Source organism: Hypomesus transpacificus, chromosome 12 (assembly GCF_021917145.1).
Source record: "Hypomesus transpacificus isolate Combined female chromosome 12, fHypTra1, whole genome shotgun sequence".
Taxonomy (NCBI): Eukaryota; Metazoa; Chordata; class Actinopteri; order Osmeriformes; family Osmeridae; genus Hypomesus; species Hypomesus transpacificus.
Window position 1 is genome coordinate 3,033,050 of NC_061071.1, and position 127,806 is coordinate 3,160,855.

Below are 127,806 nucleotides of genomic sequence, written 5' to 3' on the forward strand. Positions count from 1 at the left end.
ACAGCTGCCATTAGTACAGTGCAGCCTCTCCCCCTACAACCTACAACAGCCCTTTACGTTCATTAATGTGCTGTAGAGAAACTAATATGTGTGGTGCTGAGCTCATTGCCCCAAGCTAACACAATCATTAAACCACACACAGCCCACAGAAGTCACCCATGTGGCGTCTGCCTGGTTAATTCAACTTTCAGGTTACTGTGTGGTTCACTTGGTAGTAAGCCCCAGCACTAGGTTATAGTAGGGCTCATAGGACACTTAAGATTTTTTTCTTCCCCTGTTAAAGTTTTCTCTGATAAAGTTACCTTTATCTTAAAACAAGGATAGTAAAAAAGTCAATATAATTCTTGAAATAGTGCTCTTACATTTAAATTCACAGATTTGATGGTGATACATACTGGGTGCCTGGCAAAAGCAGGGCTATTCATCACAGGGACCGGGGAAGCAGGGGGAGAAAAAATCTGTCTGTGGACTCGGCCACCTTGATTAATGTGATTTGATCTTGACAGTGGACCCCTAATTCATCAAGACCTTGATCTAGCTGTCGTTTCCTCTGCCTGCGCCAAATTCATCTAATTACAGGAACATTGCACAGCAAATTAAGTGTGGTGTCATTTGTCGAGGGCCCAGGCACTTTATTATAGACTCGTGGCGGTGTGTCAGAGGTTCCCTCCTTGATTGTCTAACATGACATCTCCATACAATCCCCTTTATCATTGTTTGCATATAACGTAATGAGGGGGCTGGTTATTTTGTCAAAGCTGTCATGCTGTAGGAGCGGCAGAGGAACGCTCGCCTCCTCCAGGGTCTGTTCCCGTTCCTGCTGTACGGAGGACAGCTTGCGCACCGGCAGCGAATGTCAGAAACCCACGACAAAGAGCCAAAGTCTCCAGCAGCAGACCTGTGGGGCCGGGTTCATCAGTCTCTCATCTGAGGATGTTTCTGAGCGGGAGAGCAGGCTGGTTGAAGCCACACGTAGAGGATGCACAGGCTCTCCTTGTCCTCAACAGACTCTCCCTGAACTTCCTGCCAGCTTCCACCTGGCTTTGGAGTAATCAATCATTCATCACATTTAAGGACCTGTTGATAAATACAACTACAGCTTGATGGGATGTGCATAAAGGACATCCCATTCCTGAGATGGAGAGAGTACTGTTGTTTTTGTTGTCGCCACATTAGAAACAAAGGGGGAAACAGCCTCGGGGCAATCAGTAGCTCATTCTTCAAACTCCAGCTCTGTCCAACAGTATTGGTCATGTCTAAAGACAGTAATAATAACCTTTTATTAAGATCATTTTGTTTTGTTCAGAGATGTCTGCCACCCACACACTGTACTTGTGAAATCCATATGCCCAAAGACCAACGCTGGTCAGTTTTTCTTCAACAGTAAAACGTAATGAAACCCCTCTCAACTCTATAACAACAGTTGTACAGCAGTCAATAAGGAATTTTGTTACACCTACAGCAGTCTGACCAGACCTAGTTTTAGCAGACTAGAGCAACGAGCCGTTTGTTTGTATGTAGGTCATGTCTTTCTTTCTCTCTGTCTGCATCGAGGGGAGTGTAAAAGTATTGCCTGTTAAGTTTGAGCTTGAACCATCCATATCATGTTGCAGGTCTGTAAACCTACAGCAGGAGTTTATTCCAGCCCAGTCCGGGATGGTGTGATTTATCTCAATCAGAGCACTAGCCCAGAGGTACAGACGAGACTTTGTCACACTGTAATTCATCTCTAGTGTCGTGGAGCAGCTCAGTGGAGAGACAGACACACACTTGCACACACACATTGCACATGAATACCCATATACATACAGAACACAAACACCGACAAGGAACCAGGTAACAATATGGACCTCAAACAGGCCATGTTTGTCCATGCTGTCATCAGCAATTATACCATGAGACAGGGGTTGTTTAATTTACAGTACACCTCATTATAATTATCTTGTAAAATGCAGCTCCAATCCAGACGAGCCATAAAAACACTGCATCAACACGGGAGATGTTTGAAAATAAGGTAATGTCTGCGCGGAGGTGTAAATTCAATGAAATAGTTTGAGATCACTCCGACTGTTTTTGAAGCGCCAAGAAAAGTGTAATGACCACATGCGCACACGCAGCCCGTGTAGCAGCAGGGTTGGTCTGCCTGACAACCTGAAGAGAAGGGGGGGGTTGGGCTGGGGGGGGGGGGGGGTTTGACCAGCAGGACAACTGAGGTGAGAGGCCCTCCGGCCCTGGCGCCAGGCAGCGATACGCTCCACAGACTCTCCCTGTGCACCCAGAGACATGCATAGTAATGAAACCCCATTTCACAGACAGAACTCTCACATTTGAATATCGGCCATTATTTATTTAGGTGTTCAGAATCACTGATTCAGATCTCTAAAGCTCATAAAGGGGTTTGTTTGGGTAAATTTCCCGCCCATGCTATGTACCTGCTGGCTAAAAGAGAAAAATGCATGGGATCATATTTTTGAGAGCAGTTCAGTGTATTTGATCAAATGAACTCATGATTGGAGTGAATTTTACATTTCAAGACCTCAGTAAGCACATCTCAAGGTGTTTTAATCTTGAATGGTTCCTTTATCTCTGGGGATTTGTCAACAATTAAAACAAGGCCAGAATCACAGACTAGGGACTGTACTTTAAGTCTGGAGGGCCTTATACTTACGGAACTTGGGTCCAGACCAGACTGCCCTGCAAGGAAAGTGAAGAAAAATGAGAAATGTAGGTTTATCTGGATCAGAACAAAATCTGCAAACACGTTCAGCCCCACAGCATCAGTTAGATCATTCTATTGCAAGCAAACCACAATAAATATTTTATGAATCTTGGACAAAACCATAAAACAATTTTCCTTCCATCCGGCTTCCCCTTTAAGCTGATATCAAACTGGATGTTCAGGTGGAAGATTCCGGGGTGTCAGATCTTCCAGGTGTGACTGGGGTGTCCAGAGCCATCTGGTATCCTCTGATCTCCTGTCTGTCAGTGTCGGAACAGCTCTGGTGTTTGGCACAGAAGCCCACCTCTCACTGACAGACCCTGGGCAGCTAGTGAGGAGAGCTTCTGTACAGCAGCTAGCTCCTCAGTGGGTCAGCCCTCATCTCCCCCACGCTCTGGGCAGCTTTAAGGAACCCTCTCTGTCTGGGGCTGAAGGAACAATGACAAGGAGCCGGTTTGAGCCAGCTCACCTCAGAGCTGGTGTCAGTTCAGCTTTTGCACAGAAGGTTGACTGACTAATATCTGGCTAAGACCTGAACTATTTATCCTCTGTGTGACCCAGAGGGAAAATGGTAGCTTGGGTTACTGGAGTATGTATGTTCTGGGATGAGGTAAGCTAGAGTAAACCAGTAATGAGACAGCAGGTATTGCCTGAGGGATATGCTGTCTGGTTGCATACTTGCATGTCTTTGTGATGTGTGTGTGTGTGTTTGTGTGTGTGTGAATGACCTCGTCACAACAGAGAACCTCAGTTTCACCAGAGAACTCCACCCCAGATCAAAGGCAGATAGAGACAGGAATGGTATTAGACGTGAGCTCATTTTCATCTCTGTCTGTATACACAGAATGGGAGACAGAGCATATCAGATTCACTGATTAATTACTTCAGGCTCAGACCTGATACACTCGCCTGCAGAGTCTTCTCTACATTCTCAGGTGTGTGTGCCAACCGGCCTTGCTCTGCACCGCCGTGTCAGCAGGAATGAGTGTACTGCCCTAAATCTTAGAACGTGCAAGCTGCAGGCAGTCTAATGTTTTTTCACAACTGCAATAAGGTTTTTTTTTGTTGTGTTTTTAGTGTTAATCTGACACAATGGAACTTTTTTTGTACTTAAGTTGTAGATCTAAACCTCATTTATGTGTTTTGTAACTTCTTAAAAAGGATGAAAACAATGTTTATTTATATGTTTTTTGGAGCCTCGTCTTTTAGGCTGTGTCATTAAACTGGACTGTTTCTCTCTCTCTCTGTCTCTCTCTGTTTCTCTCTCTGTTTCTCTCTCTGTTTCTCTCTCTCTCTCTCTCTCTCTCTCTCTGTCTCTCTCTCTCTCTCTCTCTCTCTCTCTCTCTCTCTCTCTCCCCAGTCATACAGGGTTAGCAGGCAGCCCCGTCATCTCCGACATCTCCCTGATCCGCCTGTCGCCTCACGCCGGCCCCACTGGGGAGTCTCCGTTCAGCCCGCCGCACCCCTACGTCAACCCCCACATGGAGCACTACCTGCGCTCCATGCACAGCAGCCCCACCCTCTCCATGATCTCGGCGGCGCGCGGCCTCAGCCCTGCAGACCGTGAGTGGCTGCACCCCGGATACCCCCTCTCCCAGGCCAGGCTGCCTGAACCACCCACTCCCACCTCGCCCCCCTGCCTGCCGCCATCACCACATGTCACGTCCCTGAGTCAACGTTTTGATTCGCCCCGGAGCGGCGTCAGTGCCTCCCCCAAATTGCAGGTCCCTTGTGGAGCTTCTACGAAATGAGACTGCATGGCTCAGTGGAGAATTGCGTGCACTTGGGAGTACTCTAGTCGTTAACATACCTGCATGTGAGGCAATTGTTTTTTTAGTGTTTTCAGATGTTTCGATTGGTGGTAAACAATCCCGACAGAGACACAAATAGACTCCACAATCGCTTAGGTTGATTACTCTGTGGGAAACCACAGCCTCCAGGCTCAGGTGTTTGATTATCTCAGGTTTCATCCCAAAACCACAGAAATTGATCAGAGAAAACCGAGGGCCCAAAGAAATTCCCCTCAAATGTGCCCCCCTGCCGTGATGACATCTATTTAGTCGGAGCTGAATTACAATAACGGGTTGAGGCGAGGAGTCTGAATGGGAAATAAATCACCTTTTACAGTCTGTCAACAGTAATGTGCCTGTGCTTTTAAGAGATCTGGCCGTGATAGAGTTAGGTGAAAGAGAAAAGATGGAGGCTATTTTCCGTGAGAGGGAATGCTAATAGGTTCTGGAGCAGGCCTTGAGTTTTGAAGTGATAGGTAGTTTGCGTTTAAGTTTTCAGGTGACCCTTTCCAGCACACAGCATTTGAGACAGGATAAGTTGGTTGCAGTTTGGGTTTTTTTTTTTTTTTTTTTTTGAGTTATTTAGTTTTGGAAGGAGAGAACTTTTCATCAGTGATTTTACACATGAAAGTATAAATTTGAGATATATAGTGTGCTTTATATCAGAGTGAATTTATACATGAATGTATCCATTCTGGATATAATATTTGGGGGATTTTTGGGGAAACAACTTTTCTTCATACTGGCCTTCACACAAATATCACACTATCACTCTACCTTACAAGCTCATTCAGCTGTTCCTTCCCTGTTCAGGAATTCTACATGTTCTACATCATGTCACATGACATCAGTTCTGAGAAACCTCAGGACCACAGGCCTCTGTAGTGGAACTCCTCCTTTTGTTTCCTCTCGACACTTTATCTCTCCATCAAAGTTTGATTTAATTTGAATAAGAAACGTTTTATTTTGAGAAAGGTTCTGGCCTTTATCTACTGTTGGCATTCTTTTGACCCAAAACACAAAATGAACACTTTTAAGTGGTCATGTGATCTAAGAGAGGACAGAGAGAAAATAGCCTGTTTCTCCTTTAAAGTCAACACAAGCACACGCCTGTTCTCTTTTAGGCCCAAACCGTCTAATGGTGTCTGAAGGATCACTTTACTCTAGTAGAGGTGACACAGAGGGAGGAGAGCAGAGGGGAGACAGGACAGGAATCTTTATCCGCTCGCCCCAAAAACTGAACCCAGAGCGGACGTTCCCTCCCAGATTTCCGAGCAGAGCAGATGGAGTTGGAAGGCTGGCGGACAGGCGGGTCTTTTCTGAGGGCGGCAGGCCATGTCAAACAAATTCATGTCTCACTCTTATTGCTCCTGACACTTTTAAATGTGGTTTACTAGGTGCAGATGTTAACACAGTAGCAGGGTTGTTACTGCGGGACTCCAGGGCTCGTCCACAGTGCATACGGCACCAGGACATGTTTTCAGACAGGTAGAGGAAGGGAAGGAGAGACAACTGAAAAAGGTGACAGACAGAGAGAGAGAGAGAGAGAGAGAGAGAGAGAGAGAGAGAGAGAGAGAAGCGGCAAGAATGAAAGAGATAGCCAAGCAGCCCCACTACTTTGTTTATGAGGCAGAGGAAATGCAGGAATGTGGAGGCCCCCTCTCTGTCTCCTTGTCCCTTTCTCTCTCTCTCTCTCTCCCTCTGTCTGTCTCTCTCTTTCTCTCTCCCTCTGTCTGTCTCTCTCTCTCTCTCTCTCTCTCTCTCTCTCTGTCTCTCTCTCTCTCTCTCCCTCCCTTTATCTGCAGGGGCACTGACACGCCCCGCTGCACATCACTGGCCGGCCCGCCCATCCCTCTCGCCCGCATCAATGTCTCTGTAGGACAGTGCCGTCACGTTCTCGCACAGCCCTTTCAAACCCTGTCTGCAGCATGTGGCGAGACTGGCTGGAATTCCCCCCCACAGCCCCCCCTCCTCCTCCTCACCCTCCCTGCTTTCTCACTTATTCTCCCTTCATCCCTCCTTCCTTCCTCTCCCTGCAGTGGCCCATGAACACTTGAAAGAGCGCGGCCTGTTCGGCCTGCCCCCTCCCCCTCCAGGAGCCAATCCGGCGGACTACTACCACCTGATGGCCGCCCATAGGAACCCCTACGGAGAGCTGCTCATGCAGGGGGCCGGGGCGGTGGCAGCTGCCGCCCAACTGCCGGACTACATCACCCCCGTGGACGGTGAGTGACTCTGGGGCTGCTGAGGGGGAGAAGAGGCCCTTGACTGGAAGACTGGCTCAAACTGGATTTCAAAGTCCCTTTTTACTGATGATTAATCGAATACACACACCCGCGACTACCTCAGTTTCACTGTGAATCGTTCTATGAAGAGTGACATGTCTCCTGAACGCTGTGTTGCCGAGATGGCAGCGAATGATGAAATTAGAGTGAAATGTCTAAAACAAATAATAACAATTTGTGTGTGTTTTTATTTTTTTTTGACAAATCATTTTGTAAGGACTTGAATGGAAAGAGGTGGATTCAGGTCACGGCCGTGTGTGCTAAGACTTGCCCTTCTTCTGTTTTATTTCTTCCTTCCAAGTCTCTGCCAGTGTTCTTCATAAACAACAAGACCGATGTACTTAGGTGACATTATGCCGTGCTGAGACAGTTCACTTAGGGGTTGGGTGGGATGGGCGTCGGAGGGGGGGGGGGGGGGGGGGGGGGGGGGGGGGGGTGACAGAGGTATATTTAATGTAATGGTTGCCTGCTTTCATCCTCCACTTCCTCTGTCACCTTAAAAGGGCAGCTATGTCTGGGAGGGAGACTAATCCTAGTAAAGGGATTGTGTTACAGTGAATCTCAGGGCCGTGTCATCATCTATCAGAGCCTTTGTAATACAACATGCCTTCAAAAAACCGACGCTGCTTTCGCCAACGCGATAAATTGACATCAACGCCTACTGTACCTTTATGAAAGAGCCTGTTTAGAGCACCGTCCTACGTCTTCATATGACGGATAGCCTTACTAGAAGCTGACCTTCTCTCGACAAGGCCTACTTTTTTATCTCGCTGTTTTTCGTGCTCTTGACTTAAACAGCAGAAGCCTGTAGTTTTATCTGTGCAGTAGCTCTCCATCCCTTCACTGAGTGGCATTTACACACAGGCCCTGACAGTCGTTAAGGACTCTGTCATAGGAGGCGTTCTGGGGAGATAATGGTAGATTGATTCTCACTCAGTTATCAGACAGCAGGTGGATCTCCCCCATTCATCACGATATGAGGCACAAAGCCAGAGCGATGACCAGGAGGTGCATGGAGCCGGTACCACTTGCACGGCCCTGCGGCACAGCCTCTGTGTCGCACCACACTCCTCCATCCTCTGGCAGGTAGCTTAGCAACCCCCAATCAGCCCACAGACAAACGAGGAAAAGGTTCTATCCTCTGTCCGCACGCCGTCACGAGGTCCCTGGCATTCATGGTGAGTCGTCGTTCCTCTCGACACGCACACAGAAAGACACAGAGAAGCTGAAGACTAAATCTGACTAGCAGTTCTCAGGGGACTGGAGAGATCTCACCTGTGGCCATAAAGTGTACAGCTATGCCTGCGTTAGCGTTGGTTAGCGCTAAATGTCTGAGGGGCCAGTAAGTGTTGTCCTCCAGGCCCCAGACTGAGCTTGTGAATGAGCTGCAGTGTTGTGGTGTCTGAGCCAAGCCCCTGCTTGCTCCAGAGGCGGCAAGCTGCCAAAGGCATCAGATTAGGCATATAAAACCTGTCATAACTTCACTCCCCAACAGTGACATACACTACACAGGCCCACGGCTCTCCACAGCCCCAACACAACAGCGTGCACTCACTGGCTTTTGTCTCAGGGAAATGTAGATTCCAGGATTTGTTCCAGAGAAAAGAAATGTTCACCAGAAGAAGGAACTGTGTGTGACAGAGGCGCTTTAGCACAGTTAGACACAGTCCCAGCAGTGACAGTCACTCTGGACTGTGGTGTGGACGGCAGGTGAAAAAATCCTGCCGTGGACCAAACACAATGACTGTAAACACGGCCCAGGAGGCCTGGCCGTGGAGGGCCGTGAAAAGCCCAATGACACAGCCTCTTAGGACCAGCGGGAAGGGGGTCTCCCCCCCCCCCCACCACACACACACACATCCTCACCCCTCAGGAGGCGAGCGGAGGAGAGCTGGGCTGGGCTAGGCTGGGGCTGGCTGCTGACATAAATCACAGGGGGAGACCAGGAGGCTGGGCGAACGGCAGCCTGGGCTTTTCCATTTCCTCATTTATCAAGGGAAGTGGCACATTAATAAACACATCTCCCCAGAGGTGAGCAGAGTAACACAGATAAATCAGGCTGCCATTCCTGAACGGCTCTTCCCTACTCACTCAAACCAGGCTGTTAATGCAATGCAAATACCGACTAAATTCACCCATGGCTTTTCCACCAGGAAGACCTTGACTTAGCGGCTGGTTAACTACCTAAATTACACATCCTCTGCCCCGTCCCCCGTCCCCCGTCTCTCATGCACAATGTCTTTAGCAGCTCTTGGGGAATGTCTCTGTAAGTCTCACAGCAGACAGAACCCGTGGCGGGTTGTCAAGTTTTAGACATGTTTGTTGCATCATCCAAAGTTTGTCTGTGTCCCAACAGGAAGTCTCAGAGTAGCGAGATTGAGAACATATGTCAAATGGGACTCCACCGAAGAGAAATACTCCCAGCAAAGAATCATCTGACAGACATACGTAACTGTCATGAAAAGAGCTTCAAAATATAGTTAAACCCAGTAGAGCAAGAACACCAGGCCACTTTCTAGTTGTTCAACGACTAAGAGATTGAGTTTCTGCTGTTGGAAGCACGCACACACACACACACACACCCATGACTGAGCTGTTAGCCGTAATGGACGTCCGGTTGCCAGTGCCTTGTGTAATGACCACACTGGTCCCAATGCCAAACTGCTGAGGGGTTTACGACTGCTCCGGCTCCACCAACACCACAGCTAATGTGGAGCACCTGTTGGGCCCACAGCAACTGGCTGACTGCTCCTTCTGCTGACACAACAGTCAGTAAGAGTCCAGTCAGGGCAGAGGGCCAGCTGCCACAGAGAAACAGACTTTTAACCACCAGTTGCGTTTAGATAGAGCATCAAACTTCATTAGTATAGACCTACACGTCTAACGCACAGACCTTTTTACAAGCGTGTATCTGTACTGGTGGGGTAGGTCAGACTGTAAAAGGACTGCTCTGGTCCAAATCAGTAGCATCGCCTCAACTTCCTCCGGATGTTTCACGGATTCAGAATCATCCGATCTGTGTCGACGTAGATGATCACTGTTATATTTCACACCAGGTTTGAGACTATTAAATAAAGTGCCGGCACATTTGCATGAAGGACCAGGAACGTGAGATCGATCTGAACATTCTGCATACATTTCCTCATTGTCGAAATCAATTCCTCTAAATTGGCCTCGTTTGCCAAAGTGAAGAGTGAGCCCGACACTAAGATGTTTATCAGAGTAATTACTTAGGATTATTCTGGAAAAGATTGATCGTTCTGAGTCTGCATCTAAATGAGGCCACGATGTGTTAACAAATCCAGAATGTGTGTGCAAGGTTTGCCTTACCTCCACCCACCTTGTCAGATGCTGTATGTTTTGGATGTGTCGTCAAACAAATTCTAAGTTATATGCACTGGAAATGTGTGTTAGTAGGGTACATTAAAATGAAGTTCCTCAGATAAAAGTAAGAACGTTTTTTTCTTCTAATGTAGGCAGGACTTCACTCCACCATGCCCACCAACTCCAGGAAGGATGAGCTGATATTTTACTGCACAATATCATCCTGCCAGTCCCAGTTTCCATCACCTCATACAAATTGTTTACTGTATTAGCTGTGAATCAATCTTGAGCACTTATTGATAGGCCTGTTCTATTTCCTGTGGGCGTGACTGTCGCAGGGAGGCTGTGTGAACATCAATCACCGGCTCCCGGCAGGCAGGAGCAGCGTTCCGCCAGGTCTGCCGCTCCCGAAATAGCACGCCGCTGGGCAGGATGCGAAAATGACACAATGATGCAGCTCAAGAGTGACTCAATAGATTTGGGCTGGATGGAATTACTCTTTCTTAAGTTGCAAACATTCATAATCCCGTGCGGTAAGTGGGTGCCCCCCTTAGGGAGAGGCCCTTCACCAGGCTGGAGAGAGGGTTTGGGAGGAAGGGGAGAAAGACAGCATCAGGAGTTGAATGCATTCATCAGACTCGTTCAGGATCCAGGGGCGAGGGAGATGGACTGTGGACAGAGTATGTCCAAATGAGAGAGAAAAAAAAGTTGGACGTGTTCGTTGACATGCCTGGGTGCTGATTTGTGTTCCACAGTGTCGCGCTTCGCCAGCCCCAGACTCACCCCCAGACTGAGCAGGAAGAGAGCTTTGTCCATCTCTCCCCTGTCCGACGCCAGCATCGACCTGCAGACCATGATCCGCACGTCGCCCAACTCCCTGGTGGCCTACATCAACAACTCCCGCTCCAGCTCTGCTGCCTCCAGTTCCTATGGACACCTGTCTGTAGGGGGCATCAGGTACCACTCCAGACAAACACACCCACTTAGATAGGACTTTAGCTTCTGGGCTGGTTTAAAAGAAAAAGTACAACTTTTCTTGTTCCGCATGTTTCTTGGTGAGGATTTTATACACTTGATACAGTAAATAGCCAACTTCCAACACAAGATGATGTAAAAATGGTACTACAGTTTGTGGGATATAATTCATGACCTGTTAATATGCTCTTGTGTGGTTGGCAGCCCCTCCTTCCCGTTCCCCCACCCCATCAACCCCATGGCCTACCAGCAGCTGCTGTCCCAGCAGAGGGGGCTGAGTGCCTTCGGTCACACCCCTCCCCTCATCCAGCCTTCGCCCACCTTCTCCAGCCGCCAGCACGCCACTTTAGGTCTCACCTCCCTGCCCCCCTCAGTCCACCACAACGACATCCAGGCCAAGGTAAGGCCCCGCCCAATAACTAACAACGCTGTGGGGAGGGACTTGAAGTATGTCCCATAGGTAATCATTTTCTTTGTCTGTACTCAGATTTGGTTTTAAAGTAGTAGTGATGGCTGTACAGCTCTCCCCCTTTATCGTGTTCTGTGTACAAAAGCTGAGGTTTGTGGCCGTCCTGCCTGTGCATTTGTGATCATTCCATTCACTTAGATGTCCTACTGAATCTAAACTTTGTCTGGGTAAAGACAGCTTTAATGTAGACCTCCTCATTCCTCATTCCCACAACCCACATAGTGGCAACCCAGGCTGCAGGCTTCGTGTGTCATAAACACAGCATTGAAGACAGGCCGAATCCTCCTGCCCTGATCAAAAGCACATTGTCGTGGTTCAGGGCAATCACAGTCAGCATTATTATTGCGCGGTTCTACCCACACACATTGGCCAAGTCAGCACAACAGTGTCTCGTGGCTCTGCAGCCTATCAAGGGCCCTCGTTCCATCGGAGCGTCCTCTCATCTCCCTCCAGGAGTCGCATGAGGTTTGCAGGACTGAGCTCACTCTCTAGATGTTTCCATGTACATCCATTCATCAGAGAAACAGCTAGACTGTTTAGTCTCCTCGGTGGGTCACCTTTGAAAAAAGAGGTTTTACTGTCACAGGCACGTGACATACTGAGAATACACAGGGTACACCGTTAACACGCGCTCACCTCACGTCTTCTCTCCTCTCCCCTCACCTCCTCTCCGGTCCACCTCTACCTCTCCTATTCTTCCCAGAATCCTAATGGAGACTCGGCAGTCAGCAGCACAGTCAATCCCATGATCACTAAAAGGTCAAAGGTGAAGATGGAGACGGAGGTGGCGAGGTCACTGTCCCCCTGTTCACCGGTAAGAGGCTCGGCTTTTTCTTCAGTCCACTTCAGCTACTGGGGACAGTCCTACTCAGGAGATGGATGGGACAGATAATGACGTTCTGATTGGAGGGATGTGACGGAAGCCTTCAAAGAGGCGGAGCTCAGGTTAAACGTCAGCCCCTGCAGTGCTCTGCCGAAGCTTATCTCTGATGGATTCATCTTCTCCCTCTGAACACTGGGTCCTGATCAATGGCGTGGCACAGACCCCTGGGAAGCCCAGTTCCCTGACCCGCTTCCCTCCTCGGGCGCCGAGAAAAACTCCATGTGATAAGAGCTTTGCATCCATTTGTTTGCTCCCTCCTTCCCTGGCCACTGTAAACTGTGCCAGAGCACTTCATTTTCATGAAATATCGGCCGGCTGTTATTGTCATCTGAAGCCCCCCCCCCTCTTCTTCCCTCTCTTTCTTTCTTTTTTTCCTTCGCCGGGCTCATTCTCTTTTCTTTTGACAAATTTGCGCCTCCTCTCCGATTCCGAGGCAGGTTTGGGCGTGATGCATGAGGATGGCAAAGCCCACAGTCGTCTTGGGGCCAGTAGAATTGATGAAGATAGCACGCGAGGCAGAGATAAACATGCTGCAGTCAGCAGGTTGGGGGTGTGGTGCGCCGTGGCGGCGTGTGTAGAAGCTCGGCACTGCGCTGGGAGAGCCGGGAGGACAGCCCGGGAACGGTCCCTCCAGCCAGACAGCCTCAGCGTGTGACCTTCCTACCCCCCTCCCTCCCCCCCTCCTGGCGGAGAGCAAAGCTAACGCTGTCTTTAATCCACCGCCACCACCTTCACCCAAATTAATCTGTGTTGAAAACGCGGGGATATTTAAGAAAGCACACAGCGACACGTAGGAGCACTTTGAACCTTTTAGGAGCGGAAAGGGGCTTGAGCAACTCAAGATGAATTGGAGGAAGTGCAGGAAAATGTGAGGTGGGGAGGGGAGAAGATTGTGGGGTTTAAAGTTAGTTTTAAAAAAAAATTGATGAAAGAAAGAAAAAAAGAAGCAGGCAGATTGACAGTAAAGACAGTAGATGGCTAATGAGTTGCGTCCTGCTGTGGAGGAGTGTCTGATGCTGTCTTGCCTCCACACAGGACCATCTGGGTGGGATGCTGGACCTGAAGGAGGATCTGGACAAGGATGAATGTAAGCAGGAACCTGAGATGGTGTACGAGACCAACTGCCACTGGGACGGCTGCTGCAAGGAGTACGACACTCAAGACCAGCTGGTCCATGTAAGAAGGGCACTGGGTTTGTGTGTGTGTGTGTGTGTGGTATATGTGCTACCTTCCTATGATTTAGTCTGCCACCTGCTTAGCACTGGCCTTGTGGCAAATAAGAGAATAATCGTACCCTACTCCATTGTTCTACTTTAAACCCAGAGCAACTGAAAATGAGTCTGTATTACTTCTAGCAGAGATTAGCACAAGGCCAGAGGCAGGTAGCTAATGACTGTGTGTTGATAGCTGAGTCTACCAGTGCAGCTGTGTCACAGCCAGGCTCATTGACCCCCGGTCTGTATGAACCACATGACCTTTGACCCCAGAAAGGCCTGGCAGAAAGCTCCCCCCCCTCCCCAGGAACTTTAAATGTCCTCCCTTGGCCGGTCCCAAAGTCCCATCAGACAAAGTCAGTTTGGCTCCCGAATAAACTATTATTTAGCTTCTGTAAGATGTTGTCGTTTAGCTTCTTGAACCTTCTGTAACTGTCCATCCCAGCCTGTAGGGGCTTTGATGGATTTGGGACATACCGGGCCGCCAGTGAGGCAGAGAGAGAATTAAGCAGTGTTCCGTGTCCGGGGGGCACTGTTACAGAAGCAGCTCAGAGCACAGCCTCCCCCCATTATCTCTGCTCATTGTTTCTCTGAGTCACAGGGGCTCAGGAGGATTTGCACTAAATTACACCCCGCTGAATGTTTAGTTGCTCTCAGAGATCTCTCCTAATGATAGGCCGGGATGGTTTGGGTTGGAGACAAAGAGACGCTTGTTTGAGAGCGCATGTTCGCCCACCAGCATGTGTCCAGGGCTAAATGATCCACCCCTGGACATTAAACCAACAACTCGCCCAGGCTCTGTGGCCTGAGGAATAGGCTGCACTTTACCACAATGATGGCCCTTGTCACCAACTGTGGCTGCGTAAATGCACTGGCTTCAGCACAGCTGGATGGATGGAAAGCTGAGCCTGTGGCCCCGGTACCCACAAGGATTTGGGACATTTCTAAAAACGTTGTCATTAAGGGATCCAAGGAAACTATGGTGTTTGGGTGATCCCACCACACTTAACCACTGAGTGGTTCTGTGCACTCAAACACTACAGCCTATGAGGGAATGCTTTCAAGTGCACTATACCTGTCCAAACTCATCCACCCCAGGCTTGGCCAGAGAGACACCACATCAATCTTGGAGAGGGGTTTCCAATGTGTAAGAGAGCAATTCCGGCAAATTAAAGTGTTACATCCCATACATATACAAACAGAGCGAAGTGGGGCATTTGACGGACGATTGATTGGAGCTTAATTCTCCAGTCAGAGAATCCTTCTCGAGAAAAAACAGGGATCTCATCTATCAAACGCCGGTGACTCCTTCAAGCGGGCCTTAATTTGTGCATACCCAAAACCACAATCACCCTGCTTTTTTCATGTCTGACAAACGCAAGGTAAACTGCAAACTTTGATTGATGACACCCCTAAAAATGGTCTTTGATAAGCAAATGGAGGCACTGTCACAAAGTGCCTTCTTGAAATCCCCTTTTTTTCTCACCTGTTTTTATGTTCTTCTTAACACAACACAGAATCACATTCAACAAAAGGGAATAACATCTGTGTGAAGTCGACATACTTAGAAATCAGGCAGTGGAGTGTATTCTGGTCAGGTCAGATACGACTCCGATGCTAAAGATAAATATCCATGATACAAAACAGTGTTTATGAATCCAATAGGGTTGGTGAGCTCAAGCGGTAATGAACCTTCTCCGTATGTGTGTGTGTGTGTCTGTGTCTGCAGCACATCAATAACGACCACATCCACGGAGAGAAGAAGGAGTTTGTGTGCCGCTGGAGCGAGTGCTCTCGGGAGCAGAAGCCCTTCAAGGCTCAGTACATGCTGGTGGTTCACATGCGCAGGCACACTGGGGAGAAGCCACACAAGTGCACTGTGAGTAACTCCTAGGCAGACTCTGCACCCCGCCGGGTATTCACCTTCGTAAACATTCCATACCATACACCTACACGTGTACAAACTCTGTCTCCCTCACAAGCACAAACACGTACGAAGCCACTCAGGACGTTTATAAATCTGTGAAGCTGCAGTCAAGGATGACTTTCGAACAGTATAAATGCTGTTTTGCAAGCATTCCTTCCTTTCAAACAAGAGTTTGTACTGTATGCTGTTGAGGATAAAGACAACAATACTGTCGTAAATAGTCGTGCAATACATGCATTGAGAGTTATGTCAAATTATTGACATCAAAATGTCAATAAGAGGGAAAGTAAAGAAGATCTTCATGTAAAAGTGCATGATATCCTCACACCCCAGTTGTTTTGACTGCTTGTTGTTGGGTGCGTTTCTCTCCGTTCCAGTTTGAGGGATGCTCAAAGGCCTACTCCAGACTGGAGAACCTGAAGACGCACCTGCGCTCCCATACGGGAGAGAAGCCCTACGTGTGCGAGCATGAGGGATGCAACAAAGCCTTCTCCAACGCCTCAGACCGCGCCAAGCACCAGAACCGTACACACTCCAACGAGGTACCAGCGTTCACAAGCCCCCACACACCCCGCCCCTCTCTCTCCGGCCCCTCACTGCCTTCACTTCAGACAGACTCCCTTATAGACTCCATTAGAAATTCTCTTAGACCTCCTTGAAGGAAACAGAGTACTATATTTTCTGACTTAAGCACTACCTTAAGCATTAGGAAAGTAAAAAGTGCTTAATGTGTTGTGAATATGCCACTGCCTGTCTGGCCCTGTTCGGATTTAAATAGATCTGTTCAGGCTTTCTCCTATCATGTATGGTGATTGTTCTTGGACGCTCCTCCCCGCCCTATTATCCAGGGCTGTGTGTGTGTATGTGCACGTGTGTGCGTGTTCGTGCGCGCGCTCACTTGTGTGCAAGTATTTGTGTAAGTGTGCGCGTGTGTGCGTGTGTGGGCATGCCCGCGTGTGTCTACGCGTTAGTGTGAGTAAATAATGAGGTGCGGAACTAATGAGCACTGCAAGCCCACAATGCATTAGTGCGAATCAAGCCTATCCCCATGGAGAAGGACCACCTGCAGATCATGAATACAGAATGAAACCTGGAACCATTTCAACCCCCCGACAATCCATCAGGGGTGGGAGAGAGGATGGGAGATTGGGATCACAACATCCCATAGATCCACTAGTAACTCCAACTTTATTACCAGCGCCCATGAATCATACTGAGGCTGTTGGTAAAACCAGCATGTCACTGTTCTACATGCATAATTTATATCTCTAATTGCATGTTTACACCGACATCAAGTCACAGCTAATCTGAGTAAGTAGGAGGGAGTGAGACTCTAATTCAGAGTCATATATTTGACTGTTAGCGATACAATACCAACAGGCTAAAGTTGATCTCTTTCACAGAAACCCTATGTGTGTAAAATCCCTGGCTGCACCAAGCGCTATACAGACCCCAGCTCTCTCAGGAAGCACGTGAAGACCGTCCACGGGCCCGAGGCCCACGTCACCAAGAAGCAGCGCGGAGACCTCCCGCCCCGGCCGCAGAACCCCCGGGAGAACGGCGAGAACGACGCAGGCTCTAAACCCAGCAGCAGGGGCGTGGAGGAGAAGCTGGAGGCCAACAGCAACTCCAGAGGCATGGAGGACTACCTGCACGTCAAGTCCATCAAGACTGAAAACTCTGTGGTAAATGAATCTGTGAACTGCTCGATGGATGTGAACAACCCTGACAATAGCTCTTCGCTGGGTTACTGTCACTATCTGGGGGTGTACTTTTCCTGAACCTGGGTCTTTACATTCTGTTTTTTCTTCAATCTAATATCACACTAACAATAGCATGCAAATCTTATCTAACAATCCCCTAAATCTAATAATCTCCCTCTTTTTAACAATCTCTGCTTGCTGCTCGAATGTATCCATCTTTCTCCCCTTCAAACATTCCTTAAGGACAGACATTACTAAGGTGAGCCCAGCTTCAGTTGATCATCACATCCCCTCATTACAAACGACTGTCCTCATCCCACCATCTCACCACGTGACCAAAGTACAGAGAGTGGACAATGAGGTCCTGTCTGTAAACGTCTCCATTGTATTTGGCGTGTTGTGCACTACAAGGTCCTGGAGGTTCATTTGAAATGCTTGGTTACACACTAACATTGGCGATGTGTCTGTCCCAGTCGGACACTGTATGCCGATAGCGATGGGCCCTTCAAGTTTGACATTGTTTCCCATGCATTGGCCATTGTGTAACATGAAGCAATGCTGCCAGCCTTCACCCCACCCCCCACTTTAAAGGACCCCCCCCCCCCCCCCCCCCCCCCCTTCCTGATTATCCAGCCCAATTCCACAGTGGCAGGCAGATCTAACATAAATCTAACCCTGCCAATGATAAAAGCCAATGCTAGATTAATATTCAAACATTGGGACTGTTTTTCTGTTCTGAACAAATAGCGGCAATGATCAAGCCGTGATTAAGACAGCTTTTAAGCTCTCAACGGGCCTGAATACATTTGTGTCCCTGGGTAGGCCGGGGAAATCGGTCTGATTCAAAGAGACAGCTCACCTTATTTGTCAGTTGTTTCTTGTGTCAATTCGCCAGACACGAACATACATGATTAATAGGAATGCTGCCATGATAGATCATAAATTCTCAGCCACTTAGCCAGGCGAGCTTTGACAAGCACCCTGAGGGAACTCTGCAACCAACCTGAGGTGGGAAAAAGATGCAAGATATGCACACAAATCTGTGTCAGGCATTGTTGGGGTGGGGGGTGGGGGGGGGGGGGCAGTCCCCCGACATGACATGTTGTACTCACGGAGGTGTTGTTCAAAGAGGACCCCAACAAGCTTAACAACCCCAGATGAGAGGCCCAGTGTGCAGGCCTCATGCACTCCAGCATGCTTTCATCACACCCATTTTCAATTCACAGACAGACTACGAGAGCCACAATCTGAGGCTCCCCGGCCCTCATTATTTACTATTACAGTTAAGGGGGATTCAAAAGCTTCATGATTTACATCCTGTCGTTTTGTTGTTGCTGTTCCATTTTTCTCCCCGATTGGTGTAAACATGGCTTCTGTTTATCCACTTTCTTCCTCGATCCCTCCCTCCCCCTCACTCTCTCTCTCCGCCATCCTCTAGATGTATCAGTCCAGCCCTGGCGGCCAGTCGTCATGCAGCAGTGAGCCATCGCCACTTGGCAGCGCCACCAACCATGACAGTGGAGTAGAGATGGCCATGCTCAGCAGTGGGGGCAGCCTGGGGGACCTGAGTGCTCTGGATGACCCCCTGGCGTTGGACACCGCCACCTCCCCCGGGACAGGCACCATCATGGGGTCGGGAGGGGGCGCCGTGCTGGGTCTCCACCTGCGGAAGCAGCTCAACACCTGCCACCGGCTGGAGCACCTGAAGAAGGAGAGGCTGACCACGGTGAGGGACTCCTGCCAGTGGGCCAACACAGCGCCTCAGGGGACCCACACCAAGCTGCCACCCATACTGGCCAACGGTGAGTCAGCAAAGTCACCATATCGAAAGAGAAGCGCCGAATGATTCTGATGTTAGATGTCAGCGGTCAAGTCCACTGGGGAATTTGGCATGTCATCTCGACTGTGACTTTTGAACGCAGAGGTCGACTTTAAGATTGTCACATAGTAGTGTTGTCCTAACATAAATGTGCGTGTGTCTCAGGTTCCTTTCTGGAGACTGGGGGTCTGGGTGGCGGTACGACCTGCGTCCCCTGCCCCAGCCTGAGCGACCTCTTCCCTGGCAAGACGCCGGTGCTGAGCCAGCTGGGCGAGCGCCGCGACAGCTCCACCAGCACCACCAGCTCCGCCTACGCCCTCAGCCGCCGCTCCTCCGGCATCTCCCCCTGCTACTCCAGCCGCCGCTCCTCCGAGGCCTCCCAGTTCAGCCACCGCCACCACAACAACATCAGCTCGGCCGACTCCTACGACCCCATCTCCACCGACCTCTCCCGCCGCTCCAGCGAGGCCAGCCAGTGTGGCGGGGGGGGAGGAGGAGGAGGAGGCCTCCCCAGCATGCTCAGCCTCACCCCGGCCCAGCACTACCGCCTCAAGGCAAAATACGCCGCCGCCACTGGGGGAGCCCCGCCCACGCCCCTGCCCAGCATGGAGCGCATGAGCGCCAGGACGCGCATGGCGCTCTACGGCGAGCACCAGGAGGCGTGCTCTTACCCCTTCGGGGGCCACGTCGCGCCGAGGCGCTGCAGCGACACCGGTTACCCCTCCCGGAGTATGATGCCCCACGAGGCCCCCTCCAGCCTGCCTCGGCGGGCCAGCGACCCTCTCCGCCACGCCTCCCTGGAGCCCCAGTCCCAGCCTCTGTCCCTGGGGCAGCGCTACAACAGCCTGGGCAGCGTGCACCCCCTGGCCAGTGAGCGCCGCCACCTGGCCCTGCAGAGCTGCCCGCGCTCCGACGGCGGCCTCCACCGCTACTCCTACGTCCCTCGCCCCCCCAGCATCTCCGAGAACGTAGCCATGGAGACCATGGCCGGCGACGCAGGAGGTCGGCTCGACGAGGAGGTGATGGTGCTTCCGGATGACGTAGTCCCGAGCCAATCGCCATACAGCAGGGACACGCAGGGTTTCCATGGGAACGCAAACCCCCAGCAGGGGCAGTTGTACCACAGAAGACGGATGGCGGTCGTGGATGCCAACATGACCCCGCCCGGCCAGGCTCCGCCTCCCTGTGCACTGAGCCCAAGGCAGCAGCAGGCCCACCCCTCCTCTCCCAGAATCAACAAGAGCCACATGCCCGTCCAGTGGAACGAGGTCAGTTCAGGGAGCATGGAGACCTCCTCCCAGCAGCTCAACAAGTTCAGCCACGGTAACCTCGCTGTGGTCCAACAAAAACACAACTTCAGCTCTTACCAGAACCTCAGCTCCAACCCACAGATGAATCAGAACCTGACACTTGTTCATCAGCAGAGATACCCACAGCCGAACTCCGACCCACGGATCAACTGTGTCCAACAACAAAGGCTTCAGCCCCTGACCGCTAACCTGAATGAGCCTGTAAACTTAGAGTATGGCTTCAACCAGAGTCTCGGGCCTAGCCATGCTAGCGCTAATGCTAATCAACGCCCAATCTGCGGCAACGTGACAGGGAACAGCATGGACATACCCAGCCCCAACAGAAACCTCCTGACGATGCAGACTGTGGCTACACACAATAACAGGTCGCAAGTCACATTTGAGGATAACTGTGGAAATTGTGGAAGCCCTCGTCAGAATTATAACTCACTGTCCCAGAATGCCGTACAAGGTGGAAATCAAGTTGTCATGCAGCCGAGGCCTCCCCCTGACTCCAGGAGCCTGAACAGACAGCACTCTGGGACAGAAACACAAACCAACCTCAACCAAGTCTTCAGCAACTCTGAAGCTATGGCTAAAAGTCAAACGAGACCTGTGGAACGCCAGAGTAATGACAACGACAGCTTGAACGACAACGCCATGTACTACACGGGGCAGATTCAGGTCTTTGAGCCGGACAGTAATTTGAACCTGTCCATGTCTGCGATGGCGAATGTTCCTCCGTGTGGGCTGAGGGTGGACCAGGGCTCCCAGGGTGCCTGCTCCAGCCAGGTGTCCAGCAGTGAGAACTCGTCCCAGGCGGCAGAGCAGCCCCAGATAGACTTTGACGCCCTACTGGATGACGGGGACCACTCCAGCCTCATGTCCGGTACTTTGAGCCCTGGGCTCCTCCAAAGCCTATCCCAGACCTCCTCACGCCTCACCACTCCCCGGAACTCTGTCACCTTGCCCTCTGTTCCTGCTGGCTTGGGCAACATGGCCATTGGAGACATGAGCTCCCTGCTAACCGCCCTGGCGGAGGAGAGCAAGTTCCTGAATCTAATGTCCTAGCCTTCTGTGTTGCACTGTGGGAGAAGGAAGAGATGAGACGATCATATACGCTGTTGCAGAAGGGTTCAAATTCAGACTTTTTTTATTTGCCCTACCTTGACCACTGACCTGGACATGAACAATGTGTGAACATTTCAGAGGACTTGTTTTAGTACATGCCAAAACACCTGTTTCAATGTGGGACCTGTATTACCCTGTACAGTATTATTTGTCAAGGATTTAAGATGGCCGTTTTCTATCTTTTGAAAAGCCATATTTGACCTTTAGATGAGTAGGAATAATGTAAACCACAGCACAAGTATTTCAAAAGTTGTACATGAGAGTACAGTTCTGCAGTAAAACGAATGTACTAAGTGCCTGGCTAAGACCAAGCATATGCATGAGCATATGATACACTACAAGCTGAAACAGGTCCAATGTATTTGGAGTTTTTTTATCATCATTTACTTACAGTATTTAAGGACATACACTGTAGAATTGGATAATTATGTGAATAACTTGATCTAAAAGATTTAGTTCTTTCATATGAACTGATTAGAAATAAATATACTTTCTATCATTGAGACTGCGAAGAGAAAACAAGGCAGGGATAGAGAGCAAGCTCTCCTACTGTCTACTAAGTCTTGGCAAGTTTATTTTCAGTGTTCTTTGTGAGCCTTTATGTGATTGTTCTGTTGCTCTGACTTTCACTGTTGAGATTAATAGTGACAACACAATGTCAGACGATTGAGACGTGAGTTGTGACTGGAATTAAAGACCTATTTCAAAGGAATATGCAAATACTTGATAGGCTACATATTCGGTGTAAATGAAATTCCAATTAGTGTATTATTTTTCATTATTTTAGTCCAAAAGATTTTTGGGTGAAAAAGGCAAAGGACTACAGGCAATAGGCCTAAACAGAGGCTCTGAGCTATAATCGCAAGGAATTACATTTGTCTTTTGTACATTATCATGCCAGCATATTGTGCTGAATATGTAAATAATTTTGTACATTTTTATGAAATATAATATTGTTGTCATTTTTTAAGTGCCGTGTGTGATTAATCATTTGAAAGTATATGTCTTTGTGGGATATACATGGACTGGATGTGTAGTTTGCCTATAAATTGGCCTAAACCACTGTAATTCATATGGCCGTAAACGCTGCATGAGTCAAAGGTGAATCCTCTCTCTCACATACATTAACTGTACGGCACCACTACTGTAACTCCCATGTATAAACACCTCTCTCCAATGTTCAATTATGAAATATAAATACACAGTATATCATTTCTTCTCCCCCTTCTCTGTGTAAAACTGAATGTAGATTATTCATTAGCTGAATTCATCTTTTTTTCAGTCCTGCTTTAATCTTAGAAGTATATGAGTGTTGATTGCTTAAATAATGCAGGAGCAAACTTGAGTCTTTGAAGCCTAATGCCATCCCTTGCCGACAATGCATTTTTCTTCTTATCAAACAGTATGTAAGACAGTCTTGCGAGGCAATTACAATGCTTTGAAACCTATTCTCTTGACCCCATCTTACCTTAGGGCTGGCATGGCTTAGCCTGACGTTGTCATACTCATAATTCTAGTCAGAATATGAGTCTGAGAACTCTCCGTTGGGCTTTGACTACAGGGCGTGTTTCAAACGAGCCTGGAAAACAAATGCCTCTTCGCTCAATTGGATAGATCTACAACCAATCAGAGCAACAGAGTATGTGACGTATGTTAAGCACCGCATAGTTGTTGTCAACAGAACTAAACTACAAGCAGACTTGAAGTATGCTTGAAGAATGAATACAAACGATTTTTGCCGGTGTTGTAAAATTAATTTAAGGGTAGGGAGAGTACTTGTTCACACGGTCAACCTTTTTGAGCGAAACAATAAAGGGCAATGCATATACAAAGTTCTCCGTTTAGGATTACAACTTCATCGGGGCCAGCTGATAAATTAAACTTTTACCGAATCCGGAAGGACGGCAAAAACATATTTTCCATCGACAAATGCCTTGATTGCGTCTCTCTGTTCCTCTTTCAAAATTAATGCGCTGTCGATGTCTTCTAAAACAGACTCGATGGCAGAATCACAACATCCCAGATCTCCAGCGGTAGCCATGGTTGTTCAAAACGAATTCAACTTAAGCGCTCTTTTGTGACGTGGGTGATTACGTTACTGTTGATCATCTGTCCATCATCGTATAAAACCCGCCCTGGCAATTTCATTGGTTCGCCCAGATTCTGGTTTTCTGTAGTTGGTCCCCAATACGAGACCCTCCAGACCCAATTTCCCGAACAAATTTCTTTTGGGCGGGGAGAAGTTGGGCTGGCAGCCAGGCTAGGCATGGCTGCAATGTCAATTCTTGATAAAAGCATTAAAGGTTTAGGGAAAAATGCTAGCCCCATGCAGGCTGTAGCTGAAGTGAACCTGCATGTACTTCAAAATTAGCCATGGCAGCAGGACTCTGAGGACAAGGCCGCTGAAACCACATAAAACACAACCCAGTTGTGAAGCGCGAGGGCCTGGGACCAGGCAGCAGTCTTTTGCACCCACCGCAAATGATTCGATTCTGTCAGAGTATTCAGTGGAGGATACGTCTGATCTGAAAGTTTTGATTGCTTTTGCCACTGTGATTCCTTATTCTCTCAGAGAAACGAGAGAGGGGGAAAATAGCCTTAGGACACAAACTTTTAGGCACAGAGCAAGAGGTAAAGAGGAGAATCAATCTGATCCTTCATTCAACTGTAACACCTCTACTGATTAAGATGATTGGATGTGAGGAATACCCTGCTGTTTCAATATGCATGGGCTAAAAGTGAAAGCTTGTTAAAAAATAAAATTTGGTTCAAGGGCTGCACCAATCTCCTATGGCTGACATGTATGGATCAATGAAATCAACATTGTTCCTTAAGAATCTACAACTTTATAGCAGCCAGACATGAGTAATTTCACATGAATGGCAGATTATCTAAAATGATATGAAGTGGCCTAAGAAAATATAATGGAGCCAATGAGATCAAGGACTTCTGTCTTCTGTCAAACTTGGCTTTAGGTATTATATTGATACAGTCCAACATTCTATCCCTGGTAGTCTCTGATCTTCATAAGACAGACAGGTAGAGAGACAGACAGACTTTCCTTTTCCCCTCGTCCCTCCCCTCCTGTCTCATATCTGTCAGGCTGACTTCTTCCAACCCTGAGCTCCAGTTCTTCTGTGACACATGCTTCCCCTCCATCTTCAATATGTGCGTCGATCTCCACAGCTTCATCCAGAGTCACGCAGTCAGAAGACGTCTTCTCCTCCCTGCACTTGGCTGGCTCAACCTGCACTCACTTCCAGACGGAATCGTCGAGTGCCGCAAGTAAACTCCAAAGTGTTGCCCACTGCAAATTATGTTATGGGAGTGGTGATTTACAAGCACGGCTCATCACAGGGCTCATGTAGCTGGGCCCCTAAAAACACGACAGCAGAGGGGTCTGTTGTGAATTAAACCGGCTTTGAGGAATGCATTTTACTGCGTGTCCTGCATTCTCCAGGGCCCCTGGGAAACCTGATTTATAGAGCCTCTTTATGAGTGACGAGGGTTTCATCGCTCAGACACCCCTCCGACCACGCAGCTGCCCGCTCCCGTCAGCTCCACACACACGCGGCACGAGGCACGGGCAGAGCTCTGCTCCCCAACACAGCACAGTGCCGTCAGGGAACACTGCCTCCTACCGCGGACTGATGGGCCAGGGGGTTAGAACTCAGGTCCAACTCCATGACCAGAATAGTATGTTTTTTATGAAGATACAGACTGTGGCCAATCATAACGTGTAAGAAACATGAATAAAGGAATAAAAAAGTTCTTCAATTTGTGATTTGATATCAGTCTACATATCGGTCTAAATATAAGAACACTGGCATGAAAGTGGCCCGCCCTTTTTTACGATGAAATCCCTCATTGGATCATACACTGAGTAAATCCAAAAGTCATGGTCCACGTGTCCATTATGAGTACACACTGTAAGTCAAGCTGAACATGAACATGGCAACATCCACAGGTTGACATTCCCACAAGCTGCAGTCACCAATGTACAGATTCATGCGGTGGAGCCAGTGAGGGGTTCCTGCAGCATGCAGAGTATCTAACTCAGGAAGGGGCCAGCAGTCCTCAGGGCTAATGATGCTTTAATACAGTACTGCTGTCCTCCTGAACACCAGCTTGACTGATTGGGTGAGCAATGAGAGCAAGGCAGAGTGCTGCAAGCACATGCTGGACAATCAATCATTTAACCAAGCAGGCAGGCAGCTTGGAACTGGCAGGCCAGCCCTCCTAATTAACACGCAGAGGTTAGGTGCTCTCGCTGTAATCACACGTTGCTGAGAAGAAGGACACAAGCAACCACCCCCCAGGCCATTAGAAAGAGGTGACAATACTGTTAGTGTTGACATGAGGTCATGTTGACGTTATTTGTCATTATGAATCATTGCGCTTTCCTGAGGGCACTACTGGACATTGTTTTGAAGAGGGATATTTGCTGGTGTTATCACTGTTGACAAGTATAATGCGTACACTGGGACATTGTGAATGGTTGAAATTGTTGACCGATTTGTTATTTTTATTTATCTTTTTTTTTAGGTGTCCTTTTTCTATGTAGGTCCCTGAAAAAGGGGGATTCTGGAGTTTCCACTTCAATAAGTTCTCCCTGTCAGTCAAATGAAATGTCTTTGGCCGTAAAACAGACAGAGAGACAGATAGAGTGGCAGGCTGTCCTCCTACATCCCCTCAACCTCGACATCTCCTCCCGCTGCTTCGAAAACATCACATTACACCATGGAAGTCACAGCCATGCATTATTACCTACGTGACACGCTAACAAGGCCGTATTCTACCCATCCAATAGACCAGCCGTCATGCTCCCCTCCTCCCAGCAATGTCAGCATTGATGGATCATATTCCCAAATCCTTGATAGGTCATTCATTTTTATTAAAATAATATCATGTAAATTTTGCCTGAACTCGCCTCTTGCCGCAGAGAGACTAAATTAATTTATGAATCAATTTGAAGCCCCCAGTCAAACGCTGAGCGCTCAGCTAACACTCGTGCAGAGAGACCAGACCTAAAATGTGATGTTCCAACTGAGTGGCCATGGACAATCCCATTTCAAACACCATCATTTCGCAACAGAGGCCCAGCCCGGCACTGCCAAAGTCTACGCAGGCAGGTCCATAATCACCCCCCACCCACCCCCCCACCCCCATCGTCCAGCACACACACACACACTTCCTCATCGGAGTGCTTGAGCAGACAACGTCGAGCCTGCTCCGGCGAGGAGCCCCCGACACCACTTTAGAGAGGGCTGCTTTGGTATTGTGCTGTCTCTAATTAACTGAAGGGGAAGAGATGTAGAGGCACTTCAAGTGTGCCGGGGCTCATGCAGCTTTATGCTAATGCCCCTCACGCTGGAAGTTAAATGAGGAGGAGCTGTGGCTGGCCTCCCCTCCAGGAGAGCCAGGTCCCGGTGAGAGCCCAGCCAGCCTCAGATCTCTGTCTGATCACTGCCAGACATGCGGAGGCTTCTCCGTAGGGGAGCGAAGGGGGAGAGAAAGATAGAGTGTCAGGAAAAAAATTGAATAAAGAGAGAGAGTGAGAACGAAGGAGACAGAGAGAGAGAGAGAGAGAGAGAGAGAGAGAGAGAGAGAGAGAGAGAGAGAGAGAGAGAGAGAGAGAGAGAGAGATAAAACAAGTGTGCTGGGGGTTACTGAGACGGTTGCCGCAGTGCCAGAGACGTGCCGGTGAGGAGACGGAGAGGAGGATGAAAGGCCTCTTCTGAAGGGAGCAGGGCTGACACCAGGCTGCTGTGTCAGAGGGCTCTCAAACACACACCCACAAGGACGGAAGCCCATACACTCACCAGACCCTGCCATTCACCAGACAGACACATCAGCAGCACTTATCCGGCCCCTTATCCATCCACCAACCAAATGTAAGCAATAGGAATAATGATCACAGCATGAACTTCTGAGACATTGTGCTACATAATGCCACAGAACAAAAACAATTTAAATCCTGTTTACACGAGCGATACAAAAAAGGTCCCCAGTGAACCAACAAACAGAAAAGGTGGTTTGAATAACTAAGTGGAAGGCAGATGGTAGTTATTAAACACATATTGAGAAATATTAAAGACACATACATTGTCTCTTGACATCAACATGTGTCAGAAATTCTGTATATTCAAGAGAGCTACTGCCTTGTCCTTCCTGCAGAGTTACTGAGGTGCTCCTTGGACCGCCCTGAGGAGATAGATAAGGAGTATTAATAACTCATGCTGATGTCCTACTGACTCCTGGTCCCCTCATTACAATACGACCACCTCACAGCCAATAGGAAAGGCCGATGGTAACACGGTGGGCCACAGAGGCCACATGTCTTTACCTGGTGAATATTAACACTACTTCCTGCATAATCCTACTCTGTTTAAAGGTCGGAGGGTGTTCGAGACGCCTGAGCTAGGGAGGTCAGTTTAAAGATGATATCTTACTCCAATTGAAATTGTGTGTGCGTGTCTGTCTGTGTGTGTGAGTGAGTGTGCCTCTGTCCATCTGCATTTATGCAAGTCTGTATTTACGGTAATCTTTGTGCCTGCATCATGCGGTAATGCTTTGAGAGGAATGCAAAATCAGATGTTGCCGTAATTTTCTATTTACAACAAATGGAGTCCAGCTGCAGAGGTCCAACAGGCCCCAGCTGTGTCCTGTAGGTTGCCGTGGTGGTGCTGACAGCCCCTATCTATCCAGGGGGACTAGAGGCCCCCTCTCCCCCCATGGAGCCCTGCCTCCACACACACCTGAGAGGACCCACATCCCCAGCAGCAGCACATCACACGTGGGAGCCAGCACTCTCGTCTCAATGCTGTCTGTCACCGGTCTCCAGAAGCTTCTCAGATGTAGGAGCACACTCAGCAGAGACCTGCATACTCAGACACAGCCTCTCCAACCCCCTCTATGATGGTGTGTGGGATTGACTGGAAGATTTGGTTCTCTAGTTCTCCTGGCTTGAAACCACAACGTGAAGTTCATTGAAAACGTCAGTCCAAGGCAATGAGAACAATAAATGTTTCCGGAACATATAACCATGGGTTTGATATTGTGCTTTTACATGTGGATATTGCTCATCGGCGCAGGTTTATATGTAACAACTGCTTTGCTTGAGATCGTGAAGAATAGACCCTGTACAACCTATTAAATGTATCTTTGTGTTTTTTACCTAGTTGAGAAAACTCATCCAATCATTTGCGAGGCCATCCGTGTCATGAACTAATAAACCATACATATTCATGAAGTGTTAATATGCAAAATAACATCTGTTTTTCAATAACCTACCATCTGTTTTAGGGACTAGGCACTATTTACTGTTTATGAAGAAACCGCCGGGTAAGGTGTCCAAAAACAATTGCAAAACTCGATCATCATCCTCAAAAACAGTAAGCCATTACAGCCATTCTCTCAACATTGAGCTGTTTAAACTGGCTAATTAAGACTTCAAAACGTTTCTTCCAAAGACAGCGACAGTGTCAAGTGTCACCCCTGCATCCTTGCTCACCAACTCACTTTCACGGTGAGTCACTCACTAACCCTGAAACAGCCTGAGAGGGATGACCTACTGCAGAGGCCATACAGGGAGGTAGATCTAACACCGGATAAAAACCCTTTTAGTTTAATGTTGAACCTAACAACAGCAAAACCTCAGCTTTTAGCACTTGGAGAGTGACAAAACATTTGAGGTGGGAAAACATTGCCTGTATTCCCTTGAGGGTAGTGCAGAGAGTGGGGGAGGGGGGGGGGGGGGTTGGGGAGGGGCGTAAGGGAGGTACCAAAACCCTAGACCCAGTTCCCAAACCGTGCTGCTCAGAGACAGTGATCAGGGGAGTCGCTCGGTCACTCAGACCGCAGACATCTCTGTACTGAAAGTTCTGAGCCACAGCAGTCGAGATTGAGAGAGGGAGCGCGGGAGTGCGGGAGGGATAGAGAGAGGAACGGAGAGATGGAGTGCAGGAGGGAGGGAGGGATAGACAGAGGAAGGGAGAGAGGGATAGATGGATGGTGTTAACACTGTGCAGCTGAGAGGTCTTGGAGAGTCAGGAAGTGTGTCTGGCAGAGGCAGCTGAGGGAGGTCAGGAATGCCACCTTGCTGTTCACGGGGCCTTCAGGTCTATCTTCTCTGGGGCTTTGAGGGGCCCTCATTAAAACCTCATCGCCTGACTCCAGCCTGGCCCCCGCTCCCCCGCTCCCTTCCTCCCTCCCTCCCTCTCCGTCCCCCCTCTCCATCCCTCACCTCTCAGACAGAGAAGATATGGAATGACAACACCACACCCTTGATGTAATCACGAAAAAGCAAGAAGTGAGGGAGTATGAATATTTTTCTTATTCTGAAATAACTTATTTTGAAATGCTAGCTGATTGAGATATAAACTCAGACTGCATTTTAATTCAAAAAATGTGTCACATTGGAACGCATGCTTCAGTTTCTATCGCTATCGGAAAATGAAAAACCTTGGGAACGCAGCTGAAGCGAACGCTCAAACCATGAAGCTGTCAAGAGTATCTTTCCAAGACATAGCCTGCAACACAAACCTCCACAAAACTCTGAAGTACTGTCTAACAGAGCAAGTGCCCAAACAGAGGGCCCAGATCTCTTTCATCTTCACGGCGCAAAAGGTCAACAATGTAACGGTGGTTTGGTTTGAACATAAATAATATATTTTTACATCTTCACAAAGAAAAGATGGTTTGAAGATTGTATTCCGTTGTGGTCAGGAAGAGAAGAGTTGTTCTCCTGGAGGGGAGTTCATCTCAAACCAGCATTTCAAAACAAAAATGTAAGGCCTGGAGAACAAAGAGGTCCACTGTTGGATACATGGTGAGTGGATGTTTGTGATTTTTTGTCTCCCACTGGCAAAGACTGGTGTTTAACAGGGCCGTTGTGTGTGCAGCCTACAAACAGATATGTGAATTTGCCATAGTATACAAACAAAATTCTATTATTCTTTTAGTATCCTTTCTTGGAGAGCTTTAAAACAAAACCTACACACCGCAGTACACACAAAGCATTAAACATTAACTTACTGATGCAATAATGATTTAATTCCACAGTAACACGCGCAAATCTTTCTCCCAAAGTGAGAATGGAACACTACTCTGCCAAAAGACCTAAGTGAAAAGGCTCCAAAACTTGATTATTTTCTTTTTATTCTAACCACAAGCCATTCTCAGTTTATAAATCACAGCAGCGTTTTACAAGCTGTTGCAGTAGGCGGGAAATGCAGCATCATTTTCCACCATAATTAAGAGGGGGGGAAGGGGGGGGGGGCAGATGCAAGGACCCTGGCTCCACCAGATTGGAGTATGGCTCCTTTTAGCCTTCCTGGAAGGACTTAACAGGGCCCGAGCACATTTCTTGGCTGTGAGAGCACACCCCGAGCAGGGCAGGGCGAGCTGATGTAATGCTTTAGAGAGCGGCTCTCCTCTCTGGCAGGGGACCACGTCACCCTTCCTAAAGAAAAGCCTTTTCTTCTTGCTCTGATTATCAACGCTGTAATAACCTCACATGCTGCCTCTCAGGCAGACAACATCTAATCTCTGTCTGTGAAAAATAGTCTCCTCTCCCTCTCTCCCCCCCCCCCCCCTCGCCTCTCGTCCGGCCAGCATTAAAAGCCGTTTATGCAAAGCAGAGTCCTGCCTGTCACCAGCTAATCATTACAAGGATGATCGATGATGTTTATTTTCTGATGATGGAACGCAACCCCCTGGCTGATGATAATTGTAATAAAAAGGACAGATCAAGGCAGCAAAGTTATTAAATTATCAGACCATAATTTGCATTAATGTCTGATTTTGGAGGCCAAGACAAGGGCCCCTCGCTCGGGCTTGTTAGACAGAGTCCACCTTCAAACCCTCCCCGTGCCCTTGGCCCCCAGAGATCCCTCCCCCCCCCCCCCCTCCACCCAGACAGATAGAGCACATCATACACCCTCGTTATTAACCCCTCACAGAGATAACCGGCATTCTGCCTCCATGTGTCTTGCAGTGGAGTGCCTTAGCATAGAAAGCCCTGATATAGTCAGCATCAGGTCACCTGGTTTTACATTTAAATGAATAGCCTGTTTTCAGTTCCAAAGTCACCGTCCTTTTGGGGTTGTAGAAATCATTCAGGTGAAACCGTTTCAAAGGGTTTGCTCTGCGTGCCTGTGCAAGACCAAACTCAGGTCCCCTCCGGTTTTGGAGACAACAGACAGGCCGTTCCTAACAGCCGTCCTTACATCTGTCGATCATCTGACAGTCTGCCGCCAACAGAGGCAGCGACCTGCAACTCTGAGCGCTCAACTGCAGGGAACCCTTGAGCCCTTAGCCAGAGTGCTGTTCATTAGACAGCCAAGGACTTGGAAACATTTGCCTCAGTTGTCCTTTTGGAACTAAGTGTTTGAACGGGTCTCCATGGGAAACGGAACTACTGGTGGAGAGCCAGCTGGACTGCAAAGAAGCAGAAGAAGAAGAAGAAGCAGGAAAGAGTAGAGAGAGCAGAGGCTAATGGGGCTCTGCTCCTTTTAAGTGTGATCTACCAGAGGAATACATGAATGTGGAGAATTCCCCAAATGCATCTATTCACGCAGAGGAGAGCCATGTATTTTCCTCTTCGGCTGGCTGGGGAACTGAGAGACCTATTTAAACAGACTGAGCAAGAAGTCAGACAATATCCTTAAATACACAGACACTCAACGAAGAGAGTAGGAGAGAAACACTGGCTGCTGTTCTCATGTTCAGCATCCATTCGGTTTTTGTGTGTGGTGACGGTTGTTGGGTTGGTTACACGGAGAGGGTCACAAAAGGTTAAGCAGCGAAAAGGATTTTTGTAGCTTGCCCCTTTGTTTGGTTACTGAATGTCAAGTTTACATGAAACAAGAAAAGGCAAGCTCCTGTTTCTATGATATTCTTCATTAATATTCTGCAGCAAATCACCGGGGGAGACTCACGAAAAGCAAACAAAAACCCCCGAAAAGTACACACAACAATTATCACAAGTGGCAATTTCAACCAGATGTTGGCAGGATTTGGTGGGCTCCCACACATACTCTAAGTACAGTGGTCGGAGAAGAGCGAGCGCTCTAGAATCCACATTCAGCCAATCAGAGTTGGGCTGGGGTCTCTAATGACCCCGGGGGGTCAGTGGGGTCACCAGAGTAAAAGCAGATCTGAGGAACGGCGGGCCAACTGCCAAGACAGGCCCATAAATCCCCCCTCTCGAAGGAAGCCATCTTTTATTTTCCTGTTAAATAAGACCATAATCACAGCCCTGCATTGTGCTCCAGCCCGCTGAGAGGCTCCGCTACGTAGAGAGATCAATTAGACGGGGAGCTGAGGAGGAAAATATGCTCTGTGAGCTTTTGTGCTGCTCTGAAGAAGAAAAAAAAAATCTTGGCAGCTTTACAGCTTTACAAACTGTGCAGATTTTAATATAATTTCATACATCCTAAAATGGAAATTCTTATACATTTGTCTTGTGCATTCGATGAGGGAAAACAGGCGTCATGTATACGGTGCTTGATTTTAGGAGAACGACAAAAAGAGAAAGATTACACATCAACCGAGCAAAGCAAGACCATTGATATTATAAAGCATGTTCAACAGGTTGAAAGTGAGCTTGTAACATGCACTACTGTTCATTTCACAAAGCCATGGATTTCCATTTTGCAGCCCTGAAGCTCCCTCTAGTGACTGCACAGGGAATAACTTAAATAGGACGCAAAGCAGTTTGACAGAGACAAACTCAATAGAAGGTGCTTAGGGTGTTCTCTTGTATTTCAACATAATGTCAATTATAAGAGTAAGTATACATCACAATTAAGTGGAACGTAATGTAAAAAGTCAATGTAAATGTTCATCCTTAACAGTTCTACTGCTTACATGTATGATGATGATCCTGTGAGACACTGACCTTGACCTCTTTGACCCCCATGTGGGCTGACACAGACTCCCACCTCCTTGGGTCAGGGAGGTTTTGTACCTGAAATGTTATGTAAACATATCTCCTTTCTACCATGTTCTATATTCCAGCAGTTACAAATGCTGCAGTGTTGGTAATCCTTCCCCATCCAGTGAAATCACACTGATGAATAATCAAACAGAGAGGTCCACCTCCCTGCCTCCCTCATCGGCTCACATCTCCTGTCACTTTGACACTGCTCAGCCCTGCTAGGGGAGCGAGGGGGATGGAGACGGATCCATATTAAACAGGCAGATTAGACACGTTAAACGCAGGGCAGCCTGGAGAGGTGCTGTACCAGAGACCCCGGGGTCTGCATCTCATCAGGTCTACCCAGCCGGCAGGCCCACAACACGGGCCGCAGGACTGGAGACTCTCCCTGGCGCTCGCCCCGCTCTGCCTCACCATCTCCTGCACAGCAGTGACCTCTTAGTATGCCAGCGTCTGCTGCAGCCCACCCTTCCCATCATGCACAGGGGCCCGCGAGCTCCCATGAGCCTCGGCTCGCTCCCTGCCATCTGCCGTGATTTATAGAAAATGGGCAATGATTTATGGCCTAGTCATCTCACAATGAAGTCGTTTTCTTTCATTTGCACGACCTCCCGACCTAGCCGCCACTCCCCGCCAGGTTGGGGAAATATGTGCTAATCATACACTATAAAGATCTTTAAACAGAGAGTGGAGGGGGGTGGGATTGGTGGGGAATTGAGGAGCTCTAATAAAATTAATTTTCAACAGGGTGTGAATACTAATGTGCCGGCAGACGGCGGTGGCGTGTCAGAGATGAGACGGGGCCACCGCTGAGAGATCTCTGCTCTAATGAGCCTGTTCTAAGCCTGCCGGAGCACTTGACAGGCCAGTGCAAACCTGCTCAGTATAAACACCACACTGGCTCTGCTCAGCTTTGATCCTCATGCGAAAGAGGAGCGTTTGCACTGATCCAAAGAAATCTGTGTTCAAAGATTTATTTGGGGTTAACCCTGCTTGTAAACCACAGAGCAAGACTCCCGTGCCCTAACGATAATCGAATCATATGCTTCTGTGAGTACCAATGTCTCTACCTCACGATGCCAAGTCTAGTTCAAATATGTTTAGATATGAATTGTTTCAATTTACTGATATATTTTTCACACAGTTGTTACAGTTTATATTTAGGTAAAGACGTTTTTTTTTTACATGCAACAGGATAGTCTTGTTATCCTCAGTTATTTGAATATCTTCATCTTGTTTTTTTTTTGTAAAAATTTCTGAGACACAACTATATCATGGTTTAAATACTACTGTATTTTACTGACATATGTCTGACATGTCCCAGAGAAAGAAGGAAATATATCCTGGTTAGAATGTTATTGTGTTTACCCCTAACTTTACCTCAGATGCATCAGAACATCAACACCTTGAACGGTCAGAGAAAGTGCTTTGAGCGCCACCTCCTGACCAAGTCCTGAACTACACATCTCACAACCAGCTGTTGGTTGCCTAAACTGTACTAGTAAGTCTGAGGTAGGTTTTATTTCAAGTTTTATTTCAAGTTTTTGCAAATTCTATCACAGGAGAAAGTGAGCAAAACATGAACATATGTACAGTTGTCTTAATACACAGAAAACACAACATAATATAAATATAGTATGGGGTGAAAAGTGAGGCTAAACAAAGGCATGCATTGTAAGTGGTTTACAAGGTACAGTACAGTATATAAGAGCCAACACACCAATGGAAAATATTGCCATTACATCATCGGTTATAGCTTATTTACACAAGCATTAGTCTTCAACCTAGCACTTTTTTTTCTGTGAAATGTAGTATGTCGAAATAAGGAAAAAAAGACTTCCAATTCAAATAGCACAAACTGTTAGTATCTATTATAGTAGGCCGGTGTGTTGTAGAAATAAAAAAAGGCACACACAGATACACACAGATAAGACACATGACTTGAGGATAACGTGGTTTTCAACCTTAGCCAATGTGACTGACACTGCAGAAAGAGGCTACCGCATACAACTTTGGTCTGGTGGGGGAGTTAGCTTGCTTGCGTTGACGTTCATCTCCTGTGTGTTGGATATACATTGTACGAGCAGACTAGATTCACACAGGCAGCAACATCTTCTACCTAGGGTCAGCACGGGGAATGTAAGAACTGATCTTGTAGTGACTTGCACGTTCCCGTCCATGCAAAGAACAAGGATTGCTGACCAGTTCATAAAGTTGTGAGGCGATGATTCAAAGTTACATGCTGTACAAAATACTTTCGGATTTTCGTTTTTTTGCGACACGCAAAGGTCTAACAAAGGAATACTGTTGGGCAATGTCGTAAGACCCCAGTGTACGCGACATTCTGTCCGTCGCTCATCAGATTGGGTTCTCACATTTGAGGACAAAAATCAAGACAATGTTAACTGTAACAGGACATGTAACAGTCAATTGTTTTCAGAGACGGAGTAAGGCTTGATAGTCTTCAGTAACACGCTGCTCTTCCCCATTCACAAAACTGTACCTGGAACATTCAGAATGGATACAGTACTGACATTGCCAATGTTTAGCGCTGTGAATATTATTTCTTTAAGCAGCAGTAACATTTTATAGGTGCACTTTAAATGTCGATACATCGATCAGCTGAGAGCATCTCCAATGAGGATGGAATTTACAGTGCTTTGACATGACCAGTCAATCCAAGTTGGATTTTTGTGAGTACTTATTGCTCTTCGAAGGCTCAAAAGACTCAACTACCTGTCTTCAATTTTGCCTTTTCCATTTTCTGGCACTCCAAATGTTGACAATGCTGTCCCGTTATTGTCAAATTCTGATAATAGGTATTGCCCAATAGACAAATAAGTATTGCCTGTTAGTTTTCTTGCAAAAAAGAACTTTGCATTCCAACAAACTACTTCACATTTTGAAAGTTCAAAAACTCTAATGAGCGATTTACATTCAATTTAGGAAATGATTACAAGAGTACTAAACACCTCAGTAGTCTTGACTCACTTGTTCCAGCTTGTGGATGTCCAAGCAGAACTCTCCCACCAACCCTTCCTCTACTAACTAGAGGTGGCACTGTGATCCATTGAAGAAACCATACGATGGGCTTCATTCATTATTGGGCCCAAACCATTAAGTTTAAGGGAATTTCTGTCTATAATCTATACAGTCTTATAAGTGTTTAACTCTTGTTAAAGTAATCACTGGCCAGCCAAATGATAATTTGCCACCAATGCAAAGGGATGTTTAAAAGATTGTTTACAGAGCATTTCCACCTCTTCACAAAGACCACTTAACAAACGTATCGAAACATCTCCATGTACAACTGCGTAAGGCGGCGCAATACTATATTACTGTGAAAAATGCATTACAATTCCCAATGCCCACAACTTGGTTCAAAACCCTCTATCCATTCCACAGGATACAATGAGGCAGTAGTGTACAGAGCAACACTCCGTTTGACATCCCAATCTCCTGGGAAAACTTTACCGTCATCCAAAGCTCTTTTTTACATTCATTATACTATATAAGGTGTAAAGTGTCAAATTTCAAATCTAAAACGTGGAATTAAAAAGTGTACACGTGTGTGTGTATATATATAAATATATGTATATATATATTTATATATATAGGCGCCTATAAAATACATAAACATACACTAAACAAGAAAAAATATAATAATCATAAAATCAATACTGATTGCGAGAGGCGAGGGTTTCCCCGAAGAGGAATGCGGCCTTCATGAGTCGGGAGTCTATCTGAGGAGGTGTGGAGAGATAGAGAGAGAGACAGAGAGAGAGACAGAGAGAGAGAGAGAGACAGAGAGAGAGAGAGACAGAGAGAGAGCGAGAGAGAGAGAGCGAGAGAGAGAGGCACACACCCCATCGTCTTTCCATCAAAACAGAGCGCGTGTGTGTATTTAGATGCGCATGTATGTGTGTGTCTCCGTCCAAGCAGTGTGTGTGGACGGGTGGGTCCAGACCCCTGGTGGGGGTGGGGGGGGCGAGTGGGTTAGCTGTGGGAGGAGATGTCAGAGGAGCTGCTGCTGTTGCTGGTGGAGGTCTGGGCTCTCTTGATGTACAGGTTGAGCAGCTTCATCTGGCAGGGAGGGACAGACAGGCTGGTTACTACAGCACAGACACTCCCAACCTCCACACACTGCAGAGACTTCAGGGGGTCAGTCAACCCCCTGTTTCCACATCCCTATGTACACTCTGGCCTGTATGGCCAGTGTGAGTGTGAAGTGAGTGGAGCAGAGAGCCAGAGAGCCAGGCCACTCAGGCTGGCCGGCCGGCTGCTGTACCTTGCTCCCCGTCAGCTGGGCCAGGAAGGGCTTCAGCTCCTCACCAATCACAGAGTAGATGGCCACCAGGCAGAAGACACTGGCCTTGCGCACGCTGCTCTCTGTGTTGTCATAGCCCTACACACACACACACACAGTTACAGTACAACACTATCTGAAACACTCCCAAAGGCTAGAGGGAGCAAAACGTACCTTCAAACTCTCCCAGGCATCGTTCTGTATTGAGGGATCAACTATGACCCCCCACGGCCCACAAATGAGCAGCTATCATGAGGTCCCTCCAGATTCCCCCCACCCCCCCCTTAACGCCAGGTCCTGTCTGGGTCGTACCTGCAGCAGCCCGGGGATGACGTCGGGCAGCAGGGTGGGCAGGGACTCCTTGGCGATGCGCTCGATCACCTTGGTCTGCATCTTGATGGCGGCCAGGTTGATGGGGTAGTCGGCCGTCTGGACGATGGGGCACAGCACCTTGATGCACTGCTCTGGGTGGATGGAGCCGGCCAGGGTGGAGGCGGCCTCCTCCGCCGCGCGCACCACCTGCAGGAGGAGGGGAGGAGGGAGGTGTTGATCCACACGAGAGCCTCCTTTCCATCCCAAGTTCCAGGTCTAGCCACCCCCCTCAGCCTGGATGGTTCACCGGCAGCCGGCCTGCCGTCTCTGCGCTCACCTCCTTGTGGGAGTCCTTGTGGGCCTCCAGGGTCTTCATGATGGTGAGCTCGGCGTAGTTCTTGAATCGGGCCGGCTGGTTCCTCAGGATCTCCTTCAGGACGCGCAGGGCCAGCGCCCGGATAGTGTGCTGAGGAGAGGAAGAGCAGGGGGAGGAAGAGAAGGAAACCATCACAGACTGCCACACACACAGGTTACACAAGATGACAATCTGTACTAAATAAATATCGACTCTAATCCCAATCCCCCTCCAAAACACAACTTGGTGTGTACACGCGTCCACAGTGGGTGTGTGTGTGTGTGTCGTCACGCTCACGTCCTTGTCCCCCAGCGTCTCCAGCAGCAGCAGCAGCATGGTCTTGAAGTGCTCCTCCCACACAGCGGGGCTGTCGTCCCTGGCCACCTTCAGCAGCTCCACCAGCGCCCCCCGACGCTCCTCTGGAAGCTCGCTGGCCACCGACAGCTCCTTCAGCAGCTCCCCCACCAGCTCCAGCTGCTCCGCAGACCCAGCTGCAGCCAGAGGCAGGAGACAGGAGGCATGTGTCAGTACGCCGGAGACGGCAGGAGACGGCGGTATCGTGGCAAGTGCAGCGGCAGCGTTTGTTGGGAGTGGTCGTTTATTTGAGATGTTTACATAGCCTGCGCTTGCCTTTTCCCCTAAATACTTGATAACGGGATCAATATAGTATATACAATACAAGTTTTAGCAGAGCATGCCTTTACCAGGAGGGAAGCTCTTGGGGTGCATAATCTTGTTTTCACCACAGTCCTGGTGACGCCCTGCAGGGGGCAGTAGAGGAGCATGAGAAAAGAAAAATCCCAGGAGCTTTTTGACCTCTGAGCCCCAAATCCTCCCCCCCTCACACACCCCCACACCCCCCATGCTTTCTCACCGTCCCGCAGCGTGTCCACGTCGTCCTCGTACACCGTCTCCCTCAGGCTGGCCTTGTCGTAGGCGCTGATGCTGTCGCTGTAGTTGTAGGGGTTGTAGTCGCGGCCGCGCGGGCCGCAGAAGGACCTGGGGGAGGGCGTGTTCAGCAGGGACGTCTTGTTGTCCAGCGCCATGCGGCCGCCCTCCACCACGTCCACGCCCACCCGGGGCTCGGCCTCCGCCCCCGACCCCGTCTGGAGAAGGAGGAGAGGTCGCTTCAAGTACTGGACGCTTGAGGTGGTCAGGGGATTGGGCACTGGGGTGAGGGTGGAGGGTGGGGGGGGGCTGAGGGGTACTCACCACGTCCTCTCTCTTGCCGTGGCGCCTCATGGGCTCGATGAGGTCCTCCTGGCTGCGGAAGCTGAAGCTCTGGATGGCCTCGGTGACGCCGCGCAGCGAGCTGTAGATCTCCTCCGAGTTGAGGTTCTCCGTGTCGTACTCCAGCATGCTGCCCCGGGGGAGAGCCCCGGGCGGGAGACGACAGGGTTAACACACACGCCTCAGGCCTCAAGCTTCACGCCACAGCACCGCCGGACACAGACCACACGACACGCCCGGAGCTTGGTTCGCCCCCTGGGGTGAATCTCAGAGGTGATACTGGACTGGTGTGAACGCGACGCATAATGGTGTTCAGGCACGAGACGCACGGAGGATGGGTGAGTCGGGACGTTTGAGTGGTCAGGGGATCCAACACTACACAGATCCTCTGCAGGATCCACGTGTGTCGTTGACCAGAGCGGGTAGACAAACCAAACAGAAAGGTGGGTGGGAGGGGCATGCTCACGGCTGGGCGAGGACAGCACAGAGGTCGAGTTGAGGGGGAGGAGGGAAACCTGCTCACAGTTTTTCTGTTTTCTTAGATCAGCAAAAAGCCTAATATGAAGATTGTGTTTCCCCAGATGAAGGTGCTTATATCAGTGCCCCCCCCCCCCCCCCCCCATACTGTGACCATCCCCCCCTCCCCTCCTGCTGCAGAGGAGCGTTACCTGGGTGAGTAAGCACGCCGGAGGGTCTTGAGGGAGGGGGCAGCGGGGTTGGAGAGAGGAGGGGGGAAGGGAGGGGGGTACTTGGAGAGCCCGTCGGCACTCCAACCCCACAGACGACTGAAGGCACGGGGCAAGGGGGGGTGAGGGGGGGGGGGGGCAGAGGGGAGGCAGAGGAGGGGGGGGGCAGCAGAAAGTTTCAAGGGAGAAAAAGAGAGATGTGAGAGGAGGAGGAATAGAAGAAAGGAAAAAAGTAGTGTAGAAAATAAAGAAATCCGACTCCATGTCAGAGCCACTGTTAGTCAGTTATTAGTCAGAAGCGGAAGTTAGGTATAAATCAAAAAACTGCAGCAAGAAATGACATTATTTTGGAGAGTGAGCTGCTGTCTGGTGGAGGGCAGTGTGTCTGTCAGCCATGCGCTACTTCACCAGGGCACCAAGGGACCAGGGCACCAGGACTGGGGTTCGGGGGGCCTACCTGGGGGACAGCCCTCCATGGGAGCAGTTGGTGGGCGAGGTGAGGGGGCTGCTGCGGCTACTGGGGTGCCGGGGAGGGGTGCGCCCCACCATGGAGCATGGAGACCCCTGCCACCAGGAACACAAACAACACACACGTCAACAGACAGTTCCAGTAGATACAACTTACAGACACAGTACAGTACACAGATACAATAGATGAAATGGATGGCTAGATATGTAACTATGTTACTATCATCTGAACAAACAGAGTGGTCCTAGGGGTGTTTTGGGTGGTTACCGTGGCGCTGGAGTTCCTCAGGTGACTGTGGAGCAGCTTGGTGGCTCCGTCCTGGAAGGTCTTGGGCAGCGCCCCCAGCAGCATGGTGAACTCTGGGGTGTTCAGCTCAAACAGGGAGATCAGCACCACCTGGGCTGCCTGGCAACAGCACACACACACACACAGCCACAGATAGGCGCACGCACACACACACACACATATTCCAGTCCACTGTGAGTGAGACTTAAAGAGCCCACGGTGAACACTCAGAGACCCGATTCCCATTTACAAATACAATGTACAATGCAGACATCCCACAGGGGAGAGATACTTTGTTAAGATTTGCATTCAGTTAGTTTGACATCGTCAGTTCAGCACCCTAAACCTAAGGCCAGTATTGCATCGTTCCTGGCGTTAGGCTAACCTCATGCACCTCGAGTCAAACCTGTAAAAAAAAAGCCAAGATCTACGAGGACAGACAAGCAGGAGCAGAGCCCGTTAACCGTTAAGTGCAGCGGTCCGTCTTTTAGACTTGCATATTCACAGCCACACCAGTCCCCACTCCCTCCCCCTGGTTAACCTTCCCTGGTTACAGCCCTACCCCTGGAGAAAGCATGACCTAGTCTGAATGTGGCAAGACAGGCTGGACAGAGAGAGAGCGAGAGAGAGAGAATGACTGGGAAATAGAAACATATCGATTGAAATAGCGCCACACAGAGAGAAAGACAGAGAGAGATAGATCGAGCGAGCATCTATGTGGGAGAGGTTGCGAACAGGCCGTGCTTCGGGGACCAGAGGCGAGGGTTAGGTTTCATGGTCGTTGGAGGGGGTGGTGGGGGGGGGTGGTTCTACCTGCTTACACCTCTCCTCCAGGTTGCCCTCCCCGGGCAGAGAGGCTATGGTGCTGGGCCTGCCTGAAAACTCCTCCCCTGCCCAGCTATGCAGGGCCTGAATGCACCACACGTACAGTTAAAGAAATGGCGGAAAATGTCGACAACAAACGAAAAGAAGCTAAGAGAGAGAGAGAAGCTAAGTGTGCTTCAGGAGATGCTGGCCGGGCCACACCCACCTTCCTGACGTCGGAGCTCTTGGGCTCCGTCGTCCAGGTGATGACGCGCGACACGGCCAGGCGCGTCTCGCTGGAGTTGACGAAGTCCGTGGGCTCCATCTGGCGGGCGAGTGACTCGATGTACCTCAGAATGGCCACCTTCACCTTCAGGTTGGGGGTCTGGGTCTGGTCCACGATGAAGCGCATCAGGATGTTGAACTGCTGGTCGAAGGGGAACGAGTCCCTGGAAGAGAGAAGGGAGCGAGAGCGAAAGAAAGGAAGAAAGAGAGAGTAAGTGAGAGAAGGGGGAAGGGGAAATTAAAAGGGCAGATCTGTTGTAAAACCCCCCAAAATGGGCCTTGAGAGGTGTCAATAACTGCATTAGCGTTAGCATGAGCTCAGACCTGGTGACATCCAGTGCTTTCTGGACCTTGGCCTGGACAGAGCCCAGCAGGTCGGCCCCCATCTTCTTCAGCAGCTGGGTGAGCAGGACGAACAGCCAGTCCTGGAGGTCGTCTCTGTGTAAGGTGATGAAGTCCACCAGGGTCTCCAGGAACATGCTGAACACCTGAGAGCAGACCCCCGCACACACAGTCAGCAGTCAGACAGCAGCATGGCTTCCTGATACAAGACACAGTGGGACGTGAAGTGTCCCCAAGTGAACCCTTCTAGAACATTTGGATGTGTTACTCGGAAGGCGACAGAACACTTACTCTCTGGTGTTATAGTCCACCGCACAGAAGGCCATGCAATGGAACAAACAAAACAACAGTCTGTTAGTATGGTAAATGTAGTTTAGTTTCAGAACACACTTCCCAATGTTTCAAGCATGCAGGCTGGTACAGGAAGTGATGTCAGGTTGGGGGGTGGGGGGAGGTATTACCTTGCTGTGTGGGTCTGCGAACATCCTGGTGAAGATCTCACACAACCTCTTCAGCTCCACGCGGCTGGGAGAAAGCACACATCAGACAACCAAGCTTTATCGATCGACACAGAACACGATCAGGAGGAATCAAACACCGTTTCGGCTCTGGGAACCCCCCAAAAAATGCTTTAAAAAAACTCTAAAAGCTTTGAAGGAACGGCTGCACACCGAAACACAGGGAACAGTAACAAGTCAGCATGTCGTGTGCATGAATGCGTTGGTATCGGCCCGCTCCGGGTTCCGACTCTGGCGTTCTCCTGGAGCGTTCTCCGGGGCTCACCTGAGGATCCTCTGGCTCTTCAGCAGGTTCTGCAGGCCCAGCAGACCCTCCTTCCTCTCAGACCAGTTGGAGCTGGCGCAGTGGTTGAGCACCTCGGCCACGTCCTCCGTCTGACGCATGTAGTGGGGCAGGCCGCCGTTGCGCGAGCTGTAGGAACGCTCGGAGCAGGCGCTGCTGGCGTCGCTGTTGGCGTCGTCGTCCGAGTAGATGCCCGGGGACTCGAAGCGCCGGCGGACGGGACGGCGCTGGGGAGACGGAGGGACAGGAGGGTCACTGAGGACAGGAGGGTCACTGAGGACAGGAGGGTCACTGAGGACAGGAGGGTCACTGAGGACAGGAGGCCCACCGGCCCCGCGCCACAGGCTACCATGCAGCTACGCACCAGGGGACAGAGACAGCCATGCTGATGGTCTGCCCCCTACTGGATGGGTGTATTGTTGCTGTGAGCTGTCAGGTGGTACACACTACGGTGCATGGGTGTGTTTGTCTATCAGATATTCTAAGGTTGAACAGGGTTATTAGATGAGCAGGGATCCATCCACGACCAAAGTCATTACACTGTAGTACTGGATTGATCGTGGATCATTGAAAAATTGAATGGATTACACATGCCGCATCAAATCTTTGGTTAAGAGAAAGTACAATTTCTCACACACAAGGTCAATCAATATCTACCTTGTTCCTGGAGTCTCCCAACAGCTGATGTTTACGACAGTCAGGGAGGGAAGGGTAGAGACATGTCAAACAAGCTGCAGTCAAATATGCAAACACAGCCTTTTACTGTGTAAGGACAGGATTCTGTTGGGGTCGTTTTGAACGTTTCTGTATCAAATTTAGCTTAAATGAGCAGATTCACTGCCTGTTTCCACAGAAAAATGATACGTGGTTGGAGAAAGGCTGGATGGGTTGCCAGGTTACACCGTAACCCCCACCCCTCAGATGTGTCCTTACCAGGGCGTCAGCTACCGCTGCCTCCACCTCTGTCCCCGTGTTGAGGATCCTCATGGCGTTGACGGAGGCCGAGATGCGGGCCTGGTGGGACAGGCGGTCTGGGGGAGGGACACAGGAGGGAGGGGGGGTTAGCCTCTGAGAGCACCAGGAGACACAAGCTAGGATAGAGCCGTGCACGGGGGACTCATGGTTCATGAGAGGGAGGCCGACTGAAACAGAGATACGGAAATAATACACCAATTGCCTAAACATAAGGATGAATCGTCACCAGCAACTCAAGAGAAATGTGTATCTAGTTGCTACAAGCATGACTGAACACAGCACAAACAAATGAAAATAACAAACCTTAAAAAGCCACTTTCACGAAAAACGCAAACCACCGCCAACATCACAAATAAACTATTACATGCCCCAAAAATAACACTGTACTATGCAAATAAACATCTAAACAACCATGGATGGAATAATGGGTGAAATACGTTCAGAATTCACGAAAGAGATTCAGAAGGTGCTGAATCTCTGCAGACCTCACAGGCCTCTCCCAAGCCCACATCCCTCCCAGCTAACAGCCCTCCTCTCCAAGCCCACATCCCTCCCAGCTAACAGCCCTCCTCTCCAAGCCCACATCCCTCCCAGCTAACAGCCCTCCTCTCCAAGCCCACATCCCTCCCAGCTAACAGCCCTCCTCTCCCAAGCCCACATCCCTCCCAGCTAACAGCCCTCCTCTCCCAAGCCCACATCCCTCCCAGCTAACAGCCCTCCTCTCCAAGCCCACATCCCTCCCAGCTAACAGCCCTCCTCTCCCAAGCCCACATCCCTCCCAGCTAACAGCCCTCCTCTCCCAAGCCCACATCCCTCCCAGCTAACAGCCCTCCTCTCCCAAGCCCACATCCCTCCCAGCTAACAGCCCTCCTCTCCCAAGCCCACATCCCTCCCAGCTAACAGCCCTCCTCTCCCAAGCCCACATCCCTCCCAGCTAACAGCCCTCCTCTCCCAAGCCCACATCCCTCCCAGCTAACAGCCCTCCTCTCCCAAGCCCACATCCCTCCCAGCTAACAGCCCTCCTCTCCCAAGCCCACATCCCTCCCAGCTAACAGCCCTCCTCTCCCAAGCCCACATCCCTCCCAGCTAACAGCCCTCCTCTCCCAAGCCCACATCCCTCCCAGCTAACAGCCCTCCTCTCCAAGCCCACATCCCTCCCAGCTAACAGCCCTCCTCTCCCAAGCCCACATCCCTCCCAGCTAACAGCCCTCCTCTCCCAAGCCCACATCCCTCCCAGCTAACAGCCCTCCTCTCCCAAGCCCACATCCCTCCCAGCTAACAGCCCTCCTCTCCCAAGCCCACATCCCTCCCAGCTAACAGCCCTCCTCTCCCAAGCCCACATCCCTCCCAGCTAACAGCCCTCCTCTCCCAAGCCCACATCCCTCCCAGCTAACAGCCCTCCTCTCCCAAGCCCACTCCTATCCAGCCTGGGAGGTCTGCGAGGCGGCCCCGCCCCTTGTGATGAGTGGAGGGAGCTGCTGCTCTCGCATCGCCCCCCCCGGGGGTGACAGAGCGCCCCTGCTCCGGGGACATGCAGGTCACCTGACTGGCTCAGAGGCTCTGTGGAAGAGAGGGCGCTGGTGGAGCGAGAGTGGCGTCTGGATGCTAGAAGTGGGGGATGCCCGGGTTAGAAACGTGGCTAAGTCCTATGACCTTTCACACGTACATACAGGATTCATATCACTGGTTTGATTAGTAAGAATACAATTGAATGGAATACGATAGAATAGAGTCCAATAGAATAGGATACATAGCAAAGAACAAATGCAACTGGTAAAATAAAAAACGGCATGCAGAAGAAAGTGCTGCAGTGTTCCCAGGCTCTAGGTGGCAGAGGCAGGTCAGGGGCTGTAGCCCCCCCTGGGGGCCTGGAGGAGGGAGGAGAGCCTGGTACTCACCCAGGGGAGAGAAGCCCCGCGCGGGGCTGGTGTCTCTGCTGCTCTCACGACTGGTGTCGCGGCTGCAGCCCTGACTCATGCTGGGCCGGGGGATGCGGCTCCGCGCTAGCGTGTGGTAAGGAGGGAGGGAGGGAGGGACGAAGGGAGGGAGGGAGGGCGGGAGGGACGAAGGGAGGGAGGGAGGGGCGCAGAGTGGAGGTCGGAGGAAGAGCTTTTAGCTAGCACACATACACACTCGTAGCTGAGCACAGAGAGAGTTAGTAAGGGCCACGCTGACAGACAGGACAGTGGGAGGAGAGGAGAGGCAGCAGAGAGGGCCTGGTGCGTGGGGGGGTGTGTGTGCTTCCTACCTGGGCCTGATCTGCTGGGGCTGGTCTCCCGGCTGCAGCCCTGGCTGCGGGGCACCTTGGGCCGCCTGTCCGGTGGCGGGGCCGTGGCGGGGGCGGTGGGGCGAGGGATCCGGCCGTACGTGTGGCTTAGCAGTCTGCCAGGGGAGCCGGAGCGACTGCCCGCTGTGACACACACACACACACACACACACACAGGAGTGATGTCAGATTCAGGTAAAGCTGGGTTGTATGTGGACGGGGGGGCATGATGATGATGAAAGGAGACCCTCAAGGGTAGCCACTCACGTTGAGACTGGGACACCACTTTGCCACGGCTCCGCCCCCTGCTGTCTGTTACCGAGGGACTGGTCCCAGAGCTCTGTCTCCTGGTCCGCACCCGACCTGGGAGGGAGGGGGAGGGGGACATGAATTCAGTTAACATGGGTACATCCACAATAGTGTGTGTAAGACTGTGTTTACATGTAGACCCACAAAAACAGCAGGGTCTTTCAGGTGGACAGTATTCATGCCCCCAAACCTGCCCCAGTCCGACTTGACAACAGCAATAGAACGAGCCCCACAACAGGAAGACTCACGCCACACACGTCACAGTTCATTCAACAGAAACCGTTTCAGCACAAAGTTTCCGATCTGCGTTCGATCAGAATGTCGAACGAGGGTATAGGCTGTGGTCAGATCAGATCCACGGGTCAGAATACGTTCATTGAACCGTGGTTTCACCGAGTGAGGGGCAACCTTTCGACAGCGTGACTGCAGTGGCCTGGAGACGTGGGACATGGGGGGGGGGTCCTGTCGAGCCTGTCAGTCAGTCTATTTGGAGACCAGATCAATGTTTCTGCTCTCTGGCTGCAGGACTCAGTCATGATCCTGCTGAAGCAGTCCAGGCCCAGTTCCACGCCATCGCTGGTTTCATCAATAATAGTGGACAGCCTAGTCTAGGGGGAAACTTCCCATATTAGATAAGGTAGATGTATATACTGTAGGTATAATAGGAGGAAGGGATCCCTCACTGAATGGCTCCTCCCAAGGTTTCATCCATTTTCTCTCTGAGTCTTTCCTTGTCTTCCTTGAGGGTTGAGGTTGGTTGAGGGGCAGTTCTATGGGCGTGGGTGAAGCCCTCTGTGACATTGCTTGCAAAAAGGGCCACACAAATCTGATCTGATTTGATTATCCGTACGTATTTAATGAGTAAATCCAGTCTCTTCGGGGACAGGGGCACAGTACAACATGCAGACACACTCCATGCAAGTCCACACATGACCATCAAACAGTACACTGTGTGTGTGTGTGTGTGTGTGTGTTTGTGTGTGTGTGTGTGTGCAGACACACCACCGAGACATGGAGGCCCGAGCTCATCCAACACACATCTTACCCTCCACATAACCAGGAGTGCTGTCTAAGGGTCAGGGGAGGCCAGAGGAGACACAACAGGGAGATATTAGCACAACTGATTAGCTTGGATGGTCTGTGTGTGTGTGTGTGTGTGTCAGTGTTAGTGGAGAACAGAGGGGGAGGCTGGACCACAGCTTGACAACACAAGCGCTACCCAGTGGATATCCTCCCTGGAAATCAGATCATTATCCTGTGTCAAGTCAGTTTATAGACAAATCATGCCCAGTCACAAATCAATTCCCCCTGACTGTGGGGGGGGTGGAGTTATGTGTGTGTGTGTGTGTGTGTGTGTGTATGTGTGTGTGTGTGGGGTGTCAGTCTCACCTAGAGAGGCGTACGAGCCGGGGGGCAGAGCGGAGGCCGAGCTGAAGGGCCCGGCCGGGGGCACGGCCGACATCCTGGTCTTGGCGTTGGCGCTGGCGGCGGCGTTGACGTCCACGTCGCTACGGGAACGCTGCAGAGAGCCGGGCGTGGAGGCAGGCACTCTGCCAGGGGCCGCTTTAGCTGGAGGGAGGAGAGGGAGAGGAAGAGACAGAGACAGAGGCAGAGACAGAGAGAGGAGAGGGAGGGAGAGAGGAGAGGGAGGGAGAGAGAGAAAGGACGAGATTGTTGCGGCTTGACTCACACAAAAAGCCGTGGTAGTGCGCAGCTGGAACACACACGTGTGGAGGTGGAGGGTCCTTACGCCTGCTCATGCTGTTCCCCACGGTGCCCTTGGTCGACTGGGGCCGGCTGTGGAGACAGGAGCGAGCCGTTAGCAGACAGACACATCACTGTGTTAGGGCTCAGGTTACATGGTACACAGCCCACAGCAGGGTGGGCAGGGGTGGACCCTCAGGAAGGACTGGGACAGCCTGAGGAGGGACAGCCTGAGGAGGGACAGCCTGAGGAGGGACAGCCTGAGGAGGGACAGCCTGAGGAGGGACAGCCTGAGGAGGGACAGCCTGAGGAGGGACAGCCTGAGGACTACCCTGCTGGCTGGCCTCCTGCCCCAGGGGATGGAAACTAACACCACACATCAGCCAACGAGTCTGGGATCAATGCAGCTCCAATACTACTGCTGAGATCAGTGACACAGAGACAGACGGGGTTAAAGATGGAGGAGAGAGAGAAGACGAGGCCTAGATGGAGACACAGCGAGAGAGAGAGCGAGAGAGAGAGAGCGAGAGAGAGCGAGAGATAGAGAGCGAGAGAGAGAGACAGAAAGAGAGAAAGAGCGAGAGAGAGCGAGAGAGCGAGAGAGCGAGAGAGCGAGAGAGAGAGAGAGCATTCAAAGGGTTGTTGTTTGTTTACTTGAGGCTCTCCTGGGAGCTGGAGGAGGAGCGGTCGGAGGCGGGGAGGGACATGATGCTGTCGGCACACTTCAGGTGGGACTGCAGAGCTTTCTGATAGGACGACTCCAGGGCCTGGAACAGCTGCTCCGCCTCCTTGTGGAAGTGGCCATGGAAGCCCCAGTAGCACCTGAAGAGCGGCGTGCAAGGTCATGGAGGGCAGGTGCACGGCTAACGATTTGGTTACAGACAATATCAGATTCCAATATGATATCATAAGATATGATGTCATAGGGATCCATTTTTTGAGGGGGGGGGGAGGTTAGGCACCAACGTACTTCCTGGCGACTGATCTGGCCTCAGAGTCTGCATCGTGGATCCCCTTCTTCAAGGTCTCCATGAGCACGGCCACATGCCTGTGAGAGCAGAGCCATCAGCTTCACACTGTCGGTCAGAGCATCCCCCCCACACACACACACACACACACACACACACACACACACACACACACACACACACACACAGTGCACCGACACAGCGGAAAAACCCGGAATCAATGAGAAAGGGAGAAGTCCCTTGGTCTCTGAAAGGGGGGGGGGTGAGTGCAGATCTGGTTTCAGTGAAGAGCCTCTCTGTCGAGGGGGAAGGGGAGAGGGGGAGAGGGAGGGAGGGAACACAATGTGCCGGCAGAGATCTCCTCGGGTCATCGCCATAGAAACTGCTGAGGCCACTGCTGAGGCCCCCCCCCCCCCTCGACTAAGGTGCCCCACGTTACCTGAGAGTGGACTCACAGGACGCTGCCCGTGGCCGGAGAGAGGGCTGGCAGGAGCGGGAGAGGAGCCGCACGTCCTGTGTGCTGGCTCCTCTCTCGTGTGTGCGTGTGTGTGTGTGTGTGTGTGTGGTGGGGGGGGGGTACCTCTCCAAAGAGTTCATGGGCCACTCTTGCAGCAGGAGGTCCAGAAACTCATAGCAGCGCCTGCAGACACACAGCAGCTACGTTAGGATACCCAGCACACTGACATCTGGTCTTACTGCTGGTGAAACTGAGGGGAGACTATTCTGACTGTGACAACACACGATGTGTGTGTGTGCGTGTGTGCGCGCGTGTGTGTGTGTGTGGGGTGCTCACCTTCTCACAGGCACAGACTTAGACGTGCAGTTGCTGGTCATGATGGGGATGAGGCGGGGGTAGTGTGTGTGCTGCCGGGGGAAACAGACGCCGTCACTCAACCTCGGGGACACTCGGAGACGCACAGGAAAACTACAAATCCCATGATGCCGTGTCCTCGCTTCACTGATGTCTCTGACCTAACTAACGCCTAACAAAGCAGGTCTAATAATAAACAATAAAGGGTTTGGAAGCACCCATCGACCTTAACCTCCAAAGGACTTGGAGTTGAGAGAAGGGCTGAAGATTCTCCACAGCCCACTCACCCTGATGATGATGCGGATGACGGCCATGCCGGAGGTGGCCATGACTTTGGCACTGTTGGGCACCAGGTTGAGGAGGGCGGGCATGATGGACTCGGCCCCGTGGTCGAAGCGGTTCCCCAGGACGGTGGACAGGTGTCTGGGAGGACGGGGGCAGACGGGGGAGACGGGTCGTCATGAACACACGGAGCCTCGCTAAGGGGTGCGCTGGTCACGTGACGCGGGGTGCGGCCTTACCCGATGGTGATGCAGGCCTCCCTCACCACCTGGGAGCGCAGGTCTTTGGCCGACAGCTTGAACGCCGCCTCGGAGAGCCGCAGCTGCTGGGGGAAGCCGTCAAAGTCGGCCGCGCCGGCCAGGACGAGCGAGCGGACCTTCTTAAGCTGGGGGGAGGGACACACCACGTAGGGATACACACCGGGAGAGACACACAACGGGGGAGAGACGTCAGTCGGCTGAATCTCCCCGCTGGGACCGGTCGATGCGTTCGGTTCGGATGCGGGTGTGTTGTGTTGCCCGTGTGATGGAGGGAACAGCCTTACCGCCACGACGCGGTGCTCCCAGTCTCGCTTGTCGTCGGACAGCACCTCACGGACCTTGGCCATGGCATCCTCCATCTCCCTGTTGGAGTAGAGCTGAGCACAGAGAGAGAGAGAGAGACAGAGAGAGAGACAGAGAGAGAGACAGAAAGACACAGAGAGAGAGACAGAGAGACAGAGAGACACAGAGAGAGAGACAGAGACCGACAGAGAGACAGAGGTCATGTAGATGAGCAGTGTCCCTTTCCATCACCTTCTATAATCCAGTATGACTGCTTGTTACTTCAGGCCCTGATGTGTGCCTGTCCTACCTGCATGGTGGGCACATCTTCAAAGGCACGGACAAAGTCCTCCTCATCCACAGCCCCGGCCACGGCCCCAGTCCCATCCCTCCCTGAGGAGAGGAGAAGCCCAGATAGAAACATCTCAAACTCGTGAGCTACTCCAGAGTCAACTTTTTTGACAGAAAAGCTGACTTGACTGACAGGAGCTCCGGCCAATCCTACCTGTGGACTTGGTGCTGGAGGCGGAGCTTGGGCGTTTGAAGGAGCCCATGGTCACGGTCTTCTTTCCCGAGGAGGCGCCCTTAGAAGAAGAGGACCGCCCACCGTCCACCGAGTCATCATCCTCAAAATTCTTATCTGGGGGGAGAGAGAGAGACAAGCAGGGAGAGACACAATGAGGCTGATTTATCTCCACCAGCCCAGCATTCTCCAACGTGAGCCAACCTCCTCCTACACTACAGAGCACTCCGCTGCATGAACGTCCGACGAGCCAGTCCGAGCAAAAGTAGCTGTGGTGGGCCTGGTTTGGCAGCCAATCACAGTGGAGCTTCTCTTGGGTGGGGATAGGGGGTTAAAGGTTTGTTGGTCAGAGTTCATCCTGAAGGGCATGGTGTGGTGTGCGCTGCTAGTTTCCGCAGGCAGGCTATGCTCTCCTCTCTCCCTCTAGTTTTCCTCTCCTCCTCTCTCCTGGGACCGAGGACCTGTCCTCATGCAAGTGACTCCAGCCAGGAAGCAAGGAAGTCTCACAGCACAGGAATACGCCATGCCAGCAATCAATTGACATGAATTATTCAACAGATACCACCACCACCACCACATATACAGCCCCCCCACACACACACACACATACACACACACACACACATACAGACACATACACACACCAGGAAAGCACGCCAGGAACACAACAGTCATGTGCTATCCATCTCCCGGGCGTTTTCCTTCTCTGTGCAATCTCGCCACCCTGTACACCACTCAATGTACAGTTGTCAATATCAACACAAGGTGACACGCTGCAGTCACCTTCCACAGCTTGCGCCAGCTAACCCGATTACGACACGGTCTGGCTCTGGGACAGGGTTAACCGTTTCAGACACAGCGCCTCTAGGCTTCACTGGCAAAACATGTTCTCTCTTTGGTTTCCATTCCAGTTTTCCCTCATTAGTGAAGGCTGGGTGATGACCCATGGCGGCCGGCTTCAACCCCGGCAACCCCCCCGGCAACTCATCAATCATTTATGTAATCCGTCTCTCCTCAGGTCTCACTGCCACACACACACACACACACACACACTACAGGTGAAGAAAGAGCGGAGCTTACAGGCACAGATCCTCCTGCAGACGAGTTTCCTCAGCATGCCGACACACTCAGTCCTCCAGAGGCATCCGTCTCCACATCCTCTCCACAAGTCCCTCCGCACAGCCACACACACACACACACACCTCGCTCCTTATTGTCAGGACGGCGCACGTGTCCAGGCTCCTTCTTGGCTGCACGCTCAGCAAGTTACAAACCACACACACACACACACACAAACATCTCTATCTGTCCTCCATCGCCTTCACTCTCGCTCTCATGCAATCACACGCACAAACACACACATCCAGCATCGTGTCCATGACTGCTACTCTATGTCCGTCAGAAGGGGGAGGGGGGGTTGGACAACTCCACCTACCCTCGTCACTGGGGGGGGGGAGCAGCAGAGGGGAGGATGGGCCAGACAGGGGATGGACCAATCCCCTGACCCCCCACGCTGCTTGTCTGGGTGTGGGTGGAGCCTGACATAGCAGACAGCGATCCGGACGTCCTGATTGGAAGAAAATGGAAGTGGTGCAGCTCTGTCTGAAGTCAGGGACAGCCTGGAGTGAAACCTGCTCCTTCGCCAGTTACCAGCATGTAAATACTGGCCTCATGTCGCCTGGCATGGTTTGAATAGTAAACACAGCTGTTGGCACGAGGCAAATATAACTGGTGTGAATGTGAAACCTTCTCTTGTTCAGCCTAGCCTATTCGTCAGCTAGATATGAGTAAGGCAGATAAGATAGGCCTTAAAACACTGGGTCAGTAAATAAGCTCTGCACACAGTCAAAAGGAACTTTGGGGGTTTTCCTGACCACAGTAAGATAGTTGATATCACAAGTGGAACACTTCCATCCACTGGATGGCAGTAGTACCCTTCATAACAGTGTGTAAGGAAACAATCGTTTCTGATTCCTTACACCAACAGCTTCCTCCTGGCACCTAGATTATTGCTGTAAAGGATATCTCTCTTCAAGCCTGCTTCAAACTAGCCTCCCCGGGGCCTTCCGACCCCCGGGCAGGGCCCCCGCGGCCCTGGGCCTTAAGCCTCGACAGGTGATCTCTCAAACTCAAATTCAGGAAATGGCTTGAATGGGGCGATGCATTCCACAGTCTTAAGCCTGTTTGGGTTGTGTTCCCTGATTCAGTGTCAGGGGAGGAACATGCCAGTCTGCTGGTATGTGGCTGATCCACTCAGCTGTGTGATTAGATTTTGTCCCTATAAACACGTACATCTGGCATGGACAGCCTTCCTTCTCGATTCCAAAAGCTGCGAGTGTTAGAACTCACTTCCATAGAAATAGATTTCATCTTTTGAATCTGAACCACACAAAAGAGATTGTTTACACTTAACAGCAGTTCATTCAAACACAAAACCATCCGTGAACCTTCCGGTACCAAGCCTGTGTTTACAAAGAGCCCTGGGAGTCCCAACAACACAACTCAACAGTCCTTCTTCAATTGATCCATGAAAAGACCCTAAGAACTGCCTGACAGTCAAATCAGGGGTAGAATTCCTCCGTGGAACACCCCCCCTTCCCTCCCACCACCACCTCCCCCAGACCGGAGCCACACAGGGACGGGGGCTCTCCCAAAACGACCCGTCATTCCTGTCATTGAAAAACAACAAGTCTATCTTGGTTATCTTGGAGTGAGGCTGTCTAGAAGGCATACAGGTACGGGAGCTAAGTCAGGAACAGAAGAGGACAGCCAACTCATTCCCTGGGAGAGACGTGGGGGCCAGTTAGCCAGTTAAGGGTCATCGTCACTAACCGCAGCCTCCTCCAGTCTCAACGGAGGGAGCTTGATGTCCATTATTCAACACTGTCCCTGTCTGCAACTCGACCCTTCTGGCAGAGGGCACTCTCTCCTGTCATCATTCACTCAGAGGGAGTGCGTCACTAAGCAGGGGTCTCTTCTCAGGCACGGTCAACAGGATCATATCGAAAGATTTCGAGCCAACTGAAACATCCTTCACAGGTGCTGGTTGTCTGATATCCAAAATAACATTCCTATTTTTAAATAGGTCACATATCTAGGACAGTAAAAAACAAGACTTTCCAGTCTGACTAATACAACTTCCTTCCTTCCTTCCTACAACAGTATCCTCAGGCGTACCCGGCAGTATACCAACTATTAGCAGCCTCTTATTCTGTCTGGTTCTCTCACAGCTAGCCCTATAAAGCAGACATTTCTCTAGAGCCCATTCAAACTCCTACAACAGAAGTAAACAAACATACGAGGCAGCAAACGACCTGCGGTAATTCAGTGATGCAGCTCTTTCCACCTGAGAATTGCACTCTCATTCCTTTACCTGTAGAAGCTTGGCTCAACTCTGTTTATGTATCCCCGCGGCCCAGTTGCTCCAGTCATTCAGCCAGTGTGAAACCTTGGGAGAGCCGTACCTTCTCCCGTCGTCATGGCACGACTGGTGAATCCACCCGCACACAGAGACAGAGAGACAAGAGTGACAGAGAGAGAGAGAGAGAGAGAGAGAAAGAGAGAGAGGCTACACGGCAGATTTGCGGTCTCACTGTTGTTCTGCACTCTACCTCCTCTCCTCTCCACCCCCTCCCTTCTGGGTCTTGTGACTGCACGGATGACAGAATGCCACCCGTCTCCAAAATAGAGAGCGACTGCAGTCTTCTCCTGCCTCTCTCTCTCTCTTCCCATGCAGTTCACAGCCACTCTGATCTCTGCTCCTTTTCCACTTGCCTGCACAGGTGACACTCATGAGACTGTCAGTGTACGGAGTGTGTCTGTGTGTGATATTGTGTGCGTGTGCTTGAGTGTGTGTGTGTGTGTCGAGAGGAAGGAGGGGCAACTTGGCCTGTACGACTCATTAACCTTTGTGATGCAGAACGAGGGGGAAACAGCTGCTCTTACAGCCTAGTGGTGAATGGAAAACCTTTGGGATGGAAAAGCCATTTTAGCAAGACTCAATGGTCTGTGCCCTCACACACCATGTATAACATACACTATTACACTGTCACCTTATTGTGTCAAATGGAGTCAGACACGGCCATGTTCCAAATGGAAAGTGGTTTACAGGCCTTCTCCCCAGAGGCTCCCTCTGGTGATGAAAGTGAAGCCACATGATCGCTGCAATTAGGCCCCTGTGTGGAGCAGCTCCAGCAGCCCCAGCAGCCCAGGGCCAGGTAAACCATACGGCTGCAGCCCAGACACAAAGACCCAGCTCTCCTTTCAGTCAGCCCTGGTGCAGGAGAAGCCTGCAGCTCTGAGACAACTAGGACCCCTGACTAACACACACACACACAGACACACCTCCATGGGCTGGCCCCCGAGGGCACTACCAGTTGTGAGGGCATACTTAATACTGGTGGGCAAGCCCAGTGTGGAGTATCTCTGATCGGTGCTGGATGTTTGTGAGTGTTCGTCCAGGAGCAGGGGTTCTCTACCTGTCTGCTGAGGGATTTCAGTCTTGTGTAAAGAATGGAAGCGACAGGGCGGGTCCTCCCAAAGCACAGGGCTCGGGTAGCGCTCGCTTTGTTAAGGAGCGCTAACACACCCCTCCGTGACCACGGGAGAACACCGATTTGTACGTATCGAACAAAGACGATTAGGGGCAGAGGTGAGGCCAAGAAAGGCTTCCGTTGTCAGATGATCCAAATATATTTGTGAAATGCATGTCTGTGAAACCCAAATGTCTGGTTTCGGCTTCGAGTTCACCTCCATTGTTCCACAGGTAGAAGATCACACAGTGAGCAGGATATTGCCAGGTCCATGTGTGCTAGCTAGAGGATGCAGGAGCGGCCCTCACCTGACACAGGAGACAGGATCATGTTCCCCGATCTTTGGACTTCGTCAAATTTACTGAAAATGACATTCAACCTGAAAGTACAAAAATAGGATGTTTTCAGAGGACATGGCCTGACAAAAAAACAAAAAACAAACACACTATCCTCTTGAATTCACACAGACGACTTCTTCATTTCAGAGGCTGAGGCTGCCTCAGGACACATCATAAATGGGTCATGGGATAAGTGATCACCCGCAAACAGCCTTAACATACCAACATTAATATCAAAACCTAGAGGGAAGTCGCTGACTGCATACAGCACACTAGAACTCAGTGGAGGGCCTACGTTTCCTTCCGTGTGCGTACCGTGATTGTGGTAATCCCTTCTTCCCCAGGTCCATCCTCACCCTCTCCCCCACGTGCCTGTAGATCTCCACCAGGCAGGTCATGGCCCCGTCGCGCACCTGCAGGAAACCCAACAGCACACAAACCTTCTCTCAAGAGTCCGTCTGGAAGGCACTCGATGGGTCAACGACCGTAACGGCAGCACAAGCAGGGGGACGGGATTACATTAGGAGCAGATGGGTGAGACTATTGGCCTTGGAAATGACTTCAGTTTAGGCTAGCCTTCTATTTAGTAGTGGCGGTAATCTGTGAGCAGGGAGGGTCCATGGGTACAGTTTCCTGTTCAACAGGGGATGTGTGGTTCCACTGATGACAGAACTTATAGCATTAAAAGGTCATAGGCACAAGGAAAACATTCAAACCTAAAATGATCAGTTGTTGCTGATGCACTTACAATACACAAATAACTCGGGTGAAAAGCTGTAGTGCTCCTCCCTGACCAACAGGGGGCTCTACGTCACCAATAATGCAGCAGAAAACAACGGTGAAAAATGTATTTTGGGAACCTCGATATGGCATTGTGTTCTGAACTGTACCTGGCTAGTGGGGTCTCCCAGGAGATTACATATGTGGGGCACAATTTTGCTGAGGGTTAAGCCTTGCGCTCCATAACTGAAACAGAAAACCTAGTTATTAAAAAAATATATCATGACAAAATATTACGTGACGCAAACACAAGCAGCACACACAACAGTATTGTTGGGCTTGTGTTGGAGTCGTAGACGTACACATTTAAGGTGGAGATAAGGCAGAGGCACACGCCTTCTCTGGTTCGGTTGTTCTTGTGTTTGAATCCCACCAGCAGTTTGTCCCACACATACTGCAAGGATAACAAGGTACAAACACGTCAGCTTGCTGTTCATGCTGCATGTTGGTGCTCATCAGGCCTGTCGGCCAGTGCTGGCAAGCAGCAGGAATGTTTAGAGGTGTCATTACTTGTGGGTTAGCAGCTTGATCCATGATCTTGAGGAGAAGAGCTTGGTCCTGTTCTCGAACTTGGTCCTTTGCATCACCTAACCGGTCTATCAAGCTTGGCAAAACTGAAAAAAAGATTTAGAAAAAGTCAGATGTATAAGAGTTACAATAGGTCAAATAATAACTGTTAGCTGTATGTGATACATGAATAAGTAAATATTCTAAACGGATGGCTGTTTGACTGATGTGTATGCTAATATCATTGAGACATCAATAGTTTACCAGTTCCAATGTGTGTCCTAAACCTGTCCTGTAGTCTCGTCACGAAAGCAGCCAGCAAGTCCATCCCCAGCAAAGCCACCTAAAAAAGTTAATATCAAAGTTAAATATCAGCAGAGTACAGCTACAACGTTAACATAAAAATAGGCCAGTCATTTCATTACAGAATTTGTCTAAACACAGATATATAGATACTTAACTGGATCATTTACAAAAGCAATTCAGTACCAATGCAGTACTGTGAATTGTGTTTGCAAAGGATTGTGGGTAATGGGGAAAACAGCAGTCTTTTCTTCCATATTACATTGCTTTTACAAACTGAAGAGCTCAAACATCAATAATGTGTCCAGATTAAGTAAACTGAAGAAGTTCTGAAAGTGACATTATGTATAAATTGTAACCATGACTGGGAACATTATGTCATTTTATAAGAAGTTTCGTCCCGGTGAAAATCCAACTTTCCTTGTCATGGGGTGGTATTGGACACTCAATGAACGTGTAGTGAGAGTGTCCATGCTAACACCATATCAACACATACGCATCACCTGAATCTCGTATTTGGGCTATGGTGCAATTTTTGGAAACCCTTAAATACATGGGTAAAATCATGTAAATGGAAATTAACATCACTGCCACCTACAGGTTTGATAATATACAACTACTGAGTCTTATTCTAAGCATTATGCAGTAAAGGCTTCTGATGGCTACAGAATGTCTGGATACTGACAGTCAAGTTGGTTCATCACAGAGAAATAAATGACAGCCAAGTCACGTAATTACTGTTATTGACAACATTCAGTTGTTTCACACTCACTACAACTTTGCAGCAAGCAACCTGCATGTTCGTCCCACCTCTCACTATTAGACACACAAAAACACAAATGTAGCCTAAATCACACACACACATACTCCCAGACCTGGTTGGCTGCCAACAGCTCTGAGGGGTGGGGTAAGGGAGCCTACTGCAGTGCCCCCCCTCCCCATTTCCTCTCACAGGCCTGCAGTGTTTCACTGGACCTGCCTCATCACCAAGCCCTTGGCTGGCTGGCTGCAGCAACAGCTCTCAACAACAGATCTGTCCTCTTATCCTCCACTCTCCTCGGTCCCCCCTCGTCATGACTGACACTTGAAATGGACCCGCTGGGGATGGCAGCTACCTACCTAACATTGTCTGTAGCATCACAGACACCCCAGTCTAAGCTTCAAACTGTACTTTGAATCATAAGCATATTTGATCCTGGCTTTCTGCTTATTGTGTGTGTGTGTGTGTGTGTGTGTGTGTGTGTGTGTGTGTGTGTGTGTGTGTGTGTGTGTGTGTGTGTGTGTGTGTGTGTGTGTGTGTTTGTGTGTGTGTGTGTGTGTGTGTGTGTGTGTGTGTGCGTGTGTGTGTGTAAGATAGCAGGTTGAGATGAACATAAATGTGTCTTGTCTGGGGTACTGACACTAATACAAAAAAAAAAAAACTCCCCACTAATTGTCATGGGAGGTTTGTCCCCATTACATTTTACAGTAATCGTTCTGATTGGAGAAGGCTACGTTTCCAGGGCAGCGGGTAGTGCAGCACTCGGATTGGCTGTGAGAGGTGAGCTGTTGGGTGTTAAATGAAGGGTAGTGAAGATTGGTTGGTTTCTACAACCGTGATACACGGTCATTACCAGTGTCCTCGGAGCTCACACCCTCTTGTGCATTTATTTTTCTGTATGCAAGATTTAGATACCACATCACATCGTATTCAACTAATTTGATTTCATGGGGCAGTATATCAAGCATATTTTTCCCCTGCAGTAACCTGCATGCACATTAAGTAGGCTACCGCTGGAACATATTCATTCCTTAACTCATCTGCTTCTACCTCTAAGGCAAGCCCCTATCAACAATATAATAAGCATACTTGCATACTATACATCATCCATGATTGGTCAATTAGTGCAAGGATCTACACAGTAGTAGCGTGGCACATGCATTAACAAGATTTCACAAAAGTCCAGAACAGTTTGTACCCTCAGGTCTATTATAAGCTTATCCCATGGTTTTTACATCAACTCAACTGTTACAATACAGACTAGTGAGCTGGGGGTGAAGGGCTTAAAGGGAGAATAGTCAGTGAGTTGACTTGATATATAACCTGGTGTAGATATATAATGTGTTATACCCTGGTGGGAGTCAGGGTCATGTATCTCAATATAGCAGAGTGCACACAGGGGTCCAACTTAAGGGTTTAGAAACCACCTCAGTCTCTGTACATTCAAAGATCCATGCTACTACTGGGCATAAAAACTGATTGCCAACTGTCAAGTATCATTTACACATCTTTATCAAAATAATTAACTAACTATCAGCTAAAAGACACAAACACAAAAGAGGTGTGTCCAGTATTATTCCTTGGAATATTTTCCTTTACTCACCTTGAAATTGCTAGAGTTGACCCATCCAGTAGCCACGCCATCCACCGTTTTGTCAAGCATAGTCTGGTCCTCTTCCAAGTCCTCTGACTTCTCTGGGTCAAGAATGTAGTCAATGAGCTCCTGGCCTACCTGTAGCCTCCGGCCCAAGTCCTTTTGCATCACCTGCTCCATGCAGTACTCCATGTTCAGCTCCATAGCGCCTTACCAACGATAACACAAAGGCAACGGTGACAGCACACAGAGAAAACCTTTATTGTTTCGACTTCCAGGCACTAAGTTAAGGCCACTTTGTTGACCCCAGGCAGGGGCTGCCCAGAGTTTTTTAGGGCAACTCCACACAATTTTCAGACTGCAAATTCCAGCCGCGGACATAAACTGAGGATGAGGACCATAAAAAAGAAACTGAAGATGAGGACCATAAAAAAGAAAAGAACTTCATTCTCCAGTAGTGAACAGCTATCCTGTGAACCTAAAGGGAACACAAAAGGGACACAATTTAACTAAACGCTACAGTACTCAACTGTTGTTGTATCATTAGTTAGCTAACAGTTTAAATCCCACGTTTTTGTTAGCTTGACACTGACTACAGTAAAGGTTAGTGTCCACTCTCAAATGATAGTTAGCAGTCCGTCTAACTAGGTTAGCTTTTAGTAGTGGAACCCTAGCCACATCGTTAGCACTAGCTAAAAGGCTAATGTCTATGTATCAATAGGATTTTCTAAACAGTTACACATAGCTCGCTAGCTAGCATAGTAGTACATCTCGTGTCAGTAGCATCGGGTTGGTTATTAATTAATATACACTATAGGCTAGACGGCCACCAAGTTAGATTACCTAGTATTATGTAACATTACACAGCTACGTACAGAAGTGCTACTTGATTCGCGTGCCTAGTTATTGATATTGCTGGTACTACTGTACTAGCTTGCTAGAAGCTAGCTGCCATAACTTCCGCTGCAGCAGAATGGTTAGCAAATCAGCGAACACCTATTGAAATGGCAGAACATCGGAATTATTTTTCGCCTATCTTTATCTGGTTTTGCAATTGGTGGATGATTACCTTATGCACCCTAACACAAGGCTCGTCTTAGCCACAGGCGATGATCAGCTAGCACAAGCTAGCCTGCTTTTCCGATTCGTTAAGAAAAGTCAAGAGCAAGTCACAGGCACATTCGATTAGGTAGTTTGTGAGGCCGTCGGTGCACGTGCACCGGGGGATACACCGGGTACAATCACCAGGTTGAGTGTTTGTTGTGTACTGCATTACACAAAGTAGTGACACCTGTGTGTATTATTTAATGATTTTTTTAAACAGCAGTAGCGTTATGTCTCTAAAGCAACCACACGAAACTTCCAAACAGCGTACAACCATGGGTAGCCGCTCCGCACTAGACTGAGCCATGTGACGAGCATCACCCGGGGGATCACAAACTATTGTATTACATGGCAATGTCTGCTAGACTGTATACATCAATTTTGAATCAATAGTTAGGTCTAGTCGGTTCTGTACAGAACTTGTCCCTAACTCCTGTTCTGATCAAGTTTAGATGAGATAACAGCCTATAATAATGATGAAAAATGACATTAAAAGGCGTAACATATTGACATTTTACTAGGTGTCAACATGTTGACAAGTTACAAAGCAGTATAAACAATTCTCTCATGTGTTCTAAATCTAGTCACAATTGCTGAAATCTGCTGCACTAATCTGCTGTCCGTTGCAGCTGAAGCAGAGCCAAACTGTATGCTAGTCAATAATTTAGATGATTAATTTTCATTCACCTATTTGTGATAATCTTCTTGTGATAAAGTCCTCATGTAATGGGCCCAAAATATGTTGATAATAAAAATACGGCCATGTATTCCATTTCAAGTCTTTCTATTTGCATGAAGGAGGAGGGGGTATTGTGGTGGGTTAACTGTCATCTGCAGTTGTGTTGATTGGTCCTCTATAAATGTATGTACTGTGGGTAGAGTGCATCTCTCACTGCAATGGCAACACAAATCATTTATTTCATGGTGAGCGGGAGACCAGAGAAAGCAGAGTTTCGGGTCAACTGTTCCACTCAAGATGTTAAAGGTAGGTTTTGTGTCTTGTCCGATTCTATAACGGCTCAAGCTGTTGTTTCATGCAGGGCAACTGTGCAGAATTGATTATGAGGGAGGTGTTACTCGTTCATGGCCTCATCCTTGAGCTGGGCAATTATTTTGATGAGACAATACAAGATATTTGATGCATAGTAGAAATATGAAGAACTCTTTGATACTTTTAGGTCTAGCTTTCAGTAGTCTTAAGTGCCATGCAGCTGGCTTAGACAGCTCTGAGTGTTGAAGGGTCGGTGTGGTGCTGTCACTTGTGACACTAAATGATAAAGTGTCACATGACTGTGGACGAGTTGAAGACTCTCTACATGCTCTCTCCCACTGTTGGCAGATCTGTTCCAGGCAGCAGCGGAAGCAGGTCCTAATGACATTCTGAAGTTGTATAACTCTAGCGGTAACCTCATCAACATCTCTCCTCAACTGGAGGCCAATAATCCCCAGTCTACCTACAGTCTGGAGGTGGTGGCCTCAGACTACCACAGTGAGCATAGATCTAGGTACCCTCTTCCCTGGAGGGAGAGCATAGGATTGATTTCAAGTCTGATGTAGAACCTCATATTTGTACTATTCTGTCCAAGGACACAGTGATTAAAGATACATGCATTATACCTTTATTTTGATTTGTGTTTTACTCTGCAGATACTGATCTGACTATGTCACTTGAAATGGATAAACTGGAGAAAAGGTATTGTGAAAGTGATGTTGTATGGCTTATCTTTCACTGAGGCTACAATATGCTTTCTTGTCTTGGTAACACAATGACTGTCCCCCAGTGTAGCACTGTGCAGTTTAATTTCTCCAAAATTGACATCCCAGGTTACAAAGTCTTGAGAGAAAGATCTTCACAGAAACTGGAGCAATACCAGATGCTGTTTGTGAGTTAAAAGACCAAGTGGAGTCCTTCAGAAACAAACTTGAGGTTTGATTTGACCAACTGCCAGCGTTATTAGATAGAAGTGTTAAATATTTTCCTCAATATGGGTTTAATGCTGCATGTCTCTTCTGTCTGATCAATGGGTGTCTCTCTCTAACGTGGATAGAACGTGGACCACCTGAGTTGGCTGGGTCTTTTCAAAAACATGTCTGAGGGGAAAGAGAAATCCTACACTACTTCCAGAAGGACCGTGGCCAGTCCTAATGAGGAGCGGGAGCGAGTCCGTCAAAAATTCCTAGAGATGAGGTGACATCATCCCATTAGAACAGTGGCTGTATAATGCCATTCAGACACAAGACATGTTTAGCCATCATATGTTTTGAATTAATTCTCATTGTTGACATTCATGACATGACTATCGGTACAGAACAGATTTAAAGGTAATATGCAGGTGGGTTTTAGCACAGTCTTGGATGTTGTTTCCTCAGCTCCCTCGAGATCACAGAGGATGTGAAGCAGTACCTAAAAACTCCAATGTTCGACAACTGGTGAGTCTTACTGTAGGGCTCCTATAACTGATATCAAAATACACACACAGACAATTATGCACCCATGACTAAAGTCCTTCCTTGGCAGGCAATGGGAAGATGCAGAGATGCTGGTGTTGCTGCAGGTGATGTTCACTGATCTAGACTTCATGTCAACATTCAACATTGAGCTGGAGGTGCTTCAGAACTTCCTCTATGAGGTCTACTGCCATTACAACAACATCCCCTTTCACAACTTCAGACACTGTTTTTGCGTCTCCCAGATGGTAAGATGATGTTCTGTTTAACCATCCATGTTATCATGTTGAATGTGCTTATGAACTTTGTTTGAATGTCATTCAAACAGGTACAACTGTTATCCAAGCCTAACCCAGCTGTCTTGGATAGAGGCCAAACTACTACATTTATTTCATCTCCTGTTCTACTCTTGTTTTAGATGTATGGACTGATTTGGTTAACGGACCTGAGGAATAACATGGACAGTACTGATCTCTTCATCATGCTCACCTCTGCTCTCTGCCATGACCTGGACCATGCTGGTTATAATAATGTCTACCAGGTTAGCCCTGTGTGTTTGTTTATTACAACCAACATGACTAAAAGGTAACATGACCTGAATGATCTTCATTTCCAGATCAATGCTCAAACAGAGTTGGCGTTGAGGTACAACGATATTTCACCTCTGGAAAACCATCACTGTGCCATTGCTTTTGGAATCCTTGCAAAGGTATCTTTGTCTGATTAGCTTCACTGACTTCCTTTAGATTTAGAGCTGTTCCTCCTTCAGTCTAAACCCTGTTCCTTCTCTTGCAGGCAGAGAGCAACATCCTAAAAAACCTGACCAATGAGCAGTACAGAAGGATTAGGGAGGGCATGATCCAGTATGGATTTACACACACACACACACACACACACACACACACACACACACACACACACACACACACACACTCACACAAGGTTACAGTGTAAAAAAGAATATATTTCATAGATATGTTGCTGCTGCCTTGTCTGAAGGAATGTAATTATCCAGAATGACCCGTGCTATAATGTGCATATGACAAATCTGTCAGATTGAACTTTGACTTAACTTGGTTTTCAGATGTATCCTGGCTACTGACATGGCCAGACACAATGAGATCCTGAACAAGTTTAAATCTGCAGTGCCTGTGTTTGACTTCACCAACAAAGAGCACAAGGATGTGGTGAGTGGAGCTTCGACTTACAGTACACAAAACCTTCATGGGATCTGCTGAGAATCCTGCTCCTCTGATTGGACATATTCCCTGTCTATTGTAATTGCAGCTCATGAAGATTCTGATTAAGGTGAGTGACATTTCCAACGAGGCCCGCCCCCTGGACGTGGCACGGCCATGGCTTGACTGTTTACTCCAGGAGTTCTTCCACCAGGTGATCAGGGTGAAATCCATTCACATGGTCAGCCAATGGAAAGTGTTATTATATGTCTATATTGTTTACCGAGCAGTGTGTTGGGCATAACAACAGCATCTAGACTTGTATTATTTGTATAATGTATAAATCTTCCCTACTGTTGCCCCACAGGCAGAATACCTTGGTCACATGCCTAGTCAGGGGCTGGTGTTTTACCACTATTATAACTCACTTCGTGGCCTCACAATCTATATCCGGATTGCAGAGCGACATGGAGAAGCTTGAAGGTCTTCCTGTCTCTCCGTTCATGGACAGAGACAAGGTGTCCAAGCCATCGTCTCAGACAGGCTTCATTGGCTTTGTGCTTCTGCCTCTTTTCACTGAGCTGACCAACCTTTTTCCCTGCCTGGAGGTGAGCCTCCTGTCTCTACACGAAACACTACTGATACAACTTCCTATGATGTTCATGTGGAAGGTTTGAGAACAGCTGGGACTGTAATGTAAATGTTGTGTAAGGGACCCTAAGTGGCATTTGTTAAGCAGCTCTTCTAAGTAATGTCTATGACAAATAAAGTTGCACATACAAACACTTGACCTCATTCTGTTCGTCCTCAGAAACACATCCTTGAACCAGTACGCAAGGCCCTGGACTATTACAGGGAGATGGAGAAAGCACTGGAACGGCAGAATCAGAACCCAAGCTCTGAGTGAGGACTTTGACACATCATGGAATGTGTGACAGTCTTATAGTGAATTATTGCCATGAGTGACAGTAGACATTTTGGTATACAGTATTAAACTGATTAAATTAGATTTGTTTGGAATTTTACACATGTATCTAGAACAATTGAGTAGCTGTGTGAAATGATGGGGCCTTCAGTAGCGGTTTCAATTAATTGTTACTTAATTTTAATCAAATTAATACATTTGTTTTGTGTTGGTCCAACTTTTGACAAATTGTCTCTTTTATTCAATGCTCGAACTGCGTACATTGCAACAAGTATGTATTGTGTGCATCATTTAGAGTTCATTTAGATATACAAACAAAAGTGCAAATGGTAGTTTTTTACCTGTTTTAAATTAATAAGAGTAATAAATATCAACAACTAGGACTCCAATGGCAACTTGGATGAGCTACAGTGTTTTCCAAAGAAATACATAAAAAACCATATAGTATAGGCCAATGTACATAAGCGTATTATTCGACAATACATTCTCCTTCAAAGTACCATTATTCAGTTAATCAGTAAACTACATTATGGATTAAGAACTTTAACAGTAGCTCCCACATGATTAACTTGCTTGTTCTTTTCTTCATAACACCATTCTGCTTTTGAGAGAAAACAAAAAATGTAACATGATATGCTGTCACCACGGGATTTGCTTTTTTTAACCATAGAAACGACATAACCTTTGTACGATAACTTTGTTGTAACAAAATTACATGATGTCACTATTTTTTTCTTGTGTCAAAGTAACAAACATATTAAACATGGTACAGTTACTCAACCGAGGGTCTAAATCCAGTTAAATCATAAATAATGGCAGCAGCACATACAACCAAAACAGCGTATCACCCTAGGGTGAGATTGAAGGTGCACATCTCCTGGCCCTAACCCCCCTAGCTTCATCCTTTGACTGGGAGTGAACATCAATGGTCTGTCAGTGTCTGAGGACGGAGGGACTCATCACAGGTTTACAGTTGCATTGCACTATTTACACATTTGGAGGGAAGGACTGGTGGAGATCTCAGGGGTCCGGAGGCTGTTTGGACACTAGTTGAACATGATGGACTCTGGATCCTGGTTCATCATCTGAGCCATGTGCCGCAACACGTCCTTCTTGGTGATGATGCCCAGGAGACGTCTGGTGGACGAAAACAAGATGGAGGCAGAAAGACAGATAACGCAGGCAAGTTAATCCACCTCAAGAGTAGTGCAGCATTTACATGTAATCATTTAGCAGACGCTCTTGTTCAGAGCGACTTACAGTTAAGTACGGGGACATTCCCCCGAGGCAAGTAGGGTGAAGTGCCTTGCCCAAGGACACAACGTCATTTGGCACAGCCCGGAATCGAACCAGCAACCTTCGGATTACTAGCCCAATTCCCTAACCGCTCAGCCACCTGACTCCCACCTGACCTGACTCCCACCTGACCAGATGCAGCGGGGCATCTGGTCCACTGTCAGTGTAAATGCGCTGACGGAATCCACGACTCACCCGCTCCTGGTCACCAGACACTGCCGGAGGCCCAGCTTACGGAAGATGTCCACCACCGTCTCCATGGGCGTGTGGTCGGTCACGGTGAAAGGGCTGAGGTTTAGGATGCGGCGCAGCTTGAGGGGCTGAGGGTTACTGGCCGGCAGCTGGGGGGCGTCCTCCGTGAAGTAGACCACGGAGCTGCTCACCACGCCGTCCTGCTTCTGACGAGCGTTCTCTGTGGGGGTCGGGACAGAGCGTGGGGGGGGTCAGAAGACAACTATGTGACCGGACTTTAGATTGGGGGGAGGGACCTCAGTGGTGGTGGAAAGGATCAGGCTTTAAGAGGAGACCAGAGAGCAGGTGAAAAGAGGAAAGAAGAAGGAGCTCAAACACGGGTGTGTTAGGGTCAGCGGATGACAGGCAGAAACAAACGAATCAAGAAAGGAGGAAAGCGTCGACGGAAACGGAGAGAGAGAGAGCAGGTGCGTGTGTGGACGGCGTCTTACTGATGGCCAGGGTGAGGTCCCGGCGCTGCACAAAGCCGATGAGGCGCTCCGACTCCCGGGACACGACCACGGGGAAGCCGTTGTAGTCGGTGTCCTTGATGAGCGCCTCCACGTCCTCCACCGTGGTGCTGTCCTGGGTCAGCACGGCCAGCGGGGGCTCGCTGCGGCGCGGGCGCATCACGTCGGTGGCCAGCGTCCGGTGGGTGAACTCGTCGCGCACGTCCAGGTAGGGGTAGCCGTTGAGCTGGATGTGAGACTCGTAGATGCCCTCCTTCCCGAAGGCGTCCGCCACCCACTTGCTGGTGACCGCCGCCGCCATCAGGGGCACGATGTACTCCAGGCCCCCGGTCAGCTCAAACATGATGACCACCAGCGACACGGTCATCCTGGTCACGCCACCTGGAGGGATATCCCAGATTAGACTGGGTTTACATGAAGCCGACCAACATAACTTTATAAAGCTAATGGCTTATTCAAAAGGTGTTATTATTGAATCAAGTGTGTCAACTCTCTTCTCACTGAATGTGCGAAGAAAAACACTGACTGGGACTTGGTTATGGCAGCATCAGTGATTGATCCAGGTTTATCTCCATGGTGAGCTGATCTCCTAGAGGTCTCTCACCTAGACAGGCAGCAGCCCCCACCATGGCGTACAGGCCAGGAGTCACACAATCGGCCCCGGGGCGACACCAGTTCTTGAAGATGATCCAGTCGTGATGGTGATAGGCCATCTGCTCCACGGCGATGCCCACGATGCGCCCAGCGATGGCCCCGACGGCCATACTGGGGATGAAGAGCCCCGAGGGGATCTGGAGGGAACACACACCAACAAGAGTCAAGTCAAGGCACACAAGTCTTCAACTCAAGACGTCCATTCACTTGGACGCCTAGACTGGGGGAGAGATGGGTCGGGCAGGGCTAGGATCCTGACCTTCATGCCGAAGGTGAAGATGGTGATGACGATCTTGAAGACGAGCGCCAGCGCCAGCTGCCAGAGGGCCGTGTAGACGCCGGGCCCGGCGGGCCGGTCGGGGATGTCGTCCACCGGGCGACTCATGTTGGGGTTGTTGATGTAGTCGCACAGCTGGGAGGACTCCAGCGCCCCGCAGTCGTTGAAGAGCTCCGAGATGAGCTCGCTGGTGCTGCGCCGCGTGTACGGGTTGGGGAAGGCCAAGATGGCGGTGATGCCCGTTATGGCGATCACCTCCAGGACGGGGTATTTCCCCAGCTGGGTGGTCTTCCTACGCCTGCACCAGGCGATGTTGCCCCTGATGAAGAGGGTCCCCCACAGGCCCCCGAAGACTCCCAGCAGGATGAAGGGCACCAGCTCAGCCATGTACCAGGGCGTGTGGTACTCTACGTAGAACAGCACCAGGCGGCTGTTGCCAAAGGGGTTGATGGAGCGCAGGGTGAAAGCGGCCACTAGGGCGGCGAAAAAGGACCTCCACAGTGTCTTCAGAGGGAAGTAGTAGCTCACCTGTGGACAGACAAAGATATTGTTCTATACCGATGCCTGTCAGTTAATGAGGTTTTATCCCATGGTCTGGGTGAACATTCAATTCTGATTGGCTGCAGGGGTGTCCATCATCAGGTGATAATGTACACCGCGTCTGGCCTTATCCCTTACATATTTGTTAATGTGGGGGACTAGTATGCATACCTCCTCCAGACTGAAGAGGACCCCTCCTATCGGAGCTCCGAAGGCCACTGAGACGCCAGCGGCTGCAGCAGCAGACAACACCTGCACAACACACCCAGCCCAGCCCGCACATCAGCCACAGACCTACCGCTGGCACAGCGCCCTTTATACGAACACTCTCAAGATCATGTAGGGGGTCACTGGGAGAGTGGTTGGTGCGTGAGAGCCAGGCGTACCTCGCGGCGCTTGCCCTCGTTCTTGCTGTACTTTGAGAAGAGGCTGCAGAAGAGGTTCCCACAGCAGCAGGCCACGTGGACCAGAGGCCCCTCCTTCCCCAGGCTGAGCCCAGAGGACACGGCCAGCACCAGGGTCACTGTCTTGATCAACAGGGTCCACTTCCCCAGGTAGCCCCGGATGATGAAGCCACTCAGGATGGTCTTGATCTGCATGAGACAAACACGTCATCCCTTTGCTGTGTTCACAACAGTGGATATTCACATTTGAGTTATAAAGCTTTAAATGTAAATGGTAATAAGTCACACTCACCTCAGGAATTCCTGACCCACAAGCATAAGGGGCAAAGACTCGCACCAAGGACACAGCCAGGAAGGAGAATAAGAGTGCCCACAGCACATATAAGAAGTAGTTTAACACATATGCGCCAGCACCCTGGGGAATGTTAACAGAGGCATGAAATAAGCTCAGGGGCAAGTCCAGCTACTTCAGCAATCTGTCCTCAGCGCCACCAATAGAGAACGGAACACTCGCTGACCTCTGAGTGACCCGTCATCAGCTCTGCCCACTTCTGCCACTGTGGACACTTGTCCCGGTTGTCAAAGGTGGTCGCATTGGAGGTCCAGCAGCACTGCTCATGGCTGTACCAGAAGGCTGACAAACACACACCCTCCTTGAGGTCGGTCATCCAGTCCACAGCCAGGTCTATGACTCCCGCCAGAGTACCTGCGCAGAGAGGTTCACACACGCAAACACAAATTGAGGAGACTGATTTTAAACTACATTTGGACCAAGACCTAGAGATGACAAAACGTTGTTAGACCATAGTTTTTCCCACCTGAGAGGAGCCCTATGAGCAGCATCACCACCCATCCTGACCAGGCATCCAGCAGACTCTTGATTAGCTCCCAGATGGACTCTTTACTCTTGATGGTAATCTAAATTAAAGGGGGTTGACACAAGGCGATGATGATGATGATGAAAAAAGTTATATTCAAGTTTTAGGAGTACAGGGGCCAGTTACAGAGACTAGGATAGACTTGATCCAATGTATTCACCTTTCTGTGGCGGTCTGTGTCTCTGGACTTCTCTCTCAGCCAGTCAATCGTGTGAAAGTCTTCATAAGTGCCTACGTCTGGGAAGGGCTCATCAAGGAAGTCCATTAGGTTCCCAGCGCCATTGAGCTCCTCTGTGGGAGTGGCACTGCTGGCCCCTAAGACCAAACAGAGAAGAGTCAGGACTGACTCCATTCTCCAAGACAGTGACAGGAGTGATGTCACACACAACGTATAGAGTGCGACAGGCCTCAGTCACGTCATCATGAACAAAATGTATGATTCATTAGATGCATTTGCAATAAACACTTACAAATTTAAGATGATTGGGTATATACAGTAGAGAATGCAATAGTATACTGTTAATAACTAGCCAGCTAATTAGGTACGTTTGTTTATATTTTTTCTTGAGTCAAAGAAACCTGGATTTAAGACATTGGCATGCCATTAAGAAGCCAATAAACTTACATCCTCTATCATGACGAGCAAAATACATAATCTAACATTACAGTCGTTAGTAATTTATACTGATAACGTGTACAGTTCTAAACGTTGCAGACAACTAAGCTAGCAGGCAAGTTTTTAGCATGTTCATGGCTTCAGAAGCTTGCAATTGAAATGTTTCTAGCTATTGCCTTACCGTCTGCTTCCATGGTCCTCTCTGTTCTATAAAATGTGTAATAACTATTAGCAATGTTATTTATTTTATGTAACTGTCACATGCGTGGTCATGTTTCTACATTGCATTTGCTTTGTTTAGCTAGCTAGATTGCTGTGACACAAAACAAATGGGGAGGAGAGATTTCTGGTCTCCCACAATGCATTTGCTCGAACAGCTCGTTATGCTGGCCAGATAATGTGTGAAATAGGCTCTGTCCTGGCTTGCTACAGCCCACGACAGCATTCTGTCTGTAGCCTACTAACTGGTAAAATACAGTTTTATAAGAATGACTGGGTATAATTGTTGAAATAATTTGCATGATATCATTATTTTGTATTTTTTATTGGTGCTGCTAGCAATAACAGTGCCACACGGAGAATCAGGGTCAGAAACAGGGACACCTTGTGGACAGCAAATGTACAGCTAAACCTGAAGTTTAGATTCATGAAGGGTTACATAAATAAAGTAAAATGCTAACTTAAGTTTAATTAAACATTTGTAATGCAGCATAATGTTACGCTGTACCGTTCAAAAATCAGGTATTGGATTGGTTGTTAGAAACAGACTCGAGCCTAGGTATCGCGCCTTAGGTACTGCTATTTTTTGTGAAGGGAAAGTGTATCATTTACTTACAAAAAAAATGCATTCAGTAGCGTATCTGTTGGTGATGACAGCACTCAATGTTGAGAGCATACATTCACCGACTCCACTGCTATAGCCTATGCCTTAAAGTCATTCAATCGTAGACAATTAATATGGTTAAAATGACACTACAAACATTATCAGGGTGTATCAGGATTTGTGCCTTGCATGTTTTCACAGGTCTTGGGTGTGTCTGTCAGTGAATAACTATTATGCCTTGAGGTAGAATTTCACAGTGTTTCTCAAGGACAAAGATTCAGGAGGGCGTTTACTCTGGTGACTCCCTCCTCAGTCAATTTAAGGAACAGCTGACATCAGATGTAAGTAAATAACTTTCATCCATTTACCATCTATCTTTTGATTTTAGAAAAGCAGTTAGGTGATTAATACAGTGTCCTGTATTTAAGACTTTTTGTACATTTTAAAATGCAAGTCTAAAAGCATGCACTTTATACAAGCTTAAATAGTATGTGGAAGGGTGTGTTAACTTCAGGTTTAACTTCCTGTGAATCATTAACTGTATATTTGCTAAGTTTGACAGCCATCCATACACACATTCCCCAGCCAAAGAGTTAGTCATATGTACGAGAAGAGATTCAAGTATATCTTGATATTAGCCATATAACACATGCAATATTAAGTGTCCGCAGTGCTTGTCTTTCACCAGTCAGGGTATCTTTTACATTTCCTTCTACAGCTAGTTTAACCAGTTTTGTATGTTCTTTGTTGATGTACACACATGTTGTACGTTGTCAAGCTGCGTCCTTCGGTCTGCCCTTCTATTTGTGACTTTTTCTGTGAACTACAAAACATTCAAGGTTTTGCTTCCAGATTGATATTGTGATGAAGTGCAACAGAGATTTATCAGATGATCTGGACCTAAGCTTCCTCTCCACTGACGAGGAGATGGCAATCCGGCAAGTGCTTCAGAGAGATGAGAATCTAAAGAGACAAGAAACTGGGCGCATACGGTAAAATAATTATATTATTTGTCAAGGTGCAGTTGTGTTGTAATTGTTGAAGGTGGTTTGTTGTTGGATTATGGGGTTTGAAATATATTGCAATGTATGTCAGCCCTTATCCAGTAGTTTCAAAGTGTACAATTTCCTTTTCTTGTCAGCTTTTAACTGTTTATTGTTATCAGGCGACTGCGTCTCTCCATCCCTGATCCTAAGACTCTCAAAGTCATGACAGGAGAGTGGTTTGAAGAACTCAGGACTCGTCGCTATGGGCGGCAGTCTGATGTGACTGAGGTGGTTAGGTCTTCAATGAGGAGAAAGAAGACAACAGGTACCGAATGCTTCCATAACCCCACTGATAGTACCAAGGCCCTGTCACTCGTATTTTTTACCCAGGAAGTATGGTAGATAGCGAATGTACTGCAGTTATATAATCAATGGAGGCTCGGGCATTATGGTTTGACTGTATTGTGATCTCTGCAGTACCCAGGGGTAGTCCCTATCGTGACACCAGAAAAACAGACTACAAAGGAGAAGACACGAAAACCGACTCTCAAACTAAGACATCTGAGTTGTAAGATACAGTAAAAGATCCCTAAAGGCCATATAATGGTTTAACTTTAGCACGTGTTTCTCATGCTGCTCTTGATGTGTGAACTTGCTTTCTTTCTTTTGTCACACAACATAGCAAAACACTGAATACTAGTTTTCTAAATCCTGCGTTTCGTGAAGAAAAGGTGTGTCTTACTGCTTTCTTTTAAAACCTAATCGAAAACCCTCACAATATATCTACAGTACATTCATTGATTCTATTGTTTCATACTAATCAATTCCTCAGGTTAAGTTGGAACTCTCTGAAGAGGAAAGTGCTGCACATACAGGTGAGTGTAAAGCATTTAATAAACTGACTAGGGATCCATTTATTTCTCTGACCTTTGTACTCTGCGTACATAAATAGAACCCAAGTTAACACCTTTGTTTTATACAGACGTCACCACTGTTGACATTCCTGAATGGAAGACCCCACCCTCTCAGAAGGCTTGTGAGCAAACCAGTAGAAAGGGAATCAGCCCCAACCCTCTTCTATCTACACAGCACCAGGATATAGACTACTTTAGCACTGCAAACCCAGACCATCCATCACCAAAACCCAGAACCCTCAAGACTTCCTCCTTCCCTGTAGAGGAAGTAGCCCATAAGTCTCAGTCCACTCTCACCACAGAGTCTGATCCCAGCCCTCCACCCCAACCAGGACCAGAACCACAGGATGACATCACATATCTGGAGTCCACCCGCAAATTGGTCCTGCCCCCAGATATAAAGGATGACCCAGAGCAGAAAAGCCCCACCGTGTCTGTGGACCCAAACACATGGACACAGCCTGTGGTCGAGGACCACTTCATAGAAGTCAACAAAACAGACAAGAGCCCTGAAAAGACTCCTACAGTGGTAACATTGCCCAGCGACAGCATACAGGGTAGGTCAGAGCATAGATTTGGTGCTACAATGGGAGAGAGAGTTACTACTGAGAGTCCATCTGGTGGTGACACAGAGAACAGGTCGGAGGAGATACCAAATGCAGGAACAGGTGTTGAATGTGCTGACCACAGCAAGTCTTTGGAGGGTGCTATGCAGGCTGGTCAACCTCACCTTGAAGAGGTTCCATTTGAGCCTTACAAAATGAAGAATGTTTCAAAGAAGCCAAATAAAGACCCCAAACCAGAAGAGGCTCAGAGCCACAGTGAACCATCGTTCAGATCTCTGAAGTCAACCTTTGAATATAACCCCTTCTGTACAACAGAGGTACCTGTATCTGTAGAAGGCCCCCAACAGTTGCCCCAAGAGGAAGCCCAGGTTTCTGTGAAACCGAACACATGGAAACAGCCGGAAGTGGATGGAGACTTTATACAGGTCAACTTGGCAGATGAGGGGCAGACCCGTGAAAAGACTCCTAAAGGTGTAACATCACCCAGCGACAATACACAAGGTATGTCAGAGGAGCATAGATTTGATGTGGAGTGTTCAAAGCTCCAGTTTGTCCCGACTCCATCTGTTGGGACGTGGGAGCGAAGCAGCCGGATTAGGCCTCAGTCAAAACAGGAGAATTTCACAATAGGAGAGACAGTTACTGCTAAGAGTCCACCTGGTGGTGACATGGAGAACAGGTCAGAGGAGAGGCTAGATTCAAGAAGTGATGATGAATGTTCCGACCATAGTCTGACCAAGTCGTCTTCTAGAACCCCACCTTTAGAGGGCGGTAAGCAGGCAGGTCCTCCTCTCCTCAAAGAAGTTCCATCTAAGCCTTACATATTCAAGCAAGCTAAGCCTGCTTCAAGGAAAGGTAAAGAAATCCAAGAACCCGAACCAACAGAAATTAAGAGTCACAGTGACCTATCGTTCAGACCTCTCCAGTCAACCCCTGGATCTAACCCTTTTTCAACAGCAGGGATACCTATATCAGTAGGAAGCACTCAACAGTCACCCCAGGATAAATCACAAAGCATAAAACCAGTGGGCAAATCAGTTGACACGGATAATTCCCTTGATATAAGAGAGGCCATATCTGAGATTAAAATATTGTCCTCATCTGAAAATCCTTCTCTTGTTGTTGCTTCTATAAATGACAAGGTTGAATTATCCATCACCCCAGCAGAAAACAGAAGCATGGACAAAGATGAGGTTATCAGCAATTTAAGCAAGGATCTTTACCCTGACACTAAGGTGGCTGGTGGTGAAACTCATCACACAGAAAAGGATCAAAGTAGATTTACAGGCCAGACTCATGAAAAAAACCCTAAGGAGGTAACATTAACCAGTGACATTTCACAAGGTGTGTCAGAGGAGCATGTATTTGTTGATAACAATCCAGAGTTCCAGTTTTTGCCGACTCCCTCTATTGGGATGTGGGAGGGGAGCAGCCGAATTAAGCCTCAGTCAAAACAGGGGAATTTCACAATAGGAGAGACAGTTTCAACTAAGATTCAATTTTTTGGTGACACGCAGACCAGGTCAGTGGAGAAAGTAAATGCTGGAGGGGATGTTGTACATTCTGTTCGTACTAAGCCGTCTTCTAGAACCCCACCAGTAGAGGGTGGTAAGCAGGCAGATCAACCCCACCTCAAAGAGGTTCCATCTGAGCCTTACATTCTTAAGCCACCCAAACCAGAAGAGGCTCAGAGCCACAGTGAACTGTCCTTCAGCCTGCTTCAGTCAACACCTGGCTATAACCCATTCTCTACAACAGATAAACCTATGTCTGTAAGAAGCCCCCAACAGTCAGACAGACAGAAATCACAAAGCATAAAACCAATGGACCAGCCATTTCTCACAGATGATTCCCATGCCATAGAGGAAGTTAAATATAAGATGACAACATTGTCGTCACCTGAAAATTCTCCTGTTGTTCTTGTTGCTTCTGTAAATGAAGAGGTTGAATTAGCCATCACACCAGCAGAAAACAGTGACATGGAAAATGATGAGGCTGTCAACAATATGAACAAGGATATTTACCCTGACACTGAGGTGGTTGAGGACAAGAGTCAAGACACAGAAAAGGATCAAAGAGTATTTTCAGAACTCTCTGATGTGCGAAAGTTGGAGCATGTTCAGGTCCCTGTAAAGGTGGACAGAGAAGAGTCTACAGAATCACAGAGTGAAGCAATAGTTAAAGCACCAATAGCAGTAAATGTAAAAGAGATGGAAAGGCCTAAAGAAGAAGCCACATCAGAAACCGAAATGTTTTTAATTGCAGATTCTGCCATCACCAAGTCATCAAAAGTCCCTGCTGAGGTTCCCAGACAACAAGCCAATCAGGAAGCTGGGAAGTATCCCATCCCCACCATACTGCTCAATTCATCTCAGTCTCCAATAACAGAGGAAGTTAAAGGTAGGCAAGGTCACCCCTAGTTATTTGTAAATGTTGCGAGTCAGTGAGATTGTCACAGCTTTCATTCATTGACCTACGCTTGAGCAGATGCAAGGCCATTGTAACCCTTATTACACAGATATTATTTAATACTCAAAGCTTTGCAATGTTAAGGATTTGGATAACATTTGGGACATATAAACATTCACATTCTCCCTCAACACAGGTTTAGGACATCGGAGAAAAGTTCTGGAAGTTTCTTCCGTGAGTGGCTCATCACTGGGAAGCTTGAAGGTTAGACATCCATATGCACAAAAACATACACATTTCCCCTTTTCCAATCAGGACACTTGCAGGCAATGAAACAAGTAACCCATTAACCGCTCACTGTGTTCCTGCTGTGTTCCCCTCAGGATGAGACTGTGGACTCAGACGACGACCACACCTCAGTTTCTAGCCAAGGCTCAGACTTCTCTGACAGACAAGGGTATGGCAGTACCTTGTCCTTATCACACTCCGGGGTAAGGTCATCTTGTATTTGAAAACGTTTTTGTCTATCAGGTGTTGAAGATTTGTATTCATAAAGACAGGTTGTATAGACGTGATGGCTTTTTTGACTGTGCTCTCTGCCCTTCAGCGCACTGGCAGTATGCTAAGTGTGTACAGCGATGCCGGGGATTTTGGGAATGTGACAGTCCAGGGGGCTGTGGAGTTTGCCATGAGGTACAACAAGGAAGGGGAGTTTATTGTCACTGTGGAACAATGTCTGGATCTGGCATTCGCTAATGCCCGCAAACAACGGACAGACCCGTAAGCTTGATACATAAAAACATACATGCACATCAAATATATGAGCTATTTTTCCCATACACAAATAAACCCAACCTCTAGCTACACAAATGTGTGCACACACTCAGAGGCCTTTACAAGTTGTATGTTGTGTGTGTGTGTATTATGTGTCCAATATTCAGATACGTAAAGACCTACCTCCACCCTGACAAATCGCACAGCAGCAAGAAGAAGACCTCAATCAAAAAACGAACTACCAACCCAGTCTATGGTGGAGAAACGCTCAAAGTAGGCTCATTGCTGACACAAAAACACGGAACGGTATTTGCCCTATAGGAACAGATCAAAACAATTCTACATTTATCTTGTGTTCCTCAGTATAAGATGAAGATGGAGGAGCTGAAAGACAGGACCCTCAACCTGTCTGTCTGGCACAACGATTCCCGAGGTAGAAATGTGTTTCTGGGTCAGGTGGAGATCAACCTTAAGACGTGGGACTGGGGCCACGAGGCCCTCACCTGGTACAACCTGCAACACAAGGTACCGTACACACCAACTGTTCTTTCTTAAGAGTGAAAGGGGAAATACAAAGAGGACCCCCTCACCTTGATGGTCATAAGACAACATTACTGCTCAGTGATGTAAGGATGAAAGGGCTTCCCTCTTGAAATCAAGATCCATGTTCAAATATTGTGATAAAAAGGATCACCAATGTTGTTTGTTGTAGAACTCTGAGGGTCAAGAGGTCACTGAAAACCATGGACTGTTGACAGTTGCTCTGAAATACCTTCCACCTGGATCAGCAGGTAGGGCTGGTCATCTGTTAAGGACTAGTGCAATAAATATATATACATATATACCCAGACAGGGTGAAAGTGATAAATGTCCTTTTCAACAATTTACTAAATATAAATGCAGTTTACGGTTTAGTCATTTAAATATAAATATATTTAAATATATATATATTTCACTGCACAAAGCTCTGGCTAGTCATGCTGATCCTGTCCCTCAGGCATTGCCAGGCCGGACTCAGGGGAGATCCACGTGTGGCTGAAGGAGGCCAGGGAGTTGCGGAAGCTCAAGGCTCAGGGTGTGGATTCCTTTGTCAAGTGGTGAGTGAGGGAGAGACAGATATTCAGGGCTAAACATTGCCTCAGTAGAGTAAGAACTCAAACCTTTGTGCCACTACTTTCATTGGTGACGTCTGTTTGCCTTGGTCCATTCAACACATACACCGTCTCCGTAGTTACATGCTGCCAGACACAAGCAAGAAGAGCCGGCAGAAGACCCGCGTGATAAAGAAGAGTCAGGAGCCGGTGTATAACCACGCCATGGTGTACGATGGCTTCCATGACGACGAGGTCAGAGAGGCATGCTGCGAGCTGACTGTCTGGGATAAGAACAAACTGTCCAATCAGTTCCTGGGAGGGGTCAGACTTAGCTTGGGCACAGGTAAGCTAGTGAACTGATCAGCACTAATTAGTTGATGTTCCAATTCTGAGTCATAAAAACCCAAGTGTGTACTGTGAGCTTTTGATCTAGCTCAATGCTAGTTTCTGACTTGCAAGGCATTATGCAGTTGTAATGAATGGTTCCTGCATGTCTTTAGTAACACATTGTGACTACAGGGCAAAGCTATGGCAAAAAAGTGGACTGGATGGACTCATGGGACCAAGAGATTGGGCTGTGGGAGAAGATGCTAGCCAGTCCAACCAGCTGGGTGGAGGGAGAGCTGCCCCTTCGCTCCGCTATGACTCCAAGGAAAAAGCGCCTTTAGGGGATGGGACTATGTGAAATAAAAAGATAACATCTTAAACATCTCAGAAATGAGCTTGGACTCAGATGGTTGAGATCTATAGATATGAAACAATAAAATATTAGCAATGAAGAGCCTTTTAAATTGTCCTGGTGTTACTCCATCCTGGAGTTGCAATGGGTACACCCAATTATGAAAATATTTAAGTCATCACTAGGGTTCCAGTAATGTCCAGGGCTATATCAAACAACCAAGCAATTGGAAATAAACTGTTGGTGCCTAACACTGAACTTGGCCCTTGAAGACACAATTAAGGGTTTCATAATAGGCAAAGGAATGAATGCATCCTTGAACACATTTTATTTCCCCCATTTGCTTTTGACTATCAAGCAACATTGTACAGAAAGCTTACAATGGCCAATGAGCACAACCTAGTGTTCCTTTAGGGTAAAACATAACACCCTTAAGATTTAGCCTTTTTCTACAACACTTTAATATACAGGAGAGTCAAACCCAGGTTGTCGTATGTCAGACAGATCTTTATTCCATCTCATTTCATTGGAAACATTAAATATAACTTTCAGGATGACGACACAAGTACAATTTTTGTATGCGAATGTTTTACAAAGCAAGTTCTCCTACCACAGGACCATAATTTCTCCCTCCCCTGCACAACAGTAAAACACTGGATGAGTTTATGAGTGCTCTTCAGCCAGTTTCGCAGCCTTCTCGACCACCTCCTCGATTGGGCCCACCATGTAGAAGGCCTGCTCTGGGAGGGGATCGTACTCACCTGGAGAAAGTTGCCATAGTTACAGACAATCGAAACGGCCTTATAGGCACATGAAATACTCAGGTAACTACACAACTGAAGTACCCCTAACTGGTACGTACCATTCAGAATGCTCTGGAAGCCAGCAATGGTTTCCTTCAGGGGCACCAGTTTGCCCATGTGACCAGTGAACACCTCAGCCACCTGGAAGGGCTGGGACAGGAAACGCTGGATCTTGCGGGCGCGTGACACGATCAGCTTGTCCTCCTCAGACAACTCATCCATACCCAGGATGGCAATGATATCCTGCAGGGACTTGTAGTCCTGAAGGGAGAGAATCAAAACCACATTTGGTTGGCATCATCCAGCACCAACCAAAAAACAGGACCATGGGTGGACAGAAAGCAACCTAACAAACCTGGAGGATCTTCTGCACGCCACGGGCGACATCATAGTGCTCAGCTCCGACAATGTTGGGGTCCATGATACGGGAGGTGGAATCCAGAGGGTCCACGGCAGGGTAGATTCCCAGCTCAGCGATGGCACGGGACAGCACAGTGGTGGCGTCCAAGTGAGCGAAGGTGGTGGCTGGAGCGGGGTCAGTCAAGTCATCAGCGGGCACGTAGATGGCCTTTTAGGAGGGGGAAAGGCTTGGTTAAGTACACAGGTTGTACTCAGACATAATCCCTAATAGGTGCTGAGAAGGAATAGATTGTACGTTGCAGGAATACTGCTTTACCTGCACAGAGGTGATGGAACCCTTCTTGGTGGTGGTGATTCTCTCCTGCATGGTTCCCATGTCAGTGGCCAGGGTGGGCTGGTAACCCACAGCAGAGGGGATACGCCCCAGCAGGGCAGACACCTAGAGGGGACATGACGAGAAGATAAGACTGCCATTTCATGCGTCTACATATCGTTTGTGCCCATCTATATTGTTTAAACAAAGCATTCATAAATAAAAATAATAATTGAATGCAAATTGCTTGCTTAGTCAGCCTGTGCTGAAGTTAGACAAAGGGTTTGACCCCTAGCTGACCTCGGAGCCAGCCTGAGTGAAGCGGAAGATGTTGTCAATGAAGAGCAGCACATCCTGACCCTCCTGGTCACGGAAGTACTCAGCCACAGTCAGGCCAGTCAGGGCCACTCTGGCGCGGGCACCTGGGGGCTCGTTCATCTGGCCGTACACCAGCGCTACCTGGAGGGAGGAGAAGGAGTTCAATTTAAAGATAAAGTTTCCAGTGTAAAACAATGACTTGAACACTGGTTGAAAAGTCATCAAACAAAAACACAAGGCCTGGTCTTCACCTTGGAGGTGGTGTCTTTCAGGTTGATGACGCCAGACTCAATCATTTCATGGTACAAGTCATTTCCTTCACGGGTACGCTCTCCCACTCCGGCAAACACAGAGTAACCACCATGGGCCTTGGCCACGTTGTTAATCAGCTCCATGATCAGCACAGTCTTGCCCACACCAGCACCACCGAACAGACCTAAGGCAAGCAGTCAGTTAATTACAAGTTAGATTAATTCCTACCATGACCAGCCTTTTGCTTGTTTCACTCAAGTGTCTGAAAGGTTGTAATGGAACATACCAATCTTGCCTCCCTTGGCATAGGGAGCCAGAAGGTCCACCACCTTGATGCCAGTAACCAGGATCTCCTGCTCCACACTCATGTCAGTGAACTCTGGGGCCTCAGCGTGGATGGGGGCAGTGCTGAGAAGGAACAAAGTAAAGTCCATCCCATCAGATCATTTGAGAATTCAAATTAAAGGACGAGTCAATTCTACCCTTAATTAAGAATACTGGAGTTGAATATCTGTTAACAAAACTTACTGCTTGGTTGAAATTGGACCCCTCTCATCAATGGGCTCTCCAATAACATTCATGATTCTTCCCAGAGTCTCAGGCCCAACTGGGATTCTGATGGGGGCACCAGTGTCCAGAACCTTCTGCCCACGGACTAGACCTTCGGTACCATCCATAGCAATGGTTCGCACGGTGTTCTCCCCTGTAGATAGACATAGTTAATAATGCTACAATGCACTGCATGGTTGGAACAGACAGCAATCGTAACCAATAAGTAGAGTAATGGTTGAAGGAGATAGTTACTCACCAAGATGCTGTGCCACTTCCAGAACGAGTCTGGACTCGCGGCCAGCAACCTCGAGAGCATTGAGGATGGGAGGGAGGTCGTCGTCGAACTGGACGTCGACAACGGCACCGATGACCGCTACGATTTGCCCACTAGCGGCGGCGGCGGCGGCAGCTGGAGCTGCATAGTCTCTCCCTGTTAAAGTTAAACCAGTGTGGAAGGTAAGAAGTACAATCAGAAACCAGACAAATTATGACTTTGCCATATTGACATTAGTCAATTAAATTAACTCCACAGGGCAGAAAGTAACGAATGGCCCCATCATTGCTGCAGACGACTGAAATAAAGATACTGCAACTGCGCTAGAGTACGCAGGCCGTCTCAATGTCAAGTATTCTCGGCCATGTTACGCAGGCAAGCTTATCCACTCCGTTAGGGAATACATTACATAATTTGTATCCAAATTATAAATGTCATTTCCACTGGACGCCTTTGGCCCATGAATCAAATTTATCTTAACTAAATGTCACAATCTCCTACCAAGACGCAAGTTACTAGCTACTATAGCTAACCCAACCGCACGAGCTTTATTTGGGAGGTCGAACGTTGTCAAGATCACCATGTAGCTAAGCTAAACAGCATAGTTAAACTGGTACGCAATTACATGGTATAATACAATTTGTTCAGAATACTACACGTTTACCATTTCACCTTGACAACGTGTCTTGGTTATTGTCTGTCAAGCAGCACCATCTACGAACTTTACAAGCCGTTGCTAATAAGCTAGCTATGCTAGCGCGAGCCACCATTCACATGTTGCGACAAAGGTCATTTCTGTTTGGATGAAAGTCAGGACTTAAGGCAATCTACAACATGGCAATACTATTATAGTTTACATAAACTGCATCAATGGCAAATGTTACAGTTTCAAAATACGACGCGTTTCATGACGTTATCGTTTAAAAGATATGAGGCCTTCTCAATTGACAGCAGGCGTGTTCCTCGCGAGTTAGCGAAGTTAGCATAATCCCTGTCCTCGAACTCATACTCAAATATTTCCTTATGCATTTTCGCACCAAAAATATTAATGCATGTTAGACATACGTGAGAGAACAGCTGGGGATCCAACGAGGGCCTTCAGTGGCTGGACTCCAGGCTTCAGAGCCTGCAGAGCCCCGGTGCAGCAACGTCCCACAGCTCCTAACATTGTCAAAATGGCTGAAGGTGGAAAGAGACAGAAGAACTTCTGGCTTTATAATGAAGGACCGGGAAGCCTCAACTGAGCGTGCGCGAAACGTCAGGGGGCTATACGGAGCAGGCGCACTTATCAATGGCGCTGTTGGCATTCCTCTTGACTGTACATCTTGTACATTAAATGTTCAACAGTTAACAACGCTCACCCAGACACAATACTTTAGAAGTGCGTTTGTATAACATGTGTCAGAGAAATTATAAGAAACTCCCATAGCTCTAACATAAAACTCAAGGTCAAACTGACATAACTAAGAGAAAATAGTTGAATTATTTCTATGGTGAAAGTTGTGTAGGCCTAAATATTGTAATGTCGGACATAAATACAAAGTGTGTGGGACTTGAGGGATCGGTCTGATTCTCCCCCAATGCTGACACCTTCGATCTTCATGGTGCATGGCATACTCTCTCTCTCCTCTCTCTCTCTCTCTCTCTCTCTCTCTCTCTCTCTCTCTCTCTCTCCTCTCTCTCTCTCTCTCTCTCTCTCTCTCTCTCTCTCTCTCTCTCTCTCTCTCTCTCTCTCCTCTCTCTCTCTCTCTCTCTCTCTCTCTCTCTCTCTCTCTCTCTCTCTCTCTCTCTCTCTCTCTCCTCTCTCTCTCTCTCTCTCTCTCTCCTCTCTCTCTCTCTCTCTCTCTCTCTCTCTCTCTCTCTCTGGAGACATTGAATGCCAAGTGCTCAAACTATTGAATTTGCAATCTGACACTTTTTGTCCACTAGAGTGTAGTGTTGCACAAGGTGGGTGTTGTGCAACACCTGTTTCACAGACGGGAGAACATTGGTACAGAGAATATTGCAGCATAAGTAATGTGGTAGCTAATTGAGATTTCTCTACAAGGCTTTTTCAATTCTTAAAAACATTTACGAAAGCAGAGATGTTATATACAGAGTCAGAATTTCAGTATAAATAGATGTATGCAGAACAGTTTTAGACATATAACAATGATGTTAAAGTAATGTAACCTGTATGGCAACATCTTATTGTAAACTGTGATTGAAAGTAGAATTGATCTGTTTGTCCTTCAGTCTTTTATGAAATCCATGCCCCTGCTCCTTCAGACTATAGAAGATGGTGATTCAGACTTTACTGACATTCCCAAAATACTTGAGTCTGCTAAAAAATACATATTTTACCTTAATTTTGTACCCCTGTAGCAATGCTATTTCAATTGCTAGTATATTTTGCTATACATCACCAGAAATCATGGTCATACACAGTCCAGCTGAGTAATAATGTTTAATTAATGAAGATGTTTGAAACATTTCTAAGATCGCACTGTTCAAAAGCAGGTTGATGGGATGTGTAGAGTGCTCTAATCGGGATCCCAAAACCATCCCCTGCTTTCAGACAGCCACAAATATATATCATCTTATGGTCACCACTCCAATGGAAATGACTCAGCAATGTTTTGTGTGAACGTTTGCTTTGCACATGCTCTAAATCTGTTCGAACAGACACCTTTGTAATTGATCATTTGGTCATCTTCTTCTGCCTCAGGGCAGTCTGTGATTTGACCTCATCACGGAACTCACTCTGGTGGTGACCCTTGCATTTTGACAGGCATTTTACCTGGATCACTCAGTTGGGAAACACATGTTTCCTGTCTTCCAGCATGTCGCACCAAGCACTTCAAAGCTAATGAAAACACAAAGTTCAGAGATGCAGTTGTGGCACACAGGACATGGTTGGGTTGTATTTTAAAGACACGTTGTGTGATTTGTCGGGTTTCATCAAATAAATCTGGGGTAAGAACATGTTGAAACATGGGTGTGTAAAGCTACATTGGGGTCCTGTTTTGTTATTGAGCGAGTATGTCAAGTAAATTGTTTGAATGTGTCAGTCACCCAGAACAGTGATTGTGCATTGTAAATATATACAGTGCCCTCCAAAAGTATTGGAACAGTGAGGCAAATTCCTTTATTTTTGCTGTAGACTGAAAACATTTGGGCTTGACATCAAATAATGAACGTGAGACCAGAGATCAACGTTTCAGCTTTTATTTCCAGGTATTTACATCAGGATCTGATGCACAACTAAGAAAATATCACATTTTGTTTGAATCCACCCATTTGTCATGTGATCAAAAGTATTGGAACAGATATACTTAAAACATATTTAAGTGAATAAGACTTAATATTTAGTTGCAAATCCTTTGCTTTCAATAACTGCAGCAAGTCTGTGACCCATTGACGTCACCAAACTTTTGCATTCTTCCTTTTTGATGCTTTCCCAGGCTTTCACTGCAGCCTCTTTCAGTTGTTGTTTGTTTTGTGGGGTTCCTCCCTTCAGTCTCCTCTTAAGCAGGTAAAATGCATGCTCTATAGGGTTTAAGTCTGGAGATTGACTTGGCCAGTCTAATACCTTCCATTTCTTGCCCCTGATGAACTCCTTTGTTGTTTTGGCAGTGTGTTTTGGGTCGTTATCTTGCTGCATGATGAAGGCTCTGCCAATCAGTTTGGTTGCATCTTTCCTTAAATTGGCAGACAAAATGTTTCTGTAGACTTCCGAGTTCATTTTGCTGCTGCCATCATGTGTTACATCCTCAATGAAGATTAATGAGCCCGTCCCAGAAGAAGCCATGCAAGCCTAAGCCATGACATTACCTCCACCGTGTTTCACAGATGAGCTTGTGTGTTTGGGTTTCCTAAACATATCAGTGTTCAGTACCTTACAGTACATCAAAATGTGTCCAAAAGATAAATCCCTAAAAGACAGATTCTCACCTTGTTTTATTTGGTTCACCGTGAAAGAGGGCGGAAGCTGCGCCAGATTTAAACAGGTCCATTTCTCAGGGCGGCATTCTTGAATGGCAGCTCACCCCTGATTGCTTTCTGCCTCTAGGTTCAGAACACAGTGGGCCATAAAAACATGCAGTGTCACCCTTGGAGCATAGCAACAGGGTTTCCTCTTAGAACTGTTAGATACCATGGGCTTAACTGGGTTGTGGGTTCATCTATTTAAAAGCTGGAGCTTTGGTGAAAGGAGTCAAGGCAAGAAATGGTAAAAAGAGCGAAAATAAATGAATCTTAAGATCATGTTACCTGTCACCCTGATCCCAAGCAAAACAAGCATGTCCTTCTACAGACTTAATGTCTTCTATAAAAGCAGATACAAAATTTAAATATCAAAGTAGTTGAAATTGATCTGTGTGGTGTCAGATTGCCAGCATGAACTTCTAAAGTTACCTTTTTATCACACTTTGGCTGCAGGGAATGCACTCTTACAGTAGAAACTGGCTTCCCTGCACCTCAGACTTTACCTTCAAACAAGTGAATTATGGCACAGTTCTCCAGAGGGGAAGACCTTTGTGTGTGTGTGTGTGTGATAGAGAAATAGAGATAGAGAGAGAGAGAGAGAGAGAGAGAGAGAGAGAGAGAAAGGGAGAGAAGGCAAGCTCTCCATGGGGTTTATACAATATGTAAAACAATTCTAAAATGTGTATGTGTGTGTGTATAAAGGAACATGTCCAAATGCTTATATTGAATTGTCTGTGTATGTTAGTGCATGTGTAGGTTTACGTATGTATTGTAAGTGTGTGGGTTTTTTCTCTTCTCATCTTGATGGGTGTTGGGTGTATGTGAGTGTGCACACATCCTGTCCTGCATCTCCTCTCTTGCCATCTCTTTGACAGATTCCTGCTGAACCTAACCTGATGGTTTGCTCTTTGTCCTGGGGGTTACTTTGTAAGTGTGTGACACTGTTCATTTTTCTTTACCTCTCTGGGTTCTCACAACTGTTGGCCTTTTCTCCTCTCTCCTCTCATTATTGGAAACAAACATCGCTATCGTCATTCATATACGTTTTAATCTGTAAACCAATAATTTTCCTATCTGCCCTTAGAACATGTTTGAGTAAGTAAACAGGTGTGTGTGTGTGTGTGTGTGGGGGGGGGGGGGGGGTTGTGTGTGTGTGGGGTATATGAGTGTGTGTGGGGGGGGGGGGGGGTTGTGTGGGGGGGTCAAATTGTACCAGGTCACTGGTAAGACTTGTTGTTCTTCTTCTTAAAGACGTTGCACAGGCCTTTCCTGACAGAGCGTTTGGTAGATTTGTCCTGGAGCTGGGAGCCCGTCTCTGACTGGGACCCAGGTGGACACACCATTTTGGGGGACACAGCTGGACACAGGAGGTCAGAGTTTAGATGAGCTTTTGTTTGTGTGTAAGTGAATGTCTATGCAAAGACTGTGTAGTTATTAGACACTGTCCAGGGGCCAGTTGCATAAACCTAGTTTAAGACTAGGATTAGCCTTAGGCTGTCTTAAATTGCCAGGTTAGATTAGTCTAACTAAGCCTGTCTGTTGCATAAATAGTAAGACTGACTTAATTTGCCAACTATCTGTTAGTAGGATCTTAGGATAATTTATTACGAAAGGAGTTCAGTGTGTTAGGCCTATTTGTAACTGCAGAAAACGTTGACTTGGTTCTGCTTTTCCGCAGAATAAAATGGAATTGTATTAAACGAGTGAGTAGATGACAACATAACTCACTTTGTTGATGCTAGCGCCAGTCAGTCAGTCTTACGTTAGTCACTGATAGTAAAGCTTTATGCAACAGGTAAATTGAAGTGTCTATGGCAAATCGGACTTAAAGTTACATTGAAGTCTAAGACTAGGTCTATTTTTATGCAACTGGCCCCAGTATCTATACCAGTGGATTTACGGATGAAGTCCTTGTGTGAAGACGTCTGTGTGATCTCAGGTTGGCCATCCTTAGTTTTCCTGGATTTCTACATTACAGAAATCAAACCAGTTGGGCAGCAGTACTAAATATGCTCTAACTCATTTAAAGACGGTTTCAAACAATACAACTGGCAAATAACAAAACAACCTTTATGTAGGAAGATTAAAAAAAATAATATTTAGAGTGAAACATAAATCTGGGTGTTAATAACTACATTCTGTTTTTACCTTGAAACCGAAATGCTTGGAAAACTTATTTTTCCATTTCTTCTTCTCCTTCTCAGAGAGCGCCCTCACTTCCTGTTCCACTGTGGAGGACTGACAGAGGGCCATACCATGGTTACCGTGGTGATCAATCAGCACCGTGTCTGAAAAGCTCCTCTCCCCAGCCTGGGTTTGAAGCTGCAGCAGCTTGTCGTATTCAGTCATGAGGGTGTTCAACTGGTCCACGAGGTTTATGGACAAGTCCCTGAGCATGGCTGCGTCGTGCCTGGGATTTGAGGAGGCTAGCAGATGATGGTCTGACTTCACACTGAGTGAGTCTACCACCTGACTTATGGTCTCACTGCTTCCATCTACAGACTTCTCCGGAAGGTCATCGTCTCCCGTGTCGATAGTTGTGCGTCTGATGATCGGACAACTGTTGTAAATGACTTTGTCGTCGATTGTGGTACCGGGCAGTGCGACCTGTTCAATCTCAAAGGAATTTGACCTTTCGGCAGGAGAGGATGAGAAGTGGACTTTGCGAGTTGCTGAATTCACTACGTGAAGTGTCTGAGGTGGTCGTTCCTCCGTGCAGCTCTCCAGAGAGGCAGTAACGGAGGCTCTCTCGCTTCCCTCCGAAATCTCTCCTTTCATTCCCTCTTTTCCTTCCGTCTCTTCTTCACTGGAAATGAAAACAACATCTTTTCTCTGGGAACACTGAACTCCACACATAAGACAGGCATGACACAAGGCTTTTCAGCAACACTGAAAACAAACGTGAAGTCATCCTGTCCATTAAATGTTAATTCTACCACAAACTCTTCAAAGAACACATTCTTTCTGTCCCGTGTCTTACTTCCCTCCTTACTTATAAGCGAACACTATATGAGTTCATCATTATTCCTCCTGACTGTAAACAGTTTTCCCCTATCTTTCGTCCCTTTCCCTTCTTCCTGCTCACATCTTCACAAGTCTCTCTGACCCTCTCCTCGTCTCCTCATCCATGGCCCTGATGCGCTCAGTGTCTTCCTCAACACGTCTACAAAGGGCCTTGTATTCTGGAGAGACCTGTCGCAGTAGCCCGCGTAGTCCACATTGGATGGCCTTCATGCCCTGTGACTTGTGACAGTCAGGCATAGCAGAGCACTTCTACAAGACAGGAACACATTGTAGATCTGAGATATCAAGACTCTACAATTGTTTAGTCAACCAGAGGTGGGTGGCTACCTCTATGATTTATGACAAAAATCTATCTTTTACGTGGTGAGTAAGGGGTTTGAAAATGCCTTTGAGGAAACCAAATCCAAATGAGCTCCCAAGACTCTAACAAACCACAACTTTGGAGAAAAACACTCACTACTACTATGCACGGGCAGTCAGACTGTTGGACAGTGTTTTGTACTACGAGTTTCTCTTCCAATACGTTCTGTCTCGAAGCCCTGTGGTGGTCCTGCTTGTTCAACAGCCTGAAAGAGAGAGAGAGAGAGAGAGAGAGAGAGAGAGAGAGAGAGAGAGAGAGAGAGAGAGAGAGAGAGAAGAGAGAGACCAAGAGAGAGAGAGACAGAAAGAGAGAGAGAGAGAGTATATAATACACCATGAAGATCGAAGGTGTCAGCATTGGGGGACAATCAGACTGATCCCTTAAGTCAACACTCTTCGTATTTATGTCCGACATTACAATATATAGGCCTACACACCTTTCACCATAAGACCAACCGGGGGGGTTGTTCATTTCACTGGATGTAAACAATGTGGAAACACAGTCTTCTTTAAGCATACTCACAGGAGGACAGGTTTACCCATCACATGACGGTGTGTGAGTGTTTCCCTTAAGACTTTTTTGCTCTCCCAAAGCCGAAAGCCATTGGTAGAGTCCACCACAAACACCAGGGCATGGCACCGGTGGTAGTAATCTGCCCACAGGGTCCTGAGACCAGGATCCCAGGGCAGGTCCAGCAGGGTCACCTGGTAGCCTGCCACAGGCATCTCTACCCCAGAGACACCGGAAGAGTCCATCTCTTTCTGAGAGACACCAGCAGAGGCTCTCTGTCTCTGCTCTGCTTGTGTGCGACCTGCAGGAGAAACCCAAAAGTCAGTCAGCACTGGTGCTGTTTACACATGCTGGAGGGGACTGTCAGTCAGTTTACTAACCTGTAATCATTCGGAGTAACGACGTCTTTCCCGCGCCGTCAAGTCCAACCACTGACAAAGTCACTTTCTTCTTTTGACACAACCTAAACAATTTATAAAAGAAAAAAGTTATATCATAACAATAGGCCTAAATTAAAGTTAAAACACATTTGGGACATATTATCGACCAATCAAGCTCTCCAACCTCCCTCACCCCATTATCGGTCAAGACCATTTCATCTGTTAATTTGTTAAAGAAGATTTTGCTGCAGCAACGATAGAAAGTAACTCATCCATATCACACCTCATATTGCATGTATACCAAACTGCAGCTTCTAACTTTGACATTTAAATTCATAACAAGCTCTCAAACCATAAGTGTATAATAGTAGAATAGTCTTCTCCACTATTGGTGAAGACTATTCTACGGGAGTACAACGGTACTTAGGAATGACTGGCTTAGTTTCCTCCAGGATCACAATGATTCTTATTGAGAGACTTGTTGCTCTTGTTCGTTAGTTGTAACTGACTTAAATTTATTGTACTCGCTGTGAAATATATTATTGTTGCTTGCTTTTTACACAGGTACACTCCTGCAATTTTGAGGTTTATGCTGTTTAATTGTAACTTGTCTAATACATGCAATCTGTTGGATGGGTCACTCACTCCAAGATATTGTCCTCCATCTGTTTCAGTTCCTCTTTAACTTTCTGCATCAGTGGTAGGGGAACCCTTTGTGCTGTGTGCATTGCATATGGCTGTGTGTTCTCTTTTAACTGAGTTCTCATTGGCTCTGTTTTCAGTGTGACATTATCTCCAAATGGTGTTGTAAATATAGTTGACTGGTTTTTGAAATGCAGCGTTTTTATAAATGTTTTGTTTTTGTTAATGTCGTTTTGTTGTGGTGTTAATGTGGTTCTGTTTTCAACTTTTGTTTGCTTCGCTAATGTTGTTGGGTTGTGCACCCATGGGCCACCATAGTAATCCCTTACTTTACTCGTTACTTGAAAAAAGTAATCAGATTACAGTATAAAGCATTACTTCTAACGTGCCAAATACTTCTAACATAAGTACATAATTTACACACTATAGGTTTTGATTATTTATAGAATATGTTACCTAGATAGATAGTCATTCAACATTACAGACAAAGTGCACACAAGAACAAAATGTTGTTCTACTGGCTCTTAGTGCTCTAACTAAAAATAAAAACATAACAGTACTCTTATGCGGAGTGAATAAAAATAAAGGCAGATAAATACCATATTATAAAATGTAAATATTGCACATAATAAATATAGCTATTGCACATATTAAAAAGACAGCATATAAATACAAATACAAAATCCCTTGCAAACAGCGGCATTCAAGACCAATCTGGACCAAAATAGCATACAGTTTTGTTATATATTTTTTCATGTCATTTAATGTATATAGTATAAGTATTACAATATCACTGTGTTTAATCGCGATTCAATTCCACTTTCAGGTACAAATGCTGTGACAACGTTTTTTACTTGGGCTATCTCTACATTTTCAACAAATTTCTGACGTGTGTCGAGAACTAGCCGGTCGATAACTGGATTCGCTAAACTTGAATGTAGTAGATTTCGTCTAGAAATGAAAGCTAGGACAGCATCCTCCTTACCTGTCAGGTACACTGCTGCACCCGGTTCCCATCGTGCTAGGCCTACTCTGTAGATCTAGTAGGTTGTAGATGGGTAGGATCTTTGTGCTTCAGGTCTCCTTTAATCCATGTTGGATTAAACCGATGAATCCGTTTATCAGAAAGTCAAATCGAGTTTCAAAACGATACTGATCTCCGCCGCTGAACTGACAGAATTTATAGAGTTGAGAGCCATTATGATGTCATCGAACACATCAATCCAGACTGGTGAATCGGGGACAGGCTTGTTGCTAAACAACCTTTATGACGTCATAGTAAATGAGCAGAAGCTCCTGGTGTTCTTGGACCGCCTTCATTCTGATCTTATACCCTCTACATGAGAGGGGTTTGGTAGGGCCTCACTTGCTTACATTTGTCATTGTGTGGGACAATGTAAGCTTCCACTGTGGCCCACTCATCAGGGTTCACTGCCCATCCAAGAATGGTCATGGTGCTCAGCCTCTTATCACCTTACTCCCCATTCCTCAATCGTATCAAGGAGTTTTTTTCTGCATGGATGAAGGAGGAGGGTCTATGAGCATGGGGCTCTAAACCAGAGGTCCCTGCTCCGGGCAATGGATGCTGCTTGTGATGATGTCATAGCAGATCAGTGTAGGGGATGGTTATCTGCTAAATGAATACATGTAAAATGTAAATGTGTATCAAACAGAAAAAAGATTAACTCAAGAGTAGCCTACAATTTTTCACATCACATGTTGCATTCACACTGCCATGGAAATTGTTTTGCCATGGAAACAATAATTCTTCCCCTGTTGCATCGCATGGCCGAACATCAGATGTGATGTCGATGAAATCTGTGGCCAGACAGACAGGAGCGTGAGGATGAGCAGGAGAGTGAGGACGACAACTATTGAAACTCCAGCTTTGCTTTACTTTCTTACTGCATGTGTTGTTAGCGTAGGTTACACATAATGTTAGTTTTGATGTGCTTATTGTCTGACAGTATATTGTGCTGTACACATTTCCTGTTACAGTAACCATGATGTATGGCAATTACAAAAACAATTTCCGTGGCAATGTGAGTGCAATATGTGATGTGAAACCTTGTAAGCTGCTCTTGAGTTAATCTTTTTTCTGTTTGATACACATTTACATTTTACATTTATTCATTTAGCAGACACTTTTATCTAAAGCGACTTCCAAGAGAGAGCTTTACAAAAGTGCATAGGTCAATGATCAAGGAGATAGTCCCAAAAAACTTGTGGGTAGCCAAAACATGAAGCATACATTGTGAAAAGCAAATGCTGTAAGTGCCAATGGGAAGAAACATAAGAGCAAGTAGTTAGAGTAAACAAGTTTCAATTACTCGTAGAAGTACTAAACGAAAACATTTTTTTAATTTTTTTTACTTTCTTACCTCAGAATTACATTTTCTGCTGTAGCTTCAGGAGAGATAGCAACACAGACTAGAAAACCTCCATGTGGGATAGTAGAGAAAGCCTGAGGAAACTGAAACTGTCACATGACTCCTATCTTATCCCTGATTCATGGAATTGGTAGTGTTACAACTCTCCCCGTGTTATAACTATACCCCTACATAAATGCGTTTATTACACAGTGTTCATTTTTGGTGCAGCGTTTATTCGAGGGCGGCGTTTAAGAAATACGGTAAATTGAAAATAAACATCCTGTAATATTAGCAATTTTTATGATTTACATGATGTCAAACTGAGAGGTGGAACATATGCAAAATTCAGGGACACATCATAGTTATTGGTTCATGAAAACCTTTTTATAATAGTGTTTTCAATTCCCCTCAGCAGTGTGTAAAGGGTATTCAGAAGGTTGATTTTATTTGAGGGCTTTGTGTGTATTTTGAATGCAAAGTTTGGTTTATATGACATATAATATGGTTGACTACTGTGTTAGATTTAGGGTCAAAAGTCAAGGGTTTGGCCAAACAGTGTAAGTATGAAGATGTATGTAAGAGCCAAATATGTAATTGTATTGTGGTGTAATGGTTAAGGCTGTACACTGGGTGGCGCTGTTTGGCTCGACTATATGAGCCAGGGGTAGACAGGCAGTGCCAGCTGTTGACCCCGGAAGGGCAAATGGCCCATCCCTACAATTGTATTTATATTTACAGAAATACAGTGTTTACCTGTTTCGAGAAAACCGATAAGTAAGAATTTCAAATAAAAGATTGGTCACAAAAAGGATCAAATAGGAAGTGGTGCTAAGAACTACGTTAGTTCCTCCCTCCAGACAAGCAGTCCCACCCCCAACCTAAATTGGAGTGGTGGAATGTGAAAGTGGGCAGGTTCTGCCATCACTCATTCTGCCTCAGGATGGCTGCAGCTGAAGCTAACTCAGGGAGTCCAATGTGAGCCAGAGTACAACTTCAAGTTTCCACCACTAGCTGCTGAATCTGCACTGTACCTGAGGTACTCTTAACCTACAGACTGCAGTCCCCCTGCAGGAGGAGGTTCAACTTTGCTCTGAAGATCTGGTGCCAAATTGAAACTCTACCTGGAAACAATCGAAAACTATCTTACTTACTAAGTCCATCATTGTCTCTCTTTCTCGGTTTCTGTATCTCCCTCTTTTTTCTTCAATTTCTTTATAATTTTTTTGCCTTGAGCAGTTCTCTAATACTTGGATACTCGAGGCTTCAAGACTTGTGTAAGTTACCTCACTTTACAGTTAACTGAGATAAATGAGCATTTGATGTTACAGTCAGGGATGCTGCTCATGTTCTCTTGTGTTCTTGGTTGCATGAGAATAAATATGCTTGATAATAACTTGGAAGAGCCATGACATCTACTATATCCCGTCCTCTCGTCTGTCTGTCTTTATCAGGGGGGAAGACGCGGTGCTTGTGATGTCTCCCTCGTTGCTCTGGCTTCTGCTGCTGTGTGGGCTCCAGAGGATCTGGGCTCAGGACTATGATGAAGACTATGAGGAGGAGGTGGACACCAGAACCAAGAGCAAACTACTGACAACCAACACCATCTCCAAAAATGGACAGTGTAAGACAATGCCTTTATTAAAGAGAAAAGCTACAAAAAACTAATCATTTCATTAGAAAATCTGAATTTGCCAGGTCTGCGGATTTGTAGATACTTTGATTGATGGTCTTTATCCTTGGAGGGTGGGGAGTGGTTAAGACTATAGGACATTATGTAGTCTTCAACTCCCCCATGAAGTTATGTGAAGTAATCCATCTTATTTGTGACCATTGCAACCTTCAGTCCTTCTACGTTTTATTCTCTCAAGAGAAGCACCATATCCCCAAGCACATGCATCTCTGACACATTTGCTAGGACATAAATGTGATTTATTCCCCAATTCTAGGAGTTCTATGGCCTCCTCTAATTTTTTTTTGCTGATCGCAGGTAACGTGCAGAGGGTTAAGATACCTGATGTTCTGTGGATGCTTAAAATGTCAGTGTAAGAAATGTGTTGCAGTTCACAGTTCATGAAATGGCCCCCTTCAAAGCCTTACTTACATTCTGATGACTAAACCATTTCTACTGAAGTACCTCTCTCTCTCTCTCTCTCTCTCTCTCTCTCTCTCTCTCTCTCTCTCTCTCTCTCTCTCTCTCTCTCTCTCTCTCTCTCTCTCTCTCTCTCTCTCTCTCTCTCTCTCACACTCTCTCTCTCATCTCAAGCTTTAAGTTTCAGAGATGTTGAGCTTTTGCTCTTCAGAAATGATTTGTAGCTGTTTCAATTTTGACATTGAGCTAGACATGAGAAAGTACCCAATCCCATGTCTGATGATCCCCTCGCTTTAACGTGAGATCAGCCTCAACTTTGACCCTGGCTTGGCTAATGGCCAATAGATTATCTCTCTTTTATCTGCTAACAGTATAGTCTCAGCGAGGGATTGACCCAAGGCTAACCATCAATCAAACAGCTAAGAGCCAACACGTCTCTGTTCCCAGCTCTTCTGGACGAGGACTGCAGCCTGGAGCTGGCCTTCCTGGTGGACAGCTCAGAGAGTGCAAAGGAAAACCACGCCAAGGAGAAGCGCTTTGCCTCCGACGTGATGGACCGCCTGCAGGGTGTCCGTCTGCAGACTGGGCGTGGCCTCAGCTCCAGGGCCGCCCTCCTGCAGTACAGCAGCCACGTCATCATCGAACAGACCTTCAAGCAGTGGAGGGGCACGGCGGATTTCAAGGCCCGCATCGCGCCCATCGCCTACATTGGCCATGGCACCTACACCACCTATGCCATCACCAACCTCACCCGGATCTACCTGGAGGAGTCGGGACCAGCGAGCATCAAGGTGGCTATACTGATGACAGACGGCATCTCGCATCCCAGGAACCCGGATATCTTTGCGGCCGTGGCTGACGCCAAGAACCAGGGCGTCCGCTTCTTCACAGTGGGAATCACTCCAGATGCCAACCAGGACTCCAATGTAGCCCAGCTGAGGCTCATTGCCAACTCCCCCGCCTCGCGCTATCTCCATAACCTGCAGGACAAGACCATTGTGGACAAGGTCATCAAAGAAATTGTGAGTAGGACTATGTCATGTTCATCACATGACAGTGCACAGGAAAAATAGGAATTGTGTTTGACGATGTGCGAAAGTTCTGTTGTGCGATATCTTCTACTGTGATGCACCCTCTGTGGGTTTCAGCCAATGTCTGGAGAAGATGTAGAACTAGTCGTGGTCTGAGTTAACTGAGTTGGCCCCACCCTTTTTGGAAATGGCCACACCAATCAAGTGATTAAGCAAATTGTGTATTGAGGGCGTGGCCACAATCAATAACTGTAGACAACTAAAATGGATAAAAAGTTTTCCTATTCGGATTAAACAAGCTGACGTTCTTTCTAAAGCTTTTTTAAAGAATAACTTGTAACCGTTTAACTGAAATTCAAGTACAATATTTATGACACACTCATGTCAAGACTTGTATGCTTTTTCATTGCCGGTTAGGAAGGAGGGATGCGTTCCCATTATTTGAAAAATTCAAAGCGTTTTATCCTTTTTATTTGTTAGGCTTAGTTTTTTCATCGTACGTGTTCTTCTAACTTTGTGCAGCATCAGTCAAATGCTTCGTGTTGTCATAGTAACAGCTGGCCTGATCCTGGTGTTTAGCCTTCACAGTACATGAAAAGAGGAACTGCGGGAATCACTGTTTATGACCGTGTCCTTTGGCTGAGGCCTTAAGGCCACTTGCTACCATTCAGTTATCACAATAATATTCTAGTGAACTCTGAAGCTGGTGCTGCTATTTACCCTTTGAAGTGTTCCCAGAAGCGCTAATGACATGTAGTATTGTTCAATAGACCCAGGAGATGCAACCCTGGGTTTAAGACCTGTAACTGTAACATCTGCTCCACATTAAAACCCGTTGTGGAAGATTTGGGTGCAATAGAGGAGCTCAAGCAAGATGGTGCATGCACGCTGAATAACTCAACGAGCTGAATGCACGCCACTCGACCTTCCAACCCGTGTTGATGCAGGTGTTCGACATAAGAACATGATCAAGGAGAGCTGCTCGCTAAATCTGACACCCGAGTACAGCAGTTATCCGTCCTTTCTCCGCGTGAGAAAAGCGTTCTGCATGCTAGATGGCCTCGGTGTTGCAAGCAGGCAAATAGCACCCACTCAGCACTGAGACTTTCATCCCACATCGAAGCCGCATCTGTATGTCATAAGAATGTCTGTCCCAATGGCGTGTCTTTAATCTCTGGTATGCTGCCCTCTCAGCTTGCTTCAGCTCCGCTCCTCGCCGTAAGAATAAACAGACCGTCTGTGGCTTCAGACAATTCCCCCCCCCTCGACAGAGGAAATACTCTCTGGATTCTCTGAGACCTTATATTGACCACTGCATGTGGTTCACATTTGTCTCTTTGGGATTTTGATCATTCCCCCACTATTGCTTCTAGAGAATTGTGTCTGCCTTTTATGTTGAGAGAGAAAAAGCACTTTGAAAGAGTTGGAAAAAACAGAAATCTGGCAAGAGGAGAGTTTCTCTTGGAAGTTGAAGGGCTCCCAGAGTTAAGGTTCAGAGGCTATCAAAGCTCAGCTCACAGAATCAGATGCAGGAGCATGCAGTCTTATGTCTGGAGGATGAAAAATAAAATAATGTGAGTTAAATGTGAGTGTTCCTGTTGACTTGTAGGCCTTCCAACGGCACACACACTGAGCTTGTATATATGTTCAATGATCAAGTGTTCATTTTCAAATGTCATCCTCAAACGCACGCAATTAAATGCAGAGAACAAACACACATTTATCCGTCTGTTTCTTCCTTTTTAAACAGACGGCGTTGGCAGATGAAGGGGTGAGTCTCAGTGCCCTGATCTTAAGATCATAGTCTATTGACACTCTTGATAAATCTCCTGTTTTTATGGATGCCTGTGTTGTTTCCCTTGTGTGTGAAGTGTCCCTTGGAAAAGAAGTGTGCGTGTGAGAAGGGAGAGAGAGGACCGGGTGGCCCCGCAGTAAGTGTTCCAACTGCCAGCCTTCATCCGCTGGCTTCGTCCCTGGACACAAAGATCACAGCTGCTTTGAAACCGCTCTTCTTGTTCTACTAATGGCCGAATTCTCCCAAAATGGGCTTCTTGATGTACAGTAGACTAAAGGCCGACAAAGGCAGCCTTGATGGGTACTGTAGATAATTACAATGCTTTGGAAGGGTTTAGGGAAACGTGTGGTTTGGAGGCTGGCTTGGTACTTCCCTCAAGCAGTGAGAGTTCAACAAATACCTCACATTCCCACAGCAGTTTTCTCTCAGCAAGCTTAGACACATACTTGCATGGGAAATAAGCTCAATTTGGTTTTTCTACTCTTTTGAGGATGATGGCTGGTTTCTGCAAAGACACACTACTCAGGGGCCTTTACTGTTTGTAAAAGCTATGTAGCATACAGTCCTAAATACTAGCATGTTTTTGTGGGAACAACTAATAATTAGAGTATCAAGTATTTTAAAACCACAAAGGAAGTACTTAAGCATATTTGTATATTTTTTGCAACCCTCATTACCTGCATATTATGAGAAGTTGTCCACATCAGGGCTAACTGACATACTGAATCGACACTGTGTAGGGTTGTGTCTTACTTAAACACATACACAGACATACACAATTTCCCTCACATAAATATACACCTGACCTGCATCAAAACACATACTTTTCAAGGATACTTTCTATGTAGTTTGCTGAGTGTGATTTGCTCTCTATGACACACTCTTTTTTTTACAATGCCATATAACTCCTCACTAAGCATGTTTCATTCTTCTATAATTGAATTACATCAGCTGTCTTACATGTTTTATTAAATTAACAGGGTAAAAAGGGTCGGCCTGGAGAAGATGGAAGTCCAGGGGGGAAAGGACAAAAGGTAAGAGAGAGAGAGGAGAGACAGAGAGAGAGAGAGAGAGAGAGAGAGAGAGAGAGGGGGAGAGAGTGAGAGAGAGAGAGAGAGAGAGAGAGAGGGGGAGAGAGTGAGAGAGAGAGAGAGAGAGAGACAGAGAGAGAGAGAGAGAGAGAGAGAGAGAGAGAGAGAGAGAGAGAGAGAGAGAGAGAGGGGGAGAGAGTGAGAGAGAGACACAGAGAGAGAGAGAGACACAGAGAGAGAGAGAGAGAGAGAGAGAGAGAGAGAGAGAGAGGAGAGAGAGAGAGAGAGGAGAGAGAGAGAGAGACAGAGAGAGAGAGAGAGAGAGAGAGAGAGAGAGAGGAGGGGGAGAGAGTGAGAGAGAGAGAGAGAAGAGAGAGAGTGAGAGAGAGAGAGAGAGAGAGAGAGAGAGAGAGGAGAGAGAGAGAGAGAGAGAGAGAGAGAGAGAGAGAGAGAGAGAGAGAGAGAGGGGGGGGGGGAGAGAGAGAGAGAGATGGCTCTCCTGGCACTTCCCTATTTATGTTTTGGGTTCCCTGCTCTGTTTGTTGTCTTATCAAAGATACTTCCTTACTTCCTCTCAGGGCGAGGGTGGGCTCAGTGGACTTCCAGGTCGGGAGGGCTCAGAGGTGAGTGAGATGTCAAACGTAACAATATATTAATACTGTGGCCTTCGCTGCATCTTCTCAGCACAGGGGATTGAAATATTAATGCTCTACAGTATGTAACAAAGGTTTTCAATTTTTCTTCCGCTTAATCCCAATTTTGTTGTCTGTGTACAGGGAAAACCAGGCTACAAGGGAGATACGGTAATGTACTATTTACTATTTAGATTTACAGATCAATATTTCTCCAGGGTTAACATGGACATGTGAACAGGAGATATGATGCATGCATACAATATGACATACTGTTATCATCCTCCTGTTCTGAATAGGGGGAAAGAGGAGAATGTGGCACACCTGGCATCAAAGGAGACAGGGTATGTTCTGTGTGCTCCAGTGTTCTGATGTTGCATCATCATGCACTTACTTTGGGATCGGACTGCTCTTTTTACAAACAGTTTATGAATGGTACAAGTCCTTTGGCTTGAGTTGAGTTGACGTGTGCCCTCCTTGTTTCCAGGGTCCCGAAGGTCCAGTTGGTACGAGAGGAATTCGAGGTCTACAGGTAAGCTCTCGATCTAGAACATTCTGGAACGGCTATGTTTTAGCTGGAATAGAAGTTGCTAAATAACTTTTCTTTTCCCAGGGGTTACCTGGACCTAATGGTGACATAGGACCTGAGGGCCCTACAGGGAAAAAAGTAGGTGTCATTCTCCTCAAGATTTCTCCTCATCTCTGTTTGACAAGTTTGGGCAATGTTCAGTGACTCATACAGAGTCATTGAGATGGTCTTCCATCCCCTTTTACCTTTGTCACATGAGCACACGATCAAAGGTGACCTCCTATCTCAAATCCCTGCTCACGGGACATGAGACATTTCTTCATACTGTGCAGTGTCTGGTTCTGATCATGTCTTTGTAGTTGAGGAAAAAGGGCCGACATGTCAATGGTTTTAACACCATAACACTGCCACAGTCATGTATTGTCACGGTTGTGTACTCTAGTGTCTCTACCGTGTGGCCACTGTTTGTCTATCATATCATTTGTGTGCCCCTCTGGGATGAATAAAGTTTATTGAATTGATTGAACTGAATAAAGGAAAGCGGGCTAACATCCCCTTGCCAATCAAGCCGCAGACGTTTTTTCTCCCAGACATTTTTTTTCCCAGACATTTGTTGTGCTTCACAAGATTTAAATTTGCATGTTTCACAGAGAATAATCCATGACGTCACATGAGGCCTAAATCAGATACCGGATGGGTGTCAACACGTGTGCATGCTTTTAAGTGTTGAATAATCATGCTATTTGTTAGGTATCATCCATCTCCATGGCCTCCGGGCATGTCCTCCTGTTATTATCTTGTCAGTTTGTTTTTCCAGCCCCCGTGTTTAGGCTTCTCTCTTGTAGCATGAGTGCCAAGTCTGACAAGTGCTCACACTTCCAGCAAAGTGTTCTATGCTTAATTATTTTTGAAAGAATGTTGGGGTCGGTTGTTTGACAGTCGACCAACATCAACTGTTGTCTAAGTTTTAAGCTTTGTCGTAACTTGTTTGAAAGGCCAAACATACAAAAAAGTTATGTATACAGTATCAACCATATCCCCGCTTTCGTGGCACAAATGGTCCACCTACTACTGTTATTGCCTCATTTACTAATCTGACTGATGCCATTCTTTATCAGTAGTGTTTTGATTATAGCAACATTTTCACAGTATAGTACATAGTGCTCCTATATTTAATTTGACTAAACGACAGATGTGATGAGTGCACTGCTAGAGTATGCATAGTACCAGGTGAAGGGTGGAGGTGGTATGAGGGAAGAGACAAGAGGGGTTCCAAGGATTTGATGTCAGCCTGTCAAGTGGAGTTCTGGTCTTGTTCAATGGCAGACCAGAGTTCTATTGATGTCAAGCCAGGTTTAAATTAGTCATGCAGATGAGGTAAAGTTACAGATTGATATGTTGCATTTTTGCCAGGATGTAATCATTGGACATCATGTTATGTATGTATGTATGTATGTTTTTGTGTGTGTGTGTGTCTGTGTGTGTGTGTGTACTGTGTGTGTGTGTGTACTGTGTGTGTGTACTGTGTGTGTGTGTGTACTGTCTGTGTATGTGTGTTTTATAGGGTGAAAGGGGGATTCCAGGGCCATCTGGAATTCAAGGGGAAACTGGGATTGGCCTACCAGGACCAAAGGTGATCATTCCATTGTTTTGGAAAATGAGGTAATTCCGTTTTTCACCCCCCCCTGATGTATCTCACCTTGCGTGTGTTCCACTCTTCAGGGGGATGTTGGTTTCCAGGGACGACACGGGCCTCCAGGACCACCTGGTTTAGGGGAGCCAGGCCTCCCGGTAAGTATTAAAGTCTGGTTCATTCATTCACTGAAATAGTTCTATAAAAATCTATGTATGATGCACTATGCATAAAGTTGCATAGTGCATGCAAAGCTCTTATTCTGTTGTATTGATATCCTTGTTTGTGATATTGATTTATTCAGGGCCCTCAAGGGCCACAGGGAGTTCAAGGAGAGAAAGGCCCCATAGGCGAAGGGTTCCCTGGACCAAAGGTAAACACGTTTGGACCAAGCAATTTTGTTCTCCTTTGTACATGAAACACATTCAATGTTCAGCAACTGTCATATTGGTAGCCTAGAGGTTAGAGTGTTTGAAGTAATAGTGTTGTGAGGTGAAGAAGAATGTTCTTTTCTAACTAATAGAATCGAGTACGCTGATGCAGGGATTTAAAGGAAGGTTAAAAGGCCAAATGAACATGATAACCCATAACTAAGGAAATACCCAGAGTTGTCCAGGACTCCCCGTAGACATGAAAGAGTGAGTCATTCAAGGTAGTGAGGAAAGATTTAGTCCATCCCTCCATCTCCTCTTCCTGGGGTTGTTCAGACACATGTCATCCATCTGCCTATGCCAGAAGTATCCCTGCTCTAACACATCCCCTGAAATGTAACTGCTACGCCGACAACATTTGAATTACCTTGTGTGTTTTGCGTTCTTGAAAAAACATTTCAAATATTCTTGCAACAACTTGCATGAAGGCTTATAATTGTGAAACAAAACACACAGAACTTTTTGAGAATTTGATAGAGAGAGAGAGAGAGAGAGAGAGAGAGAGAGAGAGAGAGAGAGAGAGAGAGAGAGAGAGAGAGAGAGAGAAAGAGAGAAAGAGAGAAAGAGAGAAAGAAAGAAAGAGAGAAAGATAGAGGTGTTACGGATTACGGACGTTTTGCCAGACTGGCTTGACTACTGTACATAGTAACAAGGAAGCTTTGGGTGAGCCCAGTCAACGTTTTGGAATGCTTCTAAGCAGGATAATGACAAATCTAATCTTTTAACTACAGACAACAATAATTTGTCAGTTTCTGTGGTTTCCATATCAACTAGTGCCAATGAAAACCTTCTTGATGTGTAACCTACACTGGAAAACTGCAAATGGTACTAAACATGGCCTCCACCATCTCAATGTGTGTCAGAACATGTCTCGACCAAGTGGTCCCTCATCAGTAAGTTCCAGCCCCATGCCCAGATAAATGCAACTCTGTGAGACTTCCAAAACCCACAGAGCAGTCATCATATTCAGGTTTACCCCTCCTGTCATTCAACAAATACCAACAAAGTAAGCAAAGCTGTCCATCATCATCTCGTGATGTCACCCCGTTGTTACGTTTCGACTTAAACCTAAACAGAAATTAAAATGGAATGCCTGGAATCATCCAACAAGGCAGGCAGGAAGTACACAGAATGTATTTAGTTATATTCTTGTCACACCCTGTGGTTGCTGGTTGAAGTGTATCGGACAAAATGCTAAACATTGACTTATGAATGACTTTGGGGGGGAATCTCTTGTAGATGATGACATTGTGTTATCTGCTCTAGCTTTGCCATGTTATGATTGGAGAGTATGTAAGAGACACAGACAGAAAATGTGCGCGCAAACCCATTGGTCCTTATGAGGTCACGTGTGTGTGTCCATACAGTATGAGTAGGTCCAGTAATGACGATGCCGAACCCTGTCCTGTCTCTGCAGGGGGAACGGGGTCTGGATGGGCAAAGAGGAACTAGAGGAATGCCTGGTATTGGAATCAAGGGAGACAAGGTACAGTATAAGGCTGTAAATAACCCTTCTGTGTGAATACCCTTCACCCAACCATGCAGTCAGGCCCTGGATCCCACAGGGAAGGAGGGAAAGGGGTTGGCAAAAGCACTGGTTCCTTGCATGTCCGTTCAGCCTGCTGTTATTTATGGAGTCTGCTCTCCACTCAGAGGTGATAAATGAAAAAGGGCAGCAGCGTATAAGAGAAGAAATCAGTAGGAACAAAAACTCTAGCCCCTCTGGGAACGTTCTCATTTGTCAAGCTGAAAGGGATTTAATTTGATTATAAAAAAAGGTGTTGTTCTGTTCCTTCAAGGAATTTATCAAAAACTCTTGACAGAAACATTATTTGCATTTTAAACCATCAACATTTTAATTGGCAGTTCTTATCCTGGCAAGGACACCCTAGATTTACCATTACATTTCTCATTGTGATAATTGCAGTGCTCACTGAGTATAATGATACATGGACATCAAGGGCTTTACTAACTGTCAGGATAAGTGTTGTGGACTTGTTTCATTTTAACACTGTTTTATTTTTCTAACCACCAGGGTGACTTTGGACCTCCTGGCTTTCCAGGTCCCTCTGGCCTGACAGGAGCTGGCATTCAAGGAGAAAAGGTCATCATCAAAGAGTTTATTGGATTTACATGTACATTTTAGTAGCATGTCATGCCGATAATATATGTCAACATCCAGTGTGTGATAAGCATAACAAGACAGTAGGCCTGTGTTTTGGGTGTCTGCTGGATATGTATGTTTTTCACAAGAACTGCATATACTCAGCTGGCATGGTGTGACAGCTATGCTACTCAAATGGCATTGATTTAAATAAATTAAAATACTATTAGCAACCAGCAGCAGATACACTACTCTGTGAACCATTGCAACTGTTTGTGCCTTGGTTCTTTTCCAACTGTTTGAATCCTGTATTTAACAGGGTGTAGAAGGGCCACGAGGTCCACCAGGGATCAGAGGCCCACAAGGGGAAGGATTTCCTGGATCTAAGGTTGGCATTTATGGGCCTAGCTGTAGGAGAAAAGTCACAGAAAAGTTTGTAAAGGCTAATGTGTGAGATAATGCTAAGGGACAGGCTAATTCTTACGATAATGCTATCCTAATTTTACAGGCTGAACGCTAAGCTCCAGGCTAATGCTAATATATTTATGCTACTCCTGTTATCTTGTCTGAAGGGTGACCAGGGCTTGCCTGGTGAAGTAGGAGCAACAGGAGACAGAGGGGCTGGCGAACCTGGGCCAAAGGTAAGGTACAGTTTGCACTTGTGATCCTAACAGATCTGCAGTTTTATGGAGTATGAGACGCTTAAGGCTTTTTCTTTAGGGAGAACCAGGGTCATCAGGATTGGCTGGTTTCCCTGGACTTCCAGGAGAGGATGGCGCCCCAGGGCAGAAGGTGACTAGCCATTGGTCAACTCCTAACCAGAAGTAGGGGAATTCATAGTCAACTTGTTGATAATTGTTCTCCACCTTGGTTTTAGGGTGAGCCAGGTGCTTTTGGTCTGAGAGGGCCTGACGGAGCTCCTGGGATTGGCACCCAGGGAGAGAAGGTAAACACTCACTCACTCAGACCACCCAGCATTTATCACAGGTGAACCCTGATATTCCCAGCTGTTGTCATCTTTCCATCGATACTTTTTTCTTGGTATTCCCATTTTGTCATAGGGAGACCAGGGTCAGAGGGGTATACGAGGCTTGGCAGGACCTCCAGGCATTGCCGGGCCCTCTGGGGCAAAGGTGAAGACGATATTTGTTGCTGTCGTTATCAGTTAGTGCACATACTGTTTTTTAAGATGGACATTCTGGCATTCTGATCTGGATTGATTTGACTAGGGGGAACCTGGGACACCAGGTCGACTTGGTCTACCAGGATTTCCTGGGCGGGGCATCTTAGGGCCCAAGGTAAGAGCTCTCTACTCATGAGCCTATAGATAAGTCATGACAAGTCCTATTATAACCATTTCAAACCATGTGTGTATCAGGGGGATTCAGGGCCACCTGGTCCATCCGGACCAGTTGGGGAGACAGGTTATGGCCTTCCTGGTCCTAAGGTACGTCACCTTTTAAGCATGTCACAAATGTGTTTATGGTTTTGATCTCTTTACTTCCAATTTGTAAATGTTTGTTTTGTCATTTAATATCCAGGGTGATCGTGGTGATTCAGGTCCATCTGGTCCATTTGGGCCCAAAGGGGAGGGCTATCCTGGCCCTACAGTAAATAACCATCCATCCCTTTACCCATTCATCAAACACCATTCTTCATACACATCCATTACTCTACACATCAATTTAGCCAGTCTCCCACTAATACATAAACTCTAACCTAGTCTCTCTGGTTTTCAGGGTCCCCCTGGCCTGCCTGGGCTTACTGGAGAACCAGGCCTGGAGGGACTGGGGATTCCCGGACCAAAGGTGAATCCTTCCGTATATCCTAGATACGTTTAAAATGATGCTCTGAAACATGAATAGTAACAGTAATGCTGGTTGTTGGCAACTTCTTTCTGGAAATAATTATATTTATAACATCAGACATTTCTCCATACAGGGAGATGTTGGGTTCAGAGGGTTGCCAGGTTTGCCCGGACCGCCAGGTGAGGGTCTCCAAGGACCACCGGTATGTGCATCTCCATAACACTACAATAGCACTTTGCACTATGCTAAATAGAATTTGCTTCAATTACAATACATCACTGATATAGCCTTGATAGCATAAAGTTGAACAAACTAACTGAATTCAGCTTTAGCACTGGAAGTTCTAGAAGAAAATGATCTATCCTCATGGGGCTGTGTATTCAAAGGCTGCTATAATAGGCATTTCATTCTTACTGGACATCTATCATAATCTCCCTTCCACTCTCACACATCATGCTGGTATGGGAATTCTCCAGCATGTGTGAATAATGAGAACCACTGGCCCAGTGGGTCTAACCAAACCATTCTTCAGAACTAGCTGGATTCATATCATGTCCAGATTGAACTTTTCATCTCCTCTAACCCAAGGAAAATGACTATGACTGTTATACAGTATTAAATCACAGTACATCTGTGGCCCGGGTTTGATCGACTTCAGACTGTACGTGTACACTGTAACAGTTCTAGCCAGGTAAAGAATTTCGATCCACAGGTTTTGTGTAATGAGGTCACATATACTGTAGGTCCCACAAAGTCTAGATTTGTTAAAACAATGGGCAGAGACTTTAACAGAGCATCTTTAGCATCATGTGGCACTATGTAGTGTGGTTGCTTGCTGTGCTGTTATGCTAACAGCTAACTGGAGATGTTTCCAGGGCACCATTGGAAGACCAGGACCACCAGGCCCTACAGGGCCTGCAGGACAGGGGTTACAAGGGCCTAAGGTGGGTGTTTGATCTGATTTTTGTACTCGTTCTAGAAATTCTCCACACACAAAACATGTTTGGCAACACTTTACATTGAGGTTACATTAGCTACCATGTAACTACAGGGAAATAGTGTTTAGCTGTAAAAGTTACAGCTGCCTCTACAAACCATACACTTACACCCCTTCTCCATACTGTGTCATCTTATACTTTTACATAGCAATTTCTATACCACTAAAACGGACAATACCTTATTACATAGCAATTCCTATGTACTTACAATATTTTCACCATAGATATTGCTACTTAGTTACATGGTAGTTAATGTAACCTCAATGTGAGGGTAATCTATCATTTTTCTCTTTGTAAACTTTATTTGAAGCCTACCTCTGTGTCTGTCCTGTCACTATTCCAGGGTGAGCAGGGCTCCCAGGGAGTTACAGGTCCAAGGGGACCTCAGGGAGAAGGATTCCCAGGGGTTAAGGTAAGGAAAGACACACAGAGATGCCCAAAAAAAAGGATGTCTTCGATTTTTGAAGAGCACTACCGCTCCATAGGAAAACAATGGCACAGCTCAGAGTGGTTTTAACGCTGATCATTGTCGTGGTAGTTTTTGCAGACAATCAATTGTTCAAGCTGAAGTTGGGTGAAGTATAGAGTTAATGTTTATTTGACGTAGGTTTAATCATAATAACGTTACCAACATAACATCATCAGCACACAAACATAAGACAATAACACAAAGACAATTCCATACAGCTCCATCTAGCATTCTAGAATGGAACCGGGAGAATCCAGCCCACTAGCACTACTCAGCTGATGGCCCTGAACCCCCCAGAACATTCTTCAACAGACCATTTTATAGATACGACAGTTCTCAAAAGTCATTGGTCCATCCTACAGACCTGAAGCTATACCAATTCTCTTCTGTCATTGGTTAAATCCTTAGAACAATACAGTTGAATCCACATTTTCTTCAGACCAACTGTCTCTTCCCCCCAGGTGACAAGAACCCTATCAGGTCACCCAGACTTCATGTCTCTTAGACTTCATGTCTCTTAGTTAGGTGTTATAAAACTACAGGTGGTATCTCTACCAAATGGAGTTGAATTAACATACATTGTATCAAGCTTCTTCCTGAAACACATTCATTGTACATATAGGCCCAAAACGTCTGTCACATCATGCGTCACCGGCTTCAGGGTTACATTCATGACCTTGTGCTCATACAACTCCACAGGGTGACCGTGGCTCTGGAGGGGAGAGGGGGTTGAAAGGGGTTAGAGGTGACATGGGCGATCCAGGACTCACTGGTGAAGCAGTAAGTCCTATGCACTCGAGCCCTCTTTTGCTGATCTTGTTAGTGCACATCGGTGGCTCACCGTATGTTTTTGTTGTTGTAAAGGGACGGCCGGGGGTCAAAGGTGAAGCGGGCCTCACTGTAAGTACCTGATCTTGACACCCTTTAATAGACGCCAGTTCACTTAGGACTGAAAATGTACTTGTGAATTGTCATTTATCTTTCAGAGAGAAGACATCATTCGAATGATCAAGGAGATTTGTGGTATAGTATTACATTTTTCGTTTTCCACAAGCATCTCCCAGTCTCCACACAACACGTCTTTCCTGTATCTCTGAACTTATTTGCTTTGTCTAGCCACTTTTAAGTAAACATGTTCTTTACAGTGCTTTCGGAAATTCCCTCCCCGCTTCTCCAGGTTGTGGTATCAAGTGCAAGGAGAGGCCCATGGAGCTGGTGTTTGTGATCGACAGCTCAGAGAGCGTGGGCCCGGAGAACTTTGAGATCATCAAGGACTTTGTGACGGCGCTGGTGGACCGGGTCACCGTGGGCCGAAACGCAACCAGAATCGGCCTGGTCCTTTACAGCCTGGAGGTCAAGCTGGAGTTTAACCTGGCCCGCCACATTAACAAACAAGACGTGAAGCAGGCCATCAGGAACATCCCCTATATGGGAGAGGGGACCTACACAGGCACTGCCATCCGCAAGGCCACCCAGGAAGCTTTCTTCAGCTCTCGCACTGGGGTCAGCAAGGTGGCCATTGTCATCACAGACGGACAGACGGACAAGCGAGAGCCTGTGAAGTTAGACATCGCCGTGCGGGAGGCGCACGCCGCCAACATCGAGATGTACGCTTTGGGGATCGTGAACACGTCAGACATAACGCAGGTGGAGTTTCTGAGGGAGCTAAACCTGATCGCATCAGACCCTGATGAAGAGCACATGTTCCTCATTGACGACTTCAACACTCTCCCAGGTATAAGAGCAATTTGACTTCTTGAAAAATAGTTAGATTGCAAAAGATCAAACTAGCTAAGTTATCAAACTAATAGTCGGTTGTCAGATCCTTATTTTGTAGACTTTAAGTTTATAGTACACTGCGTTTGCTAAATCAATCTAGCCATCCCAGTCCTGTGGATGACAGCTTACTGCAATTTTGCCATTACCCCTCAGCTCTGGAATCCAAACTGGTCAGCCAGTTCTGTGAGGACGAACGTGGCGAGCTGATATACAACCGTATCACTAACGGTTACGGAAACAACGGCTACAAGAACAACTTAAATGGAAAATATTCCACTGGTAGCTATGGTTACGGGACCACCAACCAGGGGGGAATCCAAACTGGGCAGAGGACTGTCAACAGTGTTGGCAGCGGTGGCCAGAGCTATGGAGGGAGAGAAGGGACATCCCAAACTATTAACTCTGCCACAGATCAGGTCGATATACAATTTCATAACTTTACTTACAGTAACATTTCATAACAGGGGTCACCATACAGGAGATGGCTTACCATTCATTACAGTCCTCTAACACTTCACTGGGGATGTAGGAATCATTTCCATAATGTGTTAATGTATTCTTTTTTTTCATCACAGGTTGGGCAGCGGGAGAGAGGACAGGATGTGGGTGTCGTGACCTCTGACCTGGAGACTGCTGGCAGGGACACATATAACCTCAACACCTCATCCTCTTCCAGACCTGGGATTCCGAGTAGGGAGACATTGACAGGAGGTTCATCCTCCACATCAACCTCATCTTCATCCTCAGGAACAGTCCAGTATGTGCCAGCACCACGGCCAGCTCTTCCCCAAGGTAAATATCCAATAGCCATTAGAGTTGCCTTACAAGTAGTAGATCCAATTGTGTAAGACTGAAACAGCCCTAACGTAACTTTACTACTCTAGAATATGTGGATCGCATCATAAATACATGTGTACACATCACAATCCATGTGCACATGGTTTTTAAACCATGTACAGATCGTGGTGTATTTTACAAAACCGATGCTTTCTTTCTACTTCAGAGTTTGTACCCCTGGACCCTCGTTGTGCCCTGATCCTGGACCAGGGTCCATGCCGAGACTACAACATCCGCTGGTACTATGACAAACAGGCCAACGCCTGCGCCCAGTTTTGGTATGGGGGCTGTGAAGGCAACAAGAATCGCTTTGACACGGAGGAAGAGTGCAAGAGAATGTGTGTACTAGCCAGAGCCACAGGTACCTAAAGGTGCATTTCCCTTCACCAGCATCTTAGCGTACAATTAGTGTCTGTTTAGGATTTTAATATTCATCATGTATTAAATGTATTTTTTACTTGATTTTTTAATAATTTTTCATAGCTGGCTAAAAGAGAGCTTCTACTAACGCCTGTTTGTTGTTGTCATGTTGATTGTGGTTGAAGTTAGCCTAAAGCTCAGTCAGTATGGCGAGAGGTGGAGCACACCTGTAATATTGGACTGTTCCACCTTTGTCATTCTCTAAACCTGAAATTACTCTCCTCCCAACTTCTAGCACTTACTGTCCTGTCACTGCTCTCATTCATGTACAGCCATGGCCAAAAGTATTGGGAGCGACATACATTTTGTGTTTGGAAAGCTTGCTGGGCCTTGGCATAAAATGACTGCTAACATAACTTCAATAAGTCATATCATCAGCACAGGGTAAAGTGTGAACTAGCTCTAGCCAAGTGAAATCACTCTGTCATTCTGATTGGATTTTAAGAGCAGATTGATTGCTGTAAAAATGGGGACTATTTGCATATATTGAACATTTTCGCCCCCAAAAAACTCAAATACTGAACCAGCAAACTTTGCAAAACACAAATGTCATTGTCAAAACTTATGGCCACGACTGTAGTTAATCCTGACAAGATACCTCCATTCTTATTGTTGTTTTGTCACATAAAAGAATACAGCTTTATCCTTAATACTGGGGCATTTACTCTCACTCAGGTATGTAGATACAAGTTCAGGACAGCTTATTCTGTTTGGGTGAGTTTTCTAATGGCTTTACAGAGATCTTGTTAGCATCATGTTTGTGCTGTGAAGTCTTTGCAAACTGACTCTTGATCATTGGCGTGCTGCTGGATATCCATCTAACATTTCTAAAAAAGTCATATACAAAACAGTAGCACTGGTATGTATTTTGCTCATGTAACCAAGAGTACCTCTTATGTATGTCAATGTAGAGTTGACCAATACCAATAACCACTAATATGGTTTATTTAACTGAGCCCTTCTAACAATGAAATGTACCTGTACATGTGCCTTTCATATTTAGGTGATACATGACTTTTCTGTATTTTTAGTTAGTGACAGCATCTACAGCTTCAAAAATGATACATGGATATGCACTTTTGATTATTAAAGTCTACAGCAAGGATTTACTGTATTGTTTTGAAAAAAAAGTACATTGGAGATAGAACTCTATAACTGCAATAATGTTTTTTAGACTTGCCTCGATGGAGATTTTATTTTTTTCAAAAGCCATGTGTAATGTTAAGCAGAGTAAACAGAGGCACCTGGTATATTAGGTCTTCAGCCGTGAATTTCAGTACATATAGTTATCATGTTTTAGATCTTTATTATTGTATTTACCACAAGTGGGACCAAAGTTCTGTAACTTGTTTTTGCATTTGATTGTGTTTTTGATTTATATTTTATTAATAAAAATATGATGTGTTATTACTGTACATGTGCTTTTTATTTTCTCTCTTTTAGATTATAAATCTTGTATTGGGTATGTCATTTTACTACGTATAGCTTTGTAGGGCCCTCTGGTGGTTGAATTATAATCTTGCTTAATGCCACTAGGGCAAACATAATTGTCGTGCTAGGCTACAAGAAAGACCATTATATCATCCTCTGCTACTAGTCATCTGCAGTCATCCATAACAGCTAATATAGAGTATATCATCCTATACATTTTGAATATAAGATAACAATTGGGTTTGAAGCGACGTGTCACCTGTTCTGTTTAAACTAATACTGTACACCCATGCCTGTTACATTCAGATGCTTGGGGGGGATTCAAATCTTATTATGTTTGTGGAACCAATGAACTGACCTTCTGAACTGAAGCTGCTTGGCTATGATGTATGAGTGTATGTTAAAGTATGATGGCACGAGTGAGGTGACACTGCCCTCTTACTAAGACTGAGCTTACTTGCTCTTATGTCTGTCACCCTCACTTCTACCCCAATACCATAGTCTGGTCTATCTTTAGTAGCACCCACACAAGTGCACAAACTGTTACCTAACTCTGCAACACTTACACCAAACACCTTATCAAAATCCAGAAGTCTGAATAGCTGACACAGATTTTATTCACACTGGAAATAGTAACTGGAAAGATTTATATGAATCCTATTTTCTCAAATCATTGATAGTCTCCTCTCTTATACCTTTATTTCTCATGTATTAAACTATTACAAAAGCTTGTGAATCTTTTTGCCATTAGTGTCATACAAGTTTAAGGGTATTAAGCACATTTACATGAGGATAGTGTGTTTTTGATAAAGCAGTTATTTAAAGAACCTAAGCCAATGCCCCTTCCTATTTGTAGTTGAATGCTGACCTTCTGAACAATACAGCCAGGCAAAAGAAAGAACCATGCTGATTGGTGGAGAGAACTGCCTGTCAGGCTATCTCACCTGTTGACTGTGGAAACAGCTGCCACCAACTCCAAAGCCATTTTTAGGACAAACCCTTGTTCATTCATTGGATGCAATTTAAATGTTAAAACATGCCGACAGTACAAGAATCATAGTACTTTTCTAGCGTTTCATAAACAGCATATTAATGAGTGTGTTGTAATTCAATCTTGATTTACATAATTTCAAGAAAAAGTAAATTGAAAGGTTTCCATTCATACTGATTTGTGTCCGGTTTACAAAAGAAATGTCATATATTGTAAAGCAAGACCAAAAGTATTGCCTGATTTAGGTTAATCACAGACCAAAACACCCGTGTTGCCTTAAACACAGAACAGACAAGGGGCATGCTGAGCTGTAAACTGTCATCATACCCTCAAATGTAGTTAAGATTCATCTAGCCACTAGCCGGTAGCTTAAATTAACAGCATTGTCATTCACTAATCACTGTTAGCTACAGGACACTACCCTATCTGAATCATGGGTATATCCCCATACGGCCAGTTGCTTCTTTCAGTCTGTGACAGCTGCAAGGGGGCACTTGCCTGCCTATTTGGCCCAGGCAGATTCCTCTCGACTGAGGCAGGCTGGGGCAGGGTGCTATATTTAGAGGGGGACAGGATTAAATTGCAGGGCGTTCAGACTGGGAACCTTTTCTCTGCTCTGCCTTTTCTAGCCAGGACCACGAACCAAGAGGACTTGTGGTCACCATCTCCCTCCTCTCCGCCATCCACCACTGTTTACCCTGCCTGACACACCATGGACCCCAAAACCATCAAGGAGGAGTTACGTCTGTTCCAGAGCACCTTGCTCCAGGACGGCCTGAAGGAGCTGCTAAATGAGAACAAGTTTGTGGACTGCACTCTCAAGGTGGGCGACCGTAGTTTCCCCTGCCACAAGCTCATCATGTCAGCCTGCAGCCCCTACTTCAGAGAGGTATTCTTCACAGAGGATGGGAAAGAGGTGGAAGATACCAAAGAGGTGGTCCTGGAGGATGTCAACCCCTCCATTTTGGACATGGTCATACAGTACCTCTATTCAGCGGAGATCGACCTCACTGATGACAATGTGCAGGACATATTTGCCGTGGCCAATCGTTTCCAAATCCCCTCGGTGTTCACCGTGTGCGTAAACTACCTGCAGAAGAAGCTATCTTTGTCCAACTGCCTCGCTATCTTTAGGCTGGGCCTGGTTCTCAACTGCCCCAGACTAGCAGTGGCTGCCCGTGACTACATCGCTGACCGTTTCGAGTCCCTGGCCGATAACGAGGAGTTCCTCCAGCTGGCCGCCCACGAACTCTTCGCCGTCATTGGTGGCGATTCTCTCAACGTTGAAAGAGAGGAGGTCGTGTTTGAGGCGCTGATGAACTGGGTACGCAAGGACAAGGACAAGCGGATCAAGGTTCTGCCCGATGCCTTCGAGTGCGTCCGCTTCCGCCTGCTGCCTGAGAAGTACTTCCACGACAAGGTGGAGACGGACGACATCATCAAAGCCGATCCCGAGCTTCAGAAGAAGATCCAAGTGATCAGGGAAGCATTCGGTGGGAAACTTCCGGAGAAGCCCGAGAAGAAGGAGGGGGAGGAAGGAGCAGACAAAGTGGAGGGCGAGGAGGACAAGAGCCTCTTTCCTGGTTTCCTGAACGATAACCGCCGACATGGCATGTACACCTGCGATCTCATCCTGATGGTCAACGACACGGCGGCGGTGGCATATGACGTGAATGAGAATGAATGTTTCCTGGCAGCCTTGTCAGAGCAGATCCCCAAGAACCACGTGATTATGGCGTCCCAGAAGAACCAGCTGTTCCTCATTGGAGGACTGTTTGTAGACGAGGAGAACAAGGAGCAGCCTCTGCAGTGTTACTTCTACAAGGCAAGGACGTTTTTCTAAATGTGCACGGTTTGTCTCATCACTGACTAACGATACTGTGAAGCATATGTTTCCTAACTTGCGAGAATTATTCAATTTCCAAACATAAAAACATACATTTCAAAAAGAATGATCTCAGAAGTAACATGGATATATTTCCAATATGAATTGAGTATTTGATAAAAATGTAATGTTATGCTTAGGAGGGTCATACTGTAATTCAGTTCTGTACTTTCCCAATGGTACCCTATCCTTACAGTTGGACCCACTTGCAGCTGAATGGGAGGCTCTTCCACCCATGCCATCACCCAGATGTCTGTTCAATATGGGAGAGAATGATAACCTTCTCTTTGTTGTGGCTGGAAAAGACCTCCAATCCAATGAGTCTTTGGACTCTGTCATGTGCTTTGACACCGAGTGAGTGGGAACAATCTCCGTTGTTTGCTCTGTTAGAACACTGCCCATGGCCATATGGGGCACTTTACCTGAAGTTTAGTATCTGATAAAAGTGATCCTTCCATGAGATTAATTCCTATCAATATTCAACAAGAAAATGTATAATTCCTTGGATGTCAGACTTTGAAGGGTGTGTTGCAACTCACTGGTCTGTGAACCTCCCATTCTATGCTTACCTTGAACAGGAAGATGAAGTGGAGTGAGACCAAGAAGCTGCCTCTGAAGATCCATGGTCACTCTGTGGTCTCCAATAAAGGTCTTGTCTACTGCATTGGAGGGAAGACAGATGACAAGTAAGTGTGTGTGTGTGTGTGTGTGTGTCTGTGGTAAACCATGTGACCATATGGCATGAGTGGCCAGCAGCTGTTTCTGGTCGTCGTCGTCATCTGCCGCTTGTCCGGGGATCGGGTCGCGGGGGCAGCGACCTAAGCAGGGAGGCCCAGACTTCCCTCCCCCCGGCCACTTCCGCCAGCTCTTCCTGAGGGACCCCAAGGCGTTCCCAGGCCAGCTGAGAGACATAGTCCCTCCAGCGTGTCCTGGGTCTTCCCCGGGGCCTCTTCCCAGTGGGACGTGCCCGGAACACCTCACCAGGGAGGCGTCCAGGAGGCATCCTAATCAGATGCCCGAGCCACCTCAGCTGGCTCCTCTCGACGCGGAGGAGCAGCGGTTCTACTCTGAGCCCCTCCCGGATGACCGAGCTTCTCACCCTATCTCTAAGGGAGAGCCCGGACACCCTACGGAGAAAGCTCATTTCGGCCGCTTGTATTCGCGATCTCGTTCTTTCGGTCACTACCCATAGTTCGTGACCATAGGTGAGGGTAGGAACGTAGATCGACTGGTAAATAGAGAGCTTCGCCTTTCGACTCAGCTCCTCCTTCACCACGACGGACCGATGCAGAGCCCGCATCACTGCGGACGCCGCACCGATCCGCCTGTCGACCTCGCGCTCCATTCTTCCCTCACTCGTGAACAAGACCCCGAGATACTTGAACTCCTCCGCTTGGTTCAGGATCTCCTCCCCGACCCGGAGATGGCACTCCACCCTTTTCCGGTCGATTACCATGGCCTCAGATTTGGAGGTGCTGATTCGCATCCCAGCCGCTTCACATTCGGTTGCGAACCGCTCCAGTGAGAGCTGAAGGTCACGGCCCGATGAAGCCAACAGGACCACATCATCCGCAAAAAGCAGCGACCCGATCCTGAGGTCACCAAACCGGACCCCCTCAACACCCTGGCTGCGCCTAGAAATTCTGTCCATATAGGTAATGAACAGAATCGGTGACATAGGGCAGCCCTGGCGGAGTCCAACCCTCACCGGAAACAAGTTCGACTTACTACCGGCAATGCGGACCAAACTCTGGCACCGGTCGTACAGGGACCGGACAGCCCCGATCAGGAAATCCGGTACCCCGTACTCTCGGAGCACCCCCCACATGAGCCCCCGAGGGACACGGTCGAACGCCTTTTCCAAATCCACAAAACATGTGTAGACTGGTTGGGCGAACTCCCATGTACCCTCCAGGACTCCGCGGAGGGTATAAAGCTGGTCCACTGTTCCACGGCCAGGACGAAAACCACATTGCTCCTCCTGAATCCGAGGTTCGACAATCCGACGGACCCTCCTCTCCAGGACCCCTGAATAGACTTTCCCAGGGAGGCTGAGGAGTGTGATCCCCCTAAAGTTGGAGCACACCCTCCGGTCCCCCTTTTTAAAGAGGGGAACCACCACCCCGGTCTGCCAGTCCAGAGGCACTGTCCCCGATGTCCACGCGATGTTGCAGAGTCGTGTCAACCAAGACAGCCCTACAACATCCAGAGCCTTAAGGAACTCCGGGCGGACCTCATCCACCCCAGGGGCCCTGCCACCGCGGAGCTTTTCAACCACCTCGGCGACCTCAGCCCCAGAGATAGAAGGGCCCCCCCCGATGTCCCCAGACTCTGCCTCCACGTCGGAAAGCGTGTTGGTGGAATTAAGGAGGTCTTCGAAGTATTCCTTCCACCGATCCAGGACGTCCCCCGTCGAGGTCAGCAGCGCACCATCCCCACCGTATACAGTGTTGACAGAGCACTGCTTCCCCCTCCTGAGCCGCCGGATGGTGGTCCAGAACCTTTTTGAAGCCGTTCGGAAGTCATTCTCCATGGCCTCGCCGAACTCCTCCCATGCCCGGGTTTTTGCCTCCGCGACCGCCAAAGCCGCGTTCCGCTTGGCCTGCCGGTACACATCAGCTGCCTCTGGAGTCCTACCAGCCAATAAAGTCCGATAGGCCTCCTTCTTCAGCTTGACGGCATCCCTCACCTCCGGAGTCCACCACCGGGTCCGAGGGTTACCCCTCCTTGAGTCACCACCTTACCGCGGTGGAGGGGTTTGCGTGTCCTAGTGATCCTGGAAGCTATGTTGTCGGGGGCTTCATGCCCCTGGTAGGGTCACCCAAGGCAAACAGGTTCCAGGTGAAAGACCAGACAAAGAGTGGCTCAAAAAACCAACCATGAAGAAATACAACAATGGTTCTCAGTTGCCCCTGCCCGGAAGCGGGTCACCGGGGCCCCCCCCTGGAGCCAGGCCCGGGGGTGGGGCTCGATGGCGAGCGCCTGGTGGCCGGGCCTTTTCCCATGGGGCCCGGTCGGGCACAGCCCGAAGAGACAACGTGGGACCCTCTTCCAGTGGGCTCACCATCCGCAGGAGGGGTCATGGGGGTCGGGTGCAGTGTGAGACGGGCGGCGGCCGAAGGCGGGGGCCTTGGCGGTCCGATCCTCGGCTGCAAAAGTTAGCTTTAGGGACGTGGAACGTCACCTCGCTGGCGGGAAAGGAGCCTGAGCTGGTGCGCGAGGTAGAGAGTTTCCGGCTAGATATAGTCGGCCTCGCCTCGACGCACAGCGTGGGCTCCGGAACCAGTCTCCTTGAGAGGGGCTGGACTCTCTTCCACTCTGGAGTTGCCCTTGGTGAGAGGCGTCGAGCTGGGGTGGGAATACTGGTTTCCCCTCGGTTCGGCGCCTGTACATTGGGGTTCACCCCGGTGGACGAGAGGGTAGCCTCCCTCCGCCTTCGGGTGGGGGGACGGGTCCTCACTGTCGTTTGTGCTTATGCACCAAACGGCAGCTCAGAGTACCCACCCTTTTTGGAGTCTCTGGGGGGGGTGCTGGAAAGCGCTCCTCCTGGGGATTCCCTCGTCCTCCTGGGGGACTTCAATGCTCATGTGGGCAATGACAGTGAGACCTGGAGGGGCGTGATTGGGAGGAACGGCCCCCCCGATCTGAACCCGAGTGGTGTTTTGTTGTTGGACTTCTGTGCTAGACACGGTTTGTCCATAACGAACACCATGTTCAAGCATAAGGGTGTCCATATGTGCACCTGGCACCAGGACACCCGAGGTCTCAGTTCGATGATCGACTTTGTAGTCGTGTCATCGGACTTGGGGCCGCATGTCTTGGACACTCGGGTGAGGAGAGGGGCGGAGCTGTCAACTGATCACCACCTGGTGGTGAGTTGGCTTCGATGGTGGGGGAGGACGCCGGTCAGGCCTGGCAGGCCCAAACGTAATGTGAGGGTCTGCTGGGAACGTCTGGCGGAACCCTCTGTCAGAAGGAGCTTCAACTCCCACCTCCGGGAGAGCTTCGATCATGTCTCGGGGGGGGCCGGGGACATTGAGTCCGAATGGGCCATGTTCCGGGCCTCCATTGTTGCTGTTTCTGGTCTATCCTTATAATCTCTTTGACAGACCATTGAGTCAATGCAGAGTACTCTGTTATTCCTCAAAGATAAGTACACAAATAAAGCCCAAAAATATCAGGTATATTTTGTTTCACACAGAATCACACTTTGCATGTCAGATGTATTTGCTGAATGCAATGTATAATAAACAAGTCATGAATACAAATTAACATTTGTAAAAAAAACAAATAGATGGACATGTACATTCACATGTGGAAACCCCTTCTCCCCCACAGCAAAGCCCTGAACAAGATGTTTGTCTACAACCACAAACAGTCAGATTGGAGGGAGTTGGGTGCCATGAAGACAGCCAGGGCCATGTTTGGAGCAGTCATTCATAATGGGAAGATTGTGGTGGCTGGTGGTGTCAATGAGGAAGGCCTCACTGCCGCCTGCGAGTCCTATGACTTTGAAACAAACAAGTATGAATATTTGATCTATTTCGCTATTCATCCACACATTTAAAATCAAGGTATAGAAAACATTTGTACCCTCAACTCTTCTGATGTACGGCTCACCCCTCCTCACGCCATCGTGGTGTTTCTTCCCCAGATGGACAGAGTCCACTGAGTTTCCCCAGGAGCGCAGCTCCTTGAACCTGGTGAGCAGTGGGGGGGCCCTGTACGCCGTGGGGGGCTTCACCATCATACAGATGGAGAACAAAGAGGTGGCCCCATCAGAGGTCACTGACGTCTGGCTGTAAGTCCTTCCCCCAGTCGATTTCACACTTTGTAATGCTTAAATAAGAACTTTTTTTTATCTTAAATGATGATGACAATGGAATGTTTTTCTGGCTGTTTTTATCTTCATTTATATCCTCACCTGTTGAATTGGTTGTTTTCCTTTCCGTAGGTATGAGGAAGACAAGAAGCAGTGGAGTGGTATGCTGAGGGAAATGCGTTACGCAGCGGGGTCCACATGTGTTTCCATGCGCCTCAACCCTGCCAGAATGGCCAAACTCTAGAAACATCTTTATTCTAGCTAATATTGAGGTTTCTATTTCATGACAATTTAAATTTGGACTCTGTCAGTTTTGCCTGAAATTCTGCCATCACCTTATCACCTTTACTCAGGTTATGATACAATAATAACTATATCACAATAGCAATTACTCATTCTGAGAATACTGTGTCAGTACAGTCAACCTCTAAACCATTTCCCTTTTAATAACTCTATAATAACTCTATTCACACCATTTCTAGTTTTTTTTGTAAAATAAACATTTGTAAACTCCTGTTGGTTTTTCAGAGTATTATTTTTGTCACACAAATTGTCAAACTATTGATGGTTTGTTCTGTAAGGGAGGGGAATTGTAGGCGTGGCACATTTCACACAATTAAATGTCTGCAGCTTAGGTTGGTTTCGGAGCAGTTCTATGAAGCTCTCTGTGACATTGCTTGTAAAAAGGGTCATACAAATGAAATGGGGTTTGAATTGATTCAAATAAAACAACAGCTGCTCCCACAACTTCATTGGAAGGTGAGGAGAAACCACACAGTGCTCCGGGGGGCTTCTGATGACTCGGATCCTGTAAAGAAGAACCAGCCAACACAGTACACAGGGACACCGACTGGAGTTAAACATCCAAGGGGTTGTATCAGGAGGGATACTCTTAGCAGAATAACATTTGCAAACAGTGATCTGGGTACTAAATACAAACTCCATGCATGTTCTTGACCACCTCATGACCATCAAGTTGATGGCAATACGATAGCTAACATATGAGGTGTGCTTGATACAATTAAGATATATGACTTAGGGCAGTCTGAATCTGCAATCAGAGAAAATACAAAGGCATCAGAAGGAGATTGTCTAGGCTTCATTAAGTTAGTGCTGTACCGTTCTTTGGAATCTTTGGAAATCTGATGACTGAGTTTACTGCTCTGCAATCATCTTGCTAGCTACGACAACAATTGCATTTCAGATTGGCTCCAGATAAGGACATTTACAAAACTTCTTGTCAGGCTTCTTATGTTGGGAAACTACTTACTATACTTGTTCATCTGTTTAGAACAATGGCATTATGTCAAGTATGAAATTCCGATCCAATGACTCAGTTCACGCATGAAGTCACAACCAGGGATGGTAGGGGTTCCACCTTTGATAGACTCCACTACTGTAACTGGAACATGGAGGCCCACTGCTTACTTCCCTGTTTGTAAACTCAGTTACAATCAATTGCGCTTCTAAACGTTTTTGATAGGCTACAGAAGGAATTATGTGTGCAATATTAGATGAGGATTTATTTAGAATTTTGATTCAGAACCACAATATAGGATTTAGGTGAAATATGATGAAAATGATAAGAACTGTGGAGAGGAGCAGGACCAATCATTCCAATGTTGCCTACCTAAATAGCCTTCCTGCAGGCTACTTGATGCAAAATGCAAATAAGCTTGAAAACGAGGTTTGAATATGGAAGCGAAATTCAGGGCTTTGCGAGTTTGCTGTCAAGTCTTTACGGTTATCAAAGCACACGGGAGACACTTGAGCACTGCACGACTTACGTGATACCGTGGAAGAAGTGTCCTATCTTGGCCAACTACACACATTTTAGTTCAGAAACTTGCAAAACTGGGTATTTCAACAGAAGGCTTTTTTTTGCGTTTGGACAACACAACACGTTGTTTGCAGGTTAAAAGAAATTGTCTGGCCACGAATGTCAAATTACTGTACATGACCAATTGTTTCCTTAAACTCAATGAGACACATGATCTGCTAGTTATTGTCAACAATTGCAGTGTCAAGTTTGACCTGTGTTGTTCTGTGTATTTGAAAATAAAAAACTTGAAACTTGAAACTAGGAGGTGTCTTTGTATCAGTAATGCAAAGGTGGGAGGTACCGTAAAGATAGGGAGAGGAAGGAGGGATGGTAGAGTTAGGGATGGAGGAAGGTAGTGTTGACAAGTGTGAAAATGAGAAGCAGTCTTGAGGCGACCGAGATAGCGTTTCCATCATCTGTGAGTATCTGTCAAAACTTAAGCTAAATAGCCATGCACCAAGGGTGTTTGTATACAAATATTGTATTGTATTATATTCTGAATGTAAAAATTAAAGTCCTTTGAGGTTCTTAATAGTTTTTGTATATTTGCTCTTAGAAAAATAAATCCTTGTGTTCGTGTGACTGGCAGAGAAAAAGACTAACATAAATATTTGAAAGTCTGGCATACGTGATTATAATTCCGACAATCGTCTGACTGGCAGAGAAAAAGACTAATATAAATATTTGAAAGTCTGGCATACGTAATTATAATTCCGACAATCGTCTGTCTGTCTTGATAATGTAAAATGAGGATATTACACTTACATGTGTATTTTTCTCTCTTTCTTTTTGGCAAATTAAAACAATAGATGCTTAGGAATTGTCATAATATGTATATCACAAGAATATATGTATCACATATATATTACAATAAATTATGTGATACCGATTACTTTGTTTCTGTCAGGATCCTCTCCACACCCACTCCAACACCTACCATGTCTGCTAGTCTGATCTACTACGACACAGACCACAACTGCACCAATGTGGACACATTAACAAAACTCTATTATCTGCCTGTCATGTACGCCCTCATCTTCATCGTGGGTCTGGTTGGTAACCTCCTCGCCATCAGCACATACCTGGTGAAGCTACGACCGTGGACAAGCAGCAGCATCATCATGGTGAACGTGGCGGTGACCGACCTCCTCTACGTCTCCAGCATGCCTTTCCTGGTCTACTACTACACCAAAGAGGACTCGTGGACCCTGGGAGACTTCATGTGTCGCTTTGTACGTTTTGGATTCCATTTCAACCTGTACGGCAGCATCCTCTTTCTCACCTGTCTGGCCGTGTTCCGATACTTGGTGGTGAAATACCCTCTGAGGACCCCGCAGATACAGCAGAAGAGGTGGAGCATCCTGGCGTGTGCGTTGGTCTGGGTGATTGCCGCCGCTGAGGTTATTCCCATGCTAACGATGATCAGTATGGTAGATATTGGCAGCAAGACATACTGCCTGGACTTTGCCAGTAACGACCCTGAGGTGCTGTGGTGGTACGGCTGGCTTCTCACAGTCCTGGGGTTTTTCCTGCCTCTAGTGGTGGTGTGTGTGTGTTGCGTTGGCATCTTCCGAGAGCTGGCTAAAGGGCCGTACACGCAGAACCCCAGGCGGGCGCGAGCACGCCGCACCAAGGTGGTAATACTGGTCGTGTTTGTGGTGTGCTTCCTCCCCTACCACGTGCTGCGCGTGCTGAGAGTCGACACGCGCAGGAAGCCAGAGACGCCGTGCATGCTGGACCGTGGAGTCCATGCGGCCTATATCCTCTCTCGACCTCTGGCGGGTCTCAATACCTTCTTCAACCTGGCATTGTACACACTTGCAGGAGACAAGTTTAAACAGGCCTTCCAAAGTATGTTCAAACTGAAAAACGTTAAGTCCAGATTTCATTTGGCAGTCATCTCCAGACCCAACACTGCCACTGAAAGCATGTAGCTATCTACAATAATTTGGTTGATACTATACTACACATTTCTTGTGGATGGGAAGTAAACATCATGATTTGGTTGTAAAACCAAAGCCGTAATGTACTGCACTGTAATTCTTCTAGTCTATTGTGTATGGGCGTGTACCACCTACAGAGAGTTGACATTGTCTGGGTAAAACACCTTGCTTGATATGTGAGGAGGAAGTTAGATGCCAAAGTCGGTACTTACTGTAATTTGGATAAGAATGTATACTGTCACAACAGTTCCTTTAAAAATGATATCGACCCAGTGGCCCTTGTTTTTGTAACGCATGTGAAAGATCTTAGTCTTTGATCTGAATCAAGAACGTCATGTGACTGATTTATGACTTCCTTACCTGTCAAACTGTGTTGTCCTTGTGAGGTATGTTGACATAGTGTTATATTTAGACAGTTGTAGAGACCAGCGGCATTACCGTGAAGAGGAACTCTGAGGAAACAAAGGCCGAAACCTTCGTTTCTAATTGAGCTTGCAAAACAAAACGATTGTTTTGGAGCATAGCAACAGTGTTTCACAATGACTTGTAAAACATTTCCGATAACAACCTATGCTTCATCTCAGCACTTAGTTAATTTGTCTTTCCTCATTACCAGACAGATAAATAGACCAATTATCCTCCTAGAACAACACAACTTGTAGCCACCCACTATCATTCTCTAGCATCCCCCTTTAAATTCCAGGTCATCCCCACTTTACAGGAACAAGGTATGCTGAAACGAAGTGCATTGTTCAATGTCAATTGATCGAAAATGTATTAGAAACATGTTGCATAAATCAGTGTGCTGTGTCAAAGTGTGAGATATGTTGTCTACTTAGAATTATTGTCATCTGCTAATGTCATACCTCATTTGATAATCAATCGCCTATATCGACACACTATCCTATCACAATTATACTGGTACAGTTAACAGTTCCTCTGCAGTCTAAAGAGAAATTATACAAGTTGCAGTCTTTAATGATGCGATTATTATATTGACGTAAGAGGAAATTAGATATAAAATGAGAAAAAATTCCCATTATGGTATATGCATTTGGTTTGAGGGGACTGTTCTGTATGATAAAATGTATGACTCATAGTTGAACTGTGTGGGTTGGAAGTGAATTATTTTGAATTTGAGACAGTCTTCAGGCCCCGTTTTAGAGAGCTGAGCTGGTACCTCTTCTAACTCAGACTGTGACATAACCGAGAACCACATATATTACTCACCTTTCAAACCTGCCTTGGAATGATTCTAGGAAGGATTGGCTGGAATGCCGTCCATTACATAACAATATCGAAGCAGAACCTTCCGTTTTACAGGACAATGGCAAGTATCGTTTCACTTTTACAGAACATATCAAGGTTAGTGTCATTCATATAAGAAAAACCTATTTTCTAGTGGTTTGAAGAATGGCAGTTTCAAGGGACTTTTCCCCATTCGTGACAGGAACTGAGTTGGCCTGCCTGGCTAACAGTGGCTTGCAGATTTACGGTAAAAAGGATTTAAATCTTTAAATCTTTTGTCAGACTCTTTCCGACTACGATAGCCAAGGGAGCTAGAGTACTGGAGCTGGAGCTGGAGCTAGAGAGGGGGTATTATTGTATAAGGACACACTTAATAGTACTCCCCCTCCCTCTGCTCTATTTCCTACTCCTCCTACCTCTACATCCTCTCCTCCTTTGTTTCTGTTCTCAAGCTTCTGAGTGTAAGGCTGTCCCAAACGCATAAAGCAGAATCATTTTCCTTAAATAGGATCTGTTTGGCCAAAGTGTATTTAGTGTCCCGGGGTCCCACATCTCTTGGGGCTTTAGACAATGTATTTACAAAAGCCTACAAGGAGGTCTTTCAAAAAAATAATCGTGGGTAGGCATGCAGAGCTGTGAATGTAGCAGTCCCACTTATTTAGGCATTTATACAGCCTGCTGTTTTGTTGTGGGAGTGACACATGGCCAATCAAGCTTTAAGTGATCAATTTGAAGCTGTATTGCCAGTGAATAATGTGTAATGGATGAAATACCTCTGTGCTCCGTGTTATGAAAGGACTCCAATCGTTTCTGACAGCCTGTCTATAACGCCCCCAGCGGTTTTATCAGCCTGTGTTTGAGGGTGAGAGAATGCGTGTGTACGAGACTATGAATCTAAAATGTTGAGTGTGAATGTTGCTTTATCATAAAGAGCTAACATGTCATGAGTATCCTCAAGAGAAGAAGAATCCCCCATGACACACACACACTGACACACACACACATAAAGCCCAGGTGCAAATACATTCCATAAAGCACAAATGCACACATTTATTAGACTTCTCTACTGCAAAAAAAATCTTCTTATATTCCTTGATGCATACTGAACTGTAATTGGACTGGCTAGAGAATGACACCATGTTGAAAGGTAATTGAATAAAGTCAACAGGGCAACAGGTGTAAATAACAAAAAAGTGAAATGTACAATGAGACAATGCATCTTGCCTTATGACTAGTTTGACTAAAAGCATACATCAAACACAGTAAGACACGAGTGGTCAGTCCAAGATAACTCTGGCAAGACTCATCTGCATAGCTGTAATAGAGCGGGCCTCATGGCCGCCAAAGTACAGGCGAGTCCAAGATGGAGCTGCTTAGAGAGTTCCAGATTTGGAGAAGAACTAGAGAGAGAGAAACGGGGGGAGATAGAAGGGAAAACAACTGGAGAAGACAGCCTTTCCTCCCCCTCGGCCATCTGCTACACACCCAGTTCTCCTCTCACCAGCGTACCACTTGGCTACCGTAGTCCTCAGTGGTCCCTACCGCCTCGTCTTCCTCAAGCCTCCTGCGCTGCGAGGCGGAGGCTGTGTGCTGCCTCTTCCTCGCCAGCCTCCGCCTCAGCCTTTCCTCCAAGTGCTGTCTCTGGCGGCTGTACTGGTAGCGCCGAAGGAAGAGCTCTTTGGCGTACTCGTACAGCTCCACGTCCAGCGCGTTGAGGCCCTCGATGCGACGCCGCAACGCCCCTTCCCCGACGCCCACGCTGGACGCCCGCGTGCTGTTGATCTGCGTGAAGGCCTGGATGAAGCGCAGGCCGAACGTCCGCTCAAACAGGAACTGTGTCTTGCGCTGGAACTCTGTCAGGCCGTAGAAGGCCATGTTCCGGAGGTTGGCCTTGGCACTGGCCAGCAGGACGCGGCCACGCTCCTGCTCGCTCATGGAGGACAGGTTGTAGCAGCCCACCAGGCTGAGGTCGGCCAGCATGCGCACCTGCCGGTTGTTGGCCAGGTTGGAGGGGCAGTCCATGAACCCGTTCAGGGTGACGCCCGTCCAGTCGTCGCCGTGATAACAGGCAGGCAGCTCGTCTTCGGTGGGTGAGCGGCCATCGCACGTGTGGAGGGCGGTCTTCCAGGTGGCCCCACGCTGCACGT

General features: G+C 47.2%; 10 protein-coding genes and 1 non-coding gene across 25 annotated transcripts in view; 7 read left to right on the top strand and 4 right to left on the bottom strand.

The window, feature by feature from the left end:
* Positions 1 to 22,758, top strand: part of LOC124474586 (zinc finger protein GLI2-like) — a 48,493-nt gene extending 25,735 nt beyond the window's left edge. The window contains exons 4-14 of the mRNA XM_047030890.1: positions 4,080 to 4,282; positions 6,549 to 6,734; positions 10,874 to 11,075; positions 11,298 to 11,493; positions 12,266 to 12,376; positions 13,481 to 13,621; positions 15,389 to 15,538; positions 15,964 to 16,128; positions 16,990 to 17,271; positions 18,728 to 19,091; positions 19,274 to 22,758. Of these exons, the coding sequence (XP_046886846.1) occupies positions 4,080 to 4,282; positions 6,549 to 6,734; positions 10,874 to 11,075; positions 11,298 to 11,493; positions 12,266 to 12,376; positions 13,481 to 13,621; positions 15,389 to 15,538; positions 15,964 to 16,128; positions 16,990 to 17,271; positions 18,728 to 19,091; positions 19,274 to 21,468 (4,195 nt within the window). The 3' untranslated portion in view covers positions 21,469 to 22,758. The remainder of the gene's footprint in view (positions 1 to 4,079; positions 4,283 to 6,548; positions 6,735 to 10,873; positions 11,076 to 11,297; positions 11,494 to 12,265; positions 12,377 to 13,480; positions 13,622 to 15,388; positions 15,539 to 15,963; positions 16,129 to 16,989; positions 17,272 to 18,727; positions 19,092 to 19,273) is intronic.
* Positions 22,759 to 34,982: 12,224 nt separating this feature from the next.
* Positions 34,983 to 61,691, bottom strand: LOC124474552 (CLIP-associating protein 1-B-like). 8 transcript variants are annotated; one of them, XM_047030808.1, is made up of 40 exons: positions 61,608 to 61,691; positions 60,548 to 61,016; positions 58,146 to 58,224; positions 57,885 to 57,988; positions 57,677 to 57,768; positions 57,485 to 57,560; positions 56,910 to 57,007; positions 56,565 to 56,635; positions 51,707 to 51,841; positions 51,512 to 51,594; positions 51,204 to 51,296; positions 50,899 to 51,044; positions 50,665 to 50,800; positions 50,360 to 50,430; positions 50,147 to 50,206; positions 49,569 to 49,646; positions 49,253 to 49,420; positions 48,645 to 48,691; positions 48,284 to 48,463; positions 46,853 to 46,948; positions 46,568 to 46,729; positions 46,218 to 46,322; positions 45,862 to 45,924; positions 44,278 to 44,375; positions 43,327 to 43,571; positions 43,005 to 43,068; positions 42,835 to 42,837; positions 42,526 to 42,689; positions 42,143 to 42,365; positions 41,095 to 41,232; positions 40,816 to 40,922; positions 40,341 to 40,457; positions 39,655 to 39,802; positions 39,317 to 39,548; positions 39,147 to 39,203; positions 38,740 to 38,933; positions 38,425 to 38,553; positions 38,088 to 38,294; positions 37,758 to 37,874; positions 34,983 to 37,552 (listed from the first exon to the last, which is right to left on the bottom strand). In XM_047030808.1, exons 2-40 carry the CDS (start codon positions 60,740 to 60,742, stop codon positions 37,466 to 37,468), a joined length of 4,668 nt encoding a protein of 1,555 aa, XP_046886764.1. In that variant the 5' UTR covers positions 60,743 to 61,016; positions 61,608 to 61,691; the 3' UTR covers positions 34,983 to 37,465. The 8 variants fall into 8 exon arrangements, with proteins under 8 accessions (XP_046886764.1, XP_046886755.1, XP_046886756.1 ...); XM_047030799.1 differs by lacking the exons at positions 40,341 to 40,457; positions 45,862 to 45,924; positions 46,218 to 46,322 and adding exons at positions 41,926 to 42,021; positions 44,002 to 44,025; XM_047030800.1 differs by lacking the exons at positions 40,341 to 40,457; positions 45,862 to 45,924; positions 46,218 to 46,322; positions 61,608 to 61,691 and adding exons at positions 41,926 to 42,021; positions 44,002 to 44,025; positions 61,382 to 61,465.
* Positions 58,599 to 58,727, top strand: LOC124475089. Its single transcript, XR_006956888.1, has one exon. It is a non-coding gene; the product is annotated as a U4atac minor spliceosomal RNA (small nuclear RNA).
* Positions 61,692 to 61,831: 140 nt separating the features above from the next.
* Positions 61,832 to 66,302, top strand: LOC124474555 (high affinity cGMP-specific 3',5'-cyclic phosphodiesterase 9A-like). Its single transcript, XM_047030811.1, has 14 exons — positions 61,832 to 62,627; positions 62,982 to 63,131; positions 63,290 to 63,335; positions 63,467 to 63,569; positions 63,691 to 63,830; positions 64,013 to 64,072; positions 64,161 to 64,338; positions 64,509 to 64,631; positions 64,707 to 64,799; positions 64,886 to 64,953; positions 65,175 to 65,277; positions 65,378 to 65,482; positions 65,730 to 65,876; positions 66,080 to 66,302. The coding sequence occupies exons 1-14, from the start codon at positions 62,540 to 62,542 to the stop codon at positions 66,173 to 66,175; spliced, it is 1,500 nt and encodes a 499-aa protein (XP_046886767.1). The 5' UTR covers positions 61,832 to 62,539; the 3' UTR covers positions 66,176 to 66,302.
* Positions 66,303 to 66,421: 119 nt separating this feature from the next.
* clcn4 (chloride channel, voltage-sensitive 4) lies at positions 66,422 to 71,903 on the bottom strand. The gene is made up of 12 exons (XM_047030809.1): positions 71,741 to 71,903; positions 71,104 to 71,258; positions 70,884 to 70,983; positions 70,584 to 70,771; positions 70,358 to 70,480; positions 70,048 to 70,254; positions 69,833 to 69,913; positions 69,104 to 69,649; positions 68,795 to 68,981; positions 68,173 to 68,571; positions 67,685 to 67,901; positions 66,422 to 67,330 (listed from the first exon to the last, which is right to left on the bottom strand). Exons 1-12 carry the CDS (start codon positions 71,751 to 71,753, stop codon positions 67,240 to 67,242), a joined length of 2,307 nt encoding a protein of 768 aa, XP_046886765.1. The 5' UTR covers positions 71,754 to 71,903; the 3' UTR covers positions 66,422 to 67,239.
* A 58-nt stretch (positions 71,904 to 71,961) lies between these two features.
* si:ch211-266g18.6 (synaptotagmin-like protein 2) lies at positions 71,962 to 80,260 on the top strand. 7 transcript variants are annotated; one of them, XM_047030794.1, is made up of 18 exons: positions 71,962 to 72,026; positions 72,584 to 72,723; positions 73,235 to 73,374; positions 73,548 to 73,693; positions 73,846 to 73,936; positions 74,051 to 74,099; positions 74,201 to 74,243; positions 74,351 to 75,349; positions 77,114 to 77,248; positions 77,454 to 77,521; positions 77,641 to 77,748; positions 77,865 to 78,037; positions 78,199 to 78,304; positions 78,395 to 78,556; positions 78,744 to 78,822; positions 79,029 to 79,128; positions 79,263 to 79,468; positions 79,645 to 80,260. In XM_047030794.1, the coding sequence occupies exons 3-18, from the start codon at positions 73,247 to 73,249 to the stop codon at positions 79,791 to 79,793; spliced, it is 2,742 nt and encodes a 913-aa protein (XP_046886750.1). In that variant the 5' UTR covers positions 71,962 to 72,026; positions 72,584 to 72,723; positions 73,235 to 73,246; the 3' UTR covers positions 79,794 to 80,260. The 7 variants fall into 7 exon arrangements, with proteins under 7 accessions (XP_046886750.1, XP_046886751.1, XP_046886752.1 ...); XM_047030795.1 differs by having other exon boundaries at positions 71,965 to 72,026; positions 74,351 to 74,839; XM_047030796.1 differs by having other exon boundaries at positions 71,969 to 72,026; positions 74,351 to 74,404.
* A 33-nt stretch (positions 80,261 to 80,293) lies between these two features.
* On the bottom strand, positions 80,294 to 83,881 carry atp5f1b (ATP synthase F1 subunit beta). The gene is made up of 10 exons (XM_047030810.1): positions 83,742 to 83,881; positions 82,659 to 82,832; positions 82,379 to 82,553; positions 82,137 to 82,258; positions 81,850 to 82,034; positions 81,581 to 81,739; positions 81,284 to 81,406; positions 80,963 to 81,175; positions 80,667 to 80,868; positions 80,294 to 80,565 (listed from the first exon to the last, which is right to left on the bottom strand). The coding sequence occupies exons 1-10, from the start codon at positions 83,842 to 83,844 to the stop codon at positions 80,468 to 80,470; spliced, it is 1,554 nt and encodes a 517-aa protein (XP_046886766.1). The 5' UTR covers positions 83,845 to 83,881; the 3' UTR covers positions 80,294 to 80,467.
* Positions 83,882 to 94,854: 10,973 nt separating this feature from the next.
* LOC124474629 (collagen alpha-1(XXVIII) chain-like) lies at positions 94,855 to 111,832 on the top strand. Its single transcript, XM_047030976.1, has 35 exons — positions 94,855 to 95,205; positions 95,383 to 95,552; positions 96,468 to 97,042; positions 98,802 to 98,822; positions 98,923 to 98,982; positions 99,827 to 99,880; positions 100,456 to 100,500; positions 100,654 to 100,680; positions 100,809 to 100,853; positions 100,997 to 101,041; positions 101,123 to 101,176; positions 102,603 to 102,671; positions 102,761 to 102,829; positions 102,976 to 103,044; positions 104,520 to 104,588; positions 105,138 to 105,206; positions 105,526 to 105,594; positions 105,779 to 105,847; positions 105,927 to 105,998; positions 106,084 to 106,152; positions 106,268 to 106,339; positions 106,436 to 106,504; positions 106,585 to 106,653; positions 106,748 to 106,816; positions 106,946 to 107,014; positions 107,148 to 107,216; positions 107,890 to 107,958; positions 108,356 to 108,424; positions 109,181 to 109,261; positions 109,346 to 109,381; positions 109,468 to 109,504; positions 109,659 to 110,216; positions 110,414 to 110,676; positions 110,836 to 111,052; positions 111,264 to 111,832. Exons 2-35 carry the CDS (start codon positions 95,405 to 95,407, stop codon positions 111,464 to 111,466), a joined length of 3,648 nt encoding a protein of 1,215 aa, XP_046886932.1. The 5' UTR covers positions 94,855 to 95,205; positions 95,383 to 95,404; the 3' UTR covers positions 111,467 to 111,832.
* Positions 111,833 to 114,531: 2,699 nt separating this feature from the next.
* Positions 114,532 to 121,162, top strand: LOC124474907 (kelch-like protein 41b). The gene is made up of 6 exons (XM_047031368.1): positions 114,532 to 115,764; positions 116,021 to 116,178; positions 116,403 to 116,510; positions 120,163 to 120,348; positions 120,479 to 120,625; positions 120,779 to 121,162. Exons 1-6 carry the CDS (start codon positions 114,652 to 114,654, stop codon positions 120,888 to 120,890), a joined length of 1,824 nt encoding a protein of 607 aa, XP_046887324.1. The 5' UTR covers positions 114,532 to 114,651; the 3' UTR covers positions 120,891 to 121,162.
* A 1,537-nt stretch (positions 121,163 to 122,699) lies between these two features.
* On the top strand, positions 122,700 to 125,496 carry LOC124474657 (2-oxoglutarate receptor 1-like). 2 transcript variants are annotated; one of them, XM_047031018.1, is made up of 2 exons: positions 122,700 to 122,886; positions 123,544 to 125,496. In XM_047031018.1, the coding sequence occupies exon 2, from the start codon at positions 123,590 to 123,592 to the stop codon at positions 124,400 to 124,402; it is 813 nt and encodes a 270-aa protein (XP_046886974.1). In that variant the 5' UTR covers positions 122,700 to 122,886; positions 123,544 to 123,589; the 3' UTR covers positions 124,403 to 125,496. The 2 variants fall into 2 exon arrangements, with proteins under 2 accessions (XP_046886974.1, XP_046886973.1); XM_047031017.1 differs by having other exon boundaries at positions 122,701 to 122,886; positions 123,376 to 125,496.
* Positions 125,497 to 126,880: 1,384 nt separating this feature from the next.
* The window catches only part of LOC124474656 (heparan-sulfate 6-O-sulfotransferase 3-B-like), a 9,344-nt gene continuing 8,418 nt past the window's right edge, over positions 126,881 to 127,806 (bottom strand). Inside the window, exon 2 of the mRNA XM_047031016.1 lies at positions 126,881 to 127,806. This exon is cut by the window's right edge and continues 62 nt beyond it. Coding sequence (XP_046886972.1) covers positions 127,157 to 127,806 — 650 coding nt within the window. The 3' untranslated portion in view covers positions 126,881 to 127,156.

Coding starts and splice junctions, on each gene's coding strand:
- LOC124474552 (XM_047030808.1), bottom strand. CDS start 60,742: ATGGAGCTGAACATGGAGTACTGCATGGAGCAGGTGATGCAAAAGGAC. Junction 45,925..46,217: donor GCGGGGCTTCTCTCCCCTGG/GTGAGTACCAGG, acceptor CCCCACTTCTAG/CATCCAGACGCCACTCTCGC. Junction 43,572..44,277: donor CAGCGGTAGCTGACGCCCTG/GTAAGGACACAT, acceptor CCGTCTCCCCAG/CGCCGTCCCGTCCGCCGGCG.
- LOC124474555 (XM_047030811.1), top strand. CDS start 62,540: ATGGCAACACAAATCATTTATTTCATGGTGAGCGGGAGACCAGAGAAA. Junction 62,628..62,981: donor TTCCACTCAAGATGTTAAAG/GTAGGTTTTGTG, acceptor CACTGTTGGCAG/ATCTGTTCCAGGCAGCAGCG. Junction 63,831..64,012: donor CAAAAATTCCTAGAGATGAG/GTGACATCATCC, acceptor TTGTTTCCTCAG/CTCCCTCGAGATCACAGAGG.
- clcn4 (XM_047030809.1), bottom strand. Junction 70,481..70,583: donor TGATGACGGGTCACTCAGAG/GTCAGCGAGTGT, acceptor AACATTCCCCAG/GGTGCTGGCGCATATGTGTT. Junction 67,902..68,172: donor GGACCTCACCCTGGCCATCA/GTAAGACGCCGT, acceptor CGACCCCCACAG/AGAACGCTCGTCAGAAGCAG.
- si:ch211-266g18.6 (XM_047030791.1), top strand. CDS start 73,247: ATGAAGTGCAACAGAGATTTATCAGATGATCTGGACCTAAGCTTCCTC. Junction 73,375..73,547: donor CAAGAAACTGGGCGCATACG/GTAAAATAATTA, acceptor TATTGTTATCAG/GCGACTGCGTCTCTCCATCC. Junction 73,694..73,845: donor GAGGAGAAAGAAGACAACAG/GTACCGAATGCT, acceptor TGATCTCTGCAG/TACCCAGGGGTAGTCCCTAT.
- atp5f1b (XM_047030810.1), bottom strand. CDS start 83,844: ATGTTAGGAGCTGTGGGACGTTGCTGCACCGGGGCTCTGCAGGCTCTG. Junction 81,176..81,283: donor GTTCCATCACCTCTGTGCAG/GTAAAGCAGTAT, acceptor CCCTCCTAAAAG/GCCATCTACGTGCCCGCTGA. Junction 80,869..80,962: donor GCGTGCAGAAGATCCTCCAG/GTTTGTTAGGTT, acceptor CTCTCCCTTCAG/GACTACAAGTCCCTGCAGGA.
- LOC124474629 (XM_047030976.1), top strand. CDS start 95,405: ATGTCTCCCTCGTTGCTCTGGCTTCTGCTGCTGTGTGGGCTCCAGAGG. Junction 101,042..101,122: donor GAGGAATTCGAGGTCTACAG/GTAAGCTCTCGA, acceptor TTCTTTTCCCAG/GGGTTACCTGGACCTAATGG. Junction 106,505..106,584: donor GGGGCATCTTAGGGCCCAAG/GTAAGAGCTCTC, acceptor TGTGTGTATCAG/GGGGATTCAGGGCCACCTGG.
- LOC124474907 (XM_047031368.1), top strand. CDS start 114,652: ATGGACCCCAAAACCATCAAGGAGGAGTTACGTCTGTTCCAGAGCACC. Junction 115,765..116,020: donor TGCAGTGTTACTTCTACAAG/GCAAGGACGTTT, acceptor CTATCCTTACAG/TTGGACCCACTTGCAGCTGA. Junction 120,349..120,478: donor TATGACTTTGAAACAAACAA/GTATGAATATTT, acceptor TTTCTTCCCCAG/ATGGACAGAGTCCACTGAGT.
- LOC124474657 (XM_047031017.1), top strand. CDS start 123,407: ATGTCTGCTAGTCTGATCTACTACGACACAGACCACAACTGCACCAAT.